We start from the raw sequence: 121,455 nt of genomic DNA on the forward strand, positions 1-121,455 counted from the left end.
ATTTGAAACATGAACATTTTCAATTAATTAATTTTTCTTTCACCAGATATAAACTCCATCAATTGAATACAATCTGTACGTGTATCAATCTAATTATTTATTCTTAAATATCAATCAATCAATCAATCAATCAAAACCCTCCTCTGCTTATAAGTATATATACACACACACACACACATTAGTTTCCTTATCCTAATTTGATAACTTCATTTTTTAATAATAACATTAAATGAATATAATCAACCACCTTTAATTTAATTCACGACCGAACACCTAAATTTCAAGATTTTCATGTAATCCCATTAATATATTAATCAATTAAATTTTAAATATTATAAATTTTAAACTTATTTATTATATTTAAATAAAGTATTATTATATTAATTAAAAAATTACTGTATTGATGACTACTGTAGTCTTAGTATCACTTAAATATATAATTGACATAATTTCATAATAGTTAAAAATATAAATTATTATTCCACGTGTAATGCCAATATAATAAACTAATTAATTTATTTTGGATTGAGAGTATAAAAATATATATATATATATATATATATTTAATGATAAATTAGTCAACTGGTAGAATGAAAAGAGGCCCAGACCATATAAAAGGAGTAAGCCAGTAAGAATTATAATCACATAAATTAGTAAATCTATATAATTTTATTTTTTCTTTCATACCATATATTTTAATACAATCAACGGAACATGCATCTCATAAAGAAGATTGGGAATGCCAGTCATTCATTCATTCAGCTAATGAAATTTGACTAATTACTTTATTACCCTTTACACTCTTTAACCTTCACTCATGCTTAATTGGATGCTTACTGCCTAATAAATTATCCATTATTGATTCCCAATTTAGTTACAATCCAGATTTGTGTATGCTTCAGCCATATCAACGAAGACCCCCCAAAAAATATAAGTTACAAATTAACCTAAAGAACTTAAAAATTAAATCAAATGGGTATTTAGGTGGGGTAGATATAGGTGTAGGGTTATTAATTTGGTTAATGTCACACACCAAGCATTTTAAAATTCTGACAATCTTCCAGGTAATTGAATCTTTATATGAACTCCCAAAAGCTTTCAAATCAGCGTAGTTCAACTACATTCTCAATTTGAAATCAACCAAACTAGCTATGGAGATCTTTGTTCTGCCGTTCAAATCGTTGTGGCTTTGATTTTGTTCTTTATAAAAACCAGATCCAACTTTCTTTTTACCTTTCACCCAGATTGATTAATTTAATTTAATTTAATGGGTATGGGATTATTGAGTTGGTGGATATTTACTGCTAATCTTCTTCTTCTTCTTCTTCTTCTTTTGGATTTTCATGGAATTTGTTATTCAGAGAAAGGTATACACACACACACACACACACACACATGGCATTTTCAACTTTTTAAGTTCAATTTCTTAATTTTTAATTTTGTTGATGTGTTAATTTTCAGCTCCATACTACACATTTGTTAAAGAAGCAACATCGGCCCCACCAATCTCATACTTCGACTACATAATCATCGGCGGAGGAACCTCCGGCTGCCCCTTAGCCGCCACCCTCTCCCAAAACGCCACCGTTTTGCTCCTCGAAAGAGGAGGCTCTCCCTACACCTTTCCAGAAACAACCGACACCATCAACTTCGCTCGAACTCTCTCCGACATCTCCCCCTCCTCACCAGCTCAGCATTTCGTCTCCGAGGACGGCGTCTATAACGCCCGAGCCCGGGTTCTCGGCGGTGGCTCTGTCATCAATGCAGGGTTTTACACGCGCGCTAGTGATAAGTACGTGAAGGAAGCTGGGTGGAAGCCGGGGTTGGTTAAGAGTTCATACGAGTGGGTGGAGCGGAAGGTGGCCTTCGAGCCGCCGATGTTGCAGTGGCAATCGGCGGTCAGAGATGGGCTGATTGAGGTCGGGGTGTTGCCTTATAATGGGTTCACGTTCGATCATCTTTACGGGACTAAAGTTGGCGGCACGATCTTCGACAGGAACGGCCACAGACACACTGCTGCCGATCTGCTCGAGTACGCAGATCCGACCCGAACTGTGGTTTATTTGCATGCTACTGTTCAGAAAATCTTGTTCGCCACAAAAGGTGACTGCCATGAACAATGAAAATCCATAATGAAAATATTTGTATTCATCTATAATGAAATTTTTTGTTACTTGACAAAAAACCAGGGAGATTAAGGCCGAGGGCGTACGGAGTGATATTCATAGACGAATCTGGAGCGACCCACAGGGTGGAGTTGCTGGAGAACTACAAGAACGAGATAATCTTATCGTCCGGTGCGATTGGGAGCCCACAACTGTTGATGCTGAGTGGGATTGGGCCGAGTCAGCATCTTCGTGTTCACGATATCGACGTGTTGTTGGATCAGCCGATGGTGGGTCGAGGGATGGCCGATAACCCCATGAATGCTCTGTTCATACCATCGCCACTCCCGGTGGAGGTCTCCCTCATTCAGGTCGTCGGCATCACCAGTTTTGACAGCTATATTGAAGCCGCCAGTGGGTTGACCTTCGCTTCTTCTTGGGCTCATAGGCTTTTTGATGAACTCGCGTCTCTCACCAACCAGGTTTTTTTTTTTGCTTTTTCCTTTTATTTTTGAAGTAAACATTCACTAATTATAACCTAATGGAAATGAACTTCACATACAGACAGGGAAGAAACCGATAGAGATGCCACCAGACTCAATCATGGCTGATATTCTGAGAGACTGGAGCAGTGCAGACACTCAGCCAAACGCCACAATGGGAGGCGGAGTGATCCTGGAAAAAATCATGGGACCTATCTCTTCCGGTCATCTGGAACTTCGAACAACTAACCCAAACGACAATCCCTCCGTCACTTTTAATTACTTTCAAGAACCAGAAGACCTGAGACGATGCGTTGAAGGCATGACCACCATCACCAACGTTATCAACTCCCATTCTTTCTCCAGATTCCGGTTCAAGGAGATGACAGTGCGAGGTCTGATAAACCTGATGCTGACCCTGCCCGTGAACACGAGGCCTAAACACGCCAGTGCTGCGTTTTCGTTAGAGCAGTTCTGCAAAGACACAGTGATGACTATATGGCATTATCACGGCGGCTGCCAAGTGGGGAGAGTCGTTGATCATAATTACAGAGTCTTTGGTGTTGATGGGTTAAGGGTCATTGATGGCTCTACTTTTTATCGATCTCCAGGGACCAATCCTCAGGCTACAGTCATGATGCTTGGAAGGTAATTAATTAATTACACAATTATATTTCTTAATATCGATATATATATATATATATATATATATAACAATCCTGTTGAATTGACCATGCAGATACATGGGATTGAGGATTCTCCATGACAGGATTGCTCAAGGACGGTGGAAGTAATTTAGCATGATCTCATCTTCTACTTTATTCTTTGTTTCTTGTTTCAGAAGGAGATAATTGAGATAATCTTTTGCAGCACAGAAGAAACTAAGGGTTTGATTAAATGAACTTATTTAGAAAAATGCTTCCGCACAGATTATTTATCTGTAAAAGACAGTTGAATATAATATTCCAAACTAGTGAAGGCATGAATATTTATAACCTAACACTGGGTTTGGTATATAGATTTCTTTTATTTTCTTCGTTCATTAATATTGCATTAAATGGTTGAAAACAAACAAAGAATTTTTGGATATCATCAATGTGCAAATTAATGCACTGATCAGAAGGTAGAAGAAATAAGCAGAAGCAGTCGCAGGGCAACTCTCCTTTGGCAAGTTATATGACCTTCTGGGCACTATCATCACCTGCCAAGAAAGAGGTGCCCTACAACTGATTTGCTTAGGAAATTAATCATCACCATAAACAGGTTCCTCCACCTGCTTTTTTCTTTTCTTCTCGATCAATTTGTCTGTTGGGCTTCATTGGCGATTGCTCATGGAGATATATAGTAAGCAGTTGGGTCAGTGCAGATTTTCTGAATAGAATAAACCATTGTACCAATAGCATATGCTTAAAGGTTCTGGTATTAATCTACTTTTCAAATAAGCTGCTTTTTTTATTAAGTTCTTTTCTTTCTCTTTATCCATATCAAGAAATACAAGAGTGATGTGCTTTGAAAAATTAAAAAAGTTAGATTCTTGCTTTTTCCTCATCCATGACTTAAAAAAGCAGTTGAAAGAAGATGCTCGATCCATAATCTTATACTGATTGAGGAGGCTGCGGTCAAGTCCATTTTAAATTTCTTTTCCTCAACCGTCAAATTTAAAGACTAATTATTTTCTACTGCTCAAATAATTTACTCAATTAATTAAATATTTACAAACATGGGAGATAATTATTTATATATTTTCAATTAATACTACCATTTTGTCTAATTATTTATATAACCTCACCGGTTAAAATGTTTGTAAAATAAGCACCAAACCTACCAACCAAATTAAATTATAGTGATTAATTTAATTTATAGCTGGGTTTTAAGGTAAGTGGAATTTGCAGAATAATTGGGCCTTGTGAAATTTTATAAAATTATTTCAGGAATGTAAATTAGGTAAGAAGATCTGTAGATATATTATTTGCAAGATGTAAAAACTCCTTGTTATGACACTCTTTAATTAATTTTATAAGTTAAAACAACACCAACTTTGGTAAAAAATTTCTTTTTTCTGTAAAAAAAAAAAAAAAAAAAAAAACAGTAAACTTATACCAGATAGTTGTGAAAGATAAAATAACATTAAAAAAAAAAAAGAATTAAAAGAATGCCAAAGATGAAAGTGGAAATGCCAAATATAACAAGAGAATATATATGCACTCCTTATTTTGCTTTTTCTTGTTTAACTAAACATCTTCTTCTACAAGATGTATTGGATATGAATTAAGTTATTGTACATGTCTTTTTTCTAGAAATTATTTTATGTGGTGTTATGATTAATATCTATATATAACCTGAATGATGAATTATGCATCATTTACTCAAAAAAAAATTATTATCATTATATTTTTTATAAAATATTTTGTTATTCATCTCATGACCCGTGAATTAAAATTAGAAATGAAGTAATAAGATCGAATTATATCACAATGTATATAAAAAATATTCTCAAAAAGAATGAAAAGAAAAATAAAAAAGTGATAGAGAGAGACAAGGTGGATCAAAAGAGAAACAATTGGAACGTTAACTCAAATCAACAAAAACCTCTACGAAAAAGAAAAGGGCGCTAGGTTGAACAAGGGATATCCTATGGCATAAGCCTACTTCTTCAAGCATATCCCATATGCTTCAAAGGCTTATTCTATCTCTTAGATGATGCTAATCATATTAACTGTTTTACATATAGAGTGCAATATATATATCTATATATAATTTTGGAGTTTTATGTATTTGTGTGTGTGTGTGTATATAACTGAAAACAATATAAAGATATAATGGAATGATAAACAAATTAGTAATATGACATTTCTCACTTGACAGGTTAAGAAGAGATTATTAGGGAGATTATCTCTAACTTGGCAAAGGAGAGATGCCCTCTGACTACTTTTGCTTAATTAACACTTTGATCATTTTATCACTCATGGAAGAATTATTATCAACTAATATTTAAAAATTTACAAGTCACCATCTAAAAATGTGTATGGATTTGTACATTATTATATGGTAGGACTATTATGTCTCATATTCAAATAGATATGAATAGATATGTTAGAAAAAAAAACATCTATTCTTACTTAGTTCTCTCCAATTATATTATCTAGAGATGATTACAGTGATAGAACTATTGTAGTCAATTACTAAGTAGATCTCATAATATTTCAACTCTGATGTACAAGTAATTAGAAGTTGATAAATGAAACACCTTAGAGCATAAGCATATCATCATCCAAATATTTGACCTTCCAATCATGCCATGGTTCCTTAGCCACGATAATGTTTTCCCCTCCCAGACAACTAGGTGTTAGATTTTTTATCAATAAGTGACCTTAATATAAGTCTTGATGTACGTAACAAACTATCAATTTATTAAATTCGTTTAAAAGTGATCAATTATATATCATATTTATAATTTTTTATTTTATAAAGAACAAAATGAGAAGTGACAAAAGTCAACAATATAAAAAATAGTTATAATCTCTAAATTACACGTGTCATTTATTTTTCTATTATTCCATCAGTGGTGAAAATCAAATTTTACAGTCAAGTGTCAATTTGGAAGACCTATTGTACTTCGCGAATATTTCTTTCATCATGAATTCATGTACACTTTCATGTTTATTCTCTTTGATTCAATACAAATTTTCTTATAGTTTTTAAATTTAATTTGATTTGATTTTAACACTAGGACCTAAAGAAAAAGAATTGGATGGGTTTCACAATCTATGTGATTGTGTACTAACTATTATTGTAAAGACATGTTGTAAAGATATTAATTTGATTATTATTGATCGATGCATCATTTAATTTAATAATTTTACAATGTTAATCTATGTCTGTATATTTGTTAGAATGCTAAAACTATTTAATACCTTAAAAGAGTTGAGTGCAATTGTAAAGTTCATTCTTGAACTTTCACAATATAATTTTATAAATATTCCAAAGTTATGGAAAAATAACTTCTTGTTTTCGTTTCCTAAGTTTTTATAGGCTTATGTGTCTCATCCTCCATTTTTGCCTACCACAATTACTAATTTAAATGTTAAACATTCAACATTATAGTAAATTTTAATATGTAATCAATCAATCTTTATAAGTTTAAAAGTTTGAAGTTTTAATATAACTTTTAGTGTCCCCTTTATATGACTCCTTAGATTCTAAAGGGTAAAACTCTTAAAGTAAAATTCTAAAGGGAGCAAGAAAATTGTCAAAATTTCTAACAAAAACATTCTTTAAAACGGCCTCCAACATGAACAAAGTATTGAAAAAATGTGTACAATGAAGAACTCAATTGTCTTCCTAAGTCAATTACACAGGCATAAAATTTTAATTTCTTTAATGCTTCTTCATAGACAACCAACTCTAGTTAACATTTTATCAAAAAAGCTAGAATTAACATAAATTCTTTTACATTAGATAATATGTATATGTGTGTGTTTATAATTATAAAAATTTGATATTCATTTTGCCATAATTAAGACTTAATTACACTTTCACTTAATAAATACAAAAAATTAAATTGCATAAGAACATTTTATTTATAAATATAGATATAAACATATGAAGTAATAGAAAAAGTAATATTTTTCTATTCAAAGATCCTCCGCATGGAGTTTTCGCTATCATTTGTATAGATTACCATATATGTAATACCAAGCGGGGGATTGAGCAAAAACAAGTGGATGATTAGGAACACCAAAATACACAAATAATTAGTAATGGAGATTACATACAGAAATTTTTGAATTTAAAAGAATGCTAATTGAGGCTTTAAGTTAGTAGAAATGATGAGAAAATACTCCCCATGATTCTGATCCAGAGAATGCTCTTATCCACCGATTAAAGCAATGACTATTAGAAATGAAATAATCCTTTATTATTTCTCAAAAAGAAGAATAGGAACGAAAAAAAAAGATATCTTTTTTATTTTAGTCTTTCTTTCATACATTTCGAGAAATCAAATTTATATCATAAGTTATGAAATAATAGAATGTCTAATTTTTTTTCGTAATCGAAAACGATGAGTTGAAATACTTATTGATATTTCTACAATGAGTATTTTATTAAAGGATTAAGTTATTACTTAACAAATTAAAATGAAAATTTTTAAGGGATGAGATGAATTCAAAAGTACTTTTTTTATTATAGTTATAGTAAACATAATTCTATTGGTATAATTAGTGGTCTTTCGATAGATTTTGATTTCATTTATTCTACAACTGTATCAAGATAAATAATATTAATCCGGTCCTTAAATTTATTTGTGGCCCTCAAGGAGTCGTATGAAGCTAAAACCTCATGTACGGTTTTGTAATAATGATGGTAATAGTGATGTTATCACTGATTATAATTATCTAACAATTCAATTACAATTGATATAATTGAGGCATAGTCAAAATATAGTTTTTTGGGGTGGAATTTGTAACGACAACCCATAGGGTTTATCATTTTTCTAATTTCTTCCATAGCAGAATATGAGAGATTACCTTTTGATTTACCAGAAGCAGAAGAAGAATTAGTAGCAGGTTACCAAATCGAATATTTAGGTATTAAATTTGATTTATTTTATGTTGCTTCCTATTTAAATCTATTAGTTTCTTTGTTATTTGTAACAAATCTATACTTGGGTAGTTAGAATATTTTTATTTCATACATATTCGTTCCTAAGCTATTTGAAATGGATGAAATCCTTGGAACAACAATCGGTATCTTTATTACATTAGCAAAAACTTATTTGTTCTTATTCATTTCTATCGCAACAAGATGGACTTTACCTAGGCCAAGAATGGAACAACTATTAAATCTTGGATAAAAATTTCTTTTACCAATTTCTCTTGGCAATCTATGATTAACAACTTTGTCCCAACTCCTTTCACTCTAAAGCAAAAAGTAATATGACATTGATAACTTGGTTATCTCATTTCAAAAAAAAAAAGAATTGATATCTTGTTGCGATTAAATTGTAAATATAATTATATCATTTATCCTTTCTCAATACAATAAATTGATTTCCTAATAGTATAGATACTTTTAGACATACATATATGTAGTAGATATATACTCAATACATATGCAATAAATATACATATGCACGAGTTTGTTTAATCAATATATCTTGGGGGCTAATTTCGAACTTTGATTTTATATCGAAATGAATAAAATGATAACATCATATATACATGTATATTCTGTATCATAAATCATAATCTGCGTGCATGGTAAAACAAAACAAAAAGAAAAGAAAAAGATTTAGAGAGAGAGAGAGAGAGAGAGAAAGAGAGATGTGTAGGGGGCGAAGGTGGAAATAGGAATATTGACCCTCCAAGAAAAGTAAAAGGCCAGCTTCTTGAAAAGGGTATATCCTACGGCATATCCCTTTATTATACTTCAATATTCACTCAATCTCCTGCATGCCACCCGTCAATCAAACCCTCTTTCTATATATTCTGGGCCTGTATATATATATATATGTATATAAACTATATATAAGGGGTATTGTGATCTCAGGCAAAATGGGTCTCGAAGCATGAGTATATATTTGTAGGCATATAAGCAAATCAGTGATAGGGCACTTCTCGTTTGGCAGGTTGAAGAGGGTTATAGTCTGCTTGCTTGCAGCATTTTATATTTTATAGGTTTACCCTATATTCCGAACTTGCCAAAGGAGAGCTGCCCTGTGATTGCTTCTGCTTAATTTAATATACAATACATCATATGTATATCCCTTATTGCTTTCTCTTTTTTCTCCAAAGTATTATGAATTTTAAAAAAGTCATCGTGGTTGTTGGACTTCAGCTAAATTATTACTCCTATCTTTGTTTATTTGTCTTGAAACATCCAACTCATTGTATATTTATGAGATGCAGTTTCGTATATTGTTTATTTTTGTTTACATTAATATATGTTATAATTTTTTTTTTATCCAATTAGCTTCTTTATTTTTTTAATTTTTTTTTTTACTTGATCTATTTTTTATTAATAAAAATTAATATTGTTAATTGAATACGTTTTGATTCATCTCAAAATTAATTGAATATCATATAAAATGTTATGTAATATTTGACACGGTATTAAAAAATTTAAATGTGAATCAATTTAAACTCTTCCACAAATAAAACTTTGAATCAGTTTAAGATTTTAATAGAGAAATCTAAATCCCCAAACTCAAAATCCTTTTTCTCACTAGAGCTTCCTCTTCCTTGGCAATGACAATCAGGCTCACCGTACCCTTTTTGGTTCCTTGCTCGTTCGACCTTCATCCACTATGGCAATTTTCATCATGGCCGAAGATGATGAAGACACTCGTTGTTGCTGCTTCTACAATTTATACAAGACAACGGAGTTTTTCGCAAGGTTGACAGAGTTAAAGGCAGAGACGGGGAGGACCGACTACCTCCATTTAATGAGAACAGAAGGACTGGTGATGATGAACCAAGGGCTTGTTGGGTAGAATACATGAGTTGGTGAGAGCCATTTTCGGTGTGCTAACTCCAACAGAGAAATCTGGTGGTACCTTTACGTCTGGTCTTCTTCATGGTTGTTGTTACAGTGGTAATTCTCATTGTGGCAGAAGATATTGAAGACACCTGCTACTGCTGCTTCTGCATTTTATCAGAGACAATGGGGTCCTTTGCAGGTTTGATGGCATGGACGGCGGAGATGGGGAGGACCGACCATCTCTGTTTGGTGAGCCATTTTTAATGTCACTTGATTAAGTAGTTACCTCTAACGTGAATTCCAACAGAGAAATTTGGTGGTACCTGAAGGGACATTGTGAAATTGAAACTCACGTTGTGGAATCCGTAAAACTTTTGCTTTCAACTCCCCGGCTTTCTGTCTTCTCATCAACGTTCTCAATGGTGTCGAATATTTTGCATTCGTTAGAAGAAGGAAGAGGAAGAGGAAGAGGAAGAGGAAGGTCCAGTGAGAAGAAGGCTTCTTCCGTTTGGGGATTTAGAAAATTAAAGATTTGGTTTTTATTTTTAAACTTTGACTGGTTCAAGCCGGTGGAGAATTTTATCAGTGGATTAATATACATTCAAAAATTTTAATATTATGATATATGATGTAATATTTAATTAATATTAAAACTGTTAGAAGATACTACATGTTAAATTTTTTTATTCATAACATTTAAGCTAACAATGTTAATTTTTATTAAAAAAAATCAATTAAACTAAATTTTTTTTCAAAAGTATGGTGGCTAATTTAATTGAAAATTTGAATTAACAATGACTAATTTGAATAAAAAAAAATAGTACAACTACCAAATATTTATTTTAGCCTACTTTTATATATAAAATATATATATTATATATAAAATATATATATCTCCGAGTAATTTTTTTCTTTCTTTTTTTCTAATATGAAGAATATATTACATATACGAGCTCTTGAAAATAAAATTTGGAGAAAGTAAAGGTATGTATATGATATATATACATATATATACTGGTCTTTAGGAATTATAATAAACAAAGTTTCAAGATAAATTATTACATAGTCTATATTGCTACACGCAAAAACTTACAATTCTATGTTATATGTTGAGATCGCAAAAAAAATTAAACTCGGAAATGTAAGCATTTTTATATTTTAATATTTGATATATAAAATTTAATTATAATTATTAATATATTTGATATATCATTTTATTCTTTAAGAAAGAAAAAGATACAAAAGAATAAAATCAGTTTATTATTAGACAAATTCAAATTGTATCACAATTATCTAGATAGATTAAATGTATAAGATCATCAGGCGTATGCAATAATTTAGTAATCCCTCTAGAACAAGATGAGCTCAAGGATAAGATGATCGGTACAACTATTGCCCTTTATGTGGACATGAGAAATTCAAACATTCCAATCACAACTTTTCAACTCATCCCCATCAAAGCTCTTCATAATTATTCTATCGATGTTAAAAATGCAGAGAACCCACTTCAATAGTAATATTGTGAAATTCTTACTTCCTTGCAAGTTGAGGTCTTTCAACAGTTCCACTAAGCCCAACCTGCATTGGTGTACCTGTACCAATATTGTATATGAATCTCGCACTTTAAATACCATAACAATCTTTGATGAAGTTACCTGCAGAGGTATTACTATTTAGACCTCTCAAAGAACTATCCACTAATTTTGAACTACTTTATAAGAGGAGCCCTCTAACTCTATCTTTCTAAATTATTATAGAACTCAAGTTGTTCTAATATGATACAGATTTTTTGTGCCTCAAGGGCAAACTAGAGAATCTCATAACTACTCGGATGCATGACATCCTAGTCCTTTCCAAGGATGAACTTGTATTGTTTCCTCTATAAAACTCAAGCAATGGTTGCAAATATTGCCTTCTTACTAGTGATTCCATGTGTGCTCACATTTTATTTAAGTTTCATTATATTCATCTGTCAAAAGAAAAAGAAAAAAATACATTAATGAATCGAGAGTTAATTAAATCATTTAATACATATCTATCATGCAATCTCTGAGAGTATAAAGCACATCCTCCCTGACTTGGTTGTATTTAACACATCAATCCTCAGTCACCATATGATATTGACATCTTTTGGTACTCGGCAGGAGTTTATTCAAAGTAAAGAGTATATAAAATATCTCACCGTTTCTGTAATTGATAAGGTTCGTACTTAATTTTCACTTGAAGTTATTTTTAAGAGAGGTGGAATGAAGTAACGATAACATCATAAGCTGTTAGATAAAAAAATTATCGGCATTTAAATCAACTTCATTAAATTTTTTAATGTTGTAACAATTATGTTATGTTTCTACTTCTCAAAGAATAGTAATAATATATATATATATATATATATACATATGAGATTATATAAAAAAAAAATATTGCATTCTTATATTTGTGCCAAATTGCATATCTTGTATTTTTAATTGTATTAGCATGCACTTTAAACTATTATATTAGATCAAATAACTAATTTGGTTAATAACTGACTTTGTTAAAACTAATTTATAAATAAAAAATTATTATTGAAATAAAAAATTAGTATTATTGAATATAAAAAATGCGTGGAAGAAAATAAGAGTAATGAGATTTCTTTGCCTTTTCTAATATTTTGTTAACTTAATTTGTGAAAAGATAGAATTATGTTAATTTTAACACAATGAGTTTTAACATATTTAAGGTGCATATTAATAGAATTAAAAAATATAAAAGTTGTAATTGGTTACAAATGCTAAAAAGTGTGAGGATAATTTTTGTATTATTCCTATATATTATATTATATTATATTTAGAAAGAGAAAAGAGTATGAATACAGGTATGAGTTCCAAAATTAAAATTTTATATTTAAATAAAAACAAATATGTTATGTCCATCATGTCAAAATTATTTTTAAAAAATAATAATTATGAGAATTTATAAGAAATCACAAGTTGATAATTTAAAATTCCAAGCCCAGGCCCAATTTATATACACATATATACAAAGCTTATTAATTTGATTAAGATATGAAAAATAATTATTAATGTAAGTTTTAAGTATAAAAAAAAAAAACATTAAACCAAATTATTAATGTGATTTAATTTTTTTGTTTACCATTTAATTTGTTAAAAATAGATTTTTAATTGGTTAAATTGGAGGTTTAAAATTCTATCTTGAAAAACTAATTATTAATGTAACTTGAATATTTTATCATAATTGGCAGTTAATAAAATATTTATTTTCACTCATTACATTATAAATTAAATAATTTTTTAATTAAATAATAATAATAATAATAATAGTAATTTTAAAATTTAATTTAACAAAATTATAATATCTCTCAGACTCAGTTTGTTAGTACTTCTCTATAAAGGTGTGAATCTAAAGTTGAATTAGATGTCTTGTATATTTTTATTAAAATTATTATATTATTACTGATAAGCAGATGATATTTTATTATTATAAATATATAAATTTTCACCTATATTTTTCGAATTTCTTTTTTACAATTCAAACTTAAAAGCCGAATGAATGTTAGAAAAGTCAAGGCAACAATACGTTTTTCTCTCCTGAAAATTAAGTGCATACAAGGCCAAATCATTACTGCATAAATTGAAATATATATATATATATATATAATATAATATAATATGTGTGGTCCAATTTTTTATTTTATTTTATTTTATTTTTTCTTTTATGTACGTACGTATGTATGTATATGTCAATTACACTTTCTTCATAGCGTGAAAGTATAATTATGGTTGAATTGCTTTTTCCAGAGCGCTCGCATGCTCCACGTTAATAAATAGTCGTGTAGAACAAGCTCTGTGGAGAAGTTTTTGTACGTGTCACATGACAAAAACGACCATAATTTTCACTACTTAATTCCACTTTTCATCTAAATTAAATATTTTAAACAAAAACATTAATTATGAGACATTTAAAGACAAATATATATATATATATAATTAAATATTTAATTTTATGCTGTCTTGATTAATAATGCACATCACACAATGATTAACATTGCTTTCACTGTTCCCGAGCCTTCTCAGAGACAGCCAATCTGACCCATGCTTTTCTGGCAAATTAACCTTTAGTATAATTACAATTAAATCTTTTAATCACACTATAAAATCATACAAAGTATTGTATTTAATTACACTTGGAATGGATAATGAAATGGCGCCTGCATTTTAGGATGACGAAGCCTTATTAATCTTTGAAGGTTTCCAAGGAAAGAAAGTGTTTTTGGTACCTTCAATAATAACGCCGGCAAATACAAAGGTGGCTCTCTGTCGTCCACTACTCCTTTGTTTTTCTCTTCAAAACTTACCCACCAAATCATAATTTACAACTAAGTTTTGCTCGCACTTTACCTCGGGATGATTTGACACCGTGTTAAACTCAAAACTTTTTTAACTATTAGGTTCAAGAAACTTTATTTCCCAATGAATTCAACAGTAAACAGAACGCAACTCAAGGAAAAAAAATCACTCAATCGCTTTTTATGTTTGTCCTACAACAACATGGGAATCAAAATCAGTATTTCTGTTTTCACATATGCAATATATAAGATGAAGGATCATGCATCATTCCAGTATTGAAATTCTCAATCATAATCTTTATGAACCTGATGGTCCTACCATGTCAATGGGATGGAAATGATTATAATTGAAATCAACAACCCAATAGGAGATGTAAATGATGAGGTGATAAGTTAGAAGAAATTTAGCCAGTGGACGGACGGTCAAGATCAGCTTGGCTAAAAACAAAAGTCATGTAAGTTGAACACCAGGACCAAAGCACCACCAAAATTTGCCACTTATGGGGACAACACAAAATGCAGTGTGAAACGTGAAAAGAAAAGTTTAACTATAGAGAGATCTGACCTGTTCAAAGAGTCCCTACAAGTACCACATAACCATCCCTGTACAAGAAACATTTAAAACGATTTCTGTAATTACGCGGAAAAAAAAAAAAAAAAAAAAAAAAAAAAGAGGAAAAACCACTCCTTATAAACCATTAAACGTGGTTGAAAGAAACCAGCAAGAAAACTAAAACCAATGAGGAGATAGCAAGATTGTTGAGAGAAGAAGATGAGAAAATTGCAGTCTCCTAACCTCAAAGAACTATCCCAGGGATGCCTGCAAGGCTGCTGTAAATCATCTTCTTTCACCGTGTCACAGCCCCAGAACAAAGTCTCCAAACCCAGAACTTCTGCGGCTTGCCGCCGAGATTTTGCGGCAACAACTACCTCCTATATTTTCCCAAATACCCAGTTCGCCAACCATGAGTCTCTTCCATCTCTTCAAGAATCATTCAATGAATTCTCTAAAGCTTATCCCCAATACTCTGAGACCTCCGTCGTTGACCAAATAAGAGCTCAAGAATACTACCATCTATCATTCTCCCACCATACCTGTCTTGATTACATTGGTATCGGCCTTTTCTCCTATTCCCAGCTAGAGAAATATGACTCCTCAACGCACCAAATCGCCTCATCTTCTTCTCGCCTGCCAACCCCATCTCCTCCCAGAATATTAGACACCCCCTTCTTCGGTGTCTCATACAAGATAGGAAATTTAAAGACACAGTTACTTCATGGTGGCCAAGGATCACCTCTGGAATCTGCAATTAAAAAAAGAATCATGGATTTTCTCAATATCTCTGAAAATGATTACTGCATGGTCTTCACTGCAAACAAGACGTCAGCTTTCAAACTTCTTGCAGAGTCTTACCCCTTCCAGTCTAATCGGAAGCTTCTGACAGTGTATGATTATAAGAGTGAGGCCGTGGAAGCTATGATTAATAGCTCTGAGAAGAAAGGGGCCCAAGTAATGTCGGCAGAGTTCTCATGGCCACGGCTGAGGATTCATTCAGGAAATCTGAGAAAGATGATCGAGAGGAAAAGGAAGAAGAAGAAGAAGAAAAGGGGACTTTTTGTCTTCCCCCCTCATTCTAGAACCACAGGAGCTAGATATCCTTATCTATGGATGAGCATAGCACAGGAGAATGGCTGGCATGTCTTACTAGATGCCTGTGCATTGGGACCAAAAGACATGGATAGCTTTGGCCTCTCCCTCTATCGCCCAGACTTCCTTGTTTGCTCGTTCTACAAGGTGTTCGGGGAGAGCCCATCTGGATTTGGCTGCCTTTTTGTCAAGAAATCCACTGTTTCAGTTCTGGAAGCTTCCACAAGTTCAGGGATGGTAAATCTTGTCCCATCAAAGAATCTGCTTCAGTTAATTGATGAATCTTCTGGAACTGACACGGAACTTGACCCGGCGCCCAAATATAAATTACAAGAAGAAGAGTTAGCAATGTCATCACAGCCTGGAAAACCGGCAGAAGAGGAAATTTTTGAGACTCAAAAAGCAGAAACTACATTGAAAGGATCAGAAACTCCTGAAACTTCAGAACCAAGGAAACCTGCAGATTTGGTTGAACTGGGAAATGCCAAAAGCAAAGGAAATGGGAGCATAGAGATTGAGTGCAGAGGATTGGATCAGGTGGATTCATTGGGATTGATCGTGATTAGCAACAGAGCGAGGTGCCTAATCAATTGGTTGGTAAGTGCTTTAATGAAGCTTCAGCTTCCCAACACAGAAGGGATCCCGCTAATTAGAATATATGGTCCCAAGATTAAATTTGACAGGGGACCTGCATTGGCATTCAACGTGTTTGATTGGAAAGGAGAAAAAGTAGATCCTGTTCTTGTACAGAAGCTTGCTGATCGAAGCAACATTTCTCTTGGCTATGGTTTATTACATCATATATGGTTTGCAGATAAATATCAAGAAGAGAAGGATAAAGTCCTTGAGAAAGGAGCTAGTGAAACAAAGGGTAAATCAGGACACAAAAGGAAGGAGAAAATTGAGCCAGGAGTAACTGTAGTTACAGCTGCACTGGGATTCCTGGCCAACTTTGAAGACACCTACAGACTTTGGGCTTTTGTTGCTCAGTTTCTGGATGCAGATTTTGTGGAGAAGGAGCGCTGGAGATACACAGCTCTTAATCAAAAAACAATTGAAGTATAAATATGAAACAATTCATTTATTCTTTATGAAATTCAGAAGAAACTTCAAACGCATGGAGTCAATTAGAATCAAGATTCTGTAGATCCAAAATGTCAACCACCAGAGAAGCAGAGAAGTGCCATAATCCTGCTCGGGGCTTTGCAGTCAGTTCATAATCTTAAAATATACTCTCCACATTTATTTATGTTCTTGGATCGGCATTTCAGCAGCCAGAAAGTCTAGGCTCATTAGACTTTTTAAGGCATATGATCACACTGTCTTATAAGACTACCAATTTCCTACATAATGATGATGCTAGTTGCTCGTTTTTCACCATTAACCACTTCACACATTGATGATGCTAGTTGCTTGTTTTCTCTTTATCATCCTGCAAGCAGAATTTTCCTTGTTTTGATACTGGGTTACTATGTAAACCAACTATCAGTCTGATTAAAAGAACTGAAGAGCACCACTTATCAGTTAAAAAAGCCATCATAGTACCGGGTAACTAACTAGCAGTTGTAGACCATGAATATCATTATCTCATAAAGTACACATAAAGAAATTAACAATATATGGTAGAAAAGATATTAACATAGCATCAATATGGCCATCTCATAAATTAGCCACAAGTAAATTTCTAGGTTCCGAAGGACAAAAGAAACAATCACTTTGCAATTATGAAAAAAATGTGGGAATTTGGAATCAGGATCTATAAAAGAAAATTACTGAAAATTAACCATAAAAAATTATTTTGTAATCTAATCAAGTCAAAATTAACTTTTCCAATATGGCGCACTTTCTAAGTTTCTTGCAAATCAACAAATTACTTTTAATGAAAATATATCTAGCCCTCCACTGATAAAAGTGGAGAACAACAAAATTTTCATTGTCTCGAAAGAAGGCTACTGCGGTAACCCTACTCTCCCACTACTTCAAATAGAAGTTCTATTGGTAAAGTTCCTGATGTAGAATATGAAGATCCTAAATCAGACACATTTCAATATTAAGGTAAATTTATGTAACATTTATTTTTATGTACTACTAACTTATTTAGTTTTTCTTAGGAACTAGTTTATATAGACTTATTAATGGTGTGAGTTTATTATTTCCTATTTAGTCAGATTCTTGTTTGCTTATTCTATATTATAGGTGATTCCAATTAATTAACTAATTTTTTATCTAGTATAACTTTTAGATTGATTTCAGAATTCCTATTTTAATTGTAATGTTGGACCAATAAATGGAGTACTCTAATTGAGTTATATGATAGATTGCTCATATGATTACATACAATATTAAGTTAATAATTTGATTATTGAGATTTGAGATCTCTAATCTTGGTTATTATAATTTTTTTATGTATTGTGCTCAAGCTCTTTCTATCCCACATTAGCTTGGCTCGAAATACCCACTTCTAACAACTTGATTTTGCATTTGTTGCCAACAGTTTGAGCCCGAAGAATCATGTTATGGCTCCAAATGAGTCAGAGTCAAGAGATGATAAAATTATGTCTGTTGGTGAAGAAAGAAGAATAATCTGTGACAAGCTATGTGTATGCATGTTATGCGTTCACATTCTACTTACTATGTTCTGTTTAGTCTGGCTTACTGGGACGTGTTAGTTTGATATTGTTTAGGTAGTTACTGCCACATCTCAGTTATAGTAGTTTTATTGTGTTTATTATTACAGTTGCTATTCTCTAGACGAGATGCTCTTGATCTTAAGGAGCAGTTAATTCCTGGTATGTCCTGTAAGAAAAAGATGATCTGTAAGCAATAAAGATGGAGTGAAGAATTTTCAGAATAAGTTTCTTGAGAACATTTTTTTTAATTGGAGATTGCTGGGTTCTCTTTTATCCAGCTTATATTTCTAGTTAGAGATAGAAAACACAGAGAGAAGATCCAGGAAGTATTTCCTTGACTTCTAATAGAGCCAAAATAAGATAACTGCATAGGGACTTCACTGAGTTGTTAGACAACTGGTGCTTTTACACAAAAACATATTATTTCTATGTCCTAAGCTAACAAGAAACTTATTCATATTCATTTAGACTGCCAAAAAGAATTTGCTTCTGTTTAACATTGTCCATCCTAACTACATGCCCAGCAGGCTCAATCCACTACTAAAAAGGAAAAAAAAGGGGGTTTATCGTCAAATTTAGTTTGTCTTTCCATAAATATAATTTACATGTCATTTTCCATCAACATTGTGATTTGCATCATCGATGGCATTAAATTTGTTTTCTCCAGGAATTCATTTTGGAAAGATATATTAGCAGAAGATTGTATATTGTTAATGTTACTCTTTCTGGCCATTAGTCAAATGATTGAGTTTGTAATTTTGTCTAGATCCAAATTCAAATTATGCATCCCACAGATTGCATAAACCTTATGCACAATTCTTTAGCTCTTATAGCGGTTAAATGTGTCTCCATGGAAAATATCCTTTAAGACAGACTCACTGAGCATTAATCAACTTAGAAAGCATGATGAAAAAACTGGTAGCAAGTTGTAAAGATATCACATATAGAATGTGAACGAAGAAAATAAAAATTCATTTTAACTGAAAAAGGAAAAGGTATACTTATCTTATCAAGAATGAGTGTGTGAAATGCCCTTCAAGATAAATTTGGCTAGTGAGAATTTTTAATAGTTCATGAATCTCAGTGTTTTGAGGATGATTACTATCTCCAACTATGAACTCATGAGCCTTGCCATGCACTTCAATCGCACTTGACCCAGGTTCCTTTATAATACCCTTTTCCCTCATGGATCTCCTTATCCTTTTTACATCCGCCCAGCTGTTATTTGAGGCATATATATTGGAAAGAAGCACATAAACACCACTATCTTGAGACTCAAGCTCCCGGAGATCATGTAGAATTTCTTGGGGTAGTTCCAGATTTCCATGAGATTTGCAAGCACTAAGAATTGCTCCCCATATCCGCACATCAGGCAGCATAGGCATAATCTTTATCAGCTGTAAAGCTTCATTCAAAAGTCCAGCTTTACAGAGCAAATCAACCATGCATCCAAAATGCTCCAACTTAGGAGAAAGATTATAGAGACTTGTCATCTCATAGATATATCTACGACCCTCATCAACCAAACCTGAGTGGCAACAAGCTGTCAAAATTACAAGAAATGTTACCTCATTAGGCCTCATGCCAATCCTAGCCATTTCTTTGAAATATCTGACTGCCTCATGACCATGTCCATGCAGTGCCAAACCACCTAACAAGGAATTCCATGCAAAAACATTTTTGCTAGGCATTCCACTAAATATCTGCAATGCCATCTCTATGCATCCACATTTTGCATACATGTCAATCAAAGCAGTTCCTATATGCATATCCCGTTTGATACCCATCCGGTCAATATACTCATGAACCCATCTACCACAATCAAGAGCTCCAAGGCTTGCACAGGCTGAGAGCACACTGGTAAGTACGATCTCATCAGGTTTAACACCTGATGTCTGCATGTCGTGAAACAACTCCAGTGACTCCTTGGGACGCTTACACTGCACCAATCCACTTATCATATTCGTCCAAGAAACAATATCCTTCTCTTGAAGCTCATCAAAAATCTGCTTCGCTTCACACAACGATTGACATTTGACGTACATATCCATCAGAGCATTACTTACCTCCAAACCCGTCCCAAACACCCGCTTTAAAACCAAACCATGAATTGCCTTCCCCATATCCAAATAACTCAGCCTCCCACAAGAGCCCAGCACGGAAAGAAACGTCGCAATATTTGGCTCAACATCCATTCTCAAAAACAAAGCCACTGCGTCCTCAAACAATCCTGCTCTGACGAACCCGGACATAATTCCAGTCCAAGAGACCACATCTCTAACAGACATATCATCAAACACCTTTCTAGCACCACCAAAGTCTCCACAGACACCGTACAAATGGACAAGTGAATTTTGGATATATATATCACGCAAGAAACCCATCTTAATAACCATTCCATGAAGCTGCATACGCTCTCCCATCCCCGAAAACTTAGCACAAGATTTCAACACCGCGGGAAATGTGTACATATCAGGCACAAACCCATCCTTCAAAATCCGTCTATGAAAAAAAATAGCCACTTGGGGCCTGCCGCTAGAAGCGTATATCGAAATTAACGTATTAAACGGGAATGAACTTATGGGCCCATCGGCGTGCTTAAGAAAATCACACGCATAGTTCACAAGATTGGCAGATTTTCCGAAGAACTCGACAGCTTTGTTGACCACCGAGTCGTCGCGAAGAAAACCACCAGTCACTAACTGAGCATGGATTTGCTTAAAAGGTCTGAGACGCTGACATTTATGAAGATAGTCTCGAAGAATCCGTTTCAGCGAACGCATAGTCTTGGATCATATTGAAAAAAACCATGCCCAATTTGTAAAGATTTTCACATTTTTTAGTGAGATGTGAACCATTATTTGCATGATTTTATAGCTTCGTTATAAAGTATTACTGATTTAAGGACGATTCGCAGTTTTAGAGTCTGAATGAGTGGTTCGGGGGGTTGTATTTATAGTTTCATAATAATACTGTTTCTTGTAGTATTAACGCAAGTTTATAGCTGCTGCATGTAATATAGTATAAGTTCTCTTTTTACCATCTGAAAAAATCAAAATCAAAATCAAAATAAAAAGATTTGGAGATAGTTTATGGGTGTTTTTATTTATAAATTCACATAAATTTTAAATGTTTAAAATTAATGTAATAAGAAATTTTACTAAATATAAAAATATACTTTTTAAGTAAAAAATAATGGATTCTAAATTATACAGAACATCACACAAATTTAGAATATAGTATTTAAATTATATATATATTTTTGTATTCTTTCATGAAAATAAAGAACCTAAGTGAATCTCTATATATTATAAGATAATAAATTTATTATTGATGACCCAGATGAATCATTTTTTGTTTTATTTAAATAAATTAAAATTAGTTTTTATTTCGTAATAATTAATAAGAGATATGATAATAAATTTGTTTATAAATGATGAGATCAAATATTTTTGATAATTTTATGTAAAAACCATATAAAAATGGCATGAATTTTCTTAGTGCTTAAATTTGCAAAAGTAAAATATATTAACTTTAAAGATATATTTCAACATAAAAATAACTTTGGTGTATTTTTTTTTTTTTTAATTAATAATGTCAAATTTGAGTAAACATTTATTTTAAGTTTTACAGAAGGAGGGAACTAAACAATTTTAAACATAAACCAAGTATGTAATATAATAACTCTGCTTAGCCTTCAAATTTGGAAATTTCAAAACTATCAGTCTTTCTCAAAGACATCAAGCATTGCAATTATTTGAAACTTTTAGTTATTTAAGATTATTTAGTTACTCATTATAAACTACAATACTCCAATAGATATATATATATATATAATAATAATTATTAAATTTTTAAGAGGAGATATAATTTCTTTTTTTTTTTTATTTTTATAATTTTTTGTTATTTAAGCAATTTACTCAATTATTATTATTATTTTTGTCTAAAATTAGTAATATACAGATGAAGAAATAATTTCTTTTTTTCCTCTCGTTTTCTTGGTTTCCAAACAGGGGCTGAGAGCCAAACAATGAGGGTAAAGGCAGGCTGTTTGATCCCAAAGCGAGTAATATTTTCGCGCTTGAAAAAATGTTGGTTTCTCGCCCTGTTTTTGTACCTTTTTGTCCTTTAATTTCCTTGGTTTCCAAACAGGAGAATGAAGCGAGAAAGCCAGAGAAAAGACGGGGTTTGATCCGAGAGTGCACAGTGGCTTCTCGTCTAAAAAATCGTTGGATTCTGGCCATAGGTATAAACTTCCCTCCTACTTTGTTTCAGCCGGTCAAATTAAATTTCTCCTACTTTCTCCCTCTCTAATCCTTAATTTCTCTTTTGTTTAATGACTTAACTACTGTTTAGTTTATCCAAATAGAGCTTAAACTTGATAATCGTAATGTTCTGTTTAGATTTAAGTAGTTCTATATGTGTTCTCTGTTTGCACTAAAATCATTTTTGTTATTATTTTGAGGCTGAAGTGGAAAAGAGAGTTAAGTTCGAGTCACCTTTGGTTAAAACTCAGGGAAATTTATACTTACCGTGTTAATTATCATGTTTCTTTTTGGTAATTGAACTACAAGCTGAACTCAGCTAGATCAGAGGTAGTTATGCTGGGCCTTGTTCAAGTGCTGGTTTAGTGTTTTATATATGAAAGATGTACAAATATATTATATCTTTTCGATTCTACTTAATCCTTGCATATTTACCTATAAGCAGCTTAATGCTATATGATGGAATAATGGGAGTATGAGAATTCAGAATCGGATCATTTAGCCTGCTTATGTCTTTTATTTCTGGTTGCATATTGGCAGAGGATAGATTTAAAAGTTTTGGTGTTATAAGTTATTTCCACCCAAAAAAAAAAAGCTGTGGTGTTATAACTTGTGCGTTAAATGATAGAGAATAATATACTAATTCACAATTACTCTATGGAGCGAAGTTGTCTCCAATGATACAGTTTATAATCTTGAAGCATGAACCTTTAGGTGCAAGAGGGTGAAACTCCAGTATGATATTGGTTGTTTAATTATGTTTTTGGCAGTGGAGCTTAGAAAACACTACTAGTTTAAACTTTTAACTCTTTTGACATGTATTTAAACTTGTAATTGAATGATTAAAACATTTCCATTGCTATTTAGGTTCTCAGTTTGCTCTAATATGTGAGCTTTAGATTAGTTATTTTATTCACCTTTTTCTGCTTTCTCAAATTCCACTTCTTACATTTTTTCCTACTTCACATTAATACTGTCAAAACTGTTGATTCATGCCACGAATTGTTTTCTGTTGTTATTCTTTTTTCGAAATATTTTCTTTTTCATATGCTCCTATAGCAAGCTTTTGAGGCTCATGATGGTGTGAGTGAAGGAAAATACTCTAGTTGTTTTGGACAATTTTGTACGGAAATGGAGATGTCATTTCAATGAGGGTACTGATATTCACTTAATGCTGTTTGTCTTACACATTATTGAGCTTGGACTACTAACAATAATCATCCCGGAATATACAGAGAACTGGACTATTAATGACATCCCAAATATGGTACGTATTGTCTGGGGATCTCTGATTCAGAGAACTGTTAATTACTCAACTGGGTGGCAATAAATATAATCAAGAAATTTCACAAATGGAGAAGAAGAGTAAAAAAGAGGAAACTCATTACTGGGAATTTAGTTTCGCATGAATGACATGTACAGTATAAGATATCTCTTAAGCTTCAAATTTTGAAATGGTTAAATGTGAACTAAATGATTGTCCTTGTTCCCTATCATATCAGAAGTTTGATTCAAAACCTTTCTGTCTTTCGCATTTCAATAAGTTGAACTTTTATACATTATTTTACTTCTTGAATACATCTTTTTGATAAGAATAGAAAATACTGCTTGAATGCATGTAATTTGATGTTTAAGAAAAACTTTCCATTCACTGGTTAGTTGTGATTTTGGTCATTGCGACTCTTCTTTTCTAGTTATAATAATTTTTTTTTATCTTTCTCTTTAGGTTTAACAATTGTTACAGTCCCCTTGAGAAATATAAGATCGTTCCAGCTCAATTTGGACGTATACAGTCATTAACTCGAAGAAATTAGTGGACCTTTTTAATGCAGAAATTTGAGGCATTTCTTTTACTTTTGAAATTCAATCACGTATTCCATCATTGGTGCTCTTTTTTGCTAAGTGAATATGTATGATTTTGTTAAGACCCCTCTGTGCTAGTAGCTCAAGCCTAATGTGTGCATTTAGAAACACTTAGTTTAAGAACTGGCATTTTGCTATGAAAAAGAAGATCAGGGGCTTTTTATATACTTGGACTGTCCTACTCCAGAAATATCTAGTCTTATGTGGCTGTTAAAGTTTCAGTGCTATGAACCATCGGAGTTATTTAAGACAAAAGCCTGTCATCTCATGGGGCTTAAACATCATACTTCACAATTTTGAAGTTTTGTTTATCTTAATGTAATAAATAAATAATTCAGGTAACATTTTGAGTTTTTTTTTTTTTTCAAGCAATGGAACGGTAGAACTGTTCGCTAATTGTCCTTTTAATTATACGTTTTGTGCAAACTGATTATGTGTTTTAGACAAAGTCAGAATAAAAAAGAAATTGGTAATATCATTACGAATTATGAAAGGTAACCTATTGTATTTTTATTACACCTAGTTCCATATGCCATATTTTTGTAGGTTTCCCCTTGTATGCAAGATGTGGTGTACTAATAGTGGAGTTACTTTTACAAGGAGGAACTGCTGCTTTGTTCAACTGTATAAATTAAGTGGATATTAGTTATTGGGATGAAGCTATGGACTTGGTGTTTGCACAGACGGCACAGTGCAACATCTTTGAAAAGGGAATAGACTAAATTCGAATGGTTTCACATTATTTTAAGTGATAATAGGTTTATTCTTTAATTGTCAGGTGCAACTTTGTGCGTGGAAATCATTTACTGCTTCAAACTGTTTTTTCCTTCTGTTTAATTAGAAAGGAAGAATTTTTATGAGTCCAGATCCCAATATGCACTATGAATCTCAGATCAGGAAGCTAATTCAAGCAATTTTAGAGCTTCTCATTAAATTTTGGATTTCCTGATTCTGAATTACTCCGTTCATGAATGATTTCACATGAATGCATATACCACTCGCCCCCCAATTATGCGTTATTGGACAGGATTTTAACTACCATATGCATGGATATTTGACATTTTAAGAGACACATTTCTTTTGATCAAAATGACCTCCCATGTTTTAGGTCTAAGCAGAAGGGCCTTTCCCACCTACTAGAAGAGCAGCTGCAATTAAGTTTATAGAGCCACATGTTCCCATCGCCAACTGACAGCAAATATAGTCATGTCTCCAATTATGTTTATAGTCATATCTCCAATTTCTATGATTACAAGCTCAATCTTCAAAGTGAATACGCTGTAAGTGCTTCCCATCATTATCTTGATCGCTTGTTTATGATAATTAAGATATATAAATATCTTTCAATTTTGTTATATTTTGCATGTGGCTGATTCCTGCTATTTTGAAAACTCCATTTCTACTCTTGCGTTTGGAGTAGTGGAAGTTTGAGTCTCTTGGAAATTCAATTAACTTGTGTTTTAAGATATGATATGACCTTCTAAGGTTATAAACCTCCCGAGTCGCATTTTCCAATTACTGACCTTACTTTTGTCATAGTATCTAGAAAAGTATGTTGAGTCTCTTAAAGCTTTATTTTTCAATACAATGACACTACTTTTGGGCACTTATCCAGTCTTTACAAATTAAAATGTGATATTAGCAAACATGGCTAAAATATATAGAAGTCCAATTCCGCTTTTCATTTTGAGACCTAAATGATTTTGAAGTTTTTTTGTTCTACAGAAATTTTCAGCTGTCATGATCCTTTGCTTTTGCTCCAAGGTTTTTACTAGGAAGCTGTTTCAAACTTGTTATCTCACGGCTTTAAGTTCTTTCTCCAAAATTTTCCTGTGAGAACTAGTCTCCACTGCTTTAGCAAAACATTATTTAATAATATTTTCCCATTTCAAAGTGTATCAATGTATCTGTGCCAGTTGAAACTCAAGAGTACTCCACTTCATATAAATTTAAGAAATCAAAGGGCAGGTTTCAACTTCAGATACTAGATTATTTTATGTTTTCCAGGGAGATATTTCAAAATTTCCTGTAAACTATAAATTAGTAGCACTACAGTTCAACACCTACCCATCCATTCTCCAAAGAAAAAAAAGAAATCACTTTGGTCCTTATTTTGTCAAATAAAGCAGTTTGTTCTTAGACATAAATGAAGAAATCCTCTAAACTTAAAGAAACACTTTGCTCTTTTTTATAGAAAAAAACAAGTTCTTATTCTAACATAGTATAAGACTATAGAATGAATAAATTAATATTTATTTATATCTTAAATGCACTATGCCCGGATGGTGGTATTGGATATAGATACAAGATATGATAGGTTCTAAATTTAGGTTTGAAGGGGAGTAGACATAGTTTGTATATGACTTTTGGTTCAAAGTTCAATTGAACAACTTCTTAAGTTTGTTTTTTGGATTATAGAAGGCAGTTTAATAATATATTGTTGCTCTATTGGTTATTGATATTTTTTGGCCAAGAGGACTAGGGTAGCTAGAACAAAATACTGGGGCTTTTATTTTTAATCAAAAACTAGATAATTTTGTTTCATGGCAAGTTTGAGAAGAATGTTACGAATTCCAATTAACAGAGTTAATAAAATTACAAGTTTCAGAGAAAGATGATTGGTATATTATAATTTGCAGGGAAGAATACGTCACTTAAGACTCTTGCTCTTCACTTTGACCTCTTATTTCTTCTTTTTCTTTTTACTCTTAATTGAGCTCAATCTAAAATAAATTTTGTTAGAATAGAAACTTTTTGCTCTCTCCTTCTCGAACTTTTCTCTTGCTATCTTCAGACTCCTATTCTATTCAATTTCTTTACCAAAAGTGATCCAGGCAGCTATTTAAGTTTCATTCTCATGTAACACATTAATGCAGTTTTTCTGTTTGTTGCACACAGAACGGAACTTAAAGATAGAAAAGGAAAAAGAAACTCTAACCTACAATCACAGAGATTGTGGATTCACAATCTCTGTGATTGTTGACTGTTGATCCACAATTACAACGATTGTCGATCTACAATCATAGGGATTATCGATCTACAACTATTAAATATTGATAACACAACCCCAATTCACGATAATAAGTTTGATTAGGCACTCATGAATAGGAGAATATAGCTATAGTTTCATGCGTACGTGGTCTTAATAGTGACGGAGTGACACCCAACTAATTTAGTGTTTATCGAAATCGTATAACAGATGAATACAAAATAGGAAATTAATACTGAATAGGATGGAAACAACAACATTATAGGATTCTTAACTAAATAAAATATAATAAACCTATTAGAAGTAGTAAACTTAACCTGACAATAGCTTCAAAATAAATTAATGGCATGTTTGTTTTTTAGAATAAAGCTGGAAGGAATGCAATAGCCATTATGCATGCATCTATACTTGTTTGGTTTAGCATTGAATGCTATTAATGGAAATTGCAATTCCTTAAAGGAATCATTCATCAGGGGGAATCATAAATGGGAAATGAGGGTATTATAAAGATATGAACACAACTTTACCCCTATTTATGTAGTTGAAATTTTAAATTCTGTAAAAGTAACATCTTCTACCTAAATCAGGTTTCCTTAACATCAAACCTCAAACCCCTGTCAGATATCCACCGAACCACATAACTTCACCAAAAATTCGCTGAAAAATGGCAAGAAGTGGCCCTTTTTTTGCATGCTGTCATGAAAATGGATGCTGGTCGTGTGACCAGATGTTGATTGTGCAACCACCTTCTGGCCATGCCACCAGATGCTGGTCATACAACCAATCTGCTCTTTCTTTGCCTGAACAACCATCCTTTTGCTGCTAGCATAGAAACAATGATTTAGGGTTGTCTCTAGTTCTTTTGTTTAGGTTTAGAAAAAAAAGGTTCATTTTTGTAAATTTTTTAAATAATAAATGTGGGACATTTTGATTATTTCATGTTTATTCCATTTCCGTTCCAACTTAGTAATGCAATATCACAAAACAATAATATAAACATAAATATGCAACATTATTTTATTCTCACTGAATATTTAATTTATTCTATAATTCTTCCATTCGATAAACTAATCGTGCTGTATGTATTTTTGCTAGCATAAAAAAATCATAAATTACATAAGCATCTCTAAGTCTTAAATTCTAATTCCTTCCATTCTAAGGTCTTCCTCTGCAGCATCATTTGCTTTTCGGTTTTTTTTTTTGAAATAACAGCATAAGTTGCTCTTCTGCTTATAATAATTGAATTCTTCAGTCCATCACATAACTTAGTAATTCAATATCAACCAAATATAGGATATATGATTATTTGATACATATTCCAACTTAGTAAATTGGATCAACCAAACAACATAATGTGAACATAAGTACGTTACAACTTTATTTTGTTCTTACAAAATCTCTATTCCATTCCATATTTGTTTGATTCAACAAACCTATCATGCTGTAATATCTTTTGTGACAAGTAAAGAAGATTATAATTACATAGACATCTCAAGTCTTAATTTTTCGATCCTTCCATTCTAAGGTTTTCCTCTTCTGTGTCATTTGCTTTTCTGCTTATACTATTTAGATTCTTCAGTTCATTGCATAGCTAAGTTCTCAAAATTGCTAATTATTTAATTCTTTGTTCTGGAACTTGTGCTCTAGTTTGTGCAGAAAAATTATTGCTGTTTGTACTATAATGATTTCTTGAGGAATCCCTTGTTTATATACAACAGTACAGCCCATATTCTTTCAGATCTGTTACTGCCTTTACTTATGGCTTTAAATTTAAAGTTTGGGCTGTGAGTGCTCGTATTCCTAGTGGTTAGAAGTTTTCTATAGAAAGAGAGCAAACTGTAATGAGTGGAAACTGTCCCTTGGTCATTTTTTGACAGCATTCTAAATGTATAACAATGTTTAAATGTACATGACAATATAACCTGAAGCAGTTCTGAATTTATGCAAATTCATGTTATCTCTTTTATTCGGACTTGTAAGCTTATGAATGTTATTTTGCATATGCTTCTTTTTGTCTGGCTTTGTCAATGGGTTGAAAAGAAGGTTATTTAATTGGTCTGGCAGGGCCAATATTGTTGCCCTTCCATGCAGCATTTTTTCAGAGCTGATTCCTGTCCTGTATATAAACAGGCTAGTCTTCAAGTAGCAATATTTATATTATCTAAAAGTAAAACCAATCTAAATGTACAACCAACCCTTTCTTTTGTAGCATTTTAAGAGTGAACAACTGAATACACCTTACCGAAGTGAGGCAGTGTGCTCTTAAGATGATTGCATTTAGTCTCGAGTGAAACTTATGATGGCCTTTATCGTCCAAGCAAAAAAAGGAATGCAACCATCCAGCTGTTCGCAAAAAAGTTGGAATTTATGTACACTGCATCTCTACACGTGGCATTTGCATCCATGTGAAGCATGCATACGTTACTGGTAAAAATAGTCTGGAAGTATCTGAGTGTTTTGTTTTACACGTGTCAGAGACTTGTAATTCTCAAGTATAATTTTATTTATTATTCCCAGGTTGATAAGGGGTAATGATGTTTTAATATGGGATTATCCAATTACAATTTAATGATTCCCAGCATCCTTTCAGATTGTCCAACATTTTGACTGCAGCAACGTTCGTTGAAATCAAGGCATTAGTTTGCTTATCATTATTCTTTTAACTGAAGGTTTGCATGTGCTGCCTTAGTTCCCTGAAGAAGCAAGGCTCGTAATCGTCAGGGCCTGGTATGTATGCTTGCTTAAGCATTTAAATAAGCTTTTAATGTATGTGGCAGAGTATATGCTAATAAGCAGCATGCTCTATCAAAATTGGTCTGGCCAAAGACTGAAAAGTTTCCCTCTACCGGGCCAAAATGGGAGAATTCAGTTGCTTTAGTAAATGTGTTTTAGATGATTCACGTGGAAAAAGTACTTGGATGGTGACTTAAAAAGTAAGGGTATTTATACAAAGTACATTCAGACTTCTGTTTCATTGAAGCACTGTTAACATGATTTTACTTTTGAAGAAAAGCCTTGCGTAGAAATTCTGCCCAATTTTTGCTGCTAGAACTTTCTTTTCTTCTTTTACTGAGGCTTTGCTGCTTGAACTAAAGCTCTCATAAGATGAGCTTCTGTGATTGTGTAATTTATTCTTTGCATTGGTGAATCTATCTTGGTGCTTTGCTGGGAAGTTTTGCAAAATTGCATTATTTCTTTTGGATAATTTTTGCAGCGTTTAAATGCTAAAGATTTTTTTTTTTTCTGGACATGCAGTTTTTCTCCTGACAATTTTGACGTGATGACAAGAGCACAGATATGGAGCAAATGACTTCCTGGCAAGCAAAGACAATAAGCAACTTTACAAACAGAAGTAAAGCCATTTATTACCAGGCACCTTCTATCTTGATGGAGTAGCTTCGGAGATTTTAAGTCAAGAATGTCCAATTAGAACACCACAATGGCTTCAATCTGTGAAAATGGTTTACTAGTTAGTGGCTGGTACATCTTCTCATGTGAAGGAAGCTTGCCTGCATTCCTACAGGCTTCTAGCTTTGCATGCTAAAATGGGGAATGGTATTAGCAGTTTGAAGATTGTTGGATGTGGTAAGCATTGATTCCTTGTTTCCTCTCGTTTCCATGTCTTTTCCTTTAGGGTTTCAGAAAGATACTCTTAGTTATACGTTCCTTTTATGTTCTTTTTCCGCCCATGTAGAAGTCGGCAACGATTTTCTACCCATGCAGTGAAAGATGGGAAGCTGCTAGTACAATGTTTCTCCAAGTCTTAATGTCAATCATCTACAACATGAGAAGATGACTGAAAAATATTGTTCAGCTCAGAATCTACACTTTGTGCAACATGATTGTGTTATTTTATTGGTATGTCTATTGAGATCAAAATGGAAATCTGTGTTATTAGATCAAAGTTTGAACAGCTAAGTATATTCAGATTCTAAGAGAGGATAAGGAAGTAGGAATCTCTCACTTTGATGAATGTGTAGCCTATGAAGAAAATAAGTTACGTTAGAATTTTGAACTGTATTTGTAACATTTGAATGGTACTGTGAATTTTCTGGCACCAAACATTGTTTGTCCATTATAACAATTCAGAATAGTGAGCAGATGGAAGTAACTCAAATCTCAAAATCGTTGGCCTATACTTTTAAAGGGTTTCTTCCTCTGTTACCCTGCTCTCCTGTCTTTTCCTTCTCTCTGTCGTAAAGCTTCTCCATCATTAGCCTTTCTTTTTGAATAACCAATTCTACTTAAAATTTAGGTGAAGAGAAATCCTGTTCCTTTGAATTCATGTAGTCATGCAAGCACTTGTATTATGATCAGATGAATCGTATACTAAACAAAAGCAGAAAGTAAGTACCAGTACAATTGCTTATGTCCTTTTCTCCTGTCAGGCATTGTGAGAGTTCAAATAATTAGAGAAAATAAATCAAGCAGTAAAATGTGTATGTTGTTTCGTGATTCATTCTAGTCGTGTTTTGTATATCCTTTTTTTTTATTTTATTTTTTATTACTTTTTTTGGTTTTAGAATTTATTTTTAATAAATAAAAATCATTGTGCCTTTTTTTCCCCTGTAACTTTTTTCCAGGCAGACTTTCCCTATAATACCCCGCGCACACGGGGAAAAACAAGCAATTTGAGTGAGTGGAAAAAAAGTAGATAGTCTTTCCGTATCAACATTCACCGTGGGACCCACAACGCGCTGCCATGTGGACCCAACTCCATACAGAGTTTCATCCCAGCCGTTGATTTCTTCGCCAATTTAAATAAATAGGGTTTGCGGCTCTGGGACCCTCATTCACTTTGGTAGGGCTCGCAAAGAGGATAAGTTGTGGGGTATTTCGCCTTCCTTAGGGTTTGTTCTTCTGTTCCCTGCTCCAATCTCTCTCTCTCTCTCTCCTCCTTCTCGTAATCTCTGTTTCTCTCTGTTTAACCTAATTTATTATTACAGTTTGCGAAACGACTCGAAAGCCAGTCAACATGTTCTTCGAATATTATAATTAGGGTTCCGGAAGATTTTCTTCTCTTTCAATTTTCTGATAACTTCTGGCTTTATTATGATAAAGTCTCGTTAATCTTTTGGTGGGTTTTTTATTCTTCTGTAACGGGTTTTGCTTAATTTTATCTGGGAGTTGATCGTATCTTGAATTCTTGCTAGGTTTTTGGTTCAACATGGAGGCGAATCAAGAAGGCCGGGCGATACAGGAAATTGATGAAAACGTGATCATCAGAAGCCACAACAACGAGGAAGAAAGCAACGAACTAACAGGGTACCAGCAAGAACCAGGGATTGCTATGAAGGAAGAAGAGCTATCGGACTCAGAGCACCAAGAATTGGACGACTCCTCTCTCCCAGCCGCTCTCGTTCCGGTCATGTCGAAGTCAATTAACCGGGCCGTGGGGACCAAACGTCCGTCAAAAGACCGCCACACCAAGGTTGAGGGCCGTGGCCGTAGGATCCGAATGCCTGCGACCTGTGCCGCGAGGATCTTTCAACTGACTCGAGAGCTGGGTCACAAATCCGATGGCGAGACGATCAGGTGGCTGCTGGAGCACGCAGAGCCCGCCATTATCCAAGCTACTGGAACCGGCACCATCCCTGCAATTGCGGTTTCAGTGAACGGAACTCTGAAGATCCCAACTACTTCTCCGGCCAAGGAACAAGGCGGTGGGGAATTTGCTAGAAAGCGGAGGAAGAGAGCGGCTAACAGCGACTTCATTGATGTCAATGAGCACTGTGCTCACCCCAACTCGGTTTCTTCAGGGCTCGCACCCATCAATACCCCTGCTATGACATGTGCTGGAGTTAATGTGAATGTCAGCCCACAAGGGCTTGTCCCTTTATGGCCTATGGGCACTTTTTTGTTGCCCCCACAGTCTGGCGTTGGTGGGGCTGCCATTGCTGGGTCCAGTCAGACGCAATTGTGGGCAATCCCTGCCGCTGCTACACCCTTTTTCAATGTTGCTGCCAGACCCATAGCTAATTTCGTCTCCGCTATGCAGCCAGGTGGTGCTGGGGTTTCACTAGAAGCAGTGCATGTTGGTGCTAGCAGTGGCGCTATGGGGTCAAGTCTCGCTGCCAGTTCAAGCTCTGGTGCGACAAGTAATGGTTCTACCACCGGTGGAAGCAGTAGTAGTACTAGCGCTGCTGCTGCTAATAGTACTAGCACTACACAGATGCTTAGGGACTTTTCTTTGGAGATTTATGATAAGCGAGAGCTTCAATTCTTGGGTCGTCCTGCAAATCAGGAGACGTCTTGTTCAAAGCCCTAGATTTTGACTAGAAGGAGGATGAAGATGATGGGATATACAGTAAACAGTTAGGGTTGATGCTAGGGTTTTAGAACTTTTTTTTTTTCCTGGTTTTTTTCCTGTAATTCAAGTGAAGAAAAAGAAAACAGATACAGAACAGTTTTTCGTTTTATCTGGAAGATGATGATTATCTGTATTTTATAATTTTATAGGTTCAAGGCCTCGTGTCTTTTTTTTTTTTTTTAATTTTCTTAATTATTATTATCTTTAACTTCTCCCTCCGGTGGAAGGAGTAAAAGGGTTTGCTTTTTGTGAATATAAGGGTGGGTCCCGTTGATGACTCATGTCTGACGTGGATTCCCACGTGGAAGGCGGGTCCCATTTTGGGGATAGAAGATGGTTGGTCAAACGATAAGGAGGTGTTTTCGGGGAGGGCTGATCCGTAGACCAAGCGGAGTGGGGGCAGAATTGGGTCCCACGAGATGTTGTCACGTGAGATTGGCACGTACGTCTAGGGATGTGGACCCGGCTGTTTATTAATTTAATTAATTAATTAATTTTCTGTTTGTGATCCGTTTTGAGTGTTGCTCGTGGGTGGTCCCCATCCAAGTTTTTACGTATGCCAACACGCGTCTTTTGCTGAGTTGTTCTTATGGGGACCACTTGGTTCACTTCTTGACACGTGGTATTATCGGCCTTTTTCTTTTTTTTTTTTAATTTAAAAAAATGGAACGATGGGCCCCACTGCTGGGTACCCACCACCATTTCTTGACCTTTGAATCCTCACAAAAAAAACTTATATTCTTAGTTAATTTTAATTTTTTTAAAAAAAATAAAAAAATCTTCAATAAATATACATAAAAATAAAGGTTAATTACTGTCAAATTCTCGTTATTAGTGGTTATTCCAACACCTTAAAACAAACATTAAGCTTTTTAAATTTTATTAATTTTGATAAAAAAATTCAGTCATAAACAAGTTTATTAAGGAATTTTTTTCTGAAATTATTTAGAAATAAAGTCAATTTTATTGTTCATATGTTCCAAATCGTAATCTTGATCACACAGTTTTATAAATTATATTATATTATATTGACTTTAAAAAATGAAAGTGCTCTGTATTCGTACTCGGTACCTTTTACTTGCGCTTTTGGTAAATACCCTTTGAAGGGGATAACTTTTAGGGAGAACCCAAATGTATACACATGTGCATGCATGTATGTATGTATGTATGTATGTATGTATGTATGTATACTTATTCTCATATTAGGATTTAATAACGAGAAATGACCAAGTATATGAGACTAGATAGAAAACATCTGGTAAGAAAAATAAATTAATTTGAATAAAAATGAAAAAGTAGAACAAAATTATTAAAACCAAACAATAAAACAAAAGTTATTTTACCAACACAAATAATATTTTCCTCAAATACCCTTCACTCCTCATTATCATTCTCTCCAATCTTCCTTTTCATTTTTAACTACAATGGTTGGAGGTTGATTTTTCAAATTGATTATATAATAGGGATAGTCTGAAAATTGAAAAAGAGAAATTCAGCCCATGAATTATGATCCAAGCCTGGCCCTCTATTGAGTTTTTTTTTTTTTTTTTTTGGTAGATTCTAATTCCTAAATTCTTATTTCATGTAATTATGAAATAAAAATAAAAATTTAAAAATATAGTGGCAAAAATTATGTAAATAAATACTAAATTTTAATTTTGAAAAGATTTTATTCTGGTTATTAAGATTGTAGTACAGGGTCAGAGAGTATATGAAATTGGAAGTACAGGATTGATGATGATGTAATCTCACCAACTTAACTTTATGTCTGTAAATTAACTAACCTTGATAGCTTTGTTTAAACCAACAGTTTATACCACTACAAATATCTACATATATATATATATATATGCATACACACACACAACCATTCCCCAACTTTCGTTAATTATTTTGACAAACATTGATATATATTGTCACTGATAAAATAATAAAAATAAATTGGATGATGAATGATTTTCAAATAATTTATATTTGTGATAATATATATTTATATCGCTGTGGAATAATTCTTGTAAAATTGAAGTAGTATATGTATGTACTTGAAAAAAACAAAGCAGGAGATGTACATACATACGTAGGCAGAAAGCTAGAATACCTGAAATTCAACTCTCTCTAGTCTTTTCTTTCAATTGAGTAACTTGAAAGAACATAAAAACGATCTTGAAATGTTTAATTAATATATATATATATATATGTATGTGTTTATGTTGATCATTCACTATATAAATATATGTGTATACATACACCCGTTTAACACATCTTCATGCAAAAAAGACCTTCTCCTAAATATTTCTTTCTCTTGAGCTAAAGAAATGGCTGTTTTCGAGCTGAAGAAACTCTTCCTTCCCACCATTTTCCTTCTCTTGCTAACAATTACGCACTCGAATTCAAAACTCGATGCTCATTACTACGATCAAACATGTCCACAGGCTGAAAAAATCATACTCCAAACTGTTCGTAATGCTTCCATCTATGATCCTAGAGTTCCTGCTCGTCTTCTTCGCATGTTTTTCCACGACTGTTTCATAAGGGTATATATATGTAGTGTATTTTGTATGTGTTTTCTTATTCTCTTACTAGCAGTAGCATATATTTTCATTAGTTTATGTTTAAAAATAAATAGATTTTAATTATTTACAAAAGTTATCTTGAGATTTCACACTCAAAAAATTTATATGAAGTGTTATTAAAAAGAATAAAAAGTTTAGTTCTTTAAAATTTTAAGTTATCTAAAAACTTTTTTTAAAAAAATTATTTCTTAATAAAATGTTCATTCTCTCTTAATTGTATTTAATGTAAGTTTTTAGATAAATTTCACAAATACAATTAATTTGTTATAAACATCACCTTAACAGATTAATTTTTATAAATTTATTATTAATAATTAATTATACATTATTTTTTATAATATATAATTTTTATAGGGATGTGATGCCTCAGTATTATTGGACTCGACCCCAGAAAACCAAGCAGAAAAAGATGCTCCTCCTAATATTTCTCTTCGATCATTTTATGTTATCCACGACATCAAATCTAAACTTGAAGTCACATGTCCACATACAGTTTCTTGTGCTAATATACTTACTATTGCAGCTAGAGATGTTGTAACAATGGTAATAGTTATATTAGTAATACTACAAATATTGTAGTTTAACATTCGGTTTAATCATTTTTTCTATATAATACGTATTAATTTACTTTAAATAGATATATATATATATATAATGTTATTGGAATATTCTTTTTTGTAGTCGGGAGGACCTTATTGGAATGTTTTGAAAGGAAGAAAAGATGGACGGATCTCTAAAGCAAACGAAACCATTAATTTACCAGCACCAACCTTCAACGTTTCACAGCTAATACAGAGCTTCGGCATGAGAGGTTTAGGAGTCAAAGATTTGGTTTCTTTATCGGGAGGACACAGCCTAGGGTTTTCCCATTGTTCTTCTTTTGCTTCAAGATTACATAACTTCAGCTTGGTACATGACGTTGACCCCATCATGAACATTAACTTTGCTTTAGAGCTGAAGAAAAAATGCCCGAAGCCAAACAAGGATCGAAATGCAGGAGACTTCTTAGACTCCACTCCCTCCATCTTCGACAACAACTATTACAAACTGGTGGTGGCAGGGAAGGCCTTGTTTGGATCGGACCAGGCATTGTTTGGCGATGAGAGGACTAGATGGATTGTTGAAAAGTTTGCTGGGGATCAAGATTTATTCTTTAAAGAGTTTGCTACTTCCATGGTGAGGCTTGGAAATGTTGGAGTGGTGGAAAATGGAGAAGTTAGACTTAATTGTCGCTTGATAAATTGAGAGAGAGAGAGAGAAAGAAGATAATTGAGAGAAAAAAGGGAGAGAGGGAGAGAGAGAGAGAGAGAGAGAGATCAGAGAGAAAGAGGTAATAAATAAGCCGGCTATGAATTGATATTACCTATATACTTAAATCATTTCACGTTTATATCTTTTCATTTAATTTCACATTACATATTTGTACTTTTTCTATAAATATAATAAAATTTCTAGATGAAAATTAAGCACTTAAATTCATTAAATTAAAAAGAGATCAAAGGAATCTTCAATTTAACTATATGATTAGCTTCTAGCAGCAAAGAATCTCTTGCAAGAGCATGAACAGTAGCATTACAAGCTCTTGGAATCCAAACCAATACAAAAGAAATACAAGACCGTATCTATTGAGACAAATCCTCCAGTAATAACCAACTTCAGACAAGTGAATTATAGGAGTACAATAATATTGGAAGACCATTTTGCTGTCCCCCTCTACCATGGTGGAATATATCCCTTTTGGTTCTTGCTATTTCAACACAAAACAAGAAAGCATATACATGTAATCTCTATGAAAAAAAGTGTTCTGATTTTCTTCATCCCCTAAAAAATAATTGCCTTTGTCCATTTTCTATATATAATACTCAAGTCCCATCTATCCCCATCTCTAGAAAAAGTATCTAAGTTCATTTTATGTGTGTATACTGGGAGGATGGTCGCCAGATGTTGTCCATGGGTGTTCGTCATCACTCTATTGTGATAGTAAATTGCTTCTAGAGAATTATGATGACCCTCAAATTCAAGATATTATGACTGTTGTTTTCAAATTAATTTAAAAGCTTCAATTCTTTTGTGTTTATAAACCCATTGGTTTCTCCACCAATTCCTCGTAGAACTAGAATAAATCAAGTTCTTTTAATTACTCACCCTTTATAAAACCATTTATTAATCATGTATAAAAGAGGTTTAGTAAACATGCATGAAGCTTCAGTGGACAATCTTTAAATATGTGATCAACGGATTCATCAACTTCTCCATACAAACAACATTTTATATCAACTAGAATCCATTTATAAGCTAGTCTTTCGTTTACTAAAGTTATGTTCTTACAAATGCTCCAGACGTACAGTTTTCTATACTGATATACTTGCACTGCAGTCAGAGATATTATAACGATGGTAATAATTATATTATTAATACTACATATGTTATAGTTAAACATTCAATTTAATTTTTTTTCTCTATATAATTCATATTAATTTACCTTAAAATATCTAAAAATGTTATTGATAAATTCTGTTTTTGTTTGGGATTGAGAGGAGGGGGGTTGGGGGGCGGTGTTTAGAAATTTCAAGGTTTCGTAACTTCAACTAGATGCATGATATTGACCCGTCATGAACGTTGATTTTGCTTTAGAGCTGATAAAGAGAGGCCCGAACAAGGATCGAAATACAAGAGTTCTTGGCCACCACTTCCTCCACTTCTGGCAATAACTACTATAAACAGGTGGTAGGAGGGAGAAGCATGTTTAAATGGAATAAAGCATTGTTTGGCAAAAAGAGGACCAGACGGAATGTTTTGCAGGGATCAAGATTTACTTTAAAGAGTTTGGACTTCTACGGCGAGGATTGGAAATGTCGAGGTGGTGGAAAATAGAGAAGTCAGAATAAATTGCCGATCAGTAAATTGAGATAGAAAGGAAGAAAAAATATTTAAGAGAGAGAGAGAGAGAGAGATAAGAGAGAAAGAAGTAATTAAAAACTGGCTGGAAATTGATATTACCTATACTTCAATTCATGTGATTTCATTTTATATATTTTTATAGTATATGTAAATGTTGTTATATGTATATAGATACTTATATAGTTATATATAATTTGTAAAATGTTGCTAGTTTGTATATCACACTATGAAACCGTATATACAAGAGAAGAGACAAATATGATCATACATAAACTAGTTTTCTCAATCTACCGGGCAAACATGGTTTATACAAAAGAGAATTTTTTCCGGCAATTCAACTAATAATTTTGAATGGCCGGCTTGGCCATAAATTTCAAATCACGAGTTGTACCCGTTTGATACAATGAAGACACGATCGTTAAGCTTGGTTGCATGAAGGAAACTCACCTTGCAAAGCAGAAGTCAAGAAGCATATATTTTAGAGGGTAATTAGCCATTGGGTAGCTAGGAACTTGGTGAAGAAACAATGCCAATCTCCAGCTGGTTTAATTTTGTCCTCTCTTATACTTAAGAGACATTCACAAGAAGATAAATAGATTACGTGAATACCAAAGGTTAATATTCACCACAAAGAAACAAAAAATCGATTATCACAAACCCACAAGAAACAGAGCTTGGTGACAAGTGCTTTTTTCTTCATCAACCCATGCAATATAAGTACCCCCCCAACTTCTCTTAATACAAAGCACAGTTTTTTTAACTCTCAAGTCACCTCCATGGCTAAGGCTGGTTGGTCTCTCTGTTCCCTCATTCTTGCAACACTTCTACTGCAATGCTGCTCTCTCGAAGATGATAGGAAGGTTACACATCTTTCTTCTTCTTTTCCCTATACTACACATATCTTAGTTATGTATGTAGCTACTATTTATGGATGAAAATATGTGCATGTATATAAACTCTGAGTGAAAATTTGATTAGTTAAATATAATAAAGCTAAATGCATGCTTGCATATACAAGGTTCATATTGTTTATATGGGAGATCGACCAAAGGACAGCGCATTGGTGGCATCGACACACCACAGCATGCTAGCACATGCAACTGGCAGGTTAATTTTGGTCCTCTTAAATCACGATAAATCTTAATTGAAAGATGCACACGCTTGTTTCAAAGAGAAATGAGCCACTGAGAATGGTCATATAATATCCATTTGCAGTAAGCGTTTGGCTAGAGAGTCACTTATCTATAGCTATGGGAAGAGCTTTAATGGATTCGTCGCCAAACTTTCTGACACAGAAGTTGCAAGGATTTCAGGTACATAGATCACATCAACCTTGTATTGCGTGTGTGTGTGTGTGTGTATATATATTGTGAATTGATTCCTTGATTTCTAGCTCTACTTACTTTTGCCGGTATTGAACTACAGATATGGAAGGCGTAATTTCAGTGTTTCCCAACACGAGACTGCAAATTCACACTACAAGATCATGGAATTTCATGGGCTTTGACCAACCACATTCAGTTTTTGGTACCGAATCAGATGTCATCATTGGACTGCTAGATACAGGTAAAAAACAAAACCACTTACAAACGTAAGTGTATTGATACAATGTAGATACTGACGTCTGACTTTCTATATGTTACTGATAAGCTAACTAATTATTAACTCTCTATTGATTAACAACAAAGGTTTACATAGTTCGCAAGAAAGCAAATATATATATATATATATTTACCAGAACATTGCCCGTAATTATGCAGGAGTTTGGCCTGAAAATCCAAGCTTTGCCGATGATGATATCGGCCCACCCCCTGCAAAATGGAAAGGGATATGCCAGGGAGCAAATAATTTCACCTGCAACAAGTAAAATTTCTCTTCTCTTTGTTGATCAGTTGGATTTAAATTGAACAGAGAGGGAAGCTAATTGATCATAAAATCAAAACTCTCTGCAGCAAGGTCATTGGAGCTCGGTTCTACGACATAGAGAACATATCCTTACCTGGTTGGGACATAAATTCACCAAGGGATGCAGAGGGACATGGCAGCCACACTGCTTCAACAGCAGCAGGCAGAGAAGTTCAGGACGTAAGCTACTTCGGTCTTGCCAAGGGTGTAGCTAGAGGAGGAGTCCCAAAAGCAAGAATTGCCGTATATAAAGTGTGCTGGCTACAAGGCTGCACTGTGGCAGACATTTTAGCTGGGTTTGAAGATGCAATAGCAGATGGAGTTGACATTATTTCGGTTTCATTAGGATCAGACTGGCCTTCCCCATACCACAAAGACCCCATTGCTATTGGCACTTTCCATGCCATGAGAAATGGGATTTTAACTTCTTGCTCTGCAGGAAACAGTGGGCCGTACAGAGGACAGGTCTCAAACTATGCACCCTGGGCACTGACAGTGGCTGCAAGCACAATTGACAGAAGTTTTGTCACCCAAGTTGTCCTTGGAAATGGGAAAACCTTCCTGGTTGGTTTTGATATTCAATTCTCTTAAAGCAACTAACTTTCTTCTGGATTCGATTCAGTCTATTCTTGACTGACGAATGTTCTTTCTTGCTTGCTTCTTGAAAATTAAAAGGGAACATCACTCAACTCCTTCAATCTTACAAAGACAACATTCCCATTGGTATATTCAGCAGATGCAGCAAATTATACCTTGGGGATTGATGATGAGATTGCTAGGATCTGCTTCCCTGGAACTCTGACTCCACTTAAAACCAAGGGAGCAATCATCCTCTGTGATGTCCTTTATGATGGCTCAGTAGCCTTAGATGGCGAAGCTGTAGGTGTTATAATGCCTTCTTCTTTTGAGGATTTAGCATTTGCTTTCCCTGTACCAGTGGCAGTCATCAGCTACGAAGATCATGATCTCGTACTCGACTACATCAAATCAGCAGAGTAAGCCTATTCATTTGCTTTGTTCATAAACATCCTATTCTCGGTATATTTTTGAGGTTTAAATCCTAGTATCCAAAAGTACAAACTTTGAGATATCAGATTTTGGTACAGTAGTTTGAGCTCAAAGAATCTATTGGCTTAAGTGATGTAGGCACAAGATTTACAAGTTATAACTTCCTTGGATGAAACTTCAACTGGTTCATGAAAGTGTTAGTGTTGGCATCCTAATGGAGATTTTGATTCTGGTTCAGGAATCCTACAGCAACTATTTTGACAACCGAGACATGGACGGATATCATGGCCCCTTCAGTGGTCTTTTTCTCATCACGAGGACCAAGCCCCATCAGTCCTAATATCCTCAAGGTACATATAAACACTCTCTCGTATAACAATTTCTCATAAAAGAGATTTCTGATACTTACCCCGTCTGTACAAAAAGCTAAAACAGGTTTTTAGCAGAGCACTGCAAGAAACCAGCTCTCCGTGCTTCGTTTCTGCAATAATACTCAACTCGGGATTGTCTAACATGGATTTCTTTGAATGATAAAACAGCCTGACATTACAGCACCTGGAGTTAACATTCTTGCAGCATGGTCTCCCCTTGGTGGTGCTTCAGTTTCGCCTTCTGATAGTCGAAAAGTAGATTATTTCGTGATCTCTGGCACATCCATGTCTTGCCCTCATGTTTCTGGGGCTGCAGCATATGTCAAGTCCGCCCACCCAACATGGTCTCCTGCTGCTGTGAAGTCTGCCCTCATGACTACAGGTAAATGGACATAAGCCTTTAAATAATTAATTAATTCTTGTAAGCTAAACCTGACAGGAGATATTAGTAGCATCCAGTGGCGGAGATTCAGATAAAAAATATCTCATCCTCACATGTTTTGCTTCTGTAGCTAAAGTCATGGACTCAAGGAAGAATGAAGATGCCGAATTTGCCTACGGTGCTGGCCATATTGACCCACTGAAAGCTATAGACCCAGGTCTAGTTTACGATGCAAGTGAGGCGGATTATGTGGATTTCCTGTGTAAGGAGGGTTACAACACTACCCTTGTAAGAATTATCAGTGGTGACAACAGCAGTTGTCCGAGTGACCAACCTGGCAAGGCCTGGGATCTGAACTACCCATCATTCAGTCTCTCATTGCTTGACGGAGAGACGGTCATGGCTACTTACCCCAGGACAGTCACCAATGTAGGCCCAGCCAACTCAATTTACCATGCCAAAGTGTCAATGCCTTCGCCATTTACCGTCGAAGTAGAGCCAACAACCCTCAGCTTTTCAGAGGTTGGAGAGAAGAAATCATTTACGCTAAAGATTTACGGATCTCCCATTGTCAACACTCCCATTGTCTCAGGCTCACTTGAATGGACAGATGGGCATCATGTTGTTAGGAGTCCCATTGTTGTCTTCAATAACATTCCTTCTATTTGGGCATCTCTGGACGATCAGTCTGCAATGAGCCATAAGAAGTATACTGGTTCATGGGATGGCACTACCCCCTACCACAAGAATGGGATCTTCAGGGCAATGAAGAAAAGAGCCTAAAGCAATTGTTTATATATGCACGTGTCCTGCTAGAGAGCCAGCCCTGATGCTCTTTTTTTCTTAATGAAGTTTGCAGCTTCTCATGAATCTACCTGAATATTGATTGCCAGAGATTCCAATTCCATGCATAAAATAAATTTTTGTTTTCCCTCTTCCAATTAATAAACATTTTATTAGTGTATCCAAAATGTGAGTCTCTCCCGAGCAGATTACTAATGCTTTGCTGCTTGTGTTTGCAAATAGAAGACAAATAGTTAAACATTTTCCTAAGCAGCAAGCTTACAATTAACATATGCTGCAAACATGAATCACTATCCCAACAATAATTAATTCAATTATCACATCCCGGGGGAAGAGAGGGAATTTGGAGTTTTTAATGAAAAGGTCGGTATTGTTTATTTCAAAAATAAAAATGAAAAGGTAGGTATTGTCTATGGCAAGAGTAGGGAAAAGTACAGGTAAAGAGGATAAGACAGCCTCTAAGGACGCCGAGAACAAGATAAGCTAAGCAGAAATATTCAATACAAGATTGCACACAAATTCTTTGTAACAAGGTCAAAGAAACATCTCTTGTACACCCATAAGCCCTGGCCCAAAAAGAAGCCAAGAAAGTTATTTTGTACCAAGAAGTAGGAAAGAGGTATATATCCTTCAATATTCAGCACTTTGTTCTAAGCACCGAAACCCGTAACCCATAACCCAATAGAAAGAGCAGTTTTCTAAAGGATCCAAGCTCCCTTTTCCACACCCACTCCCTTAAGGGATGAATTTCAGAGAGCAGTCAAGGGAGGAGGAGAAGGGCACATGATGCCAAAAGGATTCTAGAAAATATTTCTTTCGTGTACAACCAGGCCAACCATAGTGTCGTATAGTTCAATTACAATCCATGAACACGAAAAAACATGTGAGCTACCATTCCAGAAAAATTTACTTGGAATCCACTAGTAGCAAAATTGATTGAGATGAAGGATGACAAACTTGCGAAGTACACAGTGGTTCTAGATCAACTTACAAAACCAATTCAACCTTAAAAACTCTGCCTGTGTTCAAGCAAAAATTACATCTGAACGGAACACATACTTTACACCTTTCTTAACATTTCGAGCTTCATGCAACATACACTTGTCCCCATGAATGTGTAGAAGAGCCATCCCTTCCAAGGGAGCAACCTACAGAGTTCAAATTACATAAATAACCTCCTAGATTCAACTCAATGTAACCAGAATGCAAACTCAAAACTGAGAAGATATTATAGAAGCCATGGAACTAACAAACAGAAAACAAAATAAAGCATCATCTCATTAAAGGATTTACCTCAGCCACCACTCCATTCCTTGAACCATAGAAGACAGTTTCTCCTCCAATAAGTGGTTCAGAGGAAGAGTCATTACTGGGGTTATTAGAATCACTTCTACCTTTGGGCCTAACTTTAACACCTCCACTCAAGTATATCAACAAAGTGTAATGGGTGCGCTTTCCCCCTCCAAGGTCAACACTTTCATCAATATGACGCCCAAACTGTTGTCCAACCTTGTACCTGAAAGAAAATTCATTTCATCTTTATGACTCCAGGGGCATTGAAGGAAGAACAATGTGAGTGTTCATTTCCATCATCCACTAAAAATATAGTGAATCCAATGAAAATTATATGATTCTTTCTTCTATTCATGGTCCAAAGCTTGGAAGGCAGAACTTAACAGGCTAACTGTATCAGTTATATATATAATCTATATTCCATATAGATGGCTATTCCTTTCATGTTTTACTCAAATGTAACAGCTATTCCTTATTTAGTCTCCATTCAGCCAACCAAACAAGCCATAATAAAAAAAAACCTATAAGAATGAAATTAACACATGAAACTTCAACTTAACCTGTAAAATCTGATGTTTGGATTCAAGCCGACAGCAACCTTTCCACGAATTTTAATATCAGAGAGTAAGTTGCAAAGCCCAGATTGCCATATTGTATCCACAAGAATAGGATCATTCACAGAGATCCTATCATTATCTCTATATGCTTCACCTTTAGTTGGACCAAGACTTCCTTGGTGAGCAAAGCCAATCGACTCTGCCGCTTTAATAAATGCCTTCGATTCAGCAGAAGTGAAGAAGTTTGGAACCTGAATGTCTTAAACAAAGCTAAACTATTATAAACTAGAAAAAATTAACATGTTTAAGAGAATAAATTTTTATCTAGTTTCATACAAGGTTAGAAAAAGTTTGCCCTATGCTTTAATACACAAACTACACCATTCATACAGAAAAAATTCAGTCTCCTAACTTCAGTAAGATTGCAAGAATCCATCAGAAGAACACATAAATGAACATCATTCACTTCTTGGAGCCAGCTGGGTATAAACAAAAACATAATAGTAATTGCTTCACGTAGGACCATATAAGATTTTTCCACAGCTATAATTATAGCTGTTTAACTCTTACACTCAGCTAAATAGTTTTTCTCAACATCTTGACTAGCATCCAATTTGATCTTGCCCCCATTAACCCAACACCTTCAACCAAAAATCACAGAGAAAGCTCCAGGGCAGGAAAATTTTCTGCATCCCTTGAATAATACTGAATCAACTCTTTTCCTTTTTTTTTTTCCCAAAAGCATTGAGGCATCTGAATATCCTACAAAACCTGACTAGCAATCTGCTGTCCAGTTCATTCATCTTGGGTTTCTAATAATGTGCAAAATTATTGAATAACATGAATTCATTTCCCAAACAAACTTATGATCTCCTGGCCCAAAGCAAACCCAGATAAATCTAAAGTCAAATCACATTGAAAAATCTAAAACTCCCGAATCTCCAGACCCTCCTGCCCCACTAAATGGAGCTGAAACCTTTCAAATTCGCTTGCACATTTAATTTGACTAAATTATTAACAAAAGAAGAAGCAGCAAAAAGGAAGCACAATAGGCAAATTAGAAGAAAAATAATCTCCTCATTCCCATCTACAATTAACCATGAATTTAACACCTGAAAATCAAGTTGACGACCTTAACACACAACCAAGAACCTGAATTAGGTTAAACGAACTCTGTCTCAAATGATTCTAAATCAAAGATAGGCATGCGAGCCATTAGAGCAAAATAAAATATACATATACGTACGGTGAAGAGATCGGTGTCCTTAAGGCGAGCGACTTGGAGATTTTGCTTGGGTTTGATAATTGGCCACTTAGTTATGGTTGTTGTCGTTGCTTTCTTGACACCTGATTCTTTTCTCTCCGCCATTTTCCTCTTCCTCGTCTGCGTTCCTGCCATACAGGAAATGAAGGAGGTCGCCAAACAAGACCAACTTCCGGTCGCTGTCTTCTTGGGCTTTTATCGGTCGAGTGGTAGTCGCACTTGGCCCATTATTTGGGATTTTCTGGACCAAAACCAGATACAAAATTGTACTAGCCCAAAAAAGGTGTAAAATTAAAATTATTTTCTTGAACTTGGTTCATGCTGATTTGATTTTCAATACAATTTAATTAGTTTCACTTGTTTTTAATTTTACAACCATGAATATATATTTCAATTTTTTAATAATTTAATTATGAAAATATTTGATTAATTTTTAATTATTTCTTTTATTAATTGCCATATGACAAGAAAATACAGTCTCAAACTGGAACACGTACAATTTATATATACCGAAGAGTTCCAAAACTTATGACTTCAAAATAAAACTTTTGGAGAAAAAAAATATAATTACTAACTATTTAATTAAGACACAATTTATAATTAATTTTAAATTATAGTGTATTATCTTTAAAATTTTTATCATATTTGTATTCTTATCCATGTGGCTGTGTCTACCTCGAGTCAATCTCTCTGTTTCCGCTGCTTCCCTTTTCTTCCGTTTTTTCTTCTCCTTGCTCTGGCTTCTGTTGTCCCCTTTGTAGCTGCTGCGTGCACGTTATCTCCTGCCTCTTTTCTTCTCTGCTCGCGCTGATACAACCTATTTTTCAGAGAAAGCATGGTCGATCACGATCATGAGGAGGTACTAAAGCAAAACGGTGACGTTTGGAGCTATGTGGATTGAGTTTGGGCTGTAAATGGACATAAATGGGCTTAGGTGGGTTTTGGGCTTAATGGATGAAATGGTTTGGGTGAATTGGAGATGGATGGGAAAGGAGTAAAAATTGGGTTGGGGTTTGGTAGAAATGGGCTCAAGACACAATTAAAAGCCATGAATGTGGGGTCACAAAATGATTTTATAATATATAAATATATAATAATTTCAATTGACTTAATTTTCATTGTCAAATATTTACCTTCACATGTTATGTCAACTTCTCTTTTGCTTGCTACTCTATGTTTAGACTATTAAAGAGAATTTTAACTATAGTTTTATGCCTGTTAAATTGGGATATTGTTTGTTTTTACCAAACATTTTAAAGGATTAACATTGTGAAAGCTTAAATATTTTCAGCTATCTTGTACAACAAAATTAACACGATGAGTTTTGATAGATTGACCTAAACTATGGATTATATTAGTCGTTTTAAAATACTTATATCTTAATAACTTATTACATATGCTTTAAAATTCATTTCTTTGAAAAATTATACTAAAAAGTAAAGATATTCTCTCTAAACTGTGTTGTAAATGGGTTGGTAATGGTGATCCTATATACATATGAGGATGACTCTTCGATTATTAATCTTTCTTTATTTTCTTAATATATATATATAGATAAATAGATTTAGATTCAAATGTTCAATTGAGATTTTTGCTCTAAAAATAATAAATGACATAAGAAATTATTTTCTTCCTTCATTCAACTGTCATTGCCAATGTCTTACTTTAGTCATTATAATAAATGACAACATAGAGTTTAAACTTATTACCAAAATTGACAGATTCCATCTTGATTAATTATTAATTCTATAAATATTTAATCACATCCAATATTATTTCAACTACAGATCTACGACCATAAGCGTTCAAAATCAAAGTATAATAAATAACTTATCAATTACTATGATGCTTTTAAGTTTAAAAAATTTTTTATGTCTCATCAAAATAAGAGAATACTCTATTAACAGTTTAAGGTAATATTAACTATTAAAAATTTTCAATTTGATCGATTCAATGATTATATCTCCATATGTATCATCTACCTATGTGATTTAGTTAATGAGATCAATTAATATTTATCTTATAGAGATTATTACATATATATTAATTTTAATTGATCATTAATGTCCTATTTTAATGATCCAACGACTAAGAACATTTTAAATTAAATAATAAAAAAATTTACTTTCATTATCAAGATCTTCATCTTGATGTAAAACCTATCAATTTAATTAAGTACTTTATAATATAAATTAAATGATAAGATAATAAAATACTATTTTCATATATTAAAATAAATTATCAAATAATAATATATTCAATATATTACACGAATAATTATATCATAAGCATAACACTTATATCTCCAACAATCAGTAAGTTTGTAACATTTTTCCTTTCCTTGTTTATTTTTTTTTTAATATTTATTTTTTCATTCATTTTAGAATTGTAAATTCAATTAGAGGGATGGATTTATTCTAGGTGTTTATAGTTTTGATATTGCATATGTTGAGTAGATTTTAGGAGTTGATTCGATCATCTTCGTACCCTTCCACGTCATCTAGTATCAGAGCTTAGGCTCCCACAAACCCAAATTTATCTTTATTTGCTTTTAGCATTTTGTTCATTAACAATTCAAATTAATTTTTGATTTGTTCGTATTGCATTTTACTTGAATTCATATATATCTGTTCAATTCAAATAGTTCGTATTATTATTTAAAAAAAATTATATATATCAAAAATACCAAAAATACCTCAGTTGCACTCTATAAGGCAAATGACACATTGTTTGTGTTTTACATCACAAAAGCAGAATAGCCGCATATCTAGTGAATGGAAATCATTTGAGAAATCGAAGGCAAAATATGTTACCTAATTGGAGTGAGCAAAAATTTTTGTTTTCATTCCGTACATTATCCACATTTAATTTTCAAATTGCATTTATATAATCTACATCAACATTGCATGAAGAAACTTGACCAATATTAGAGCGTAGCTGACAAATTGGTAGTAGTATAGGTAAATACACTTTTTGATTATATCCATTAGGATTGATCAGATTCCTACGCATCAGTCTGAATTGTCATTCTTTGTTATCTATGCTTCTATCTTTTATTTTACCTTTGTTCCATTATAAAAAAAAAATTAAATGACTAATTAATTCTAGTTACTTAACACGCAATAAGCACACTAGTCATTCTTCTGTGTGTTTATTTATGAGCTTCCCTATAAATTAGATCTTTTTAGAATTCTATGTTGTGTCGTAAAGACTAATGTGCAGACTCGATTCAAATGATTCCAATTTTGGATGTTCAACTCTACAGATGAAACTATCAATTGAGGAATTACGAGGTAAACACGAGGGAATGTGAGGGAGAGAATATATTCTTTTCACTATATTTTTTCAGGTACTACACTATGTCTCAATCCATCGAAGATGTTCTACTTGGGAGTAATGTTCTTGTTGTCTGAATAGCTCTCAACTTGCAAATTAGGAGTGAAAACAACAAGCAGATGGATAATATATTCCACGCGCGATGCCTTGTCAATTGTAAGGTATGCAGAATGATCACTGACGGTGATAATTATGTTAATGTGGCAAGGTTGACATACATCAAACATCCGGATCCCTACTGGTTACGGTGGTTGAATGAGTGTGGTGACATCCAAGTTACTGAATAAATCGTATTACCATTCTCCATAAAAAAATATCACGAGGAGGTATGTTGCGATATCATATCTATCCATACTAGTCACTTGATACTTGGGAGACCTTAGAAGTTTGATAGGTAGGTACAACATTACGGCTACATCAACCGATAGTCATTGTAAAAAGACGGCCTGAATCATGCTCTTATGCCGTTATCACTAAAAGAGGTACATGAAAATTATATCAAAATTAAATGGTCATTTGATGAATACTCAAAAAGGGTAGAAGAGAGAAGGAAAGTCGCAAAGAAAGTTAATGGCTCATTAAGCATAAAGGTTGCCCAATAAACAACTAAAGATGGTTCATTAAGAAAAAAACAAAGAGAGAAAATAATGGAGTGTTCTGAAGACAATGATAAAATATTAAGGAATATCTCTTGTAAAAAGGGAAGTTTGATTGTACGTACCTACAAGGAGATTCATTTTGACCTTAACCACTCTTTGCATAGTCATACTATTTTGCTCTTACAACTAATTACCATGGCAAGTGGACTACAAAGATTTGGTCTAGATCCCGGAGGAATTTTGAATTAAGCCATGACATACACCAACAATAGGGTAAATATGTTAGGGAAGTATGGTTTATCTTCTATTATAATTATTAATCTTTTTCCTCATGATGAAGGTCCATATTCGAGAACGAATCTTTTTGAAGGAGGGATGATGTGATTCTATACAACCAAAATTAGTTTCAAATATGCACTCTTGTATCAATAAGGAACACCCAGAGTAAGAAAATAATTTCATCCCTGAACATTTTCCTAATTGGGATTATTCCAAGATATGAGCCAAGTTTGTCCAATCTAGAAGGCTTAAGACCAACGTAAGATTAATGAATTTGAATAATCAAAAGAAAGCCTAATCTTTAGGCTTAACTCGAGAAGGTATCAAGGCCTTATGGTCAAGAAGGGCCACGATCCAAGGATGTCGCAACCATGGGTAGCCCACGCTTGAGGAATATGGCCCACATACGCGCACCACGTGCATATGTGCTGCAAGGCTCGCACGCATGCAGGTTCAGGCCGGGCAGCAGCCCCGCACGCACAGACAAAGGGGCTCGCAGGCCCTGCATGCAGAATTAGCTGGACGCCCAAGCCCATGAGGTTGAACGCGTGCGCCTCGAGCGGCCAACCAAGAACCAACCTAGCCAACCTAATGGGTGCCTAGCCCAACCCATGGGCCTGCCTTACGCGTCCCGCGTGGGCCGGTCGGCCTAACCTGATCGGGTTGCCCTAAAATTGACCCTTCCCAAATTTTAATTATTTAATAATTATTTTATTTATTTAAAGATTTTTGGGATCAACTTTTTAATTACTCATGTTTTAAATTAAAATTCCACATGCTTAAAATAATTTTCACATGTATTTTACATGGAATTCACATGAGATAAATATTAAATTATTATATTATAAGTTTATTCTTTAGAATTATTTAATTAATTTATTTAAGATAGAATAATTATTTTACTATGTAATTATTATAAATTTAGATAGAATTTTATTTAGGGTATTATTTTATTAAATTATTTCAAGAGTTTGTATTCATTTAGATTGTTCGAAAAAAAATTATAAATAGATATTTACCCATAGGTTGTAAACATACTAATTACAATCAATTTGAGAGAATTTTTGAAAGATTATATTTTTCTTCTTTTTAGCATTTTTATAAAATTAATTTCTTCAAGTTCTTCGAAAAACAAAAGTTTTCAGAAATTTTGTTGAGTTAATAAACAGAAATTAATTTATCGGTAAGTTTACGACGTTCTTCATTTCTTTATCTATTTTTTCTAATATTTATTTTTGTATTTTTATTAGAATTATAAATTCAATTAAAAAAAAAAAATTATTGTAGATGGTTATAATTTCTGTATTACATATGTTAAGTTGGTTTTATGAATTAAACCAATACTTTTTATATCCTTTCGCGTCACATGCAGCTTCATATCTTAGTATTTGATCACTTATAATTAAATTTATTATTTATAATTTTGCGGTTCAAATATATTATTAAAAATATGTGGCTCTCATGCCTACTGGACCACTTTTTTTGGCCTCTTTACTGGTTCAAACTGAGTCGAATTAAATTTCATATCCTAAATACTTACATATTTAGAAAATTTATTTCAAAAATCAAAATTTACATGTATTTTATTCTTTGTACTAATTTTTAAAATCTAATATATATAAATATTGCGTTTATATTTTGATAACTAATATAAATATTTAAAATTGCATTTATTAAAAAAAAGAAAATAAAAATAGGAGTGAGGTCTGGAAATTGGAAGAGGAAACTCTGAGATGACTCGCCATTCAAAACAAGCCACACGACGATGCGGGCCCCACAATACAACTGGTCATTTGAGCTGTCAAAATCCTATTGGCCCAACCGCACAACGTGGTACGATGATGTTGACATTCTTCTCGGTTTGCTAAGTGACGCCGAAGACGACGTTGACGCGTTAATCGATTTTGTTGCAGACTTTTTTCTCACCAACATTTTCTTTCTTTTCTAACATTTGTTTTTATCTGTTTTTTATTTTAAAAATTACCTTGTTGCAATTATTATTTTTATTATTATTTTCTGTTTTAGTAATCACTTTAAATAGTAAAGTACTTTAACATGGATAAATAAATAATTTCTGCCATTTGTTTTCTTCTTTAGTACCATGATTCTTTTCTCTTTTTGTGGGGGTAGGAAAGAGCTCGGAAGAGAAATAGCAGAGAGAGAATAGGAACTATATCAAAAAGGAAACTTAAATAGGGTTTTTGTGGACTAAGTATAAAGAAACTGATACATCAATAATCCAAAGATCCTATTCGTTTCCCCTTTTCTGGATCTCTTTAGGGTTTTTGCTGCTACACTTTCGCTTTTCTTCCCATTTTTGCTCTCCTCTGCCATTCTTATATATTTGAGTCAGTAATTTTCTTAGGCGCTGCAACTTTTCCTGGAAAATTTTAGACACCTCCTTCGGAATTTCCTTCTCCGAATTTAATAAGGGATTCTCGGTTTCCACTTTCCTCCTTGCGAGATCCTTACCATTTTCAGCCAAGCAAAAGGCGCTGTTCGTATGTTGTGATTTTTGCCTGTAGACTCTTGTAAGTAAACATCTGCTCATCCGGTGCTTCATATACAAAAATTTGACTCAATTAAATAGGTGAGATTCTCTCCTCAGTCAGTTGGGGTTTCTCTCTGAATTTCTGTAAAGCAAATTGATCCCGTTATTGATCAAAACCAGGAAATGGTGAGGGGGAAAGTTGAGATGAAGCGAATCGAGAACGCAACGAGCCGGCAAGTGACATTTTCAAAACGTCGAAACGGGCTGTTGAAGAAGGCGTATGAGCTATCAGTTCTTTGCGATGCAGAAGTTGCTGTCATTATCTTCTCACAGAACGGAAGATTGTATGAATTCTCAAGCTCCGAGTAAGTTTTTATTTTCAAGTTTAATTTAAATTTTCTTCTTCTTCTTCTTCTTAATTAAATATCTCAAAACTCATACATCTACTTCTGCTATTATTAACTTATTAATTTTAACTGCATTATAGTTTCTGTGCATCGTAAGATTGCTTGAGGCCTAGTGTAGAATGATATATTTTTTGTGTGGAAAAAACAACAACAATTATATTAATAAAACATTAGCCTAAACCAAATCAGATATTGTGTTCGGTAATTTCTTAATTAAGATGGTTCCAGGTCATATGTATTATTGTACGATGATTTATTTTTTAGGTTTAATTTCTTATTAGTGGCTTTTATCTTATGATCTGAAAATATTTTCTAATACATCTAAAAAAAAAAAAGGGGAAAATAGTTTAAATTCTTTTGTAACTCTACATGTATCGGCATCAACTGAGTGAATTATTGTAGATTTGCTTTGTCCTTTAACCTTACCTATCTCCGACAGCTAATACGGTCTTCTTTTTCTTATCTACTCTATTTTTGGGTACTTGATTTATATACAAGCTTTTTTCATCATGCTTTTTGGCTCTTTTTCTCTCGTTTTCTTTTTTTGGCTTCTCTTCTTATTTTTCATTTATAGTAGTTATTTTCCAATAACCATCATGGCCACCTTGAGCTATATGGATTGTCAAAGCTTTGCTTCAGTGCCCTAGCTAGTACTCCTTCCGTGAGATCTCTATCTAGGGTTTGTAAAATATTTATGAAAAGTTAGATAGCAGCTTCAATCTCTTATTTTAGCCTACTAGCCATTATACTGAAATGTAACAGTTGTACCTTTGAAGAAAAAAAAAAACAAAAAGAAATTAATAGCTCTATCTAACAGACCATTTCAATTAAGAGTTTCTTAAGGATCGGTTTAGAACAAAGGAATAATGAAAATTCTAGTTATCTATAAATAAATAGGAGGATGAATTTATTTATAAATAAATTGTATGTTTCAAATAAAGGGTAGACTTTGAGGACATTTAGGAAAATACAAGTAAGAATGAAAAAGAATTCCAAACTTCTTGTCCCTCAAAAAACTTGATTACAATGGTTCTTTATTAAGCACCTTATATAAATCCTTAAGTTCAGTCACTAAAATATACCACTCTAATATGTTTGTTGTATGTACATATCTGTTATGTTTTATCTAGGTCAGGTTAAGATTTAATCCAACAGTTTGGTTTCTTGTTCTATTTAGTTCTCAAACTAGTGTTTCTGATCTGTTGCACCTTGTGTGTATCTATACACACGCTAACAAGACATTTACTCATTCACTCATGGTGTTGATTGTATGTTTGGCTAATAATCTTCAGTTTGATATAAAATCTTTGGACATTAATCCGAAGTTCTTTTCACTTCTGAATATTGATTTTTTAAGTAATTTGGTTAAAAAAATTAGTTCTGATGATTAATATTCTACTTTAAATTTACCTTGCTTTGATTTAGATTTATTCTATTTCAGTTTATTTCTTATATGTTAATTATTTAATGTATAAAAATTAATATTATTTATGTATTTGATGGATGATTAAATCAAATACATTTATATCATCAAGTTTTTATAGTAATATTTTGTATTTATACTTACTAAAGAAGAAGTTATAAAAATTTTAATTTAAATTAAATATGAAATGAAAATCTCATTTTTATTCAAATTCTTATTATACTTTTATATATTTTCACTATTATGTTATGAAATTGAAATTTGAACAATTGTATCTTTTTTTTTTTTTTTAATTGACAAATAAAACTTATTTTTAACATATTGCTATTGGCATGTGAATTACTTGGGTTCATTTCTGTCCAGGATATGTTTACTTCTCTACCTAGTTTGATTAATATTTCATTTTTGTCCAGCTAGTATCATATTAAAATCTATCATTTTTTGTTTTCTCTAGATGGTTTATAGGTTCATGTTCTACTCTATAAAATAGCTTATTGATTATAGTTCTTTGGAGGAAAATTTATTCTCCCCATATGTATTCCTTTTTCTCTTATCTCAGTAATACTTTTTTTTTTTTTCTATAAAAAAATATTATATAGAAATCTATTTATGTTTTCCTTCGGCTAAGAATTTTACCTTCTCTTTTCTTTTAGTTAGGATTCCTCTTGAAACCTCCACAATCTAAATATCTTCAAATATTCAGGCACTATGAACTAAAAAAGGTCAAAGAATAATTAGCATATTTCTTAGTAGAGATTTAATAATATTTCTCTATTTTTAAAAATATTTTTTAATAAAAAACCTCAAATATATTATAGTAGTATATCAAACAAAGATTATTAACATATAGAGAGATCTAAGTCCAAAAGACTCTTCACAAAAAGTCAAGCTCAAAAAAATGAATCAAAATTTATAAATTTAAGATTCGAAAAGAAAAAATCTTAACTCTAGTATAAAAAAAATAGAATAACATCTAATCAATTCTTGAAGAGACTAAGAACACCATTTAGGAAAAACTTGTCTAATCTTGAAACAAGAAGCCATAAGCAAGATGATAGTAAAAAATCCAATGATTAGTTACTTTATTTTGCTTAATGATAGCACTTGTCTTTCATGAGCCTGTTGTATAAGTTTTATCTTAGAGTTTGATCTTAAAGCTTAGATTCATCAAATTACAACCCTTTTTTGGTAGTACAAGTATTTATCAATTATTCAAGAAAATATATAGATCTATCAAAAACAACTAGTGTTTAAATTAATTTTTTTTTTAGATAATTAAATGATATTTTTGAACAAACCCTTTACTTAGTTCTCCACCTTTTCCAAGTGTAATTTTTATATTATATATGATCATGGCTAAGAGCATATCTATCAAAGTAGTTTTCTTTTTAATCAATCAAAATCCTTTCCCAAATTATTCTAGCTTCCTGAAATATAGCCATATAAGTAAAGAGTTCATTAATAAGAAAAAAAATGTGAGCAATGCTTGGATTATTAATAAAATAGAATTCTGGGTTACAAAAAATAAATCCATTAAAAGGATTTGGCATCACATCAGTATCAATGGAATATAATATTCTAATATTTTTTCTCAAAACATATTGATTTGTCCCATAAATGGGATATTTTAATATCTAATTTTCCTATTTGTATTAAAAGTTAGTAATATTTCTAATTTTATTAGTTTTAATATTTCTTAGTCTATTTTTACTTACTCGATATAAGTATCTTTATAATAGTCTAAAGCAAAATATCTTAAAACATAGACCAACTGCTAGTTAGCTCACAAGTCACCAACAGTAAAAAAGTAACACTGCCATCAATAGAACCAAAACTCACATGTTAGTAGAACCCTGAAGCCCCATGGTGAAACTCTGCCATAAAATATGCCACTTACTGCTGCAAGTTCTTCTACCTAGGACCTCTTTTGATCATGTACTTTTGCTCTGTCCTATCTCATAATAACTCCAATATACATCCCCCACCTTTAGTCAAATCGATTTCCTAAAGCTTGCTGCTGTCTAGCAAACAAAAGTTATTGTGTGAGCCTATCGAGCTCGTAGTCATGAGTAGGCTCGCTCAATCTAATATGTTTTGACTACCTTGAGCCCCCACTTTTGGGTTTGACCAAATCGATTTTTTTGACTGATTTTCACCTCAGATAAACTAGTTTGACATTTATTCAAGAAGAATTTCAGCTTTTAAGCTATTAAAAAGGTATGTAATTAGGTTAAAGAGCATTAAGGTAAAATATATTCTATATAATTAATGCTCTATTTCCTTTTCTATTCTATAAAACTTGCATATATCATGTTGTAATATTCACTAAAATATACATTCAACTATTCTTCACATGATATCAAAACTCTAGGTTAAGAACTCTATACTCTTTCACACCTTATTCAATCGTCATTATTGAAATAAAAAACCCTAAAAGGGGTCAGCTTTCATTGTTGGCTACCACAACCTTAATCGTTAGTCGCCATAGAACAATCATCTCAATCACAAATCGACCTTTATTGCCAGTCCTACCCACTAGAACCTCACGACCATGACAACCAGATGGAACCACTTAACTGCTAGTAGTTAGAACTGCACGCCTTCACCTGAATAGCCTTTCCCTAGCCAAAGCTACCATAACCACGTGGCCAATTTTCTCTGATGCGTGCTCAACCTCTTTGGCCACACACCACCAGCTGCGTACAAGCTGAGCTTCAACCCATCTTGCTGCGCACTCTGTCCAGGCTGCCAAGACCCTTGTCGCTGCTTTAGTGCTCAGTAGCTCTAGGTCCAGGGCACACAATTGTGCTATCTAATGGTAACATCCTTCCTATGCTCTTTTATTTGGCCTTATTTACCCGATAACTTTTAAAATATATAGGAGGTTGCATCCCAATATATAAGAACAAATTCCCACATGGGAAAATCCACCCAAAATAGTAGTAAATTTCAATCAATTCAGACTACTTATTAATTAACTAAGAAGAACTACTTGACTTGGTCTAATTAATTCGAATCACTCTCAAAGGAAAAGAAAAGATAAAGCACCTCTTAAACATTAGATCAAAATCAAGAGACCTCACATTTAATGTACAGGATGAGGAAGACTCAATGATCATGACATAAATTTGGAACTCTAGGACGTTAGTGATAAGTAAAACAATTATATTCTTATCTACAACCAAAAAAGTATGAGACAATTCTAAAGGTAAAGATGTAACTCAAATTTATGATTTAAATGTCAAAATATGGTCCATGAAGCAAGAAAACTTGTCATTCACTAGAAATTCTGACATGTGGAAAAGTCGGTGATGGGGATTAGATTAGTACTAGAGTCTTATGATGGATTACAGCACGGATGCTGCACGCCTCAAACAGTTTGTGAACAAAGATTGGGTCTACCTATTTTGGTAAGACTCAAGACACAGTTTGATCAAGTAATGGTTTACATCTTAGGCAATTAAATGAGATAAAATTCCTATTGTATTTGCAGAAGAGAGTAAGACTGTCACACTGATAACTCAACACTAGTCTCCAAAGGCAAGGAATCACACCTACAGACAAAGAAACTTAGCTAAATAGAAAATTATAGGTCAAGTGCTGACAATAAGGATAATTATTTGGTGTATTTTTTGTAAGAAGTCAGATTATACTAAAGATAAATGTTAAAAATTATATGACAAGTCCAATACTTCAAGGAAGGATTAGAGTTACGAGAACACTCCACAAAGGTCCCACATATTGGCCCATATGGCCTACCAGAAGGAGGAAGATAAAACTATTGATCTCAATGAATTCAAGATTGAGATAGAATGACTACAAAGTATATTAGAAGATCTTGAGAAACCCATTAGTACATGTCTTCTAAAATACTTAAGTATGCTTCTTTCTCGTACAATCTAACACCTCGGATAGACGATTAAAAAACTCATGGATTGTGGACTTAGAGGCCACTGATCATATGATTAATGTTTCCAAATAATTTTAAACTTATATTTTGTGCCCTAGTAATAGAAAATTGTCATGGTTGATGGTTTTCTAAACACCATTGCTGGAAAAGGGCAACATCAACTTAAGTCATATCCTGATTCTAGAAATAATGTTGCATGCCCTAGACTAGGTTTAAATTATGTGTCAGTACTAAATTATCACATAATTTGAATTATAAAATAACATTTTTTCTTCTCATTACGATTTTAGAATCAAAACGCGGAGAAGATGATTGGATATGCTGAAATAAGAAATTGATTATACTACTTGGATACACTTGGTTGATATCTCTCTACTATTTTTACTAACCCTACCCAAAAGGTTTAGCTCTACCATTAGAGAATCGAACATCCGTTCTTTTCCATTTTAAAAGTTATGCTTTCTCTAAAAATTATAATTATGGAATTTTATATTGTGAAATTTACTAGTTAGCTAAATAAAAGTATGTATAGTTTTCTAATAGTAATAAAGAATTATACTTTCCTTTTCTTTAATTCATAGTAATTTTTAGGGATCACTCCACATTTTCAATATTTTTTAGACTCAATGTGTAATTTATTGATAATTACAGTACTGTTACATGATTTTTCTTTCTCAACTTCAAAGTTAGCCGCATAGTACCTCAGTTTTACAAAATGATAAAAATCAAATTTGGAATCCACATGAAATGATTTCAAAACAATAACGTAAACGACTTTTTTGACCACGCAATCTCATCTTTTTTCCAACAAGAGGGGATTATTCATAAATCATCATGCATCAATGATCTAAACAAAACGAAGTAGCGAAACTAAGAATAGTCACTTTCTTACGACCACCAGAGCCTTTCTATTACATGGCCATGTTTCAAATAACATTGCAATAAAATTGTTCTTATTGCTACATATATTATTAACCGCTCACTCTCAAGTGCCTAAATTCAAATGTCCTCTAAAAGCCCTTTCAAATTCTATTCAAAAATAAGTGTCATAAATCATTTGGTCTCACTAATATTTAGGTGCATTGCCTATATTCATATTCATTCCTATATTCATATTCATTCACATCAATGGGAGAAACTTGATTTCAGAGCCTTGAAATATATGTTTGTGGGATACTTCTTTTCTCAAAGTGGGTATATGTGTTATCATCTATTTACACTAAAATTCTATATGCTACAGATGTCGCATTTATTGAACAATACTCATATTTTTCTCAACCTTATCTTAATAAGAATGTATATTGAAAGATAAGGATATCAAGTTCTTTACCTCGCTGCTCTTACCACATATTGGACCACCACCATAAGAGAACTCGTAGAAACCACCAAAGAATCCACCTACTAAAGAAACTAAACTTGACTAAGGTTCACTCAAGTATATACGAGAAGGAAGAATCTGAGTTCTAAGCCAAAGTGGGTTCAAGAATCCAACACAAATTTTGATGTATCCCTTAAAACCTACACAGTCTGGTAATGATGTATCCAGTGGAATTCGTAAAGTAACTAAAGCATGATTAAATGTCTCTTTTATCATTTCTCATAGTTTATATAATTTGATAAATATTAATAGTCTTACAAAAATTTTCATATAAATTTGAATACCGAGTCTATCCCTAATATTTTTTTTTGAGGTATTATCTTGTGAAAAATAAAAGAAGTACCATAAATATTAAAATATAACCAGTAGAGAAAAACCAGACAATAAAAGTGGTGGATTTGTCCAAAGAGAAGTATATGGGTTGTAAGTGAATGTTCACAATGAAATACAAGGTATATGAGACAATAAAGATATATATTTTTTTGAAATAAAAGAGAGAATATTATTATGCACAAAAGTATTAAGAGGGTACCACCCGAAAACACAAAATTACAAGTCGATTAGGTGGTCCATGATAGCCTCCAAAATCTTTCTAATCTAATATGTCATGACCAATCAAAATAGAACCAAAAGTATGAAACCATCTATCCTTAGTATTTACAATATTTGTTTCAATACCCTCAAAAGTCCTAATATTCTTTTCCCTCCAAACAAACCACATAATAGAAATCGGAATAAGGAATAATTTTTTTTTTCTTTTTACATAAACCAGCCCACGTTCACTACTCGTTACTAACACTACCCACTATGACCCACTTTATCCCTATAATCCCATACACGTACTCCCAAACTCTATAGACCATAAGACATTAAAGTAACAAGTAGTTGCATGATTCTTCTTCGACCTTGCACATGTAACACCTATTAACCATCATCATACCTCTTTTTCTCAACATATCAATGGTCAAGATTTTTTCTTTAACAACTTCCCAAATGAAAAAAACCATTTGAGGTGGTGCTTTTGACCTCTAAATGTGCTTAAATGGTGTTGTCTTGATGTTTTCCTCATTATTTTTTATAATAAATTTGTAGTAGGACTTCACCGAAAAACCTTTTTTCTTGTTTAATTTATAGATTCTTTTGTCTTTCACATTACCCACCTTAAAAATAGTAAGCCAATGAAGTAGATTATAGAATTCTTCCTCTTTTTTATCGTTTAAATTTCTTCTAACCTGTATACACTACCCACCCTCTCCTTCTCCCTTCTCAAATGCCTTTTCCACAATGATATCCCTCTCACTAGTAATTTCAAAGATCCTCGAAAATTTATCTTTCAATTTGAAGTCACCAGCCCACTTGTCCTTCCAGAACTTAGCTTAAGCTCCATTACCCAACTGTCAGCATAAACAATCATAAAAATTCTTGTTGTCAACGCTAATTTTCTTCCACAAACTAGAGCCATGACGTTTATATTTCCTTCTTCTTCCCCTATCCCTCTCCTAATCCATTTAGTCTCCACCACCCTCCTCCACAATTTCCCCTTCTCATTCATAAATCTCCAGAGCCATTTGCCATGTAAACTAGAATTTAATTTCGAAATAGATCTCAACCCCAAACCTCCTTTATTGACCGGTCTCTTCACCTCCTCCCACTTAACTAAGTGAAATTTACTATGCCCCTCCTCATCACCCTAAAAAAATCTGCATTGTATCCTCTCTAGTTTAGTGGTGATGTTGGCTAGAATAGTTAAGACGGAGAGGTAGTAGATTGGTAAATTTGTTAAGGTACTTTTGATCAATGTGAGTCTTTGCCCTTTAGAAAGAAAGTTTCACTTCCACCCTGCAAAGTCTCTTTTCAAACATATCCACAATGGGATCCCAAGTTTTGGTATCTTTAAATTTCGCCCCTAAAGGGAGCTAAAGATATTTAATGGGCAGCTCAGTAATCTTACAACCCAACACACTATCCAATTCCCTTTCATCCCTCCTATCTCCATTTTTAACCATTTTAATTTTGTCCAAGTTAATCCTCAAACCCGACACCATTGGGAAACAAATAAGAAAACACCTAAAGTGAAGTAAAGTGAAGGTCCAATTCATAAAATATTAATGCGTTGTCGACAAAGAATAAATGGGATATTCACCGCGAACTCCCCCCCACCGATAAATACTTAATCACATTTAATTCGGTTGCCCTCTTCATGAGTCTCCTAAATGCTTCCATCATCGTAACAAAAAAAAAGGGAGATAAGGGATCCCCTTGGCGAAGACCTCTAGAGGCTTTAAAAAAGAAGAGGGTCCTCTATTGACCATCACGATAAAAGAGGTGGTAGAAATACATGTCTTCATCCAATTCCTCCATCTATTCTCGAAGCCCATTCACTCCAACATATAAAGTACAAATCCCAACACACTATATCATAAGCTTTTTTCATATCAATTTTACAAATAATACCCTCTTTTTTCTGCCCCACCAAGTCATCAACCACTTTATTAGCAACCATGACCGCATCAAGAATTTGTCTTCCCTCAACAAAATCATTTTGTTTCTCGCCTATAACCTCCCCCATAACCTTAGACATTTTTTTAGTCAAAACCTTGGAGATCAATTTGTACAGGCTGCTCACAAGGCTCATTGGCCTAAAATCTTTAATATTCTTGGCGCCAGCAACTTTAGGTATGATAACCAAGAAAGTACAGTTTATGGAATGCACAAAGGCACTAGTTCTGTGAACTTCATTAAAAACAGCCATGATGTTATCCTTTATGACCTTCTAAAAATCTTGGTAAGACTTCATGTTGAAGCCATCGGGACCCAAGGCCATATCACCATGGCACCCTCCCAAACAGCCCCACACCTCCTCTTTTGAGAAAAGGCCTCCAAATTCGACCTACTGTCATCAGAGAGTTGTTTGAAAGGTAACTCATCCAACAATGGTCTTTCTCCTCCTCTTCTTCTGTATAAAGATTCTGGAAGTACAAGAGCGCATTCTCCCTTAGGTTATCACTCCCTTTCACCACCTCCCCCTTAAATACCATCTCGTCCACATAATTATTTTTTCTTCGAAAATTAGCCAAACTATGCAATACGTAGTAAGTATTTCTATCACCCTCATTTAACCATTTTTTCCTAGCCTTTTGCCTCCAAGAGATAGCTTCTAGATTCATATTGGCAGCAATTTCTTTCTTCAAGACAACCCTTCTCTCCCTATCCCCCCTTCCCCAACAGACCCTCCATCTCTCTACTATCCATCTTGGTAAGCTCCCTCAAATTTTTATCAATCAACCTTTCTATCCTTCCTTCCTCCTCCCTAGCCCACTTTTTAATTTTATTTTTTAGTGCCTTTAATTTTGAAGCAAACACAAAGCTGGTCGTGCCCCTAACAAAGCTCAAACGCCACTCCTTTTTAACTAGTTGCTTGAAACCCATCACCCTTAGCCATTTATTATCCAACTGGAAGGGACATGGGCCCTAAATGATGTTATTCGAGTCAATCTAAATGAGAAAATGGTCCAAAATGGGCCTATGCAAAATTTTTTGGCTTAGACCTGCAAGCTGCTTGAGCAACATGTTCGAAATTAAAAATTGGTCTATTCTTGACTTTGCCGGGTTGTCTCTCGTATCTGACCATGTCCAATTTCCTCCCACAAGAGGAATGTCCACTAGCTCCAATTTATCCACCCATTCCCTAAACTCCTCTACCTCCCCAACACCGGTCTACCCACCCAACCTCTCCCTCATATTCAAAATCATATTAAAATTGCCCCCAACCATCCACCTCTCCCCCCCACTTCATCTTATATGACAGTAATTCAGCCCATAAATATTCCTTCTCCTCCCTAGATCCCTTGCAGTAGACGTTGGTAAATGCCCACCGAACCCCCCCTTCACACAATTCAAACTGGTAAGATACCGTACCCTCCCAATCTCCACCTTCCAACATTTTATTTTTTCTTCATCCCACATCAACAGAATGCCCCCTGCCACCCCACTAGTCGGTAAGTGAACCCAATCAACTCTACTATCATTCCACAAACTATTAACTACCATCTAACTTATCCTTTCCATTTTGGTTTCTTGCAAATACATTATCCTAAGTCTCCATCTTTTAATATAACCTCTGGTAACTCCCTTTTTTTTTGTCATTCACCCCCCTCACATTCCATGAAAATAATTCAACAGCCGAAAACCCCTCTCCCTTCCTGTTACTCTTTTTTCGGTCATAATTCACTGACCACTGTAACCTTTAAACTCCCAACTTTTCCCGTCCCCTTGTCTTTTTTTAAACTTTCTTTTCTCTCTTTTTTCCCCCCTTCCACTTGATAACGAGACTCAATCTTCTCAAGCAGATTAAGAATTTTGGATTCTATCCCAAGAAAAGAAACACCCAACATCTTACTAACCTTTAGAAAATTCATTTGGACCCAGTCATAATAGAATTTCTTTCTGCCGAACTCCTCTATCAGAAACAATGATCCAAGAAGAAAGAGATTGTTGCGTTGGATAAGAGATACCTCTAATACCTCTATGCTCGTTTCCTCCATCACCATGATCCCGTATAACATCGAATTTTCTTTAACAGAATCCTTCGCTCTAATCTCCGTCACTCTCATCTCCTTTTCCTCTCCAACTTCCCCATCTGTAGAGAAGCCCAAAGATAGTGCCTCATCTTTTTCGTCTCTGTCTACCATTATCTCATCAACCTCCTCACTGACACCTTCCGTCTTGGTTCTTTCTGCATCAACCTCCACAGAAACCCTAGTATGATGCCCAACTTTGACTCTCTCACTTTCGGGAGGAACACTAGACACCCCATTATTGGAATTTAATTATAAAGAATCGAGCAAAACCCGCTTGGGCCTCTAAACTTTTACCCGTTTACGAATCGAACCATAACTCGATCCAGGTTGATCAACCCACTTCCCTTTTTCAGCCCACATAAGTTTTCTTTCTCCAACCCATCCGAGTCTCTTGTCTTTCCTTGCCCACTCTTTCTGAGTCCAATTTTTTTTTCCTGCTCTACCTCCCTCACGTGACTACCATTAAAGACGAATTCAAAATTTGAAATACCCTGACCCTTCATGACTCGATCCAGCTGAGTCTCCTTCTCCACCCGACCATCATCTATCACTGGTTTTGTTAGGGTTTCAGCAAAAAAACAACCATTCCTCATAACAGATCGAAAACCTAACTCTAATTTACATCCCGAACATTTTACAAAAAAAGTCGTCATTTCTCCTTGTTTAAGAGCAGATTCCAACCTCTTGCCTCTCTTCGACACCCCATCTAGAGGACTTAATTTTACTCCTATCACCTCTTGAAATGCCTCCATCATCTTTCACTATCCCTCAGCTTTCTCACCTTATGGGAGGAATAATCTGTTGATTCTCCCTCTTGGCCCTTCCTTCCCATATGAGAGCACGAGAAATTTTCCATTTCTGTTTCCACTCAATGCCATCCACAAGGTTCTCCAACTACTACTTCGATATTTACCCCAAATGATCTCCCCTTTTTCCCATCTAAATTCCTTAAAGCATTTTAATAGCCATTCGATATCCCCCTTCTAATAAAATATCGATTTATGAAAACCCTTTCCATTTTTGTAAACCCTTACTCCCCTCCCCTCCACCGCCACTTTGAAGGATTTTTGCTCAATAACCAGGAATTTTCTTAAGCCCATGAACATGGCTGACGCGGCATACCCGTCGCCAAAGACGATAAACCCTCACGCGTAAAAACCCAAGCAAGACTTTTTCTCTCTAGACTTTAATATCAACATATCTTATCCAAGTAGAAAGGCTCCAAATCTAAAGATATATAAGTAAGACTGGTGGCAAAAGACTATATTCAAATCTGCAGGATAGATTATCGAGAGACATTCATACTGGCAAAAGACTATATTCAAATCTGCAGGATAGATTATCGAGAGACATTCATACTGGTAGCTAAGATAAACATAGTGCAGATCTTGTTGTCCTTAACTATTTATTTGATTAGCAATTGCAGTAACTCGATAAGAAGAATACATTTTTATATGGAGATCTGCAAGAAGAAATTGATGTGGAGAACCAACCTTTGACATAAAGGCAAGGCCATATACAGTTTGGGAACTAAAGATAGCAATTTATAGACTCAAGCAATAATCAAAAGTGTGATTTGGTAGATTTACAAGGGTGATGACAAGCTTGTGAACAAGCAAGCTCAAGGAGATCACACTTTAATTATCAAGTATTCCGAGACAAGGGGAGTTATCACCTTCTTTGTATATGTCGATGACATTATTTTGACAGAGGATGATGAGACCGAGAGATTAATGCTTAACTAATGTCTACTTAGAGAATTCAAAATTAATGAGCTAAGTAAGTTGAAGTATTTTTTGAGAATTGAAACATTTGCTCAAAATTAGGGGTCTTCATCTCCCAATAGAAATATATTCATGACTTATTAAATGATATAGATAAACTAGCATGTAAGCTAGTTAATATTTCTTTTAACTCCGATCATACTGGGACTGACAGAAGATGATACATCAATAGATAAGGTGTATATGAGATGAGTTAGAAGACTAATATACCTGTCACATATAAGACTCAATATAAACTTGTAGTAAGTGTTATAAGTCAGATCATGCATAACCCTAGAGAAGTACACTTACAAGTAGCATACAAATTGCTGCATTACTTAAAATGTTTACATGGAAAATATATCATGTTAAAAAAGAATGATAAGTTACTTTTAAAGTCTATAAAGATAGAGAGGGTTATTGGTTTATAGAAGATTTACCCCGAGTTACTGTACTTTTCTTGAGGTTAACCTAGTTACATGAAAGAGTAAGAAGCAAAGAGTAGTTGCAAGGTCGAGTGTAAAATTAGAATTCCAAGCAATGACTCAAGGTGTATGTGAATTACTATAGTTAAAAAAAATTTTAAAAGATTTGAAAATTGAGTGGGATACCACTATAAGCCTATACTATAATAATCAATTAGCCATAAGTATTGCTGATAATTCGGTGCAATATAACAAAAGTATATATGTCAAAATTGATAGATTTTCATCAAAGAAAAGCTAGATTATGACTTAATATTTATCATATACATGCTAATTAGCTCATAACTTGCAGATCTATTAAGTAAAAGCATGAATAATCCAACCAATTTCCTCTCTCTTTCTCTCTATACGCTCTCTCCATTCCTTGCTTATTCTTTTTCCTTTTCCTTCTCTCCACTCCACCCAATATAAAACATTCTTCCTTGAGTAAACTCCTTTTCAAGGGTCGGCCAGTGAAGCTTCGGTTTTCCACAATGTCATCGACCTCCAACAAATGATTTTTTTTATCGACCGAAAATCTTTCGATGTGGCGTGTGACGAGAAGAATCACGATGGCTTAAGAGTAAGTGAAAATGGGAGGGGCTCCCGTACCTCAATATCTCTGAACAAAACTGAGGTCAAATGGCTGGTGGATGCGCTTAGTGATTTTTATTGGCTCAAAGGGGGAGCTACATGGGGAAAGAAGTTTCTTAGTGATGTCCGTCATTTCTACATTGTTCTTTTCTGAAATAGACGAGGTCACGCCCTGGTACTGTCTGAAGAAAATGGAAAATCTGTGAAATGTGTTTTTATCCCAGAAGGGTTTCAAGCGGGAGGCCGGTGGCGCATGATTAAAGCCATCTTCAATCAAATAGGGGATCCTCTGGTGAACCCATTTGAGAAAGCCAAACATGCTAGACCTATGTTCTTTTCTGGTCTTAACCAAGAGTTAGGCAATCTTCCCTCATATTCGTTGTCCTTTAATTGCTCACAATGCAAATATGGCGTCCGTGTGATGTTCGACTCAGTTAGAGGGAGGTAATTTGCTAATGCCCTAAAATCGGGTATTGTTCTCAGACTTGGGGTTGAGAAGAAGGGATCCGACCAAACCAATTCAAAACTTAAAAAGCAGAAAAAAAATTATTTTCCTATTTTAGGCAGGGGAATACTTGGGCCAGTTCCTTCTAAACCCATTGCTAAAAAACTCAAGATTTTTCGAGAGGAAAAGGGTAAATGAGTCGATCATGTGCGATGTAGCAAAGAAGCCTACATGATTCTTAGGACCAAATCAAGAGTTCAAAAGTTGGCCCAAGGGTGGCCACCTGACCCATATTAAAAATTCTAATAAGCTAATTGTCTCTGTACCCGAAAATTATCCAAAGAAATTAACGCAAGAACCACTTCGGGTTCAAAGTGGAATTAACAATATAGCAGTGTTGTGCTCTGAAATAGGTACGTTGATTCTTCCCCTCTTCGTGAAATCTCTCTCTCATTGTAATTCTTTAATGAAGCTACTTAGGTGTCCCTGGAGAGCACCCAACTTATTGTGTCGCTTCCCCCCCTTTTGAGCCTGAATCACTAGCTTTAGCACTCAACGAGGACATGATGGTTCCCCCTTTGCCGTCTTCAAAGGAGTTGGTACTGGCAATTCCAAGTTCACATATGCTTGCCGAATGGAAAGATTCCAAGTTGTACTCCTCGTGGGTACTACAAAATATCAAGGGTATAAGCCAGTTGCTGGGTATCACCTATTATGGTTTTGATGATAGGGCCTTAGCATTGTTTGCCGAACTGGAAGAGAGAAACTGCAAGAATATTGATGTTAGCTGTCAGTGCAATAAAGGAAAGAAAAGACAACATGAAATGGGGTCAAGAGAATTGAAGTGCCTTTAATGCTCCATCAATTATAATAGTAAGGTGAAAAATACAGAAGGGAGTTCTTCTGGGGCTATATCAGAGTCTAAATAAGTGAGGAAATCGTTTCATGGAATGTTACGGGCATCAACGATCCGATTAAATGAAACATCATTAGGAGTTGCCTGTCCAGATAGAAACCATATATTGTTTATCTCCAATAAACAAAGAGTCTTAATGTCAATGATCTCATTATCAATAGTATATGGAATGTGAACTCTGTTAGGTGGGCTTCTTGCCCAGCTAAAGGCAATGAAGGGTGGGATATTGGTTTTGTGGAATACAGACCTAGTGGACTGGATTGATCTGTTATCGGGTGAAATTTTTATCTCTTGCCTCTTCAACAGCACAACTACTGACACTAAGTGGTTTTCTTCTGGTGTGTATTGCAGAGGTAACAATTCTGAGCGGACTATTTTCTAGGAAGAAATTTCTATTTGAATGCATATGTGGGGTAATAAGAGTGTTATCGGTGATGACATCAATATGGTTCTCAAAAGATGGGAGAAGAGTAGTAATCATTTTTTCGTTTCTGAAGCTCATGATTTCCAGACCTTTATTGATAATTTTAGTCTGGTTGATCTCCCTTTAAAAGGTGGAAAATGGACTTGGCGTAATGACAGAGAACCCCTTATTCAAGAATTGATAGATTCCTTATTAGCCAAGATCTTCTTTCTTCACCGAGTCTCATTCAAAAGGTACTTTCTTGACCTCTCTCTGATCATTTCCTATCTGCCTCGATCTTGGTGGTATCAAATGGGGTCTTGCTCCTTTTAGGATCGATAATAAATGGTTTAAGTCTGAAAATTTCAAGTCTATGGTTAACAATGAGTGGAAAAACACTGTCTGTAGTGGGACTCCCAGTTTCCAACTTGTTTTCAAACTCAAATCTTAAAAAAAAAAATTAAATCTTAGGCTAAAGTTGTGGAGAAGGTTGAGGAGAATCCAGTTAATAACCTCATGGATGAACTAGATTTTTTAGAAAAGATTGAGGCAGATTTGGGCTTATCCCTTCTTGATAGAGGTAGAAAGAACAACATTAAATTGGAATTAGCTTCCAAACTCAGTGAAAGCTATTTTCTGGAAATAAAAAGCGAGGGAGACATAGATTAAAGAAGGTGACAAAAATCAAAAAATATTTTCACTGCCTTGCCAACTATTGCAGAAGCTTAAACTATTTGGATGAACTTTTCATTGGTAATTCAGAATTGAATGTAATACAGAAATTAGGGACAAGGTGCGTTTACATTTTTAGAATATGTTCATTGAAGAGACTCATTAGGGACCAAAGTTAGATGACCTCTATTTTGACAAATTACAAAACTCGGCCAGTGCTATCCTAAAATCTGAGTTTACTGAAGAGGAGGAGGTATTTGATTGCCTTAAAAATTGTGAAGGTGACAAAGCTCCAGGCCCTGATGGGTTTAATATGAAATTTCTCCAAGTGTTTTGGGGTATTGTTAAAAATGATATCATGGATTTTTTCAATGATTTTCATAAAAATGCTTCATTTGTCAAATCTATTAATTCCACCTTTATGATTCTGATCCCAAAGAAGAAAAATTCTTCTAATATTGAGGACTTTATCCGATTAGTTTGGTTGGGTGTATCTATAAACTCCTCTCTAATGTGCTGGCGAACAGGTTGGCTAAAATTATCGGCTCGATCATTGGAAAAAATCAACAAGCTTTTGTTTGTGGCTGTTAAATTACTGATGTTGTTCTTATAACTAATGAAGTAGTTGATGATGTCATTAGAAATAAGAAAAAGTGGTGTTCTGTGTAAGCTTGACATAGAAAAAGCGTTTGATCATGTTTATTGGGATTTCATTGATTATATTCTGGATAGATTAGGCTTCGATATCAAATAGAGAAGTTGGATCAAGGTTTGTATCACATCCACTTGTTTCGCTGTTATGATTAATGGTGGCCCTTCAAAATTCTTCAGGGCCACTAGGGGCCTAAGGCAAGGTGATTCCCTCTCTCCTTTATTATTCATCATTATCATGGAAGCCCTTAATAAACTTGTCTTACAAGCTCGCTCCTTAGGGCTACTTAAGGGTGTTTTGGTGGGCAGAAGTCATCAAATGGAATTTTCTCACTTATTTTTTGCGGATGATACTCTATTTTTTTGTCAGGATAATACAAGCAATATTTTGCACCTTAGATGCATTCTACTATGTTTCCAGGCAGTTTTCAGACTCAAAATTAATATGACCAAATCTGAATTGATTATGTTGGGGGAAAAATCTATCTCCGACGAATCTCTTGCCAGTGTTCTTGGATGCAAAGCTGCCCGCCTCCCCATTAAATATTTGGGTGTCCCTCTCAGTGCCAAACACAAGGATAGTATCTCTATGGAGCCAGTTATTAACACTGTCCAAAGCAGGTTGGCTTGTTGGAAAAATAAATACTTATCTAAAGGTGGTAGGATGACCCTAATCAAAAGTACATTGTTTAACCTTCCTATCAACTACCTTTCAGTTCTCTTCATCCCCAAAAACGTGGCTAAGCGTTTTAAATCCATCCAATGTCGCCTTTTTTTTTTGTTGGGGAGGTGGGGGTGGATGACGATTTGAATAAAAAATTTCACTTGGTTAATTAGGATCAGTTGAAAAAACCGGTTAGAGTTGGTGGCCTTGGGTTTAAATCCATTATTAGTCTAAACAATGTTTTACATGGTAAATGGTTTTGGAGGTTTCGAAATGAGGATAACATACTTTGGAAGAAAATTATTGTTAGTAAGTGGTTTGACAGTGAGTAATTGCACTTTGGTGGATAAGAGCACCTTCAGTTGTAGTCTTTGGAAGAGCATTTAGAATTCAAGAAATCTTGTGTTTAATAATTCCATATGGATGATTGGCAAAGGTGATAAGATTCGGTTCTAGCAGGATGCTTGGTACGGCCAAACGAGCTTTCAGTTCCAGTTTTTTAACATTTTTGCCATCACTAGAGATAAATCTATGCTGATTGAAAAAGTCTATGAGGCCTCTACTTCTCTGTCATGGAATGTAGTTTTTGTTAGGAATTTAAACGACTGGGAAGTGGTGGAATATGAAAATCTGCTTTCTCTCTTGGCTACTGCAAAAATTGGGTCTGGACATGATAAATTAAGGTGGAATCTTTCCAAGAATGGCTCTTTCTCTGTTAAGTCCCTATATAGTCTTTTTGGCGGACATCAATGTTTCTCCTACTGCCTTCCCTCATAAAATTATTTGGAATTCTCTCGCTCCACCCAAGATTTCTGTCTTTGCTTGGGAAGCTATAGTGGGTGCCATTCTTACACTTGATAACTTTGAAGAAAACAAGGAGAAAAGTTTGTGTGACGAGGAAAAATCCTCTAATTTTCTTCACCTTCCATGGGTACAAATGAGCCAAATGTATAGGCCTTTGGCCAAGACAAAAGCAGTTAAAAGATGCTTACAAAAGATTAAAAAATTAGTGGAGAGAGCTCCCAACTGTCCTAACAATACCAGCTGTCCCTATACATGTATATATACATTCTTACATATGAACATTCTACACTCCCCCTCAATTTAGGTTACATAAATGTTAGTAACCCTAGATTGGATACAAGATTATTGAACTCCCTTTTTGGTAGTGCCTTGGTGAGTATGTTAGCTGTTTGTTGACTAGTCAGGATGTATAGGAGTGATACATTTGGACTTTTAACTTTTTCTTTGATGAAGTGACGACCAATCTTAACATGTTTAGTTCTGTCATGGTGCACAAGATTCTTGGCCATTCTAATAGTTGATTGATTGTCACACCAAATCCTCATTGCAATAGAAGCAGAAAATCTTAGTTATAGTAGAATCTTTTTAAGCCAGACTCCCTCACATATTCCATATGTAAGTGATCGTAATTCAGCTTCAGCGCTGCTTCTTAATACAATAGATTGCTTCTTGTTACGTCAAGTGACTAAATTACCCCAAACATAAGAGTAGTAACTAGATATGGATCTTCTATCTGTCACAGATTCAGCCTAATCAGCATCAATATAGATCTCAATATCTCTGACCATATTCTTCTGAAAGAATAATCCTTGTTCAGGTGTCATATTTAGATACCTCAGAATACGATAAACGCACACATGTGTTCTTAAGTAGGTTGAGACATGAACTGAGGTATAGTACTAATAGCGAAGCAGATGTCAGGTCTTGTATGAGCCAAGTAGATAACTTTGCCTACAAGCCTTTGATACCTTTCTTTATCAACAGGTTTACTGTCACTTTTGGAACCAAGTTTGGTGTTTGTTTCTATAGGGTCTCAGTAGGTTTACAACCAGGCATACTTGTTTCATTCAGGAGATCTAAGATGTACTTCTGTTGAGATATAGAAATTTTTTTCTTAGATTTGACAATTTCCAATTCAAGGAAATACTTTAGCAACCCAAGATCTTTGATTTCAAATTCTCTAGGTAGAAAGTCTTTCAGTTTCTGAATTTCTTCACTGTGATCACCTGTAAGAATAATATCATTCACATAAATAATTAATATAGCTCTTTTCCCTGTGATATAATGTTTGAAAAATAGGGTATGATCGGATTGACATTGCTGATATCCCATATATTTTATGCCCTGGTGAATATGTCAAACCAAGCTCTTGGAGACTGTTTGAGACCATACAGTGCCTTCTTTAATTTGTATACCTTTTAAGGATTTATTTTAAGTTTAGGTGAGACTTTCATGTACACTTCTTCCCCTAGGTCACCATTAAGGAAAACATTTTTTACATTAAATTGACAGAGAGGCCAATCAAGATTAGATGCTAAAGAGAATAATACCCGAATTGTGTTGTGCTTGGCAACATGAACAAATGTCTCTTGGTAGTTGATGTCATATGATTGGGTAAACCCTTTAACAATAAGTCGAGCTTTGTAGAACCTTACACTACCATCAGGGTTGTATTTGGTGGTGAAGATCCACTTGCATCCAACAGAAGCATTCCCTGAAAGTAGATCAGATAATTCCCATGTTTCATTTTTCTCAAGGGCTAAAATTTCTTCTTGGATAGCAACATTCCATTCAGGAATCTTGAGAGCTTCATGAACTGTTCTTGGTTTAGGAGGGATGTTATCAAACTTGCTCACAAGTGTATGATACTTCGAAGACAGCTTGTCATAAGAGACATAATCCTGTATGGGATGCATAGTAAAGAACGAATACCCTTTCGTAATGCAATAAGTAAATCAATATCATCAGCAGAGTCAGAAATCTCATTACCTGTGTTATTCTAGGTGCTTAGTCCAGGAGTTGAGCCATGGCAGAGTGTAAATGGTTCAGGTATTTTATCTTTACCTTGAGTTTTGTTCCTCTTTGTATAGACACGTAACTCACTAACTGTAGGTAATGTGTTATCAATCTCTGTGATAGGTTCAGGTTCTTTGGTAGTTTCAAGGACAAGATCTTTTTATGAAGTTGTCAATGGAGTCTATAGTGGAGGAATATTCATATCCCACAATTGACATTCCTAAGTTCTAGATGTCTCTCCCTGAATATCAAGAGTAGGATAAAAGGGTTGGTTCTCAAAGAAGTTAACATTCATAGTGTTATAGAACCAGTAGATTACTTGACAAAAATATTTATAACCTTATTGAGAATTGGAATACTCGACAAAAACACATTTGAGAGTTCTAGGATCGAGTTTTCTTCTGAGGTGACTGTGAATGTGAACATAGGCAGAACAACCAAAGACTTTAAATGGAATTATGTAAAGGATGTGCGATGTTGGGAAGGTTTGAAGTAGTGAATCATAAGGTGTTTTAAACTTAAGGATATGGGAGGACATTCTGTTAATTAGGTATGTGGCTATGAGGATGGCCTCTCCCCAAGGTATTTAAGGACATTTGTGGTAAACATGAATGAGCGGGATACTTCAAATATGTGCCTATTTTTCCTTTCGGCCACACCATTTTGTTGAGGGGTGTAGGGACAAGAACTTTGATGGACAATATCTTGGCAAGAAAGGAATTTGCCTAGGTTGGATGCAAAATATTCACATGCATTATCTGTTTTCAATTTTTCTTTGACATTGGGTTTGAATCATAGTGTTGAATTTTTGAAAGATTTCACCAACCTCAGATTTTTCTATCATCAGATAGATTCAGATTATTCTAGTGTAATTATTAATAAAGGAGACAAACTATTTCGTGCTAGTAATATTTTTTACCCATGCGGGTCCCCAGACATCACTATGAATAAATACAAAGGGTTTTGAGGGTTTGTAAGCAATACAGGAATATGAATTGCGAGTATGTTTAGAGAATTAACATACTTCATATTGAAATGAACTTGGATTTTTATTTCTAAACAAAGAAAAAAGAGTTGTTTTAAGTTCATATAGTTTGGATGTCCTAATCTATAATTCCATAACATAATAGATTCGTCAATATTAGAATATCCTACAGATACTGAGTTAGCACATACTGCACTTGAAGTTTGTCTATTAGAAGGTGGGATTTTTATTGATCGAAGATAAAGTTCTAAGTCCTTCTTAGCACTGCCAATCATCGTTCCCGTGGTTTAGTCCTGAAAAACACAAGAATCATTGTCAAATTTAACAATATAGTTCAAGTCGTTACATAATTTGCTTACAGATAGCAGATTGTAGTCTAGATTAGGCACATAAAGAACAGACTGCAATATCAAACTTGGTGATATAGTGGTTGAGCCAACTCTTGCAACTCTAGAACTTGTTCTATCAGCAATTCTGATGGATGAGATTTCCTTACATTCATTGTACCGATGAAGGAGTGTAATGTCTCCAGTCATATGATCATATGCTCCTGAATCAATAATCCACATTTACTTTTTTACAGAGTTAGTAGATAAACTGAGTAAGCAATTACCTCTTTGAGCAACAGAAGCATTACCAAGAATACCCTTATGAGAAAACATTTGCATGAGGGCCTTTAATTGAGTTGGACTGAAGGAAGAGCTCTCGATAGTACTAGCTCCAGGAGATAATTCTTCTGAAATTACCATGTTGCTCTAAGTGTCATTTTTATAATTTTTGCTATCTGCTGGCTTTCCATGTAATTTCTAGCATTTATGACCCAGTTTTTTTGTAATAATCGCACCAGGGTCTCCCTTTCTTTCCTCCAGCTTCAGAAGTACGCCTGACGAAAACAGAGGCGTGCTCGTGATTTAGGGCACCAGGCTCAATTCACTGAGCAGCAGCTTCCTCTGAGCAGCAAGGGCAGAAGTTGTGTCCGTCGGGTTCATGCCAGAATAAAAATCATCCAACATGATCTTCTTTCTGCTCTCTTCTCGATGGACTTCAAAGAAAGCTTCTCTGAGATTCGGCAGCGGCTTTGTACCCAGAACGCAACCACGAACCTCATCCAAGTTTTTGTTGAGTCCCATCAAAAATTTAAAAACCTTTTTTCGTTCAGTGTGAGTTTTGAAGAGTTTCGAGTCTTCGAGACAATTCCACGGGTGTTCCTCGAAGATGTCGAGTTGCTGCTAGTGTCGAGAGAGTGATTGTAGTATTGTGTTACAGTGACCTTCCCCTGTTGCAGGTCGTACAGCTGAGTCTCGATTTCGAAGGTGGCAGAGGTATTGTTTCGGCTAGAGTAAAACTCGCGTGCGGCCACCCAGATGTCGTGTTCGGTTTCATACAACAAAATTTTTTCTCCAATTTCTGTTGTCATTGAGTTGACTAATCAAGACATTACTAGATTTTTTTCAACCTTCCATGAACAAGCACTTAGATCATCTGCTGGTGGTTGAACAGTTTCTCCCGTAAGGTATTCATCCCTACTCTTCCTTCAGATGAACATGAGAACGGATGAAGACCATTGGAGATAATTACTCCCATTCAGCCTGTATCCAGTGATAAATGAAGGTGTCTGGTCAATGTCAGAATGGTTGATAGGTATTCGATTGAAGGAACCTGAGACATGATCAATGTGAGAGGAGTTTTGCTCATCCATGGCTATTTCGGCTTGAGTTGGATGATGAAAGATTTTGGATCAGAGTTGCGGCTCTGATACCATGAAAAAACAAGGAGAAAAGTTTGTGTGACAAGGAAAAATCCTCTAATTTTCTTCACCTTCCATGGGTACAAATGAGCCAAATATATAGGTCTTTGGCCAAGACAAAAACAGTTAAAAGATGCTAACAAAAAGTTAAAAACTTAGTGGAGAGAGCACCTAGTTGTCCTAACAATACCAGCTGTCCCTAATGTAAGTATACATGTATATATACATTCCTACATATGAACATTGTACAAACCTCTAAAAAGGGGCGGGGCTTTGTTCTGGCTAACTGGTGTGTTATGTGCAAGCAGAATGCTGAATCTTGTAACCATCTTCTCCTCTGGTCCCCTGTCTCCTATAATCTATGGTCTATGATTTACAAGCTGATTGGTTTTTCCTAGGTTATTGCTGGCTCTATAAAAGAGGAGTTACTTGCTTGGAAAGGCACAAATTTCATCAATAGATGGCACAAAATTATTCCTCTTACTATCCTCTGGATTATTTGGAAGGAAAGAAGCTACAAAACTTTTGAAAACAGAGAAAACAACATTACTTCTATCAAGGATAAGTGGTTGCAATTTTTTAGTTCCATTGTTCTTGGTCATAACCTTGTCTCTTTTAATGATTTTGGTTATATTGTAGATATTCTTACCGACCTGTAAATTTCTTTTGTACACGGGTTCGCCTTCTTGACGTCTCTTTAATATATCTTCTTACTTCTATCTAAAAAAAAGTCTGAATAATCCAACACTTTAGACTATTATTAACAAGCTGATGATAAGTAATATTTATTCCTCAACTTAAGGGGGAATGTTAAAGAGAGTATAAAATTAGGTTAAAAGCATTAAGATTTACTACATCCTAGTAACTAAGTAATTAATGATATATTTCATTTTCTATAATATATATATAAGGTTGTAATATTCAATAAGATATATATTTGACCATTCTTCACATATATTATGAGTAATGCTAAATTAAATGATAGAAAAGATGCATATAAAGTAAATGCTAATACAAGATTCGAGATAATATAGAACACGATTGATTCAATTTTGGAAGCATTAACATATTTGCATACTGCACAAGTAGCGTCACAATTCTAAAATTTGCTAATAGAGGGCATATAGAAGATAATGATGGATATGTTACTAAGAAGATAAAGGTTAAAGCTCCTGAGTTTGAGTTTGATGGAAAAAGAGATCTTAGTTTCTTCCTTGATTGGCTTAACTTGGTGGAAGAGTATTTTAATTGGTGTGAGATGTCAAATGTACAAAATGTTAAATTTACTAAAATGGAGTTGGCTGAATTTGCAAAAATATGGGCTTAACATGATAATATAACAAGAAAAAGAAAACCAAAAATTGAAATATGAGATAAGATAAAAGCAACACTTCATGAAAAGTATTTACCTCCTAACTATTGTGACAAACCTTGATATCAGACTTATACTTTAGTTCAAGACAATATGTCAGTAGCTGAGTGTGAATAGAAGATTAAAGAATTAAAATTTTAGAATGAGTTGGCAGAAGATGATAGTCAGAAAACATCTTATTTCAAGGCAAGATTAAGGTTAATATTAAAAGAGTTAATTCGAGAACCTCTTGCAACTATAGCTCAAATTTACCAAGTTGTCATTGAAGTGGAAAAATATTTGAAATGTTAATTCTAAAAAATGTCGAGTTTCTAATTTTGAAATCCACTTTTAAAAGTACATTTAAATTAAGAGATGATTTGAAAAATGGATCAACATTAATTTTTAAAACTCCTTTAAAGATAAAGAAATAATTTTCTTTTTGGTGAGAACAAAGTAAATGTATGAGTTACGAATTATCGAAATATTTATATAATTATAATATGAATAGTCTACCAAATTATCTTTGCTAAACAACTTTCTATGCATGGTATTACAAATGCATTACGAGGACAAGAATAAGAAAATTCACAAGAACCCTTGGGGGTTCTAGATATAATTATATGAAAACACGCAACAAAAAAAAGATGATCAAGGTGTCCACGTTATAAACACAATTAGTTATCAGCACTTTCCTGTGCTCTTGAATTACTCATTGAGGATAAAGCTGTTGAACTGCACCGGAGACTTGCTCTATGTGAAAGTACGGAGATGCCTTGTGGTTTTAACCACGAAAAAGGAAAGTTTAGCTTAAAGCTAGAAAAAGAGAGGAGAAGAGGAAAGAAATTTGGTGAATTTATTATTTGTTAAAGAATTAGAGTAAATTAGTGATTTCACAGGAAAATGTTTTGTTTTTATTCAAGTTGGACATTTGAATTTACTCTAACTTTATTTTATGTGAAAGTATAGAAATTCTTTGTGGGTTTAACCACGAAAAAGGAAAGTCTAGCTTCAAGCTACTTAAGAGAGAGGAGAAGAGGAAAAGTAAATTGATGAATTCATTAACTATTGTTGAAGAATTAGGGCAAATTGTGATTCCACAAGAAAAAATTTGTTTTCATGCAAGTTGGACGTCTGAGCTAACTCTGTTAACTTAATTTTCAATCATGTTTTTATGATTTTCTCTAAAGGCAAAAACAAAACTAGCCGTAAGGAAAAGCCTAGGTTCCATCCCACATATAAAGCAAGGCGCACTAGTTAAAGCCTAAACTTAAAACAAGCGAGGAACCAACATTTGGTACCCTGGTCAAATAGAATATGAAGAGAAATCACACAACCAATCAAAACTAGAGGCATGAAAAGAAGAAATAATAATTAAAAAAAACTAGGGATTGCATCATCTATGACAATATTAATAACTTTAAACTAGGCAACTTGATATAAAAAGAAACATCATGCAGCTTTGCATTAAGAAAACAACAGAATGATTGACCATCAACAACCTCTTACTAACTTTATCATAGTTACTTCTTGGTGTTCCCCTTCTATGACCTCTTTATAAATTTTAATGCTTTCTATCATTATGAGAATTTCAAAAATCTATTTATCTTCCTTATTCACGTTCACAATCATGCTTGAGCCTCCAACTTGTCATCAACCATCCCTCTCAAAAAAATCTCCTTATAAGAATAGCTTTATTTGTAAAAGTTGCTTCACTTTCTCTTGCTTGTTATGGTTCCTTCTTTGTATAGCCTCGTAATGAACCATTAAATTCACCAATAGTCATGGTCTCTAAGCCTTTACACTTTTCTTATTGCAATTACCATAGAGTTGAATTTTGAGTTGAAAAAGCAAAAGGTTTTCAGTCCACAAACATCTTCTATGATTTTTCATGGTGTCTTTATTTGATCACCACCATGAAGATTCTTGTGAAATAATCATTAATAGGTTCAACCTCCTTCCATTAAGAACAATTCAAACTCAATGCTTAAGTTTGAACAATATTCTTTTCACTTTACTAACTCCCATCATAAAATTTATAAGAGTCTCCTATGCTCATCTATGAAGTTGCTTCATTTGTTAGTTTTTCAAAGGTAATTCAAATCTTGAAGAATATGATGCTGACTATACTCTTTTTTCCTATAATTCTACTTAATTCAAGTTTCCATTATCCTGTGACTTTTCAAAACCTTTATTAACTAAATCTCATACTCTTTTGGTAACTAAGGATGGCCTTCATCCTAATTGTTCAATTTACTTGGTTTGGTGATCATGGATATTGGACAAAGAAAAGAACTTTTTTTTGTAACACCAAAAACAAAAGCATTAATGACATTATTTTTGGTAAATTATATGTGGAAAATTCCACACCCTTAAACAAGGAAGCAATCAAATAACCAAAATACATATATTTCCAAACTTCACGTTCAAAATGACTTAGTGCAATCAAGTTTTTTTTCCTAAATTAAAAGTGAAATATATATTAACAACTTACCGAAAGGGTACCACTCATATACAAAACATTTACAATTTTGTTAAAATATCAATAATATTATCAAAATCTTCAACCCTAGTATTGTCATTCCGTAAAAAAATGGAACTAAAATAATATAACAATCTATTTTTCAATTTACCTTTCTATATCTCTATTCCAAAAAATCTAGTATTTCTTTCTTTCCAATAGGATCCAGAAAATTATCAATGGAATAATCTTTACAAAATCGCTCTTTTTATATAAACCACTCCAAGCCCAAGTCTCATCCCTAACCAAACCTGCCATGACCTAATTGATTCTCAACAGCTCGTAAATCATGCACCAAAGAATATAAGCTGTAGGACACCATAAAAGAATGTGGTTGCAAGATTCTACAGCACTCATGCATAAATAACATCTATTAACCATTACATTCTCTGTAAGCCTCTCACGTAAAGAAAGCAATTTTAGGGGGAACCTTAGTTTTCCAAATTTAAAGGGGCGAATCCCATCTCCGACATTGCTCAGCAAGCATAATGTTAGAATAATACGACTTGATCGAGAACTCATAATTCTGTTTCAACTTCCACTGGCCATTGCTGGTATTGACCTGTTGATCTGCTAATAATTGCAACAGTATTCATACTCTTGGACTTCCTACTCATTCAAATTTCTAGTAACATTAACCGTACAATCCAAGGTATCATTAGTAATCTTATACCCTTCTTCAATCACCATGTTTCTAGACTGGGCAACAGTGTAAATTCTTGGAAACTACCCCATAAGACACCCTTCCTCTAGCCACTCATCTGACCTGAACCTTATTCTGTTGCCCTTACCTAATTTCCATTGGGTACATTCTTTGAATTTCAGCCAGTCCATCAATATCTTCCTCCACAAGCCTAACCCGTGAGGTCTGTTAGTTCTTCCATCTGTAGCCTAACTAGGAACATCCCCCCACCTGGCCATAATGATTTTCTTCCATACTTCGTCCCTTTCATTCAGATATCTCCATAGCCACTTATCTTGGAGAACAACATTCATCTCAACATTCATCTGACCTGAACCTTATTCTGTTGCCCTTACCTAATTTCCATTGGGTACATTCTTTGAATTTCGGCCAGTCCATCAATATCTTCCTCCACAAGCCTAACCTGTGAGGTCTGTTAGTTCTTCCATCTGTAGCCTAACTAGGAACATCCCCCCACCTGGCCACAATGATTTTCTTCCATACTTCGTCCCTTTCATTCAGATATCTCCATAGCCACTTATCTTGGAGAACAACATTCATCTCAATAAGAGACCTAATGCCCAAACCACCTTGGTGAACTTCATCCCACTTAACTAAATGATATCTTCTTTTCCCCTCCTCATCACCCCAAAGAAAGTGACACTGAATGACTTTTATTCTCTTAACCACCTTAATATGAATCATCAAAGTAGGAAGATAGTTGATGGAAATGTTCGCAAGTGTGCTCTTGATAAGAGTGAGTCTATCTCTTTTGGATAAAAAGTTCGTCTTCTAACTTACAAGTCTTCTCTCAAGAGTGTTGATTCACTTACATAATTATTCATGAAAGATAAAAGAGAGTTTTTGACTTAATATTAGTTACACCTTAATCTTAAATGTAGCACAACAATCTAGACTTAAACCATGAAATAAAAAGCTTAAGACAAAAGAATACAATGTATAATTCAACAATTTGAGTACAACTTAGCAATTAATACTAATTTTGTCATAATTTATTTTAAAAACATTTAAATTCATAAACCATTTTTAAAGTATTAGAAACTAGAAGTTTGCATCTTTACAGAGAAAAATAAGTTATTGAATTTATTCCAAAATAACCCTTTCAAATTCACTTTAAAACATAAAACTAATGCATAGTTATATAAGCTCTACAACTCAAGTTTAATATCCAAACGAGAATTCGCTAGTCATAATAATGGGTTTGTTAGTAATCTTGATGTCTTAAGATAAGATCATTTCTCTTATTTCTTGATAAGCTCTATATATATTTTATCTATATAAAGTGTAATAATTATAAACTGTTATAAATTGTTCATATATTTGGTTGAGAATGTTTCGATGGGGCCAAGGAAAAAACTAATAAAACTTTGAAGGTTTCCATTTATTACAAGTTGCACAAGAACAAATAGTTAGACATATCTACAAGCTCATTGCAAAGATACTTGCTAGAAGAATGTCCAAGATAATGGATAAGGTGGTAGGCGAGTGCCAGCATATTTTTTGTGGGAGATAGACAAATTCTTAATGTTGCACCTATTGTCAATGAGGTGGTGGACAAATTGTTATACCGGAAGAAGGAGGGGGTCCTATACAAGCTTGATACGGAGAAAGATTATGATCCCGTAAATGAGAGCTTTTCTGAATTATCTGCTAAGAAGAATAGAATTTGGGAAAAAATGGTTCGGATGGATTAAGTCCTATATAACCACTACATCTTTTGTGGTTATTTTAAATGGGTTCTATCTTCTTTTTTAAGGTTTTCAATGAGGTTGGTCTTCTTTTTCAAGGTTTCAGAGGTTTCAGATAAGAAGATTCATCGTCTATGTTACTTTTTCTTATTGCTATAAAAACATTAACTAAGATGTTGATAAGAGTCAAGGAGTTAGAATTATTCAGAGGTCTTTAAGTGGGAGAGAGAGACCATCTTAAGAAGGTAACCCATTTATTTTTGTCTGAATGAGCAAGAAAAGCTCAATCTCATATGTGTTTTAATGGGTTTTCAAGCGATTTCAGGACTCAACATCAATTTAACCAAATATGAGCTTGTAAGATTGATTATTGAGAGAGATACCAATAGGTTGGTGACAGTTATGGGTTGTAAAGTTGTGAAACTACCGATTAAATGTTTGGGGTTAACACTAGGGGCCAACTACAAAAAGGTTGGGACATGGGATCCTGTGGAGGCCAGGTCTGAGAGGAGGTTAATGGGATGGAATAGAAATCTTCTTTCTAAATGAGGGAGCCTTAATTTATCAAAAGCACATTAGTATACTTATCCATTTACTATATGTCAATTATGATGAGTGTTGCTAAAATTTTGGAAACCATCTATGTAGATTTCTTTGGGGTGATTCAAAAAAAAGAAGATATCATTTGGTAGGTTGAGATGTGTAATATCCACCTATGAAAAAAATAAAATAAAATAAAATTGGAGTTTCGATATAAATGAAAAGAATTTTTAAAATTTAGAGTTTTTAGTTAATATCAAGGACCTAAATGAAAGTGGATAAGAAAAAGGGGAGTAAAAACATAAATAAGGAGAAGTGAAAGGGGGCAAAGAAAATCAGGAGAATGGATGTGTTACAACTCCGAAAATATTCAAAAGAAATAAATGATAATTAAAGTGCGAAAGCGAAATAAATGTTTAAATTTTACATTCCTTACACAATAACTTAAAGTACCAATTAGTGTTCCGGAATTCACCATTTTAAAAAAAATGCAAAAAATAAGGAAATGAACGGAAAATAAAGAAAACTAGTATTCTACTCGCAACTTTTTTGATCTGAAATGGTTAAATAAGCGATGATTTACACTAGCCCAATAAGAATATCATACTATATCACTGACACAGAAATGAAAATTGGTAGAAAAATAAAAAACGAACTAATGGAGCACTAAATAAAGCAAATTCATTTATCAATAATAAAATCATTTACCATCCACTTACGTAGTGGAATTTATAGAAAATAACCTATAGAAACAATAACATTATATATATCATGATTCTGTATATAATTGGCAACATAACACATATTATACTTTCATATTCAAATCATCAAACAACAATTGCCCATTTTTCCACCAGCCTTTTGGTATCCATAGGGCTTCATATGGATGTCCCAACTACACGTGAACATCTTCCTTTAACATTCTTAATTATGGTCCGTCTCCATATCCCGTCCAGTATGAGTACCAATTTACCGAATCTCAATACCCCGTTCGGTATGAGGGTGAAGTGGGCCGTCCCCATATCTCGTCCGATATGAGCGCCAAGTTACCAAGTCTCCATACTCCGTCCAGTATGAGACATTCACGGTAGGGTTCCTTGTGTACTTGGTCCGTCCACCATCTCTAAAGATGTCCAGTAAGGCTGCCATTTCATTAAGTAACTTAATCATACAAGTTTTCTGTTTACCTTTAACCTCCATTTTTCCAATTCAATCGTAAATATGTAAAACAATAATACATGCATTCAAAGCTATAAAATAAATCAATAAGTCACTATCATGCATTTAAACTGTAAAAACAATCAACAAAAATCAACAGAGAATAATTTTCGGTTCTGGCTCTATTAGAAATCCGTAATTAATCATGGACATTTTCTAAATTGTATAAAATACCATATTTATTGTTAATTAGATTTCAATTCTATAACAGAGAATAAGGTGAGGGATTCTTACTTAATTTGATGTTCGAAAAGTTAAATTATTCATTGCACCTACAAGCGGTTCCCAGGTTCCCTGAATTTTTTTCGGGAATCAAAACGCGCTATAAGTACCTATAAATATCCCAAACAACCCCAAAATCAGTTTTAAGGCCCATTTTGGCAAATTTCATAATTCTGACACTGCGGCTCCACCGTGCTCCGGCGAGGTGTCGCCGCCTGCGGCGGCTGCCTTGGGTCGGTTGTTTTCAGCCAAATTCGGCCGATTCTGCATCAATTCCTGCGAGAAAACACTTTAAAGGGCTTTGGTTGGCAGAAAAAATACAAAAAATCAAAACTCACCGATGGCGAGGCTCTCTGCTGCGGTGACTTCTCTGACTCACGTTGCGGTTGGGTGTTTTGCTCTAGTCAACCTGTAGAGAAGGAAACGGTGATCATAACAGTAGAAAAATCACATAGAGCGGGAATTGGGAAGGGCTTCGTCGAAGAAGTTTTGTGGAATTCTTTGCGGCGGCGCCGCTGGGTTTTGCCCATGTTTTTGGGCCAATCAGCCAATTCTTTTGCTCCAATTTGGCCATGAGTGTGTTTAAAAATGAATTCCAAGCAAATAAATTTGTTTTTACCATTTTTGGCGGTTAAAAATGTCTTCAGTGAGGCAGGGGGTGGCTGTAGTCTCCTTCCCAGTAGCCAGGTCTTCTTTTCCGGCGAGGAGTCGGCGGCTAGGGTTAGGGTTTGGTGTGGATGGGGGGTTATTTATATCCATCTGCTTTTGATCTGGGCCATCCATTGCGTTTGATTTGGACCGTCTGATCGCGATTAAATAGAAAGTAAATCTGAACCGTTCATCGCGATCCAATTTGAATCATCCATCGCGATCTAATCTGAACCGTCAGATCGCGTTCATATCTGACTGTCCGATTGCATTTGGGGGGGGAACGCATCTATATCGTCCGTGCGCGCGAGGATAGATTTAAGTCGTTCGATCGCAGGCACGTGGATCGCCCACATGGCACCGCGTCAACGTACGCTCCCATGCGGCGCTTCCTGATTCATCGGGCCTGCTGACCAGGCATCTGACGTGGCAAAACTTCTCTAAATTATATTTTAACCCCTGATTTCTTATTTTTCTTTCAAAAATATCTTAAGAACCCAAATTTTCACCCATTTTCCTTGAAATTTGTTTCAATTTCATCATCCATCAAAATTATTTCATTTTTGCTCCAAAATAAAATTATCAAAAAATTAAAAAATTGTATTTAGATAAATTTAATTTATATTAAATTTAAACTTGGGCATTAGAACTCTCTCCCCTTTAAAGGAGATTTGGTCCCTTAAATTTGTCACTCTCACTCTCAATCAAACAACTGGGGATATTTGGCTCTGAAGTCTGATTCTATCTCCTATGTGGCCTCTCTCAGTGTGTGATTCTGCCATATGACGCTAACAAAGGAAGTTTTCCGATTTTGGAGTAATTTGCTCTTTCAGTCCACAATACCAACTAGTACTTCTTCGTAGGAGAGATTCTCCTGCAGTGAAAGAGTTTCGTGGGCCAAGACGTGAGAGGGGTCCGGGTTGTACTTGCGTAGCATGGACACATGAAACAAATTATAGACCCTGAAAAGTTCTGGAGGCAGTACCAGTTTGTAGGTGGCAGTACCAATTCTATCTAAGATTTCGAATGGTTTAATAAATCAGAAATTCAGTTTCCTCTTGCCGAACCTACTGATTTCTTTGAAATAAGTGACTTTAAAGAACACCCGATTGCCTCTCTCAAATTTTAAATCTCTCATCCGGGTGTCCGCATAACTCTTCTGCCTACTCTGAGCCGTCTGAATGTTCTTCCTTATCTTAACTATTTGTGATGTAGTCTCCTCTACCAAATTTGAGCCGAATAGCTTTCTATCACCTATTTCTAATAAATCGGCGATCTATATGAGAGCCCATATGACGCCTTATACGGAGCCATTTCAATACTTGTTTGGTAGTTATTGTAGGCGAACTCTATTAGGGGTAAATGGTTATCTCAATGGCCCTCGAAGTCAAGAACACAAGCTCGGAGCATATTGTCAAGTGTGCGGATTGTCCTTTCTGACTGCCCATCGGTCTGAGAATGGAATGCAGTACTAAGGGCCAATTTCGTTCCCATGGCTTGCTGAAGGCTAGACCAAAATCGAGAAGTGAACTTGGGGTCCCTGTCAGACACTACTGTCACTAGCATTTTATGTAATCTGACTACTTTTCGGAAATACATTCTTGCCAACTTGTCTAAGGAATCAGTCATCCTGATGGCCAAAAAGTGGGAAGACTTAGTAAGTCGGTCAACAATTACCCAGATGGCATCATGTTTTGAGCGTGCCTTAGGTAATCCTGTCACGAAGTCCATAGTGATATGTTCTCACTTCCACTTCGAGATTGGTAATGGCTGAAGCAGCTCATCTGGGCGTTGATGCTCTGCCTTGACCTACTTATATATAAACACTTGGAAACAAAGTCAGTTATATCTCTTTTCATCCCGTTCTACCAAAATAGGGATCGCATACTTTGGTACATCTCAGTGCTTTCGGGATGCATGATAAATTTTGAGCTATAGGTCTCTGTCATAATGTCATTTTTTAACTCACAGTCACCTGGAACACACACTCTTTCCTGGAATCTGAGCAACCCATCGGTGGAGACTCAGAATTCTGGGTTAACTCTCTGTTCTGTATCTTTCTTGAGGGTCACTGGGGTGGAGTCGGTAGACTGAGCTTCCTTTATTCTTTAGATTAACTCAGGCTGAACAGTCAGGTGGCCTAAACATGTGACTCTCTTCAAGTCCTAAAGCGGTACCTGCTTTGTGGCCTCTATCTGTCTGCATTTTGAAACTATCAAATGGGCTAATGTACTTGCATTTTTCCTGCTGAGCACGTCGGCTACCACGTTGTCTTTACTCGGGTGATATAAGATGTCGCAATCATAGTTCTTGAGAAGTTCTATCTACCTTCTCTGATGCATGTTGAGATCTTTTTAAGTGAATATGTGTTTTAAACTCTTATGATTGGTATAGGTCTGAAAGTCTTCCCATACAAATAATAGTACCAAGTCTTCAAGGCGTGTATGATTACAGCAAGCTTTAAGTCATGGGTGGGATAGTTTTTCTCATGATTCTTTAACTGTCAGGACCCATAGGGTATGACCTTCCCATGCTGCATTAAAACACAACTCAAACCTAGGTAGGAGGCATCACTGTAAACTTTATATCCACCTGATCCACTCGGAAAGGCCAACACAGGTGCAGTAGTTAGCCGCTTATTTAGTTCTAAAAAACTTCTTTCACAGTTTTCGTCCTACTAAAACTTGACATTCTTTTTTGTGAACCAAGTCAGAGGAGCAGTTAGACTAGAAAACCCTTCCACGAACCTGCGGTAATAACTTGTCATCCCTAGAAAGTTACATATCTCCTTTACTGATGTCAATTTTTTCTAACCGAGCACTGCTTCCACCTTTTTGGGATTCACTGACGCTCCATCCTTTGATATGATGTGTCCCAGGAAGGTAGTCTGCTCAAGACAGAACCCACATTTATTCAACTTTGCATACAGCTTCTTTTCTCTAAGAACCTGCAAAACTTGAATCAGATGGTGAGCGTGTTTCTCTCTGTTTTTTGAATAAATTAAGATGTCATCAATGAACACAATAACAAACTGATCCAAGAATTATCTGAAAACCCTGTTCATCAAGTCCATAAAGATGGATAGAGTGTTAGTTAGTCTAAATGATATGATCAGGAACTCATAGTATCCATACTTGGTTCGAAAGACTGTCTTGGAGATATCTTCTGCCATGATTTTTACTTGATGACAACCTAAACGTAGGTCTATTTTGGAAAAGATCTAGGCACCCTGCAACTGATCAAAGAGGTCGTCAATTCTGGGGAGAAGATACTTGTTCTTGATCGTAACTCTGTTCAACCCTCTGTAATCAATACATAATCTCAACGTCCCATCAGCCTTTCTTATAAATATGACTCCGGCACCCCAATGAGACACACTATGTCACATGAATCCACTGTCGTGCAGTTCAATGATCTATTTTCTCAGTTCCTCAATCTCAACATAACTCATGCGGTAAGGAGCAACCAAAATAGGCTGGATGTCTGGCTAAAAGTCTATGGTGAATTCGACTTCTCTGTCTACTGGAAGTTTAGGTAGTTCATCCGAAAATACATCTGAAAAGTCTCGGACTACCAAAATCTCTTGATACAAATTTCTTTCTTGGGTTTGCCTAATTAGAGAAAACAGGTGGGTTAAAGGACTCGATAATAAGAAAATTTGCAATGAGAAAAATAAATGTTAAACGATTTTACTAATTTATAAATGACTCCTCTCATTAGGAGGTTGAATACAATTTGCTTAATAAAACAATCTACAGTGGCATAATACACTACTAGCTAGTTCATTCCTAAGATTACATCAAAGTCCCCCGTGTCAATTTCTATCAGATCTACACTCAATTTTTTATCTGCTATATATATGACACAGACCCTGTATACAACCTCTCCCAGTAGTGTCCTACTCCCAGGAGTAGACTCGAATAACACAAAATCAAGTTTTTTATGCAGTGCATTTAATTTTGATGCAAAAGCATGTGAAATAAATGAATGTGATGCACCAGTATCAATCAAAACAGGAGAAAATTGGTTACAGATAGTGTATATGTCCTGTACCACGTCCAGGTTGGCTTCTGCATCATACTGCGTGAGATTGTAAGCTTTGCCCTGAACAGGAGGTCAGACTTGGTTCTAGTTCCTCGGGCACTCTCTCGCACAATGTTGGGCACTACCACACATGCGGCAGGTGTTATTGAGGCGATAGCAGGGTTGGTCCCCATGATCCTTGTCACAATACTGACAGATCTTACCACGTCCTGCTGCTGAAACCTGAGGGGGAGCGTGAGTCATCGGCCTAAGTCACTTTTTCTATTGGACAGGTGCAGTAGGTGCTTATTTGCAGTGTGGAGCTGAGGGCCTGAGGCTCCCTACTACTTGAGGAAAGGTGCGAAGGCTCCTCTCTACTAACTGTGCCTTGGCCAGAACAGCTGAATAAGTGTTGAGCTCGAGTACAAATAACTGCTGTCTGATCTCAGGACGAAGACCCTACTCGAACCTTCTAGCCTTCCTGCCTTCGTCCATCATGCTCTCGGGAGAATATCGACCCAACTCCAGGAACTTCAAGCGTATTCTGATACAGTCATGTCCCCCTGAATCAAGTGTGCAAACTCCATCTCCTTCAGATGTTGGAGATGCTCTAAGAGGTACTCTGTATGAAAGGCCATCAGGAACTGTCTCCAAATGACTGGAAAGGGTAGGGTGGCCTGCTTGAGTTACCACCAGCGGTCTGCTTCTTTCACTAGCATGTAGGTAGCAAGGATGACCTTCTATTAGGGATCACCTATCGGTTTTGAAGGCATTCTCTATCTCAGATAACTAGAACTCTGCCTCTTCAAAGAAGGATCCCCCTGCAAAAGTAGAAAGATTTAGTCTTTTATTGCTTTTTATGTAGCCTGGGTCCAACGTGAGAGGAGCTGGGTCCTATGGATGAGGGATTGGGCTGGGCTGAGGATTGACTGGATGGCCCTGCAGTAGTACTTGATGATATGGTGGAGGCACTGGATTGTACTGTAGTAGTGCCGGGTGACACGGTAACTAGGGCAACGGATCATACTGTGGTGGTATCGGGTGGTATTGTGGAGGAGCAGGGTCATATCGGGGTAGCTCGGGATTTTTCCGTTGCAGGGGTGGCTCAACCTGTGGCAACGGGGGAGGGTCAGGTAGCTCCCTTCTTTCCTTCCAAGCCTGCTAGGAAGCAATAAGTCTTTCCACCATCTCAAATAAGGGGTCAACATCCTATCTAAGCAAATCCTCCCGGGCTACTCGGTTTAGTGGGGGTTTTCCTCTCCTCATCTATCTGTACCTGCATTTCATAAGAAAAGGTTGAGTGACAATTCATTATTTTTGGTGTTTCATAAGGGTTTTGTGTTAAGAATGGGTCCGAGAAAGTTGGCTCTGATATTAACTGTAACGACCCCAAAAATATTCAAAACAAATAAATATTCAAGGTTTACATTCCTTATACAATAACTTAAAATACCAATTAGTGTTCCAGAATTCACTCTTTTGAAAGAAGCACAAAGCAATAAGGAAATGAACGAAAAATAAAAAAAACTAGCATTCTCCTCGCAACCCTCTTGCGGATCGGACTCTGTATCTTGTTCTTCTTGATCTGAAATGGTTAAATAAGAAATGAGCTACACTAACCCAGTAAGAATATCACACTATATTACTGACACAGAAATGAAGGTTGGTAGAAAAATAAAACGCGCTATAAGTACCTACAAATATCCCAAACAATCTCAAAATCAGTCTCAAAGCCCATTTTGGCAAATTTCATAATTTTGACACTGCGACTCCACCGTGCTCCGGCGATAGTGCCTCTGCCTGTGGCGGCAGTACGCCTCGAATCGGCTATTTTTGGCCGAATTTGGCCGATTCTGCATCAATCCCTACGAGAACACGTTAAAGGACTTCGGTTGGCTGAAAAAATACAAAAAATTGAAACTCATAGGTAACAGGCCTCTCCGATGCAGCGGCTCTTCTGGCTCACGGTACGGTTGGGTGTTTTTCTCCAGTCAACCTGTAGAGAATGAAACGATGATCACAACAGCAGAAAAATCACACAGAAAGGGAATCGGGAAGGGCTTCATCGGAGGCGTTTTGTGAAATTCCCTGTAGTGGCGCCGCCGGGCTTTACTTACGTTTTTCGGCTAATCGGCCTATTCTTTTGTTCCTATTTGGCCATGAGTGTGTTTAAAATTGAATTCCAAACAAAATTTTTTTTTTTACCTTTTTCGGCAGTCAAAAAGGGCTCTGGTGCGGCGGCGGGTGGCGACGGTCTCCTTCGTGGTGGCCGGGTCTTCTTCTCCGGCCAGAGGTTTGGCGGTTAGGTTTAGGGTTTGGTGTGGATGAGGGTTATTTATATCTATCCGCTTTTGATCTGGATCGTCCATCGCATTTGATCTGGGCCGTCTGATCGCGATTAAATAGAAAGTGAATCTGGACCGTTCATGGCGATCCAATCTGGACCTCCATCGCGATCTAATATGAACCGTCTGATCGCGTTCAAATCTGACTGTCCGATCCCGTTTGGGGAGGGAACGCATCTGGGCTGTCCGTGCGTGCGGGAACAGATCTGATCGTTCGATCGCAGGCACGCAGATTGCCCGCGTGGTATCATGTCAGCATCCGCTGCCATACGGCGTGTCCTGATTCATTGGGCTTACTGTCAGGGCATCTGACGTAGCAAAACTTCTCTAAACTATATTTTGACCCTTTGGTTTCCGATTTTTCATTCAAAAATATCCGCTAAACCCAAATTTTTACTCCTATCCCCTAAACTTGTTTTCAATTTCATCCTCCATTAAAATTATTTCATTTTTACTCCAAAATAAAATTTAAAAAAATTACATTTAGATAAATCTAATTTACATTAAATTTAAACTTGGGCATTATAGAACGACCCATATCAGACCTCTTGAGGAGATCAGATGGAGGAGATTTTAAAAAAAATGGACGGCTTAGATCGAGTCATGAAGATCCAGCGGTTTGAGGGAACGGGTCTAAAAGGAGAAGAGATTAGGGGGTTTTTTTCATTTTGAGAGGTGAAGCCGAAAAGAGAAAGGGAGAAAAAGAGGGAGAGGTGATCGGGGAGAGGAGGAAGAAGACGCTCGTGAGGGGAAGCTGAGAGAGAAGAAAGAATGAGAGGAAAAGAAGAGGGAAGGAGAAAAAAAAATGGCTGAGCAGAGAAGGGAAGAGATGAGACTATCACGCGGGGAAGCCGAGAGAGAGAAAAGAGAGGAAAGAAAAGAGAGGCCGGAAGGGAAAAGGGGAAGGGAAAAGAAAGGAGAGAAAAGGAAAGAGAAAGAGAGTGGCTGAGCGGGAGGAAGGGAAGCCGAGATGACCACGCAAGGGGAGAGGTGAGAGAGAGAATCGTGAAGGAGGAAGAAGAAGAAAGGGAATCACGACTAAGAAGCACTGTGTCATGGCAGAATCCAAAATTGAGGCTATTCGGGTTTCGAGCACCACACCCGAGTTAGGTGTCTTCTTTTTCTTCTTTCAATTTGTGTTTTTGACCAAATGAGTGTTCATGTGTGTGTGTGTGCAGATTTGGGAGCTAAAGGATCGCGAGGTGACTGAGAGGAGGCAATCGGGAGCCAAGCTGAGGCCAAATCACCCATGCCAAAAGGCAAAACGGATTTATTTTCAAGTTTTCGGGGTGGTTAAGTGGCAGGAGGGCGGGGCTGGTGTCGGGTTGGCTGCGCGGGCTCAATCAGGCCACCCACCCACGTGGGAACCGAGGAGGTTTCCTGGGAAATGGGGAAAGCCGACACATTCGGGAAGCCGAAGAGTCTTCCCCGAGCATGGAAATCTGATCCACCATTTTGGGGTTCCGATTCATCATTCGGGAAGTTGAAAAGTATTTTTCGAAAACCGAAAATCCGATTTGCCATCCAGGAAGCTGAAAGGTCTTTTTCGAAAAACAGAAATTCAACTTGTCGAACGAGAAGCCAAAAGATTTTTCAGGTACGGAACCCAATAACTTTAGATATTCCGTTTGGTGGTCGTTGGAACCCGTAATTCGATTAAATTAATTTTAGTATTTTAAAATATTTTAATTAAATTATGTCGTGTGTATACAAAAATTTGGACATTTAGACAGATCCGAAAAGGTACGTAGGAGAGTAGGTATTTACAAATTTCAATCGGGTTAAATTTTAAAATGTGCATTCATTTTAAAAAATTATAAATTTTGAAATTTAAATGGACATTGGCCCAATTTCGATGAAAAACAGAACCCAAATTATGATCAGCAAAACCTAAATAATTGGAATCCTATGATGAGACGAAACTAGAAAACAGACCCAATGGACTAAGAGTTATTCGGACTGAGTTATTTGAACTGATGAAACATGAAATTGAAAGGAAAAATTCTCAATTAAGGAAAAATTTAAAAGAAAAAAGAAACAAAATAAAAAGGTGAAAATAGAAAGGAAAAGAAATGATCATTTAAACAAATTAAGAATTTTTGAATGAGATGATAGGAGTGAATAGGGTAAAGATCCTGAATATCTTCTCGTCTAGTCTGAATCGAGGAGGGAAGTGTGTGTGTGGTTGAAATTCAACTGGCATGGTAAATCTGAACAAAGATAGAGTTTGAAACCTAATCCAGATGTGGATAGGCATTTGTGTGAGTGTGGGTCACCTAGCAAACGTACATACTGTGACCATTATGTGATTTGTGTGTGTGTGCTATCTATGTGATGGGAGGATCCATTTTGACTTTCCTCGATTATGACATAAACGGCATCGCATAATGAAATCATAAAAATAATCATTCGAGTGTATCTGTGATCTTTGGTGTGTGATTATGTTTTGAAATGACGATTGATATTCGAGTGCATTTATGACTATCGAGAGTATGAGAATATATATTTGAGGTTTGTATATGATATTCGAGAGAATTCATTAGATTCAGAAACATGTGAAATAGAGAAAATAAGAACATGAATATTGCACTGAAATATTTTTATTGCTTTTGTTTCTTACCGTGTATTTTGCATGAAATTTTATCTGAATTGAGAGAACGGAAATATTTATTGAGTTGGTCAAACTCATTAAATTTCACCTTAATATTTTTCAGAAGAGAATGAAGAGTCAGTACCGCTAGCAGACGAGTAAAACTTGTAAAAACGTTCTTGTTTTTGTTATTTTGTACATATTCGAAAAGTTTTATTTTATTATGTTAGATTTTAAATTCTGACCTCATATTTTGTATATACAGTTACTGTACATATCACATGAGATGTTCGGTTGTGTTATAAATTTTCGATCTATGCATATATATATTTTATAGGCCCACTGCATGAAATGACATAAGTAAGAATTGCGCCTGATATCGAGTATCAGGATCATGACAGGACGAGACCAAGAAGTCACTATCTCAGGGAAGTGTAAGGTTTAGGATCTTTTATGGAGATGAACATATCTTTGTAGGATAAATAACTTTGGAGGTTTATGAAAGAAAGAGGTACACTTTGAAGAAAGATGATAGAAGCGAAGTTCATGAACATGTGAAAAAAATCCAATATCTCAGGAAATTGTAGATGAACATGTCTTTATAGGGTAAATAACGTTGGAAGTTTATAAAAGAAAGAGATACACTATGAAGAAGGGTGATAGAAGCGAAGTTCATGAACATGTGGAAAAAATCCAATATCTCAGGGAATTGTAAGGTTTAAATCCTTTGTGTAGATGAACATGTCTTTATAGGCTAAATAACTTTGGAGGTTTATGAAAAAAAAGAGGTACACTATGAAGAAGGGTGATAGAAGTGAAGTTCGAAACATATGAGAGAGGTTCGAATCCTAAAGCCTTGGCAAGGTCGCACAGGAAAGGAATGTGGAAAAAATGCACATAGGCAGAAACAAATTTCATGTTTGCATCAGTTGGAGGGTTGGCAAAGGTGACAGTTATATTTTGGCAAGATCCGAGGTTAAAATGAGGAGTTTTTAGATACCAATTTCCTCAAAGTTTTGCCATCACATGAAAAAAGGATATTATCATCAGTGAATCATTCAAATATGTTGCCGGGAGGGGGGAGGAGAGGGGAGGAATGGTATGTAAATGTACTGAGAAATCTTAATGATTGGGATATTAATGAGCATGAGAATCTACTAAACATTCCATCCCTTACGTCATTGAATGGTAGCAATGATCAACCAGTGTAGAGTCTCAATACTACAGGGTCATTTTCAGTCAGATTGAAACCTTTCATTTTGGACAAATCTGGAAGATCAGGGCCTCTCCTAGAATTGGTTTCTTCGCGTGGGAGGCCGGAAATGGGTGCATATCGGCTATCGACAAATTGATAAGAAGGGGAAAAATTATGGTGAATAATTGATATCTGTGTAAAAGAGATGCAGAGACTTGTGATTATGTACTATTATGGTTTATCAGTTACTAGGGATTAATTGGGTGATTTTGGGTCGGTATGAGATGAGATATGGGCTTGGGAGGATATCAGTGGTAGGAAGAAACATGTGGACCTCATCCTTCCTCACTATTTTTTGGGTGGTATGGACAGAAAGAAATATGATAACTTTTTGAGGGGGTAGATAAATATTTTGATAAAATTAGGAATAGATGGTTCCACATTCTAGATTTTTTGGTTTTAAGTCATCCTTTCTATTCAATGGAGGATTTTAAGGACCTTGTTGACATATTTGTTGATATCTAAGTAATTTGCATACGGTTGGCAACTTCTCTGGTGCCTGTGAACCAATGATACATATTATTTTTTTTTTTATTTTAAAGAAACAAGAACAATTTATTTTTAGGTGCTTGCATTACAAGCTGCTAGTTTTATTGGAGATTTTTTCATGTATAAGACTAGTGATTAATGGCTATCTATAGTCTATGATTTGCTAGATAAATTACCGCTTAAGCTTTTCCAGATTTTTCAGATTTTTCTTTAATTAGCTATCTTAGCATGCCGACTTCCAACCACCAAACAAGCCGACTTCCAACTTTGTGTCATATGTTATACAAATTATTATCTAAATTACAAAGTAACTTATTAACACACACTGCAACATAGGTCAAATAACTGTCCCGATAGAAAGGCTATTACTCTAGTGGTGTTTGGAGAAGATTATAATGATGATAATATGGGTTGTGCAACTAAAGGAGATGGCCAGGATGGTGAAACAGATGGTAGAAAAATAATTATATTATAAAGAAATAATTGCTTCAATAAATGGAGCTGAATCTAAGAATGAGCTAAAGGAAAATAAAAGGTAAGGAAGTTGAGGATAAATAATGAGAAGTAGCTGAAGGGGTTTTGGCGATGGTTTTCTTGATAGGAAAGCAAGTTTCATTTGGCACACGGAATGTGAACTTCAACTAAAGAAGTATGGTCCTTAAGATTTGGACTGTGAAAGTTTCTTGTACAGCGGATTACTCTATCTTTCATTACCATCCTCTTTAATCATGACGTGGCCAAGGAGAAAGTATCACCAAGCAGCACGTTGATGTGACCCTCAACTACAGGCCTTACTGTTGATACTAAGCTTAGAGAAAAAAAAATTACGTGGCAAAATGTAAATAGGTTTTTAAGACAGATTTAAAGGATCAATTTAATCCAAATTCAGTAAGTTTTGACTCCATGAGAGTTTACAAATATTTGGTTTCATATATATTGAATAATGCACGTGTTACATGTATCAAGAGATTCTAAGTATATGATTATATTTTCTTGCTTTGAGTTTTGTGTGTTACAAATGAAGTCTAGATGTTTATGCTTGGTTAAGATATAATTACATTTAAATATTCAGGGGGTAAACTTTCCTTTTGTCTTATATATATATATAGTCATATAAGTTAATTAAATTTAACCTAATTCATTTTGGAAGTCATTTCGAAGAAAATTTTAGGGACACAAATCTTTAATGGATTTTTTGACTTCCATTACTGCAAAACAAATCCTGAAATGGGGTTATTATACTTTTGTGTTGTAGTATACCCTTCTTGTTCATTATTTTTCTGTCCACTTTTCAGTTACTTCCTTATGAGGCTGTTTAACGGCTGCAAGTTTCCATTCTCCTACTTTTTCTTTCAGTCTGTACTCAAGTCTCTTTTCGGTTTTCCATTCTTCTGAAAAATGAGAGAAAGACTTCACATTTTGTTTTCAAAAGTTACTTATTACCTATTGGGATCTGAAATTTTGAAATCTATGAGGAAGTGCGAAATTTTAGGCATGATCCCAAATTTAGAACTCTCATCTAATGATAAAACTGTTGGTTGATGCTAGATATGTGTTTATACAAGTAATATGATGTCTTTTCAAGTTATCTTTCCAAAGACTCATTTGAGAAATTGGCTTGTTTATGATGATTGTAAAGCTAATATTAGGAGCTACAATTGTATTTCATCATTTACGTGTATATATTATATACATAGCATTCAAATTTTTTACTAACTATACTAACATTTCAATGCTAAGATCCCTGGAAGCAGATAATTACGGATTAATTGATTTACTCTTGTGTTTGGATGCTTCAGAATGCAAAAGACAATAGAACGATACTGTAAATATACCCAAGAAATGCAATCCACCAAACCTGTAATGAAACAGTACATGCAGGTTAGATTTCCATCTTCTTTTCTATATGTTTATACAAGCTTTTTAGGCTCAATGCAGTTGAAATTTGCTACTTGAATATGGTTTGAATTTGCTTGATATTTGTGAGAATTTTAGAGACATAAAATTTATAGTTGAAAAATAATTTAGAGATATTGGGTGAAGTGTGAATAGTATGTAATGATTTTTTAGTTGTAGTTATTGTGTGGGTATATTAATGGGTTTTAGAATTAGAGACTTGGAATTGTAATAATTTCTTTTTTTCTTCATACAACAAATGATGTATTTATATGTATTTTACAGATGTCTTACGAAAAATCTAGAAAATTTTCTCTTTTCTACATCTTTATAAAGTTTTTTAGATAATTCTACATTCATATATGTTCTCTTTCTTTTTTTATATAGTTCTATACCAAATCATTAAATCTTTTGCCTTGTAAAATTTTCTTCTAAAATCTTTTAGAGAATTTCTAGATTTTTTTTTACTTTTCTAGGATATTCTAATATAATATAAAAAAGTTTTATTAATTTAATAAATATTAGTTAAATCAAATGATATCTCATGTTTAAATTTTTTTTTTCTCATATTATTTCTATAAGAAAAAATAAATAAACTATAGTCCTCTAAATTCCATTCAGAGCCTTGTTGAGAATAATAATTTGCAAATTCTAATATGTTTACACTCTTTATTTTACTAGGAAGTTAAATTAAATGTAAGTTATGATTATAATACTTAATATGTGTCTTTTATGTTTTTCTATATAATTTATGTATTAGACATAATTATAGTTCATGAGTTAAATTTAATTATGATTCAGGTATTTGAAATTTTTAAAGTTATATTAGTATTTATATATATTCATGTACTTAAAAATTTATATATGACACTACAAATTAAAAATTGAGTCTTTCTATCAACCTTTCATTCTTCTTTCTCTTAGTTCCAATAAAGTATTACCTAGAGTTAACTTATCTCTCCAATTTTTTTTAACAAAATGGTATTAGAGCTTGATTTTTTAGTTTATTGATCTCTAGAATTTTAGAGATATGATTAGAAATAATTTATTCTCATTTCAATTCTCTCGTCTTATAAAAGAACAAAAAAATGAGAGTTGGTGTCTTTACATAAAAATCATACTTGGCTCACAAATTGTGCGAGATATTGTAAACAAAGACTTTACTCTACCCTAAAATGAGCATTATTGACTCAATATGAGAATGATGTTTTAGAAAAAACAAGGAATAATAGATCAACTGGCCTTTGCTCTCATCCATCAAAGTTTCGATGAATTTATATTCTTAAAGGTAGTTGATGCTACTGGCACAAAATAAGCTTTGGAGATTTTAAAGAATTTCCTCCAAAGAACCGAGAAGATGAAAAAGGTGAGATTTCAAACTCTACAAAGTGAATTTGAAGTTTTACAAATAAAGAACATTGAATCTATTTTAGATTTTTGCTTAAGAGTAAAATATAGTAGGTCAAATAAGGAGACGAAAGAAGATGTTCGTGTGGTGTGAAAATTCTTAATCTTTACTACTAAAATTTGATTATGTTATGTGTGCCACTGAAAAGTTAAAAGATCTAAAAACTATGGCTTTTAAGCAATTAGAGGGATAATTACAAGATCATGAAGACAAAATAAAGAGAAAACAAGAAGAGCCTTAATAACAGATTCTCAAATCGAAGGTCTTTTTGAATGGTGGTGGAAGACAGAGAGGACGAGAACAAGGACGAGCCCCAGCAGGAAGAGGTAGAGACAATTGAAATTCAAAAACTCCTTGATGAACACAGTGTCATTTTAGACACCAAGAAGCATGAATTTGAATTGAAAGTTGGTCATAAGAGAAAATCTATGGATGAGGACCTGAAACCAAGGTTACTAAAGTGGGGAAGAAAGGAATTGAAGTAAAACACTTGAAGGAGAGGGCTGCAAAATAAGAATAGGCATTAGATAAGAAATTGGAGAAACTTAAGGAGGAAGAGAAAGATCTTGACTCGAAACTAAAAATTTAAAAGAATTTCACTAGGCTCAAAAGAAGCTACTAAGATTTATATTAATGACAAGTCTGCACAAGCATTAGCTAAGAATTAAATATTGCATGAATAAAGTAAGTGCATAGATACAAAGTATCATTTCATTAGGGATTGCATTGTTAAAAAGGAAGTTGAGTCAAGTACGTAAAGACTCAAGATCAAGTTGCAGATATTTTCACTAAGCCACTCAAGTTTAAAATTTTTCAAAAACTACGTGGTATGATAATTCTTCCATAAATCTTACTAAAAAATTAAGTTAAATATATATTATAAATATGATAATCAATATGTTTTTTAAATTTTTTCTAAGTGATTCATATATTAAATTTAATTACGGTTCATGAATTAGAGTTAATTACAGTTCATATATTTAAAATTTTAAGAATTGTGTTAGTGTTTATATATATCCATGTATTTGAAAATTCATATGTACCGCCACAAATTAAAAATTGAATCTTTCTATTAATATCTCATTCTTTCTCCCATTCCCAACAAAATATTACATAGAGTTGTCCCATCTCTTAAAATTTTTTCCAAGAAGCCCCAACTTCAAAAGTTAAAAAATCTTGTGATGAGCTTGTTTTCTAACTGCCAGCTTTGGAGCAAAAATATAAAACCTTATTAAAAAATTTTACATGTTCTTTAATAATAACTTACAGGTAATCTAAATTTCTGATAAACATTCTGTTATACTTCTGCTTTTGACAAGGTTCTAATGTGCAGCAATTAAAGAGCGAAACAGATAGCATGGCCAAGAAGATTGAAGCCCTTGAAGCTTATAAACGGTTCATGGCCTATTACAACACTTCTCCTTCCAGAAATTTAGCATTCACTTGTTGCCATCCAAAAAATTTCCTGAATCTATGAATTGGGTGTCTCAGGAAACTGTTGGGGCAAGATCTAGGTTTATGTTCTATTGAGGAACTTCAGGAGATTGACAGAAAGCTAGAGACCAGCTTAAAAAATATTCGGGCAAGAAAGGTAAACAAAAATTGAAGTTAAAAGCATTTTCTGTCTTTAGTTCTAAAAGAGACAACTAGGAACCTAACAGAGCCTTAAATGTGTTCAGGTTCAGTTATTCAAGGAGCAGCTAGAGCAACTAAAGGAAAAGGTACTAAAGTTTAGATATCAGATATTAGAAAAGGAAAATGAGTCTAAAATACGAAAGGAGACCCTTTTCTTTTTTGGGTTAAAAGGTGTTAAGTTAGGAGTACAAAAAAATCAAGACTGGAAGAAACTATCTTTAACTTGGCTTCCAGCATGTTCATTGCTGCACTTAGATATTTATACTAAAATTCATCTTCTCTATCGCTATAAATGCAGGAGAGGTTGTTGTTAGAAGAGAATGCTAGGCTATCGACAAAGGTGACACCTTTCTTCCTTTCAGAACCTCATTTACTTTATACACATGCATATTTATGTATATGGCTTTAAGAATCTTTACTGTAGCTGCTTCAACTTTTAGATCCAAAAATTACATGGCAGTTACATGTGTTTTTTCTCGCATTAACACTAGCTAGTCAATTGCCAAATCGTATATCATAACTGAATGCCTCCAAAAATGACATGTAGCTCGGATGAAAATGTCAACTTTTCTACCTTACTAGGTCCTGAGTTTCAGTTCTTACAAGCTGTTAGTTTTGCTTTACTTGTATTAAAAGAAAAAAGAATTAGGTTGACTGTCGATTTCATCGTACGCGATAGTCAGGAGCTTGATATTGTAGTTTAGCCTCTGTGATACAAAATGTAATGTATATTTCATGTATATATCACACCAAAAAAAAAAAAAAAAAAGTGATCATGATACTTGTAAGCTGAGTTATAGTAGGTAGGATTCTTGGTGGGTAGCAGGTAAATAGGGCCGATTTGATGGTGGCTAGATAACATTACTTGGTGATACTTTGATGTTTTGACACTTAAAAAATAGTGTAAGTAATGGCAAGATTTTCAAGGACAATGATTGTTGATGCGGGTTTCTTTATACATTTAAACTACATTAGCTTGCTCCAACTACATGGCTGCAACCAAGACCAAGACAACAAAAAGAAGCTCTAATCAATTTCAACCTAAATAGCGACCACAGATCAGATGTAGAGACTGAACTGTTCATCGGATTACCCGATAATCGCAGAAATGAGCCAGCATTGATATGATTTACTAGTATTTGAAAAAGAAATGTGCATTTGGTTGATCATCAGGAATTCTTCACTTCAACAATCAAATAACTCACTATCCTCGATCTATACTTCTGCTATGGCTTTTACTAATTAAGTGGCTTAGATGTCAATTACATTTCAACATTTACTAAGCTCTTGCCTTCAGTTTCTGACAGCTACTATGTATATCTATGATTTGAACTTGTTGAATAGTGTTGTTAAATGTTGTATATATGTTATATATTGTATGAAATGTACCGAGAAGAAAAAATAAAATTATGAAAAAAAATTCTGCACTCAGTTAATGATTCATGCGTGAGACTTGGAATATGGGAGTGGCAATGCCAATTCATATCTGTTTGAATGTAAGAGAATCTAATTGAATAATTTATTTTAAAATAGAATTTACTTTTGAAAATTTTACTTAGATTTCTACCTCTAGTTTTGTTATAAAAAAAAAAAAAAAAAAAAAAGGTAAAAAAGAAATTCGGTTTTCAGTTAAAAGTTATGAATATATTGATAAAGTCCAAAAATTGAATGAGTGGCACATGTCTATTCACACCAATTTTGTAAAACCATCAGCAAATATATATATATTTCTCCTGACATGATAAAATCCATTAGATTTCAAAATTTTAAATTTCGTTTAGCTCCATGGTAGGAAAGAACTATGCAATATTATTATCTAAAATCCAAACCATGAAATCACTTTTCATCGTCTATTTGACCCAACGGAGTATTCCCAATATCAAACCGCAAAGCTTCTCAATTACAAGAAAATCTATCCCATTTGAGACCATTAGACTTAATATTTGTCCTTGGACAATGAATATACACAAAACAAATATATCCCATTTGTATGTGTATTGATTTTTTTTCTTTTTATTTTGAAAAATAATCATTATTTTTCTCTTACCAATATCAAGATCTTAAATGTTTAGCAATTAAATTAATTAGTACCTGCTTCTGCAAAAACCCATTTCCTAAAACCTTCAACAGAAAAGACCCATAAATTATTGGCCCAATACACTGACTAGTATAAATGGCAATAAGAAATTGGGCCTTATGATTTGACAACACCTTCAATTTGGAATCTTCAATGCTACAATCATTTCTGTAGCCATGACAATTATTGTTTCTCTCAATTTTTTGAAATTCAAGAATTTCGATTAATTTTTAGCATTACCTAATTAATTAAACACAAAAAAGTAAATCATATCAAAAAAAAAAAAAAGAAAGATGTAATGGGTAAAAGTAATAACGCTCTCTCTACAATTATGCGTTTGTGTTCTTTTCTTTTGTTTTCTCATATTCAATAATTAAGCTTATCCTTCTGCATATATATATATATATATATGTAATAATATTTTTGAGCTAAAACAAAAATGTAGGCTACCCCAGCTCACCAGCACACGCTCCTCTCTCTCTCTCTCTCTCTCTCTCCTTTTTGTGCTCATAGTTGCGTGTTGAATCATGATGATGTTTCAAATTGATCAGGACACATGAATATATAATATACATACATACATATGTATATCAGTAAAATGTTTTTGTAATGTTTCATATTGACGGCACATGATATATATTACTAAAATGTTTCACATTGACGACGGTGTAGCTGAATATGGCACAGGCCATTATGATATACTGCTATTTGAAATTGTTTCTTGACCGATCAACCACACACGCCTACACATGTACAAGTAAAATTAACACTAAAAAAAAATTCATCTATCAATTTAAATTGAAATTTTTTTTCTATTTGAAATCCACCACCTTCCTACCTCTCAAGTAGTTTTTTGTATAATTAAAATTTCTGCAAAAAATATACGTTGGTGTTATAACTCTTAACATCAATAATTACTTTTTGAAGTTCTAACATACAAATTATATATTAATTTATCTTTACAATTTAAATGTCTTCTTACTTTTTTTAAAAAAAAAAATTAACAACTTTTTTAGAGATACTCTTTTTTTTTTTTTTTTTTTTTTGACAACTTAAACAGAAAAAGAAATAATAATAATTAAACCGGTAAAAGTACCAAACCCAAGTTGAGAAAAATAAAATTTTATTCTGAAAATCATGTAAAACACTGTTTATGCATTGAGACTTAAAGAATAGAAGAGAATAGAAAATAATGAGGAGACCGTACAGGAGGAAGGGGTTGATACCGCGAACTGGGCCACTTTGAATTTGAATCTGTTTCTTCTTCTATATTATTATTATTATTATTATTATTAAATTTAATTCAGCAGTCAGGATGGAGGAATATATTGTATGCAGGAATCTGCCAAGTTTTGCGCACAACTGAATCTATCTGACCCAAATTCAATATTACCCAATAATCTATACATAAGCATACACATATACATACACACACACACACACACACACATGTACACCTGCATACACAACAAAATTTGAAATTTTGAAATAATAATATATATATATAAACCCTTATTAGCTTATCCAAATTATTAAAAAAAAAAACTATTAAAAGTTAATTGAAAAAGTTTGCAGATTCCCACAAATTAAATCGTACTTTCTTCTTCTCCTTTTTGCATGGGTTAACACTTTTTTGATTCCTTAAACCAGTACCATCCTAGTTTAAGGTTAATTACCTCTTCATCATTTCCCTACTTTTCTTTCACTTCATATAATATCGCCTTTTATTTTTATTTATCAGTCCCATATATGTATATGTATATATATGTGTGTGTACTGAGGAGAGAGTTACATAATGTTATTTAGGTAATCAAAGGCAATAATCCTGGTTTTCAATTTCGATTATTAAAATATATAGTGAGTGCCTATTGAAACTTCAGAATTAATTAACCAGTCTATAAAAGCTATTTGTTTAGAGTTTATTGAGGGATTTAAATAATTATGTTCTTAATAATATTAGATGACATATTCAAATGTAATATTTACTCTTACTATTCATTATTTATTTTTTATAGTTCTATTCCTACATTATTTTAAATTTATATTTATTAAAATAATAACTTCAATATCATCAATGAAATTCGAATAATTATTGTCCTGTGAAAATTTTATTTCAATAATAAGCAATAATATATTCTCTCTATTAGAGAAATTTATTTAATTGATATATAATCTACCACGTTATTAAAATTTAGATTTCTATGTACGTCGTTAATAATTATTTTATAAAAAAATTATACAGTAAATTTGATTCTCTTCTAAGATAAAATCAATATATTTTATTTTATTTTTAATTTTACTAAAATGATGAACTATATATGTATGTATATATATACCAAAATTATAGCTCCTTTCACGTAGGAAGATAAGAACCCAACTATAAAATTTTACATATATATATGCACCACATCACAACAACATCATTTAATGGACTCAGATCTCTTTGCCATCATAATTTTATCAACATCACAAGTAAAGTTTATTGCATTTATACTTACACACGTTTCCTTTGCATTTTCTCTTTTTCTTATTTTTCTGCATGCATGTCTTTTGAATTTCCCGCCTCATCTACTTCATATGTGTGTGTGTTGTGTGTGTGTGTCTATATATATATATATATATATATATATTAAATTTGTATCCCTCATTGTTGGCTCTATGGTTCAAGCTATAAAGCTCACTATTTTATAGCAGTCTCCATGATTCAATTTCGACTTGTTGATGTTCATTAATTTTGTTTTGTTCAATTTTGAAAACTTGGAGAGTTTAAAGTCATAATTGACTCCTTAAATATTGTTTTGGAGACGTGTTTTTCTGCAATTAATGTGTAGTTTTCATTAAAAAATAATAATAATTGTTTAAGTAAAATAATTGAAAATATAAATGTACTATTAATTAACTAAATCTAAATTAATATTCAACTTAATTGACTCGATTGGATCCAACATATATTATATACATATGTATTATTTACTTAACCTAATGTTGCATTACTATATATATATATATATATATATATATACACTAAATAAATTAAGGGCAACCCGTAGAAGCTTCTTTGAAGTTTGATGTAATATACAAAACCATCATAAATTTTAAAAAACTGAAAATAAATTCCATTGTTTACAATATGTTATGTATTTACCCACCCATTAAATTTGGATGGTAAAATTAAGATAAATAATTTTATTACTATAATACCTCTTATTTAATAGTAAAAATTATCATACTTTTTGGCCTTAATAGTTTATGTGAATTATAAAATACATTATTTAAAAATATACTTTTTTGATAAATATTTATTTAAATAATTTAAATTAGTTTTCTTTATGAGTAAAGATGGATAATTTTTTTAAAAAATAATTTTCTTTTTTATTAATAAAAAAATTGGTTAGTGTAAAGTAAACATTAATTTATATAATATACAATAAATAAATAAACCCTTAAATAAAATAAATAGGCGTGCATATGGCCAGAGGCACGTGACCCTTATTATATTACTTGTCTTAATTAGGGTATCAGGTGACATTTTAAATTAATGTTCAACGGATACAATCAATAAACATATTTAACTCAAAATCATATAAAACATAGTTTAATTAATTATTAAATAAATGATTTTGAAAAAATAATGTGTATCAATATCAACTAATAAGTAATTTAAAATATTTTGACATATTCTTATCATTTTAAATAATTTATTGAACTCATTATAGTAATTTTATTATTAGATAATGGGCATGTAGCAAATTTATCATTAGTATTAAATTTAACACCTAAATTTAATAATAAGTTGTAAAGTGTATGTTTATAATATATATATATAGTAGTTTTTAAATAGATAAAGTTTTTATTTAGTTATAGAAAATATTTTAATTTTTGTACACTAATTTCTGTAATTTATCTGAAATTTAACTACGAATAAAAAATTTCTGAAAGGATTTCACATGAATTAATTCGACACTTTCTTAAATTGACAAGATTTATAACTGTTTTAATAAATTACATAAATGTTTAAATAAATAATAGGATTAATTTTATGCAGATATAACCAAAACCAGTGAGGGTATTACATGTAATTTTATGAAATCTGTTTTGCATTAATGCCCCTGCAAGGTCTTGTATTTTCAACATTTTTAATCAGCTCTAATAAGATTTCAAAAGACACCACACTTTTTATTTCCTTTAATCATAAGAGTGTTAATAGTAAAACTTAGGAGTGGTAATAGTAAAATTGAAAAGTTTTGGAGACAACAGGACACGGCGCGTGTGATTTTGTTGAAAGCTGGGGCAATCTCGTATTTTTATTCCACTTTTAAGGTAGGGACCCGACTAAATACAAGTTGCTGCCCATATATTATGCATATTTATTATATGTGTGTGTGTGTATATATATATACAAATTCTGTAGATTATATTAAGTTTTTTTAAGGTACATGTAACGTCCAGAATTGAAAAAGAGATATATAAACAAATTAAATTCAGAGGCGAAGCAATACAGTTTACGATTTATATTTTTTACATAATAATTTAGAATGCTTAGTAGGGATATAAGAATGTTTATTTTAAGAGAACAAATAAAAATAAAAAAAATAAACGAAAAGTAAACAGCTGAGCATTTTAAGACGACCCTCACTAACTTTTCAAGGAGTCCGAGTGATAAATTATTCATAACTTTTTTATTGATACGGATCTGTGTCTTGATCTGAAATAGTTAATGAAAGGGTGAGTTACACTAACCCAATAAAAATATCACACAACTCACCGATACAGAAAATAAAAGTTATTAAAAATTATAAAAACCACCAATAAAAATATTAATTTAAGTAAATTCATTTATCATAAGTAAAACTATTTATTGCGTACTTACCATTGCAAGATTTCTAAAACCGACCTATAAAAACAATAGCTCAACAATATCATAATTTCATATTCAAGTAAGTAAGAATAACAACTTTTCCTTTTTATTTACCTACTAGTATCTTTGGGGATCCATATGGATGTCCCACTACGCATGAACCAACATCCAACCTTCTCAACTAACTGGCTGTCCTTATACCCCATCCAGTATAAATGCAAAAAATATCATCTCTCAATACCCCTTCTGGTATGAGGGTGAAACGAGCCATTCCCATACCCCGTCCGGTATTAGAGCTAAAAATACCAATTCTTGATATCCCGTCCGGTATGAGACGATGTTCACGGTAGGATTCTCGATATACCCGGTATGTCCACCATCTATCAGGATATCCAGTAAGGCTATCATTCATTCATTCACTTAACCAATCAATTTTCTGTTTACCATTAATTTTCAATTTCACAATTTAACCGTAAATCAATACAAGATAAACAATATATGCATAAAGAAAACACAACTGAATTATTTTACCAATTCCAGTATATTATCATGCATTTAAACCTATAAAATCAAACAATCAGTTAAACAGGACAACAATAATAAATAACTAGTTCTGTCTCCATTAGTAACATATAATTAATTCTCAAAACTTTCTAAATTATACAAAATATCATATTATTGATAATTAGATTTCAATTCCATAACAGGGAATAAGGTGAGGGATTCTTACCTGAATCGGTGTCTAAAACACTGAACTTTCAGTTGCGCCTACTGACGGTCCTCGAGTTTTCTGAATTTTTCTGCGGATGTTAAAACACGCTTTACGTACATAAAAATACCCCAAAAAATCTAAAATCGGAGTTAAAATCCTTTTTTGACCAATTTCAAAATTCTGGCACAGTGCTACCTCTGTGCTTCGGTGACGGCACCACCATCCGCGGTGGCGGTTTGCCTCAGACTGGCCGTTTTCGAATAGTTTTGGTCGGTTTCGATCATTTTCGTAACGCCCAAACATGGGTATTTTTGTAATTTCCTTATTAATTATTTTTATTAAGTTTATTTAAAAAAAAAAGAGTGCCACGTCAGCAGCCATGTCAGCAGTCCTCGCCAACCAAGACCTGCCACGTGGCAAGACCACGTCGACCTGGGGACGGGCCACGTTGGCGATCCGCGTACGCGCGATCAGACGGCTCAGATCAAGCGTGCGCACGGACGGTCCAGATGCAATCGCACGGACGGCCCAGATTCAATAAAAAACGGACAGCCTAGATTAAATCAAAATGGACGGCTGAGATCAAAAGGCAAAAGGGTATAAATAGAACCCCCACACCTGACCACAAAAACCCTAGCCGCCTGCCCTCGCCGGAGAAGATGAACCAGACGCCGGAGGAGCCGGCCGCCGCCGCCCGCCGCCGCATCGGGGGGATTTCTGACCGCCGATCGAGGTAAATTTCATACTCCCGACTCGTTTTTCCACGCTGATTTTCCCTGTAGGCGCACTGTGAAGCCGTGTTCGGACCCCGAAACGAGTAAGGACCCATCACTCTATTTCTTATCACGGTATTAAAGTTCAATAATGATAAAACGGTATTTCTTGAATCAACGAATGTGTGAAATTGCTTAAGGTCGCTAATGGAGCCCGAGTCTAGTGTGTTTGTCGGTTAACTGTTATTTGGCCTATTTTACAGTTTTAAATGCAGTATGAGGTTTGATGTTTTCATTTCATAGTTTCGTGTGCATATTTCACTATTTTATTGATTATGAATTGAATGACTGAGAAACCGATGCTGCATGTTGTCTTGTTTAGCATAAATTACTGTTTTGCTTGTTTATATGTGAATTGATGATGCTGACTGAGGAAAAGGAGAATGAAAGATTATGTAGATTGATAATTGTATAATGTGGTCAGCCTGACTAGATATCCTGGGAGATGGTGGACGGACCGGGTCCGTAGGAAACCCTACCGGGATTGTGGTCTCTCATACCGGACGGGGTATGGGGACAGTCCGTTTCACCCTCATACCGGACGGGGTATTGAGGTTTATAGTTTTGGCGCCCATACCGGACGGGGTATGGGGACGACCCTGGAATCTGATTATAAGTGTTAAGGGTTAACGGGTAGCGGGACCCCTATGGATCCCCATGGATACTAGTAGGCTGGTAAATGAGGAAAAATATGTTGTGTAATGATTGAATTAACAAAGACGTGATAAGTATTATGTTATACAGTTTATATGATTTCATGATGATGATAATGTTATTGCTTTCGTATATTGTTTTATGAATTTCACCGAGGTAAGTGGATGGTAAAGGTTTTATTATTAATAAAAAGATTTGTTGTAAATCATGCTCCATTGGTCTTCTTGTGTTTTCTACCCACCTTTACCTCCGTGACGGTGAGATATCGTGATGTATTTACTGGGCTAGTGTAGCTCATTCCTTATTTAATCATTTCAGATTAGGAAGACATTGTTCCCGAGCCCGTTCCGCAAGAAGACGACGAAGGGGACGCCTAAAGACTCCATAGTCATATTCATAGCTTTTACTTTCGAATTTCTCTTTTAGTTAGTTTGATCTTTTATATTTTGAGCACGTTTTTGGTTTTAGTGTAAGGGATGTTAATCGAAATTTTGACTTCGCTTCCACATTTGACATTTTTAATACATATATTTTATTTTAAATTTCAGTGGCCGTTACAAGTTTTATACTCTTTCTTGCGAGAAAACACGTTAGGAAGCCTCAGTTGGTCGAAAAAAAATTGAAAAATAAAAACTTACCAGCGGCAAAATTTTTCGGTGCGATGGCTCCACCAGCTCACCTTTGCAGCTGGGTATTTTTCTTCGGTCAACCTGTAGAAAACAGAATAGTGAACACAATTGTGAAAAAATTACACGAAAAGAAAATCGAGAAAGGACTCATCGCAGGTAATTTTTAGTTTTACCCGTAGTTTCTGGCTCATCCGCCATTCATTTTGCTCCAATTTGGCCATGTGAGTGTTCAAAATCAAATCTCGAGTAGATAGAAGAATTTTTACCTTTTTTAGCGGTCAGATGTGGCTCCGGCACTGTGACAGGCAACGAGCAGCGGGCGGTTCCCTTCTCTGGCAACTGGTTCTTCTTTTCTGGCGGAGGACTGGCGGCTAGGATTTAGGTTTGGTGTGATGTGAGATATTCGGCATGACACTAAGTCAGCGTGCCTTGCCACGCTGCATGCTCTGCTTCGTCGGGACTACTGCCTGCACGGTCCTATATGATGTTTTTTTTCTTAATTGCATTTTGACCCACAGTTTCTAATTTTTCTGTCAAAAATATCCTATGAACCCAAATTTCTATCTCTTTTTTCCAAAATTATTTTTAATTTTATCATCCACCATTTTTTTCCTAATTTTATATTAAATAAAAATTTATAAATTTAAAAATTATATTTTTATGTATTTTTTAATTTTAAAATTAATCCCAGACTAAATTTCGGGCCCGGATATTACAACTCTCCCCCTTTAAAAGAAATTTAGTTCATAAAATTTGTCATTCTCTCACTCAATCAAACAGTTGGGGATACTGGGCTCTTAAGTCTAATTGTAGCTCCCATGTACCCTCTCTCTGTGTGTGATTCTGCCATAAGACCTTAAAGAAGAGAAGTTTCTGGTTGTGGAGTACTCTACTCTTTCGGTCCACAATATTCACTGGTACCTCATCATATGATAGATCTTCCTAAAGTGAAAGGGGCTCGTGGGCTAACATATAAGAGTGGGCTGGGTTGTACTTGCGTAACATGGACACATGAAACATATTTTGAACCTTAGATAGTTCTGGAGGTAGTGTCAGTCTGTAGGCCATGGTGCTAATTCTGTCTAAGATTTCAAATGGCCCAATAAACTGGGAGATTTAGTTTCCCACTCTTGTCAAACCTACTAATTCTCTTAAAAGGAGTGACCTTAAGGAACACCCGATCACTTTTCTCAAATTTCAAATCCCTCCTCCAAGTATCCGCATAACTCTTCTGTCTGTTCTGAGTCGTTTAGATGTTCTTCCTGATCTTAACTATTTTGGCTGTAGTCTCCTCCACAAGATCTGGACTAAATAATTTTCTATCATTCACATCTTTCTAACAGATCGGCGATCTGCATGGGCGGCTATATAACGTCTCGTATGGAGCCATACTGATACTTGTTTGTTAACTATTATTGTAGGTGAATTCTATTAAGAGTAAATGATCATCCCAATGGCCCCCAAAGTCAAGAAGACAAGTTCGGAACATATCTCCTAGTGTGCGGATCATCCTTTCCTAATTGTCCATTGGTCTGAGGGTGGAATACAGTACTAAGGGACAATTTTATTCCCATGGCTTGCTGAAAACTACACTAGAACTGAAAAGTAAACCTGGGGTCTCTGTCGGATACTATTGTCACTAGCACTCTATGTAACCTGACTATCTCCCGAATATATATTTTTGTTACCTTGTCCAATAGGTCGGTCATCTTGATGGCCAATAAATGGGAAGACTTTGTGAGCCGGTCAACAACTACCCAAATGGTATTATGTCCCGAACGTGCCTTAGACAATCCTTTCATGAAATTCATTGTGATGTGTTTCCACTTTCATTTCAGAATTGGTAATGACTGAAGTAGCCCACCTGGGCATTGATGCTCTGCCTTGACTTGCTGACATACCAAACACTTGGAAATAAAGTCAGCCACCTCTCTTTTCATCCCGTTCCATCAAAATTAGGATCGCATACTTTGATACATCTTAGTACTTTCGGGATGCATGACAAACTTTGAGCAATGAGTCTCAGTCATGATGTCCTGAAATCTAAGTAATTAATCTATAGAGACTCAAAATTCTGGATTTACTCCTTGTTCTGCATCTTTCTTGAGGACTACTAGGGTGGAATCAGCGAATTGGGCTTCTTTTATTCTTTAAATCAACTCAGGTTGAACAGTTAAATGGGCTAAGCATGTAACTCTCTTCAGGTCTTGAGGTCGTACCTGTTGTGCGGCCCCTATTACTCTGCATTCTAAAACCATTAAGTGAGCTAATATACTTATAATTTTGTTGCCGAGTGTGTCGGTTACCACGTTGTTCTTACCCGAGTGATACAAGATGTTGCAATCGTAGTCCTTGAGGAGTTATATTCATCTTCTCTAACGCATGTTGAGATCCTTTTGAGTGAATATGTATTTCAAGCTCTTATGGTCGGTATAAATCTGAAAAGTCTCCCCATATAAGTAATGACGTCAAGTCTTCAAGGTGTGGACAATCGCAGCAAGTTCTAAATCATTGATGAAATAATTTTTCTCATGACTCTTTAACTTCCTGGACCCATAGGCTATGATCTTCTCATGCTGCATCAGAACACAACCCAATCGCAGGTAAGAGGCATTACTATAAACTGTATATCCACCTATCCCGCTCGGCAAGGCCAGTATAAGTGCAGTAGTCAACCACTTTTTTAGTTCTAAAAAACTCCTTTTACAGTCCTCGTTCCACTCAAACTTGACGTTCTTCTTTGTGAGTTGAGTCAAAAGAGCAGCTAGGTTAGAAAATCCTTCCAAAAACCTGCAGTAATAACTTGTCATCCCCAGAAAGCTATAAATCTCCTTGACCGAGGTTAATTTTTTCCAGCCAAGCACTGCTTCAATGTTTTCAAGATTCATTGACACTCCATCTCTTGATATGATGTGCCCTAGGAAGATAGTCTGTTCGAGTCAGAACCCACATTCAACTTTGCATACAATTTCTTTTCTTTGAGAACCTGCAAAACTTGAGTCAGACAGTGAGTGTGTTCCTCTCTATTTTTTGAATAGATCAAGATATCCTCGATAAATATAATGACGAACTGATAGAAATTATATGAAAATCCTGTTCATTAAATTCATGATGGCTGGTGTATTGGTTAGTCCAAATGGCATGACCAGAAACTCATAATGTCAGTACCTGGTTCAAAAAACTATTTTGAGAATGTTTTCTGCCTTCATCTTTATCTAATGGTAACCTAAACGCAGGTCTATTTTGGAGAAGACCTTGGCACCCTACAATTGATAAAAAAGGTCATCGATCTTGGGGAGGGGGTATTTGTTCTTGATCGTGACCCTATTCAGTTATCTGTAGTCAATACATAACCTTAACATCCCATCTCCCTTCCTTGGAAATGTGACTCTACCACCCCAAGGGGACACACTGTGTCGGATGAATCTACTATCATATAATTCATTAATATGAGTCCTCAGCTCCTCCATCTCCACACGACTCATGCGATAAGGGGCAACCGAAATAGGCTGGGAGGCTAGCTAAAGATCTATGGTGAATTCAACTTCTCTATCCAGTGGCAAATCGGGTAGTTCATCCAAGAATACATCTGAGAAGTTTTGAACTATCGAAATCTCTCGAATATATATATTTTTTAGGTTTGCCTAGTTAAAGAAAACAGCCGAGTTAAAGTACTTAACAATAGAAAAAATTGTTATGAGGGAATAATGTTTAAAGAATTTTATTAATTTATTGATGACTTTTCATTAAGAGGGTTGAATACAAGTTTCTCATGAAAATAATCTACGGTGGCGTGATACGCCGCTAACTAGTTTATTCCTAAGATTACATCAAAGTCCCTCGTGTTAATCTCTATTAGGTCCACACTCAATTTTCTATTTGTTATATCTATGATACATGCTCTGTATATAACCTCCTCCAGAAGTGTTCTACTCTCAGGAGTAGACACAAACAACACAAAATCAAATTTTTTGGTTAATACATTCAAGTTTGGTGTAAAAGTATGTGAAACAAATGAATGTAAGATACCAATATCAATCAAAATATGTGCAAGATGATTACAGATAGTGTACATATCCTCTATCATGTCTGAGCTGGCTTCGGCATCTTACTGAGTGAGGTTGTAAGCCCTACGCTAGATAGGAGGTTTGGCTTGATTCTAATTTCTCGGGCACTCTCTCACGTAATGTTGGACACTCTCACATATACGACAAGTATTGTTGATGCGATAGTAGGGTCAGTTCCAATGATCCTTACCGTAGTGCTGACAAGTCTTACCACATCTTGTTGTCAGAATCTGAGGAGGAGTCTGAGTCACTGGTCTAGGTCTCTTGCTCTACTGAACAGGTGTAGTGGGTGCTGGTCTGCGGTGTGAAACCGATGGCCTGAGGTTCTCTACTGCTTGAGAAAAAATGCGAAGGTTCATCTCCACTAGCTGTGCCTTGGTCAGAATGGCCGAGTAAGTATTGAGCTCGAACACATATAACTACTGTCTGAATTCAGGACGGAGGCCCCACTCGAACTTTTTTACCTTTTTACCTACATCCATAATGCTCTTAGGGGAATACCAGCCCAACTCTAGGAATTTTTGGGCATATTCTGATGCAGTCATATCTCCCTAGACCAGGTGTGCAAACTTCATTTCCTTCAAATGTCGGAGATGCTCTAGGAGGTACTCTACATTGAAGACCATCAAAAACTGTTCTCAAATGACTAAAACTAGCAGGGTGGCCTACTTGAGTTGCCACCAGCGGCCTGACTCTCCAGCATGTAGGTGGCAAGTATGACTCTTTGTTCGAAAATTACCCCAAGAGTCGTGAAGGCCTTCTCTATCTTAGCTAACTAATACTTGACATTTTCAAATGAGGATGCCCCTACAAAAGTAGATGGACTTAGTCTTTTATACCTCTCAATGTAGTCTAGGTCTATCATTGGAGGAACTGAGTCCCGTGAAAGAGGGACTGCATTGTGTTGGGAATGGACCGGATGGCTATGTGATGGTACTGGATGATACAATGGAGGCACCATATTATACTGTGGTGGTGTCGGATTATGCGGTTGGGGCATCGGATCATACTGTGGTGGTGCCGAATGGTACTGTAGAGGAGTAGAGTCGTACTGGGGGTGGCTCCCTGAAGAAGCAGGGGAGGGTTAGGTAACTCCCTCCTTTCCTCCTGTGCCTGTTGGGCAGCGATGAGTCTCTCTAGCATTTCAAATAGTCGGTCAATATTCTCTCGAAGTGAACCCTCTCGGGCTGCTCGGTTTAGTAGGAGTTTTTCTCTCCTCATCTATCTGTACTTGCATTTCACAAGGAATAGTTGAGTGATAATTCTTTTTTTTTTTTTGGTTTTTCGTAAAGTTTTTGTGTAAGGAATAGTTTCGATGAATGCGGCTCTGATACTAACTGTAACGCCCGAAACTGAAAATGAGATAAAGACATAAATTGAATGCGGAAGCAAAATAATAAAATTTAGGTTTTACATTCCTTACATAATGATTTAGAATACCCAATAAGGTTACGAGAATGTCCATTCAAAAAGAACAAACGAAAATTAAAAAAATAAACTAAAAGTAAACAACTCAGCATCTTAGGACGACCTTCACTACCTTTTGAAAGAGTCCGGGTGGTAAACTATTTACAACCCTCTTGTTGATCGGGAACTGGGTCATTGTCCACTTGATCTGAAATAGTTAATGAAGGGGTGAGCTACACTAACTCAATAAGAATATCACACTACTCACTGATACAGAAAATGAAGGTTGGTAAAAATCATAAAAACAACAAATGGAGCTCTTAATTTAAGTAAATTCATTTATCATAAGTAAAATCATTATTGCGTACTTACCGTTGTGAAATTTTCAAAACCAACCTATAGAGACAATAGCTCCACAATATCATAATCTTGTATTCAAGTAAACAAGAATAATAACTTTTTCTTTTTATTTGCCTACTGGTATCCATGGGGGTCCATAGGGATGTCCCACTACGCGTAAACCAACATCCAACCTTGTCAACTAATCGATCGTCCTCATACCCCGTCCGGTATGAGCGCCAAAAATACAATCCATCAATATCCCATCCGATATGAGGGTGAAATGGGTCGTCCCCATACCCCGTCCTGTATGAGCGCCAAAAATACCAATTCTCAATACCCGATTCAGTATGAGACAACGTTCAGGGTAGAATTTTCTATGTACTCGGTCAGTCCACCATCTCTCAAGATATCCAATAAGGCAATCATTCATTCATTCACTTAACCAATCAATTTTTTATTTACCTTTAATTTTTAGTTTCATAATTTAATTGTAAATCAACGCAAGATCAACAATACATGTATCAAGAAAACACAACTTAATAATTTTACCAATTTCAATATATTATCATGCATTTAAAGTTGTAAAATAAAACAATCAATTAAACAAGGCAACAATAATAAATAACCAGTTCTGGCTCTATTAGTAACCTGTAATTAATTCTCGAAACTTTCTAAATTTTGCAAAATACTGTATTATTAATAATTAGACTTCAATTCCATAACAGGGAATAAGGTGATGGATTCTTACCTGAATTGGTGTTCGAAATACTGAACTTTAAGCTGCGTCTACTGGCAGTTCCCAAGTTTCTCGAATTTTCCTACGGAGGTTCATATTTCACGTACCTAAAAATACTCTAATAAAAATTCAAAATCGGTGTTAAAAACCTTTTATGGCCAATTTCAGAATTTCGGCACAGTGGCACCGCCGTGCTCAAGCGACGGCACCGCTATCCGCAGCAGTAGTTTGCCCTGAACTAGCCTTTTTAGGCGAGTTTTGGCTAGTTTCAACTGATTTTATAGTCATCCCTGCGAGAAAACACATTAGAGGGCTTTGGTTGGCTGAAAAAAGTTGAAAAACAAAAACTTACTGGCGGTAGAATTTTTTGGTGCGACGGCTCCGCTGGCTCACCTTCACAGCTGGGCGTATTTCTTCAGTCAACCTGTAGAAAATAGAATGGTGAACACATTGGTGGAAAAATCGCACGAAACGGGAATCAGAAAGGAGCTCATCAGAGGCGATTTTTAGTTTTGCCTGCAGCGGCGCCACCGGGCTTTACCCGCGGTTTCTGACTCATACGCCATTCCTTTTGCTCTGATTTAGCGATGAGGGTGTTCGAAATCAAATTCCAAGCGGATAAAAGAATTTTTACCTTTTTTGGCAGTCGGAGGTGGCCCTAGCGCAGCGGGGGGTGGCGGTCAGCTCCCTTCTCCGACGACTGGTTCTTCTTTTCCGACGGAGGGCTAACAACTAAGGTTGGGTTTGGTGTGATGTGAGATATTTATATCCGACTCCCTTAAATCTAAGCCATTCATCGCATTTAATCTCGATTGTTCGATCGCATTTAAAGAGAAAATGAATATGGACCATTTATCGCGATTTGATCTTGACCGTATAATCGTATTTAAAGGGAGAACTAAATGGATCGTTCATCATGTTTAATCACGACCGTCCGTTCGCGCCTGAGGAGGGAACGGATCTGGACCGTCCACGCGCACGGGAATGCATTCGGGTCGTCTGATTACGGGCACGCGGATTGCCAACGTGGTCTCCCGCATAATACGGAGTTAGTGTGCCTTCCCATACGGCGCACTCTAGTTCGTCGGAGCTGCTGACTGGGTGGTCCTACGTAACATATTTTTCCTTAATTATGTTTTGATTTATAGTTCCGATTTTTTTTTCAAAAATACTTTCCGAACCCAAATTTTTACTTATTTTTTCTAAAATTATTTTTAATTTCATCCTGCACATATTGTTTTTCTAATTTTATATTAATAAAAATTTATTAATTGTAATGCCCTTTAAATATCTTTCTAAAACCAAAAAAGACATAATAAATAATTAACACCTTTTTATGGAAAAAAAATTTAATTAAAACTCAATTATGGTATAAAAAGGGAATCAGTTTTTAGTTATTAATTTGTATAGTTTGAATATATATGTATGTATCTATGTAAATTTTCCTCGAAATAAAGACACCAAGTCCAGCTTCCTTGCGAGAGACTCTTACTTCGTACATGTCTGTCTATTACGGATATCGACATATTGTAGGGTAGCTAGAGTAGAAAATTATAGTTAATGACAAAATTTTCTTTAAAGGGACCTAACTACATGTATATATATATAGATGTACATATTTGTATACATGGGTGCTAGCTGTTAATTTATTATGGATCAAATTAAATATATTAATTTGGATCAGAATATTACTTCATTTAAAAATTTCTTAAATAATCATGTTTTCGCTTCTTAATTAATATCAACTGAGCTAATTAACCCTTAATTAATTGGGATCTCAAGTCTTGTTCTTGACTTCCATACGTAGTAATAAAATTTGGTGGCTAAATATTTTTAGAAACTCAAATTGATTGCAAATAATATAATAACTTGGTTTACATCTTTATGCTAATTTGTATCCACTTAAAAGGATGTTAATTTATGTGAATCACGAGTTATATTATAATAAATTTTTGAACTTGAATTCATACAAATAAGAAAAAATTTGAAATCCAGCCTCAAAAGAGGTGGTTAAATTGATGGAAGCAGAGAAAAGGTGAAGACTGGGGAGTGTATATTTTGTAGGATTTTAAAGAATGAAAGGGATCCTTGAGCTTCTTTAGCATCTAATCAAATCTTGGGTTTTGCTTAGAGGGAGGGAGAAGGAGATTGTGTGAGATAACAATATTAAAGGGAATAAGATGACCGAGTTTTTCTTTAACGGGGCTTAAACAAGTGAAGGGAAGCCGAGAGAAGGATTCGACATTCATAATGTCATTTTTCTTTTCGTTCAAAGGAGGATGCGGTCTTTATCTATGGCAAGTGAGAGATGAGTGAATGGGAAGGATAAGAAGAAGAAGAAAAAGAACAAAAAGAAGATAATAACCATGACGATGAGGATGGTTTTGAAGTTAATGTTTTTTTTTTTTTTAAATTTGTGAATCGTTATGAATCATTTTAAATATAATTTTTTAATATATATTAAATATTACGTAATATTTAATCTGATATAACGTTCAATTTATATATAAATTAATAAAAAAATATTATATATTATTAAAAATTATATTATGTCACCTAATATATGGTGGTAAAAAAAATATTAAATTAAATATATTTTTTAAAAAAATATAAGAACCAAATAGACTGAAATTGAATTTGAATAAACATTAATAATATACAAAGCAAATCATTATTTGTCTTTTATACAACTTAATGAACTTCACTTCCTTTTTCGCTTTTATTTATTTCCTTACTTTGCAATATTTTGCTCAAATTTTACTTTTTACACTAATTCAAGCCCAAACTTCCATGAAATTATATGCCTGCATGCATGGCAACCAAAATCCACGCATGCACTCCATAAGTATGACGCGCACATACATATATTGTGTATATATGTATACATACACATACTGATAAAAGTTAGAACCAGTTATAAGAATAAATATTCTTTCTACTTTAACAACATGTATACATACTGATTCA

General features: G+C 34.4%; 8 protein-coding genes across 15 annotated transcripts; 6 read left to right on the plus strand and 2 right to left on the minus strand.

The window, feature by feature from the left end:
• The first annotated feature begins 1,071 nt into the window (after positions 1–1,071).
• LOC110822955 (Glucose-methanol-choline (GMC) oxidoreductase family protein) lies at positions 1,072–4,042 on the plus strand. 2 transcript variants are annotated; one of them, XM_088210871.1, is made up of 5 exons: positions 1,072–1,271; positions 1,462–2,103; positions 2,190–2,587; positions 2,670–3,235; positions 3,327–4,042. In XM_088210871.1, the coding sequence occupies exons 1-5, from the start codon at positions 1,268–1,270 to the stop codon at positions 3,379–3,381; spliced, it is 1,665 nt and encodes a 554-aa protein (XP_088066997.1). In that variant the 5' UTR covers positions 1,072–1,267; the 3' UTR covers positions 3,382–4,042. The 2 variants fall into 2 exon arrangements, with proteins under 2 accessions (XP_088066997.1, XP_021908870.2); XM_022053178.2 differs by having other exon boundaries at positions 1,073–1,367.
• Positions 4,043–15,095: 11,053 nt separating this feature from the next.
• On the plus strand, positions 15,096–17,439 carry LOC110822987 (Pyridoxal phosphate (PLP)-dependent transferases superfamily protein). The gene has a single exon (XM_022053233.2). The coding sequence runs from the start codon at positions 15,184–15,186 to the stop codon at positions 17,122–17,124; it is 1,941 nt and encodes a 646-aa protein (XP_021908925.1). The 5' UTR covers positions 15,096–15,183; the 3' UTR covers positions 17,125–17,439.
• A 2,201-nt stretch (positions 17,440–19,640) lies between these two features.
• LOC110822923 (Pentatricopeptide repeat (PPR-like) superfamily protein) lies at positions 19,641–21,655 on the minus strand. The gene has a single exon (XM_022053146.2). It carries the CDS (start codon positions 21,470–21,472, stop codon positions 19,691–19,693), a length of 1,782 nt encoding a protein of 593 aa, XP_021908838.2. The 5' UTR covers positions 21,473–21,655; the 3' UTR covers positions 19,641–19,690.
• A 948-nt stretch (positions 21,656–22,603) lies between these two features.
• Positions 22,604–34,271, plus strand: LOC110822975 (TCP family transcription factor). Of its 5 annotated transcripts, XM_022053210.2 has the most exons (9): positions 22,604–22,755; positions 22,842–22,935; positions 25,926–26,097; positions 30,397–30,533; positions 31,062–31,391; positions 31,501–31,664; positions 32,390–32,656; positions 32,753–32,883; positions 32,960–34,271. In XM_022053210.2, exon 9 carries the CDS (start codon positions 32,974–32,976, stop codon positions 34,072–34,074), a length of 1,101 nt encoding a protein of 366 aa, XP_021908902.1. In that variant the 5' UTR covers positions 22,604–22,755; positions 22,842–22,935; positions 25,926–26,097; positions 30,397–30,533; positions 31,062–31,391; positions 31,501–31,664; positions 32,390–32,656; positions 32,753–32,883; positions 32,960–32,973; the 3' UTR covers positions 34,075–34,271. The 5 variants fall into 5 exon arrangements, with proteins under 5 accessions (XP_021908902.1, XP_021908906.1, XP_021908901.1 ...); XM_022053209.2 differs by having other exon boundaries at positions 22,633–22,935; XM_022053212.2 differs by having other exon boundaries at positions 22,633–22,935; positions 30,476–30,533.
• Positions 34,272–36,363: 2,092 nt separating this feature from the next.
• Positions 36,364–38,161, plus strand: LOC110823021 (Peroxidase superfamily protein). 2 transcript variants are annotated; one of them, XM_022053286.2, is made up of 3 exons: positions 36,364–36,650; positions 37,044–37,232; positions 37,371–38,158. In XM_022053286.2, exons 1-3 carry the CDS (start codon positions 36,432–36,434, stop codon positions 37,932–37,934), a joined length of 972 nt encoding a protein of 323 aa, XP_021908978.2. In that variant the 5' UTR covers positions 36,364–36,431; the 3' UTR covers positions 37,935–38,158. The 2 variants fall into 2 exon arrangements, with proteins under 2 accessions (XP_021908978.2, XP_021908979.1); XM_022053287.2 differs by lacking the exon at positions 37,044–37,232 and having other exon boundaries at positions 37,371–38,161.
• A 1,997-nt stretch (positions 38,162–40,158) lies between these two features.
• LOC110822954 (cucumisin-like) lies at positions 40,159–44,148 on the plus strand. Its single transcript, XM_088211213.1, has 10 exons — positions 40,159–40,450; positions 40,609–40,697; positions 40,806–40,903; positions 41,016–41,156; positions 41,351–41,453; positions 41,543–42,059; positions 42,171–42,490; positions 42,742–42,853; positions 43,043–43,256; positions 43,387–44,148. The coding sequence occupies exons 1-10, from the start codon at positions 40,367–40,369 to the stop codon at positions 44,037–44,039; spliced, it is 2,331 nt and encodes a 776-aa protein (XP_088067339.1). The 5' UTR covers positions 40,159–40,366; the 3' UTR covers positions 44,040–44,148.
• A 696-nt stretch (positions 44,149–44,844) lies between these two features.
• On the minus strand, positions 44,845–47,355 carry LOC110822922 (2-oxoglutarate (2OG) and Fe(II)-dependent oxygenase superfamily protein). The gene is made up of 4 exons (XM_022053144.2): positions 47,157–47,355; positions 45,914–46,161; positions 45,354–45,576; positions 44,845–45,208 (listed from the first exon to the last, which is right to left on the minus strand). The coding sequence occupies exons 1-4, from the start codon at positions 47,307–47,309 to the stop codon at positions 45,086–45,088; spliced, it is 747 nt and encodes a 248-aa protein (XP_021908836.1). The 5' UTR covers positions 47,310–47,355; the 3' UTR covers positions 44,845–45,085.
• A 6,114-nt stretch (positions 47,356–53,469) lies between these two features.
• On the plus strand, positions 53,470–103,664 carry LOC110823018 (MADS-box protein AGL42). Of its 2 annotated transcripts, XM_088211323.1 has the most exons (8): positions 53,470–53,978; positions 54,060–54,244; positions 99,094–99,175; positions 101,932–101,993; positions 102,090–102,189; positions 102,278–102,319; positions 102,532–102,573; positions 103,209–103,664. In XM_088211323.1, exons 2-8 carry the CDS (start codon positions 54,063–54,065, stop codon positions 103,359–103,361), a joined length of 663 nt encoding a protein of 220 aa, XP_088067449.1. In that variant the 5' UTR covers positions 53,470–53,978; positions 54,060–54,062; the 3' UTR covers positions 103,362–103,664. The 2 variants fall into 2 exon arrangements, with proteins under 2 accessions (XP_088067449.1, XP_088067450.1); XM_088211324.1 differs by lacking the exons at positions 53,470–53,978; positions 54,060–54,244; positions 99,094–99,175 and adding an exon at positions 100,488–100,556.
• Positions 103,665–121,455: the final 17,791 nt, after the last annotated feature.

This window comes from Carica papaya, chromosome 9 (assembly GCF_054855325.1).
Source record: "Carica papaya isolate Zhongbai chromosome 9, ASM5485532v1, whole genome shotgun sequence".
Taxonomy (NCBI): domain Eukaryota; kingdom Viridiplantae; phylum Streptophyta; class Magnoliopsida; order Brassicales; family Caricaceae; genus Carica; species Carica papaya.

Coding starts and splice junctions, on each gene's coding strand:
- LOC110823018 (XM_088211323.1), top strand. CDS start 54,063: ATGGTGAGGGGGAAAGTTGAGATGAAGCGAATCGAGAACGCAACGAGC. Junction 102,190..102,277: donor AAAATATTCGGGCAAGAAAG/GTAAACAAAAAT, acceptor AAATGTGTTCAG/GTTCAGTTATTCAAGGAGCA. Junction 102,320..102,531: donor TAGAGCAACTAAAGGAAAAG/GTACTAAAGTTT, acceptor CTATAAATGCAG/GAGAGGTTGTTGTTAGAAGA.
- LOC110823021 (XM_022053286.2), top strand. CDS start 36,432: ATGGCTGTTTTCGAGCTGAAGAAACTCTTCCTTCCCACCATTTTCCTT. Junction 36,651..37,043: donor TCCACGACTGTTTCATAAGG/GTATATATATGT, acceptor TAATTTTTATAG/GGATGTGATGCCTCAGTATT. Junction 37,233..37,370: donor CTAGAGATGTTGTAACAATG/GTAATAGTTATA, acceptor TCTTTTTTGTAG/TCGGGAGGACCTTATTGGAA.
- LOC110822955 (XM_022053178.2), top strand. CDS start 1,268: ATGGGTATGGGATTATTGAGTTGGTGGATATTTACTGCTAATCTTCTT. Junction 1,368..1,461: donor AATTTGTTATTCAGAGAAAG/GTATACACACAC, acceptor GTTAATTTTCAG/CTCCATACTACACATTTGTT. Junction 2,588..2,669: donor TCGCGTCTCTCACCAACCAG/GTTTTTTTTTTT, acceptor CTTCACATACAG/ACAGGGAAGAAACCGATAGA.
- LOC110822987 (XM_022053233.2), top strand. CDS start 15,184: ATGAGAAAATTGCAGTCTCCTAACCTCAAAGAACTATCCCAGGGATGC.
- LOC110822975 (XM_022053210.2), top strand. CDS start 32,974: ATGGAGGCGAATCAAGAAGGCCGGGCGATACAGGAAATTGATGAAAAC.
- LOC110822923 (XM_022053146.2), bottom strand. CDS start 21,472: ATGCGTTCGCTGAAACGGATTCTTCGAGACTATCTTCATAAATGTCAG.
- LOC110822954 (XM_088211213.1), top strand. CDS start 40,367: ATGGCTAAGGCTGGTTGGTCTCTCTGTTCCCTCATTCTTGCAACACTT. Junction 40,451..40,608: donor CTCTCGAAGATGATAGGAAG/GTTACACATCTT, acceptor TGCATATACAAG/GTTCATATTGTTTATATGGG. Junction 42,491..42,741: donor GACTACATCAAATCAGCAGA/GTAAGCCTATTC, acceptor ATTCTGGTTCAG/GAATCCTACAGCAACTATTT.
- LOC110822922 (XM_022053144.2), bottom strand. CDS start 47,309: ATGGCAGGAACGCAGACGAGGAAGAGGAAAATGGCGGAGAGAAAAGAA. Junction 45,577..45,913: donor CCAAACATCAGATTTTACAG/GTTAAGTTGAAG, acceptor ATTTTCTTTCAG/GTACAAGGTTGGACAACAGT. Junction 45,209..45,353: donor GGAATGGAGTGGTGGCTGAG/GTAAATCCTTTA, acceptor TGAACTCTGTAG/GTTGCTCCCTTGGAAGGGAT.